At 41.5% G+C, this 144,179-nt stretch overlaps 1 protein-coding gene across 1 annotated transcript; it reads right to left on the minus strand.

Annotated features, from left to right (window-relative positions):
* Nucleotides 1-21,402: 21,402 nt before the first annotated feature.
* KIT (KIT proto-oncogene, receptor tyrosine kinase) lies at nucleotides 21,403-73,134 on the minus strand. The gene is made up of 21 exons (XM_042871996.1): nucleotides 73,060-73,134; nucleotides 55,558-55,797; nucleotides 51,747-52,025; nucleotides 48,299-48,435; nucleotides 46,008-46,167; nucleotides 42,968-43,157; nucleotides 42,458-42,573; nucleotides 37,920-38,034; nucleotides 36,668-36,861; nucleotides 35,524-35,630; nucleotides 35,305-35,431; nucleotides 34,942-35,046; nucleotides 34,746-34,856; nucleotides 32,937-33,087; nucleotides 31,105-31,193; nucleotides 30,635-30,762; nucleotides 27,725-27,847; nucleotides 25,534-25,645; nucleotides 25,348-25,447; nucleotides 24,630-24,735; nucleotides 21,403-23,594 (listed from the first exon to the last, which is right to left on the minus strand). The coding sequence occupies exons 1-21, from the start codon at nucleotides 73,124-73,126 to the stop codon at nucleotides 23,469-23,471; spliced, it is 2,883 nt and encodes a 960-aa protein (XP_042727930.1). The 5' UTR covers nucleotides 73,127-73,134; the 3' UTR covers nucleotides 21,403-23,468.
* Nucleotides 73,135-144,179: the final 71,045 nt, after the last annotated feature.

Genomic DNA, 144,179 nt, shown 5'->3' on the forward strand with positions numbered 1-144,179 from the left:
CAAATAAAGCAGAGCCTTCCTAACATCCTGTTAACGTGAGTATCTTCTGCTCTTTTAGTTAATAGCTTCAGCCCATCAAAAAAAATCTTTAAAAATACATACAGTTTGGGACTTAGCACTTCTGCATTGCTCTGTTTCAGATTTCTGATTCATGAGCAGCAAAAGGGTTGAAAGTTCCCCTAGCTGTATTTGCTGCTCTTCTGCTTACTTACAAAAGGGGTTTTGTGGTCTTTAGTGATTCTTCTGAGAAGGAGAACCAAATTTCTGTTCTGTGTCTGCCTCATGCTTCTATGTGCAGACATGCATCATGTCTTGTAGAACATATAAAACACTGATTTTTCATAGGGAAGGCTCCCCATTTTATTTGCTCTTTTCAAGAATTCAGAAAAACTCCAACAAGTTAACTTTCCTAACAAAATCCTAATACAGGCACCTGTATTCTGCAATGCATTTAACCCTTTTGAGTTTCAGACAACACTTCCTCTGGGGGGATCCTGCTGTGCAGCCCTCATAAGGATGGACTCACTGAGGTGCATGAGCAGGATCCTTGTCTGAGACTCAGGAAACCATGAAGCTCAGTTTCTGGAAAAGTCTCCATTTCTATGTTTAGGAATGTAAATATTGTGTTAAGATCTTGTATTTAGTATCTATGGTCTTAACAAAGGAGAGAAGAGGAGAGGCTGACATGAAGAAACAGCGGTGCTTACTACTCCAAGGTTTCTACTTCAAAGATATTCAAAAATATTTCATGTGCTATTTGCAAAGTTGTATACTAATTAAAGCATGCATTGAAATATTTATTAAGATAGAGCATTTCTCTCTTGGCTCCCTCTCTCAAACTGATGAGGAAGAATTGTATCAGCTACTTTGGGGGTTTGTGTACAACACATAGCCCAGAGGCTTAATTTTGTGCAGCGCTTTGGAAAAGCTATGACTGCATGCTGTTCTTCAGAAGAGTGTAAGGTCGAAATGTAACAGGATATTACTGTTTTAATGCTCCGACCACATAGATGTGTAAGGCATGGGAGGTAATCAGTAGCTAGTTATTAAAAATCAATCTACTCTGGTGTTCTACAGTACAGACATCCACCATCATAAGTATTATTAAAAAAATATATATAGTGAATCTCCCAGTATACAAATTACCTTATCAGTCCTGGGAGGGAAAAAAAAAAAAACAAAAAGAAGAGGTCTTTTTTTCCCTTTCATGTAGTATGTATAATTTAGTTCCAGTTCTCAAGCCTGTTAGGAAAAAAAAAAAGGATTTGGAAAGGTATCACACAGAAGCATCAGGAAATTTCTGGACTGATGAATAGGACACATAATGAAGACTTGATTTTATTCTCAGAAGATAGTTATAGCCATTACTTTTCATGGAGCCATTCAAGAATAGCATTTTTAATATATATCTCTTTTCAGTTGCTGAAAAACTATTAAATTTCAGTCAGCTTGAGAATGTTAATTTCCACGTCGGAGTCCAACTTCTTCAGATGAATTCTGAGAGAGGCTGGAAGAAGAAAGGAAATGTTTGCCCTTCTCAAAGAAAAGAACTGTCCCTCAAGAAAACTTATTGCCTTTGTGCTCTGAAACCACCCACCACTCCACACTTAGAAGTCATTATTCAGATTTCAATTTATACTTCCAAAAGACTAGAAATGCTGGAACTACCACAAAATATCTTGGCTGGAGTCCTCAGCATACTGTGATGTGACCATACAGACAGGTTTGTGTGCTCTGTCTCCGCAGGTGCCACGTCTTGCTTAGCAAGCTTTTTTCTCATGATTTAAATATTTTTTGATCCAGTAACAAATTGTGGAAAAGAGGAGGTGAGCCTTCTTCTTGTTCTGTAGTGTTCTGGATGTCGCTTTATGTTATCATTACAAATATAGTATTAGGCCTTTCTGTTCCTTGCACAAGCCCACGCAATGCCATGGAGGAACCATTTGTTTTGAAATTACAGGTATCTACATCAAGAAGGTCATTCACTATTTTAAGAGCTTGGTTTCTACCAAGGTCAGTGCAATTTCTTTCAAAGCTATTCTGGATTCACATTGGTGACAGCCTAGGGAGAGATGAGCCTCAGCTGCCAGATTCTTTGAGGCATTTCTGCATCCTCAAGGCTCCTTGTATTCAACTGCTATCAACTATCTTCTTTAGCAATCAGCAGGCACTGTAACCTCTGGCAAGACCTTCTTTCCCTTACCCTGCCATCCTGATACATCACCAATCTGGCAGCTGGCTGAAGATTACTGTACACATTGTCCTCTACTCATAAGTTATATTTTGGCTGACTGCTGCTTGCCTGAGTTGCTAATTTCCTTAAGAGAAGTTGTGTCAACTTAACTGCTATACAAAGAACATCACCAAAAAGGAAACAGAGAGAGCAACCTGTCAGGACCAGGATCCAAGGCAAGCACAATGCTCTTGTTTAGCATGGTTGAGTGGTTATGTGTTGTTTTGTTGATTTTGTGGGTTTTTTTTTTTTCCAAAGACTATTTCAGACCGATCACCAGTCTGAATAGCAAACTCAAACCCGACAAGTTAATGCAGGAACAGCAGGAAACTCATTTAGAGTCTTTCGCAACTGAAATGCAGCAAGCCCAGCTCCCCCAGATTGTGCTGGCAACATTATCATATGGGCACACTGGTTAGTGCTGCACTTCTTCAAGGAAGACTTCTTACTTAGTTTAGTTAAGTAGCAAACAAATGCCAAAAAGATAATTGGAAAATTTACCATAATAAAAGTACTCTCCAAATGCCTTATGATTAGGACAAGAAATGTCAGTGAAACAAACTGAAGTTAAACTTTATTCCATACTTTCTACCATACGGTGAAACACTGCAGCACAAATGTGTGAGGCTCTTGAAATTTCGGAACTAACTGTGCTAACAATTGGCACTATTGAAAATAAATAACTAAAATGCTGTTGGTTTTGTGGTTTTGTTTTGTTTTTGTTTTTTCACTTTTATAACATCTCATTTGAAGATTTCTGGTCTCAACATAAAAATCAGCATGAGCATGCCACCTTGATGGGATGAATGAGCTTAGACAATTCGACAGCAAACAAGCAGAAAACGGGGAGATACTGAGCAGACCAGCTCCATGCCAAGAGTGAACAGAGAGCTGCTGTGCCACCAGCTTCACTTGAATATTCAGGAAAGTTATTTAAATGATGACACCTTGTCCTGGCACATGTCCCCATCACTTCCCCTAGAACAAACCCTGGCACACAGCACATGTCGTGTCACTCGCCTTATTTTTTTCAACTGAAGAGCGAAAAGATTCTGCACATTGGTGAGACAGCTGCGTTTAAAGCCACAATGACAGGGAACGTAGAAGGCTGTGCACTTAAAAAATTAAAATTGAGGATGTATTTTTACTGAGTGTTTTGTGCCCTGCCCTTTCTAGACCAGAGATCAGAGCATGATGTCTAAAGAAATCCTTTGGCATGTCATGGCAGGAACTGTGTGCCACCTGACTGGTCACAGAATCACAGAATCACAGAATCACCCGGGTTGGAAGGGACCCCAAGGATCATGTAGTTCCAACCCCCCTGCCTAGCAGGGCCACCAAACATACACAAGCATGTATCAAGCAAATCAAGTGGAGAACCTCATGAGATTCAACAAAGCCAAGCACAAGATCTTGCATCTGGGTTGTGGCAACCCACACTACCAATACAAGCTGGGGCCTGCGAGGACAGAGCTTGGCCCTGCTGAAAAAGATCTTACTGGTGGATGGGAAGCTGGACATGAGCCAGCAACGTGCCCAGAAAGTGAACCATATCCTGGGCTGCATTCAGTGTGTGTGGCCAACACACTGAGGGAGGTGATCCTGTCTCTCTGCTCTGTGATGGTGAGATCTCACCTGGAATACTGCATCCAGATGTGGAGTCCTCTGTACAGGAGAGACATGGACCCGTTGGAGCATATTGAGAGCTGGGCCACCAAGAGATCCAAGAGACAGAATACCTCCCTATGAGGACAGGCTGGGGGAGCTGAAACTGTTCATCCTGGAGAAGAGAAGGCTCCGAGGTGACCGGATAGCGGCCCTTCAGTATCTAAAGGGAGTTTGTAAGAAAGAAGAGGATAGATGCATTATCAGGGTCTGTGGTGATATGACAAGGAGAAACAGTTTCAAACTAGAACAGGGGAGATTTAGATCGGCTGCAAGAAGAATATGTTTTATGATGAGGGAAGTGAGGCAGTGGAGAAGGATGCCTAGAGATGTAGTGGAAGTCCCTGTTTTGGGAGATGTTCAAGGTCAGGCTGGATGGGGCTCTGAGCATTCTGATTTAGTTGTAGATGTCCCTGTTCATTGCAGGGGAGCTGGACTAGATTACCTTTGAAGATCTCCTCCAACTCAAAAGATTCTGATTCTGACTCCAGAAACAAGGTTTGCTTTGCAAATCACAGGTGAAATCAGAAAAGGAGATAAAAAAAGACGACTTTTCCAAACTAAAAGTTTGTGTCCCTAGCTTGACTGAGAAGCAGAATTGTCCCTAGTAGATCATAGTTATTCTTCTAGAGAGTACAGATTTTGTGAAACATCAAAAAGCACAACCATATATCAGAGAAGACTGGCCCCTAAAACCTTGCATTGGAGACATGGACTCAGGCTTCTCCTGGAAGCTCACCCCTCTGGCTTTTTACCCAGGCTGAATCCAGACTGAGGAAGTGCCTACACTAATCCGTTTAGGAGGGAGGATCGCAGCAAACATCTCATGACAGCTGCTAACCTGACAAGAATGCCTTCCTGGGGATGACAGAAACTTGATGTAGGTGCCTGAACTTGCAAAGTATTTGTCATTTTGACCTGCCATGTAAGGACAAGAGTTCATAATAACCTTGGGAACCCTAAGCCCTGTTCTCCAATTGCGTTTCAACCTGAATACAATAATATTGTACCTCATATTTTATTGTGCCTAGTAGAGGCTTGCTAAATGTGAGAATTAGGCCCAGAAAGTTCACATTAATTCAGGAATTTGTTGTTTCTTCAAAGTGTAAAATGGCAGTTACGCAACTGAAAATCCCAATGGTAGCACTGTGGCTTCATAAGATGAGACAAAGAAAGCACCCACTGTTCAGAAAATACCCTACGGACCCATCTTGGTGGGTCTGCTGATCTCCCTAGCATCTGTCCAAAAAAGCCTTCTCAGAAAAAAAGGATTAGTGTCTGAGACCTTTCATGCATCTGGCGGCTGGGGAGTGACTCCCCCACGGGGGCACTGGTGTGGAGTCAAACTGGCACATTTTGACAAAACCAGTAGTGAGATGAGAGCCAAGACAGCTCCCTTGCTACAGCCCTGCCAAACGAGCCCCCTTCCAGGCTGGGGGCATTTCTGTGGGAGATGGTGGCTGTATTCCTTTGTCTCCTGCAAGAAAGTGTGAGCTTTCACGTGATTCGTTTTTCTCACTCAAGGAGCAGCTGGATGGATCCCCACCTGAGTGCCATGGGGCTGCACAAGCATCTCAGACTGCACAACCAACAGATAACAAGGGCATCATGGGCAAAGGTGGGCAGGGCCACCATGCCTGGCATCACCTCCTCAGAGTTAGTTAGGGTCCAGTGTGTGCTACCTGGAGCAAGGAGAAAGATGTACACAAGGAGCTACACAATGACCTAGCTATCAGCCATACCAGGGTGCATTCTGAGTTCTGATACTGCTTCCCTTGCAGCATCTATTTAACCCTGCTTAGTCCTCCACATCAATAATGTTGATTACAATTAATAGCATTTCTTCAAAGTGTGCAGGCAGACTGCGCTGTTTAACAATATATAGCAGTAAAGCAATATAACTAGTATTTATTTTCTTAATCTTACATTAATCCATGAATGCATGTTTACATTTAGGATTTCTAAGTATCATGCTTCTCATGTGTGCCTGATTTTTTTTGATCTCCTGAATAATTCATTTTAAAAGCCTCTTTATTTTCCTCTCCCTAGTTTAATTAACCTCTTGGTGCTGTTGGGATTTTGCCATAAAAACATAATGCACTTTGCATTAGTGGGTAGCTCATGTTAGAAAAATCTGTGTTCAGCCACTAAAGAGTTAATAACAGGCTCTGGCTTAATGCCATTTTATTACAGATGATGAATAACAGAGGTTTTCTTTATATACCTGAATGATACCTTAGTATAATCAGGATAGATTACTCATCCTGCCCATGGAAACTGACCACTTGCCCCTCATGCTGAGATTAGGGCAGTATCCTGAATCAGTTTTCTGTGGAATTCACTCCATTGTTCCCTGAAGACCGAAGAAGGGTCCCAAATGTCCCACCTGGTCCCATGCCAGGTGACAAACGCTGTGGGCTGACACTGGAAACCCCGTGGGAAGGAAAAGGGTAACTCTCCAAAGTGGTGAGCAGCTGAGGCTGGCTTTTCTCTCCTCACATGGGATGCAGTGCTTCATGCAAAACACAAACCCGGCAATGCAGTGTCAGAAGGCTCTTGACTGAAATCTGCTTTTGACTTCCCAGGTTGAACTTTTTTGGGTTCAGCATCACTCTGTCCTGGGGTTTGTAAGTGCCTGCAGACTCATCTGCCTAATTTCACACAGCTTGGGATGAGGAATGGGCATTAGACAAATGCCCATCACTGAAGACCAGAGAATGACTCCTGAAGCAGCCAAATGATTAGGTGCCAGCTGTTTTGGCTGCCCTAACACAGGTATGGACTTTGGCTGCGAGAAATGACACGGGACTTAAATCACCATCTCAGGAAATCAGGAAATCACCATCTCAGGAATCACCATCTCAGGAACCATCTCAGGAAACAGATCCTCCATGCTGTTTTCCCCTCGTAACTACTGTCCGGGCTCAGACTGTCAGAACACGCTGTGGCAGTTACTCACTTCTCTTCATCCCACCCTTTCTTAAGACCCTCTTATGTAACTGTGGGGTTGTGCAATGACACAGCAGCAGGTTGCCACATGCCAGGCAAGAGTGAGGAAGCTGGCCCTACCTTAGATAAGCAGTGGGGGTTAGCGTGGTGACACGAACTGGAGATGGGGACGTGGAGGACTAACAGGGCCCCACGGGAGGCAGCTGGCGGGCACCGCTTCCTATGCACAAGCTGCATGGGCGCTCAGCTTCCTGAGCATCTGTAGCTCACGGGATCGGTGGGCCCCACAGCCTGCTTGGCAAAGGCTTTCTGGCTTCCTTTCTGCAGAGCCAAAAATATAACCAACTACCTACATTTTGCAATGGACTGGGTTGGGGGGGGGCTAAACTGAAACTGCCCAGGTTGGGGAGTTTTCCTCCCTCTAATACATGTGCTTGTCGGAATACCAACGCACAGCAGTGCTTTGCTTTGCAGCAGTAACTAATCTTGAGAAAAAGTAGTCTTGTTCCTACAACACTGTTCACAAGATTCCTTGTTCGAAATCTAGTGCAATTTGGAATTTGTAGATGTTTACTCTTTCTTCAGTGCAAAACATTGCTCCAGCTTTGCTTAGAGGCCCTGAGGAAGGGGTAATGCCTGTTCAGTACTTTGCTTTCCCTAGATGCTGCAGTCATTCAGGTGGCTCACATCCCTGTTTGCTCTGAGTATGAATGAAACCTCATCATTTTCAGAGCCTTTGGTATTGAGGCTGCAAAGAGCCCTGCAGACAACTGAGACAAGATTGACAAGACGGTGCTATTGAACTGAAACAGTTAAAAGTTGAACCATGAGTAGGAAAAAAAAATTAAAAAGACTATTTTTTCCTCTGTAATTGAGAAAAGATTATGCAGCCATAATTCAGGCTCTTTGTGGTTGGTTTTTTTTTTCTTGTAATAACATCTATTTTTTCCACAACATATCCTAACATTGGAAACATGTACCAAAAGTACTGCTTACATTCCTGTCAAATTAGTGTTTGATCTTTTTGCTTCCAAGCTTCATTCTCAGTCAAGGAAGATTTGTATGTCCTAGAAGCCTATTATTATCATTTAGAATTATTTTCACTAGATGAAAACTTACAGAAAATGCAGACAAATAGCTTGGGGGCTCACTGCGTTGGAAATCCCTTCTCCATACAACCTGCCTTTCCAGCTGGAAGTTGTTGTATGTTGAAACTTTCATATGCTAAATATTCAGAGTACGGTTTAAGTCTCTTCATTCTATGGGCAATGCACCTTTGGAGCCATGGATTAAAAATGTTCCCTCCTTTGGGAGATCCACCAAGAGGTACGTGCCTAGCAGCCCTCTATTGGGAGCACTGTGAGCTGACAGTCACTGAGCTCCCAAAGAGCAAGTTTTCCTTACAGCAGCATTAGTGTCAGAACATACACAGCAGTGTTGTGTTTGTAAAGGTTTTTCAGATAACACCACATACATCATGAACGTGCTTTCTGAGTTTTCTTTCTGAGGACAAGCTTTCCAAAATCACTAACTACCTCACGCCATCTCTTTATGGGATAATGTGATGATGTTACCAGAAATCCCATCTGAACAGCATAGCATCATCCTTCACCATAAATTACATTTGTCAGTCTTCTATAAAGCTGAATTGCCTAGGGCAAAACATCACCTCTCTCCGCCTGTCAAAACAGAGTAATAATGCTTACCTATATCACAAGGGTACATTTAGACTTAATTACCCCTCTTCATGCCAAGGATGAATTTATCCCATGGCATTTGGTACTGTCACCCATTAGTGGCAATTTGTATAACTAAATCTTGTGATGCCTGCTTGCCAATGTTTCCAGACATGCACACACAACATTTACATTTTTCTAGTAGACTTCCTGGCACTGGTAGAAGTTTGGGTCAACTCTTTCACAGCTTGTTTTTGCTCATATTTTCTTTTTAAAAAGTTTATCTTTAAAACTATCTTGAGTAATGAGTCCCCAAGCAGTCTGGGCCATGTGTCCATAAGGCAGCAAGTATTTCCTGTTGGCATTTTAGGATATGTTTCCAAGCACCTTTTAAAAAAGGAAGTAGATTGGGACCCAGAAAGATCCTGCCCCTAACCTGGGCTGCAAATGGTTCTTCCCATTGTTGGCATTAGCTTATGCAGCTCAGTGAGCAGCTAGCATGCGGCTAGCTTGGCTAGCTCAGGTTAGGTTTGAGGTAACATCCACTTTCCCAAATTAATTGGAGAACAAGTTTCCATTTCCAGAAGTCATTTGTAAACTCGCTGAAACTGTTAATGACTAAAGAATCCCTGTCCTATAACTTTGGTGGCATAAATCCCAGATTTCTAGGCTTGAGTGATTCATCCAGTCACAGGGTGAGCATCCAAGACAGGTAAAGTAGCTTCTCCCTGTTAGCTGCAGAAATAATCTGGGGAGACTTGGATGGGATGCCTAACTTTCAGACAGCTGAAATGAACTGCAATTAATCCCACTTTAAGATGCTTTTGAAGATGGGAATTATTTTGTAAAGTCGCTGCAGCCCAGAACTTCAAAGGTCAACAAGCACCTAATTTAAGCTCTTTTCCCAGTTTTGAAAATATTCCTCCTATTCTGCTTGCATCACATGAAACTCTGGTGGTTGGTGAAAAATGCATGCCTGGTTCTATATCTGAACTTGTGAATACAATGGACTGTATATAGCACTGCATATAGCACAGCATACTATACTGTTTGCATTCATTAAATCCTCTTTCACTGGAAAATTGGCTCTTCAGCCTGGGATATGCATGACACATAGGAAGGATGTCTGTAATCATTTGCACAAATGCCCATATCCTTCTGCTCTTCCTGCTCCTTCTTTACTGTCATGCCTAACCAAATTGAATCTTAAACTGGGAAATGACAAGCTGTGAAGTCTTTTCAATCAGTTAGAATTACGTTTGGTCCTCAAGCATCATAAAAGCCAGAAAAACTGCATTTACTAAAACCTTTTTCTCTGAAAATGTATTAATAATGTATGATCATACTTTGTAGATAATGCAATAATTGCTTGCTTGATTATGTAGCCAAAATAATCATTTTCAGAGATGTTTGATTTTTGCATGGTGTCTACATTTTGTATAATTTTCAGGGCAGCAGATGCTCATCTGTTTGTTCTGGTTCAAAAGCCAGCTCTAAATTGAAAGTGAATTACTGTAAATCTTCCGCAGGTATCTAATTTTACTTTAGAAACTCACGCAGTCTAAATGGTCTTATACTCAGGAGGGGAAAATCCCCACACAAAGTCCACAATCAGAAAACTCAGCACACTGCAATTAGCATCACACCATGCCAAAAAGGACAAATCATGCTCCCAGAGAGCTCACATTTGTATGCATACATGAGCACACGTACTGCCTTTCAAATCTTTTCAAATGTTGATTCTGATTCTATGCTCCAGCATGATGGTGTTGTACACACATTTTTTAAGTGTGTGCCCATTTTGCTTAGGTAAATAAACACAAGTTTATTTACCTAATTACCTGATTTACCTATTTACCTAATTTACCTGATTTATATATCAGGGACATGATCCTGATTACACTAACATCTGAAAACATTTTTGGGCTATGATTTGAAAACTAATGGAGTACACAAAGGCTGGCCTCCAAAATGGAAACAATTTATATCTGTATCTGGGGATAAGCGAGTGTTTAATAAAGAAGAAAAAAAAGGAAATTTGTCTTCCTTGATTTTTGTCCTAAAGATCAGGGAAAAATTCAGCAGCAGGAAGCAGAACAAAGCTACTGCTGGTTAGCTTATCTGCTTCACTTTTGGGGCTCTTATAGGGATTCTCTGCCTGAGGTTTCCGAAGTCACCACCTTGCCATTTCCACGTGCTTTGGAATCAAAAAAACAACTCTCCGTAAAGACAGCCTTATCTAAACCAGCTTTCATTTTCAGTGCTCCCTTGTATTTTCACTGCCTGAATTCAAGAGTGAAGCTCTTCTCTCCTGACCTGGTGCCATGCAGCTCTCCAGTGCTGGGACATCACTCCTTCAAGAGGGCATTTAAGAAGGTAATTTAGAAACCAGACTACACCACAGTCCATTGATTTCTTTATTAAATTGTGACAATTCCTGTCCGATTTTGACTTTTTCACACAAGCAGTAAACTGCTTCATCTTTTGCATAGCTATGATTAAGCTATTTTTCCCTTGACTGCTTACCTATCCCAGTGTATCTTCACCATGGACAAATCTGAAGGTGGAGGCACTTCAGAAACTGTGTGGTGAGCAGATGCAGCAGGCAGCTTAAATGTGTTCCCTTCCCCTCCACTCCACTTGTGCTGAGGATTATGCCTAAATCTTCATTCAGGGCATTGCAATTAGATGAAGTAATGTCTGAGAGGGAGAATGATCTTGTTTTGGGATTATTTTTTTTTACTTTTTTTTTGTATATCTCACAGAAATGGAAAAAATGCAATGTTGTGTTGGAAGGGGGGGGGGGGACTGCAAGAAAGAAATGGTCGCAAGAAGATTAGCAAGAAGCTACTTAAGATCTCTTTCTAAACAGGAACTTGGGCTGGAAAAGGAGAAGCAAGTACCCCAAAAGGTGTGGTCAGTCAGGGCATGCAGAGTGAAGATAAGAGCATCAAAAAGAGAATTGGTTCATGGCTGGTGGAAAATGCTGGTGCTCAAAAATGACATTTTGGGTGGAGGAGAAGAGGTGTAGCTCCCAAGCCAGGCTGCTCCTACTTTTGGACATAACCTCCTGCCTCCTTCTCATCCTGCCTCTACACAGGGTGGGTGTTAGGCCGTATTGCATACAAGCACTGCCTCATAAACTGAAACCTTCTCTGAACAAAATGTAGTAGCAACTATCTGTTTCAGTAAGGTCTTTAATGGAATGACATAGGCATCAGAGTTAGACACGGCTTTATTTAATATATTTCATTATTCATGATCTAGAATTTTACAAAGGAGTCAATTAATTACAGTTGCAGGAAAAAAAAAAAAAGAAAAACTAAACTGGAAGGTACGTTAATATGCTGCTGCCAGTAGTTAAAGTAAGCCAACTACTTCTTTGCCAGGAAGACATTTTTCCTTCCAGCCAAAACTGCCACTGCAATTATCCAAAATTGCTCTGAGAATTGGAGCAGTCTCACTGCACACCTCCAAACGCCATCAGTCACACAGAGTCTTCCCTTGCAGCCCACCACTGTTTGCACCCTTTCCACCTGCCCACTGGTAAGCAGCAAGGCATAGGGAAGGGAGCAGATGTACAAGGATGGGAAGTGGGTGCTGGGAAGCCTGGTGAGGATGTAAAGAAGAGAATGTGTCAGCAGGAACTATTCTGGTACCTGAGAGCATCCTCGGAGGCAAATGGATTGTCTAGCAAGGCTCTCTGCCACATCTGTGGGCATTTGGGTACATGATTCTCTCAAAAGGCTGCTCAAAAATAATCACTGTTTTTTTTCATGACAAAAGCCTCTGGACACCACAGTGAAAAATGTTGCACAAACACTAAGTAGGAAAACAATGGGAATTCTGAAGCATTCCTTTTTTTGTAGTTTCCACAGTAAGGCTGCCATGCACAGTCATGTCATAATATGCATGATATGCGTAAGTTATAATTCGTAGTCTCATATTCGGCTGTCATAGCAGCCCTGTACAGCCCACTTTCTACACTCTGGGAAAAATGTTAAAATATATTGCAAAAGAATTATATTGAATGTGTCTGGGTGGAAGTGATAGACTTTCTGGAGCTGTACTGACGTTCAGGAATGGTCTTTTCAAGTTCAAATATACTTTGCCGTGAGAGAGGATTTTGACGTTATTAGGCAAAATGAACCATATCCGTATGGTGTTTATAAAATACATTTGGTTATTTCTCACTGCAGCAGATGGTACCCAAAATAAGAAATGACCTGGAACCTCATTACCAACTGCATACAATCTGCACAAAACTGCTCAGGGAAGTGGGAGAATATTGGACTAGTTTTGTTTTGAAAGAGGCCTTGCTTACTTTTGGTCTCTTCAAAGAGAAAATTCACAGAAGATATCCATCACAAAGAGCCACAGCACCACGGGGCAGGATGGAAAGCTCAAACGATCCAGCTTCATGCTGCAGGGTGCTAACAATAACTTGATGCCTGGATCAAGGAGCCCTCCATGAGGCAGCTCTTCCCAGGGTGCATGTGATGGGTGACTTGTTCCCAACCTCCCCTGGAGCAGCTGATGGGGCTGCTGCCCAGGTCTGCAGCACTGAAAGACATCATTCATTCTTGCAAGAGAACGTCTGGAGTTTCAGATGCTGCTGTATAAGTTTCATGGTGTTAAACGATACAACCATCCTGCCTTGCCAGCCAGGCGGGCTCTCAAGGGATGCCGACAGGAGTAATTATCTCAAGATCCAGCATTCAAGACAGTGCCCATCTCTTACACTTTGGCATTTTGCACTATAGAGTGCTGGAGTCAGCAGCCAAATGAGCAATCCCCACAAGTTTCTGTCACTGTCAAGAGTTACCAGGGACAAGGACAAGCAAAAATCACCAGATTGTGGTGCCAAGCCCATTGCTAGGAGCAGTAGGATGCAGCCTAGGAAGGAGCCCTTGCCCTCAGAGTGCCTTTGAGTCTTTAATTCCTAGTAACTTTCTGCAGCTGTGTCTGGCTGTATAAATGTCAAATTCAGCTCCGTGACCACCCTCGAGGACAGATACAGCAGAATCCAGAGCATAAGAGCCCTGATTTTCTTCTGGATGCTGAGAAAGACTTTTTGCTTCCATGTGAACTTGCTTTCTAGCCCCCTATGACTGAGGTAACCTGTCAACACAGATGCTAAATGTTGAGGCTCATTCTCCCCAGGTATTTGGCTTTTGTTGGCTGTTCAACTCAACAGACCCCACTCTCAGTACCACCCTCACAACTCTGTCATAATACAAAGACCTTCGTGTGGGGCTCCTTCCCTCCTGCAAGGTGCTGCTGTGTGGCTTCCCCTTCCACATATGTTCACAAGAAATTGCCCTGCTTTCCCCACAAGGGTGAAAATGACCTTCGCCAATGCTGGTTTTACAGGACACCCAACCGCACTGGCACTGGATGTTTATTTGGCCTGCCAGCTGCCAGTCCCCAAGAAAGAGCACCGCTGCTCACTCTTGGGTCAACCCAGACCACCGATTCATCCCACGCATTGAAAAACTTGGCTTTCCTCCTCTTCTTCCCCCTTCTTCACATCTTTTATGATTTCATATTTTCATATGAATTTCAGTCTGGACAAATGTGACAGTGTGTAATTCAAGCTTCATCTGCCACTAGAAAAAAAATTACTCTTTGTAATACAAAATAACCATTGATCTGATGGTTGAGCCATTTGGTAGTTGCAGCTGGAGAAGGGTCCATCCTAGAGTATAATAATGCTTCAGTACAGGAAAGCTGCTTTTAGACTGTTTTCAAAAACTTCCACTGAACCCCAGAGGCTATATTCTGTCACAGAGGGAGAAACAAAACAGTTTTTGTTCAAGTTCCTTGTGCAAAGGAGCAGAGACGTTTCCTTTTCCAGCTGATATGTTGTAGATCAGCTTGAACCATATTTGCAGGTATCACTGTGGTTAGGCTGTACATAACCACAGATCACAATTTGGGTGTCAAACAACCTAGAGAGCTTGTCATATGACTGTAATGATCACTCTGCACGGCACAAGTGGAGTCCACAGTTAACTGTGACACCTTTTTGGCTTTTGCACTGGTCAAGCACAAGTGTAAAGTTTGTGCAGCCTTTGTATGCATCCTGTGCACTGCAAGTAGAATTTAGTGCGCAATACTGGTGGTAGATGCAGAGTTGGACTAAATGATGTTAGAGTTCTTTTCCAACCTTAGTGATTCTATGATTCTATGTGTGCTGATCCCTGTCCACAACTCTAATTGTGCATATCCATGGACCTTATGAAAAGTGGACTCTTCTCTAAAGAGGCTATCTGTATCATAAAAGAAAATCTGGAAAAGACCCCATCTGTGTGCTGCTCTGCAGCAGGTCAGAAAATGGCCTCACCTATACTGCTGTGCTGTTTGTTAACGTGATTGTTACATAACATACGTGGCTCTGTTAGACCCTAAACAGTAAGGGTGGTTTATGAAATTCTTTCTTCTTAGCTGGTTAGCAGTTATTTCCCTCATTGTTTGTGATCTCAATGATAATGGCTCTGCACTGTGCAATGCAAAACACTTTGAACTTCTCTCAGGACCCCCAGTTTTCTCTCTGTCTCTGAACTAAGATCAGTGTGTGAGAAAACAGGTGAATTGTGTTTAGTTCTGAATTATTTTCTGCAGTGACAAATGGGACAAAACAGTGTTCTCCAGCTGCCTTCCGCCTCCCTTCTTTTCTTCAGGAACTGATGTTTTAAGCACTCTTTATTTTGTGTGAAAGATTAGAGCAGGTCCAAAGCACTGTCATATGGCCATCCACAAATGCCTTGCTCAGGGCAAAGCCGCTTTGATCCCAAGGGGTGAATCCATCTATCACTTGTGATTATGAAAGTGCCTGGGTGGCGAGCAGCAAACATGATGATCACACGGCCCAGGAACCCTACGCAATCACAACAGTTGAGAAAGACGATTAAAGGGGGATTTGTTCTAATTTGTTCCTTGAGCAGTTGCCTGTGGGATGGTGCTTTCTGCAGCTGTGGTACATTAAGAAGCAAAATAACATAGCACGAGGAGGGAGGTGGAGCCTTCTGGCCGCTAGAGAGGCACTGAAGAGTTTGCCTAAAAGCAGTATCTTCCCCAGGGTTGCATAGCTGGGCGTTAATAGAAAAATAAAAAACATTAAACACAGCAAGATCTGAGGCTTATGAGGTAACTTGATTAAACAGTAATTAAAAAAAAAAAAAAAAAGAAAAAGAAAGAGAAAGGAAAGGAAAGAAACATTACAGATAGTTACTTTTTCTTTTTCTTTTCCCAGTTATTTGGGACAGAACCTGTAAGGAAGCAAGTAATATGCTTCATGCTTCCTGTTGGGATTAACTAGCAGAGGAGCAGAGTAAATCCACTGGGTTAACTCCTACCAGTCCTGGAGAAACATATGTCTCCCATCATGTGCTGGTGGGGAGTGATAGTGGCTAGTGAAATGCCATGTGTGCACCTGGACCTTTGGGGCAGGCAACCCCAGAGGCAAACTGACAAGGAAGCTTGGGGTCAGTGCTCCACAGGTGACCTTCCCCATTCCAGGGCCCCAGCACTCCTGCTGTCCTGCAGAGCCCAGGCAGGGTGTAGCAAGACTACCAGTCACTAGAAGGACCTTGCAGAGATACTTTTATGACAACAAATACCAGGGGTTTGTTTTGTTTTGCTTTTGCTTATGCAGTCAAAATCAGCTTGGATCTTTCTGTTGCAGCTTTAGAAGTGAAGCCCAAACAGCGGCTGCTAATCAATCAAAGGAACCTGAGAAGCCTGAGGAGCCTCCAGAGAGCTGATGGTGAATGGCATGAGCTGCAGGAAGGCACTGCTCTGCAGCACTCAGCCATGTCCCCTGGCTGCCATGGGAGCTGCCTCCCTGCAACCCAGATGTGCTGCATGGCAGTTCAGCATCCCCAGGCAGTGCTCCTGGCCCTCTGATATCCCAAGGGGCTTCTGGAAAGCAATTATAACTCCAGGATCCTAGTAATTTTCTAAGGGGATTTGTATCAATACCGCTCATATTTGTATAAATCTCCATTCCCATAAAGGTTAGAAGCTCAAAAAGAAGAGAATGAAACTTCCAAAATGAGATAACTAATTGAGAGGAAGACATTTGATTTTACCCTACTTAGATTCATCAAGATAGTTCAAAGGATACTAACAAATACACAGTGTAAACACTTATTTTTTTTTCAATTAATTTGTGTTTTTTTAAACAGAAAGTATTTTAAAACATACTTACTTTCCTCCTTTACTATCTTATTTCTCTCAGCTTGAATATTTATTCACCAGTTTTGCTCTTGCAGTGATTTCAAAGCTTACAGGACAAATGGTGGGAGGGAAGCTGGCTATTATTTTTTATTGGATTTAAAAACTAATACGCTGAAACTTTTCTTTTCCTTCTGGGCATTATAAATGGTTAAAGAGTTATCTCCCAAGTCTGCTGCCCAAGACTTTTCTCACCACAGTGCGTGACCTAAAAATCTAAGGTCTGCAAACTTTATGCACTTGGTGGCTTTACACCAGCCAGTAGAGTTGCACACAAGAAAATAACTGGCTCAGTACAAGAAAAACTGTTCCTTGGCTAGGAAATAAAAACACAAATAAGCAAATTATTGATGAAACCTATCATCTCTGAAAGAAGGGGGGACAAGAGAGAGGAGAGGCAGGGTAGTCATGGGGAATGCATGACTAATCATCCTGTCCCTCAAACTGAAGCCACGTGCAAAGAAGGGATAAGCAAGGACACCTCTATGGGTGTGAGCAGGGAAGGGGTGAAAGAAATGGTTCCCAGCAGTAGAAGCGCAGGCTGTGTGCTTTCTTTCCTAAAGAAAGTCCACAGGCAAGCAGATTGCTCTATGACTTGTTACTGATTTTGGTGGCACAATTGCTGTCCTTCTATCTGTTGTTCCCCACCCAGGTTGGCATGCAATGCAGCGTTTTGCTTTGGTGAAGTTCTGTCTGCCAGAGTGAGCTGAAAACTAGAACAAGTTGGATATGAGCTCTGGACATGTCCAAGAAAAACCTAGCTCTAAAGAATGTGACAAGGCAATGTTTGGTTACTGCCTTCCTGAAGAAGAAGTGTATCGCAAACAGATTTTGAATGAAAAATGACTGAAGGTGGAAAATACGACAACATTTTCATCTCATAAATGAGTTTGAATTGTTTTGCTCTTCTAACTATGAAGAAATGAAAAACTCAGCATTCAAAGGATTATTATTGCCCCAGAGGCGTGAGGGAAGTTTTGCACTCCCTTCACCCCCATCCCACCAGTCAGGATGAGCATGTTGGCTACCCTGCTCAGCACTCTTTACCCTGAGTTCGCAAACTAGATGTCACATGTTTCCTCTGCCACCCAGACAGCCTAGCTGTCTCACCAAGCCAACTTCTTTTTTGACAACAACCCCAAAACAAACCACAGCCGCATCTACAGGAAGCCCCTCAGCATGGTAAGGACATTTAGACCAGCCCAGAGCAGCATAACAAACAAAGGTGCCTGTGTTTCTCAGAACATATATTTAGGAGAAGCCAAAGATTATTTTGCATTTTCAACAACTAAAGAAAATACTGAAATAACTTGCAGCTCACACAGATTTACACTGATCTATTGCAGAAGCCACTCCCTTGTGGTTAGGTAGCACTAAACCCACCATACATAGGACCTTTGGGTCAGCTGATTTCTGCTCCCCTTCACAAGTCTACTGAAATTATTTGCAGGACACAGATAGAAAAGTCATGGCACTGAAGAAATTGCTGCTAGTAAATAATCTCTGCTGCCTGGCTGGCAGCTGACAGATAATAGTTACCATCAGAAAGAGTGACTGATAATCAATTGAAGAAATACAGACAATATTTCAGAAAAAAATATCCTCACAGCAATTTTTAGACAAAAGCTTCTTAGTTATGGAGTAATCTCGTAAGAAATTAGTGCTCGGGTAGCATGGCAATTGAAGGTGGAAATCACAATAGAACTGCAGAGTAGTTTTCCATATTTCTATTATACTACATTCTCAGTCTTAAACCAGGGACTAAAAAATCTATGCAACTGATCCTCATCTTCTGCTGGGACACAGACCTCTCTACGGGACAAGTAGAAAGTTTCCTAATGCATGTGCAGGAAGAGGGAAACGTTCCACTTTCTCCATTTCAGCCTATGACACAGCAGAATTAAGGATTCTGCTGTCCAACCTTTCCAGTGATTGCTGTGAATGTTTCCAGGATGTGACAGGTCATTCTCCAGCGACTTCACTAGCAGCATCTTATCTTCATTTACAGACAATTCTCCCAAAGACCTATATGGGTTAACGATGTGAAGGAGAACCAGAAAAAAACATCTTGACTTTCACAATGATCATAGCTTGTGGCCTGACCCCTTCATTAAGCTAACCCTTAGCTATCATTCATCTATCTTGTTGCTCTTTTTCTCTTTTGGCATGGCTTTGCCAGTTTGTTCATAAATCCAGCACCACTTGTTGGCTTCCTTCCCTAGCATAACTTCTACGTTTTGCTGTCAGAGACCACAAGCAGACAGCCTTATATATTCAGTTATGGGCAAGAATAATTTGATAGTTATTTCTGACTTGTAGGCTCAGGATGCATAGATTAATTGATTATTTCATTTTCACAGCTCTGAAATGTAAAGGTTCCAACCATAACCGGTCGCGGATTCTTCATTATCAACTGCTTTTGCTAAACAAGGACTATATGCATTATATACAGTCAGCATTCAGTTACTATCACTCAGCTGCATCTGTGTTTTGTTTGGCAATTGCAGGACTGATAGTGGAGATGCATAAGACACTGGTGAGAACCTCCATATATATTGTAGTGTCTCATGATTCATGGATTTATTCATCTTTCTCATGAATCATCCTATAACAGTTTTCTTCTTGAGATAGTAATGTGAATGGAGGAGGAGTTGCTCTCCAGTGTTTAGCATGAGTGGGATTTTTTGACTGCTAGACACGCAGAATATTACAGCCAAGATTTCCCAGTGCCCTTGCTGATTGCAGAATCACAGAATAGCCGAGATTGACAGGGACATCCAGGCCCATCTAGTCCCATTCCTGTTCAAGCAAGGACACCCTGAGCAGGTGCCCAGGACCATGTCCAGGTGGCTTTGGAAGATCTCCAGGGAAGAGAATCCACAGCCTCTGGGCAGCCTGTGCCAGTGCACCTTCAAAATCAAAACCTGTTTCCTGATGTTCAGAGAGAACCTCCTGCATTTCACTTTGTGCCATTTGTCCTGACACCAGGCACTAGTGAGAAGAGCCTGGCTACATTCGCTTTACAGGTTCCCTTCCAGCATTTGATGATCCATGCTGGTAACATGGATCTTTCTATCTGGGTACAATAATGCTTTGAAGGACAAATATAACACCCACTAAATAACTTAATAATGTGCCTTTCTGTGTAAGCAATTGCTTAAAATTGGCACAGGAAAATAATATAGTAGAAAATAGTCTGTGTGACCATGAACAAGAACTGAGGCAGTAATCACTGCAAGCCTTGTAGTAAAAGAAAATATAACACTTTTTTTTTTTTTTTTTTTTTTTTTTTTTTTCAAAAAGCAGAGCTGCTGTATTCTAGGTTGAAAAACATTTCAGGAAAATGAAAGTGATAATGTGCTTACCAAATAACACACAAAATAGCTCCTTGGAAGATGCTGAAAGAGAATTCATGAATTCTTTCTACCAATTCAACAATGGGGATGCATTGGTATGAATTCTACTTTGCTTGAGCATGGGAGCAGGTAAGACAGGAAAGCAATGGTTCAAATTCAGTCATAATCTTGGTAGCTTCTGAAGCATTATTAAAACATTATGTCAAAGCTGGTAGCAGTGAAGCTGGCACTCCTGGCTCCTGAGAACATTATTCTTATTTCTGTACATTATAACTTATTTCTGTAATAAGTTTTAACAAACAGAGCTACAGCCTGGTTGGAAAAAATAAAAAGAAAATTTAAGAGGGAAATTCTCAAGAAATGGTGCTCTTCAAGGAGGTCTGCAGACAGAACAGGAATGTTCAGGGACCAAAATGGTTGAGGTCTGTTTCTCACAGGAGTTATCAGGGCTCTTGGTAGGATAGCTCTAAACACTACTTTGCAATTACATCATGTACAAACAATGCTGATGCAAAACATACACTAGCACAGGGTCAGGTCTGGACTCAAATATTTCAGTACTGCAGTAACTAAAGCAGAGGGTTTCCCCTTAGAAATGTGGTACTTGGCCCAGCAAGGGAAGGATTACATTCTCTTTCTATGGCTTCCAAATCCAGACAGTTCTAGGTATATAATGCAGTTGCCATTCATTTTTTCAGTTTAATGGACATTTGTCCAGTTCTGATTTCACTAAGATAGACATCACAAAATGCAGGTCATTAATTACATCCAGTACCACTGGGAAAACAACCAGTACAGTGGAACTGACTCATTAAAGAAGATGAATTAACCAAACGGCGTGTTCTCCCTGAGACATTGAGTACGGCCAGTCCAGCCCAAGTGTGTAGGAAGTGTGTACACAGGGGCTCCAACTTACAACCATACTTTGAATAAGGGAGACTTTTTGAGATGATTTTGTTCAATTTTAAATAATATTATTCATGACATATAGACTGTATCAACAGTCTATGGGATCAGTCTTCTAGATGCAGACTTTTCCAGCATAAAGCTGATTCCAAGTATCCATGCAATTGTCCCATATACCATATACCCATATCATACAAGTAAAGAAGTTTACTAATGAAAAAACATTAAGGTTTTCTGGCACACATCTGAAAAATATTTCAGAATACCCAACCTGACTTCTGTGTGGCCAGACATCAATGTTTTGCTTCAACCCAAGAATTTATTAAGACTTACATGAAAATATTCCATCTTAACATAGTACACATTGGTAGCATGTGAATACATATTTACAGATTTATTTGAAGTCTTCTGAACTGCAATTCTACAACCGAGCAACATATCCATAAGTGTTTCATAAACTTTTGAACACTTACATATTTATACATATAGTTTTTGCATATATATATATAAAAAAATACTTTTGAGACTCAAGGACTGAGAATAGTCAAAAGGACATTATTGCTACATTTCCATATTTACAAAAACAATGCATAAAACCATTCAAACACTAAGCCATTGCAAAATAAGTTTCAACCCCCCCCCAAAATTATAAAAATATAAATTTTAAGAAAGAAAAAACCCAAACTTTTTTTCAGCTAAATGTCCATAAAGTACCAAGACATCTATGATTATAAAACTAGTTTGTCTACAGTTGCTCTGAAAGCCAACACACTACGAAAGAGCTTTTATAGCATTAAACTGAAAATGCTCAACAACAAGTATGCATAAGAGTGCCTCCAAACAACTGGCTAACTTTGGAAAGGTGCAACAGCCTAAGTAAGATCAGTGCAAATGGCTACTTTTTGACTAACTCTGAAAGATGAATTCCTGTAACAATAAACCAAATGCACAGGCATATAAAGAGTGTGGTATTCAACACTACCTAAAATGTACTACCAGTGTGTGTATTTACAATTGTCTTGCATTTTGGGCAGTTAGTTACACATTTAAAATGCATGTAAACTCAACCAAAATCCTGGTAAAATATAAGTTACAGAGTGCTTAAGTGCAATGTAAATAAATAGGTACTTAACTAGTACTCTCTGTCTGAAAAATGCTTCTCTTGTCGCATTTACTAATTTAAAGGTGACAGAACAAAGGTTAAAAAAAAAAAAAACCAACAGTGTTTCCAACAGGAAGAAAAGGAGTTATAAGGTACTTAAGCACAATCCCAGGCCCAACAGAAACTGACCCCACAGCTTCATATGTGCCACCAAACAAGACCAAAGGTATACATTGTTCTATTCCATTTAAAAATTCAGTGCTTCCCAGTTAAGTTCTTTGAGATCTCAGCACCACCACAGAGATAGAAAGATGCAGTGACTTATGGGAGGAATAGCCCTTTCCTGAGAGCATTACCCAGGCCAGCCTGTGGGAAATATTCACCTGCATATCACAAGATAAGAAAAGGGCCCTCAGGACAGAACTTTTTGCTTCTGTTCCTGCCAAGATAAGATGTCTCATTAAACGGACGCTGCTCCTCTAACGTTCCATTTACTGTAAGCAGCCCTCCTCCCGTCATTTGACCAGCTCAGCAGAGCCCACCTATTTTTAGTGAATGCTTTTGGACATGGCTCTTAGCAAACCAAGCATCTCATCCCTGCGATTCTGACTGCAGGGGTGTTACGTGGTGAAATGTCAGCGAGATGTGGTACAAGTATCCACAGAAACTTACTGACTGCTCTGCACTGCTGACAGCCCAGGTAGGAAATAAAGACTGAGGTCTTTCCCTTCCAGATCTGCTTCATGCTCCAGAGCCTCTGGAAATTCTCTTCTTGTGCTGCCCATGTCCATCCCTTGGCTGCCCACTTCTTGCCCAGGGATGCGCTGTCCCTTCTGGCCTTCAACCTGCGGTTTCTGCTGGGGAAAGCCTCTCAGGTGTGGCTGGATATGGAAAGGGGTTTGCAAAGTACTTTGCTTTGTATCTGTTTATTTCTTAAATTCAACAAAACAAGATTAACTAGAAAATGACTACACGCTTTTTTCAGACAAGGACCGCTGCAGATTTGGTTTGATTTGTAGTCATCTCATTCAACACCCTGGCCCAGGGTTTCTTTTGTGTTTTCTGTTGTTTTTCTTCTTCAGATCTGGCTCTCTACTGCAAATACACACAATATAGCAAAATATATACAGCTTCAGTTAACACTGCAATGATGCCTGTAACCGTGCTCAGCACATTAAGTTTATGTCTAACAGTGTGTGGTAAAGGACAGTATTACAACAACATTTCAGCTACACAGTGGTAGTAGTGAGTAAAAGTAAAAGAAATAGTTCTCCCTCTCTCACCCCCTACACAATACAAACAAAAAGCAAGTGCAGCTGGGCTCCTCTTCTTCCAGATGCCACTCAAACATCTTCACGTACCAGGAGGGGCTGAGTAGATGAAGCACTGCTACCCACTGAGTTAATCCTCACAGAATGATCTGTAGCATTGCCTTGACTGGAAGGTGGAGTGGAAAAGTTTGCATACACCTGCAGAAGCCAAACAGTGCTGTCAATACCCTGCAGGCGCCCCATCCCTTCGCACCTCAGTGAGCCATCTCCCTCTCTGTGCTACCTGACATGAATGGCACCCAACTCAGGGAATTCTTGACAAACCTAAACATGTTGCTTCAACATGTTGTGGGCTCAACAGCTCTTTTAAGAGTCAAGAATCTCATTCTCACTTACTAAAAACACTTCATCTTACAATTGCATGCTAAATTTAAACCAAGCTTGAAAAATACTGCTCCGATTATTCCTAAAATGCCCCCAGAAACCTCTTTAATGTTTACTTCACAGTCTTTGTTTTTGTTTTAATGATGCCTGCACCTGCTAAAAATATGCTACAGGATGCAATCGAACACCAGCAGCTTTCAGTTTCCTCTTTCTCAAATTGTCAGGAAGCCTTACACTCTACTCAAACACAACATCTAGAAGGTGAAAGGAAGCCTTATTTTTAAACCAGTATTAAATTTGCTTTTATAAAACTCAGTTGCACACAGTGTTATTGTGAACAAAAATCCAAGTCTGATGGATCCACTTTCTCTTTGAACTCTTTTGTCCAGTTACCCTCTGGACAGGCTTTTAGTAGAGAATGGTGGAAAGAGCGTGAATATACACTTGATCACAATATACCTCCAAGGCTAAATACATACAGCTAGATAAAGTGGTAAGAGGAAGGAGAACATCAAAAACTCAACTTCTTCCTCCAGAAAGCTTTTCTAACTAAAGCTAAGTATACTTAATGTCTGAGATTCTTCTCAGACTAACAGATTTCTTTTTCATAGTTTAGATGAATCTAGATAGTGCCACTGTGTTCTGTAACATCAAAATTCTTGTCAAGTATATTTTAAGTGAGAAACACCAACCATGCAAAGAACCTTGTCTAGCTGGTCCCTCCTATCACCTAAATTTACCATCCAAAGATGCATAAATGATAATGGATATTGGAAAATCAATGGAAGATCTTTGCTTCTCCCAGCTCCAGTCCAAAAAACTGCTGACCCATATAGAGCCCAAACTTACCCGGGGGGCATTATCTGAAAGCTGCTGTTCTATCAGCTGCACGATTTGTTTGAATGTGGGTCTCTGCAAGGGATCGGCATCCCAGCAACTCTTCATTATGTCATACCTGCGAAGATACTGCAATTGGGTATTGCCCAGAAGGACAGCCTGAGAGCTTTTATCCCACCTGCATTATTATTTGACAGAAAAACGTGACCCACTTGCACAGTTTAGCTTCCTTAAATGAGTGTTAAGAAAAGAATAATGCTGCTAACAGCCGTGCTTGTGACAACAAAAGCCTCGGTGCTAATGAGAGTATCTGGACACAGTTTTCTTTGACAGCTTGCTAAGTGCCGAGCCATTTCCAGCATACAGAACTGGAGACAGATCATGACGAAGATAAGGAGCCAGTCCCCTTGCCGTCGGGATGCACAGCACAAAAGTACAGCCACTGACTGCTTTATCAGAATTAAATATGTGTAGTATGTGCTGCGATCTGTCAATAATTTACTTACATGGAGCATGTACCATGATAAAGTGATCAGATTCTACGAGGCACGAGTGTGTTACACTGCTTTTAATTACAACGGCATCTACTAAACTAGTTAGATTTGTTATTTAAGACTCAGAGAAATCTTAAAAGACAGTGGATGAATACAGAAAGTCTTCACGTGAATGTAGAAGCTTCCCTTTCTTTGCATCTTTGCTTATGTCTGGTGAGTAGAGGTTGCTCACTTACATTTCGGGGGGGGAGCACTCGGGGCTGAACATCCGATATCCCTCCTTAATCATTTTATAGAACTTAGAGTCCACAGGCATCCCTGGGTAAGGGCTGCTTCCTGTTGAGAGAGCAGGTGAGATGCAGATGGAGTAAAGCCAAGGTGAAACAAAAACCCCCCAAAGTACAGATTTTGATGGAGCTTACCTAAAGAGAAGAGTTCCCAAAGCAATATTCCATAAGACCAGACATCACTCTCAAAGGTGTAAACGCAGTTGAAAATGCTTTCAGGTGCCATCCACTTCACAGGGAGACGGGCCTGTCCAGGGAAAAGGGATTAAATTAAGACAATGGGCAACACAGAATCAACCTTTTAAACCTATTATGTACTTTTAATACATGCTAAATCAAAAGAAGGATCCAACTAAAGACGGAAATCCCTGCGTTTCAGAGTCTCCATGCAGTGCACTGTTACGGATTCACCTCTCTGCAGGTCTACCAAACTTGTGCAGTTCTTTTTATTTGGATTTTTTGTATACTGTGTGAATCCCTCTGGTTTACAGGGGATGGAAGGGAGAACAAAATAATCTACATGCACATGGTATAGTTCCTTAGGCAAACACACAAGTCTTCTGTGGACTGGCTACCATCCCCACGATGCTTCAAAGCTTTAGTCAAGTTAAGACATCTGCTTTAGCTTCTCAGCAAAAATTCGCGTGAAATATATACTGACATTTTTCACATGTTTGTGTGGGAACAGGCACAAACTGTCTTTCCACTCTCTGCTTTGCCTGTGGGAGCCAGCCAGGCTCCTGCCCTTAAGATTTGCCCTGCCCCAATTGCCTTCCTCTGTGTTAAGATCAAGCCAGCTGCACCCAGACGCCTCCCGCAGCCACTGCTTCCTCTGCCGGGCAGATGCAGCCTATCCTCCTCTGACCCTTTCAGGCTAAGTAAAATCCTGTTGTCAGATGACTCAGAAAACTTAAAATGTAGCCCAGACGCATAAAACTTAATTACTTACTGTTCACTTCCCTCCTAAGCTGTTGGTCTGTACCTCCCACTCTGAGCAGCCTTGGCTGATCAAGCAGCTCTTGGTCTGACCCTGAGCCCAAAAGCAGCTTTCTTTCACTAAATGCCACTCCATATTTTGCCAGGACAGCCACTCCTGAATTCTTTGCGCTCCTGTTGTTCCCTAACCTCAACCATCAGGCACCTAGCAGTATGAACATCGTTTTTGAATGCAACAAACACAGCTGTCTCTCCCTGCAGCTTACAACAGGGATGCTGTAGGTACCCAGGACTTCAGAGGACTGCAGGCTGAGAGCAGAACAGCAGAGATACTCAAGACATCTGAGGTGCCAGAAACTGAGAGGCTAACTGAGCAAAAAATACTGAGGAGTAGAACTTAATCTCTTCATCAGGGTGCTGAAAGCCTGGCTGGGCATGCGTCATGTCCCTAGCAGCTGATGGAGACAGCTGGGGCAGGGAGGACCTTTTTTTATTTGAAAAATGGTGTAAGTGAAAAGTGTGTGTACCTTGAGTAGATGGCTGCATGTATCTGACACAGATTTAAAACATTCATCCAGGCAGCAAAAATCAGTTTGAGATGCAAAAGGCCTGTACTTCATAGCATGTTTCTCCAATTCCAGTCTCAGGCAGACTAGGTTTTCTTTTGTAGCAAGGCTCATTTACTACTCTAGGACTTAAAAGGGGACTTCTGCCAATGCACTCTGCATCACTTCAGTGTTTCTTTGTACCTCTGCAGAGGGCTGGCAGGTACTAATGGAATGGGTATTTATCTGTACAGGTTTTAAGCATTTTTCATGCGTTGTCTTGTTAAAGGGCTTGACCTATAGCTGCAAATTAAAGCTGTATTTTTTATCTACATGAGGTTAAGATCTGTGTATAAAATTTTGCCACCCACTGTGCTCTAATCAGTAAATTCAGACTTCATAATCCAGTTTCTGAGTTATATTTTTTAGCAAAAATCAAGATGCAAACCCTGATTACTTAGATATTTCAGTAATGCAGAAATATAGCAAAAGTTGCAAAATAATTATTTTTAGGACTGGCCTAACAGAATATCACTACAGTAAGGCCTGCAGTTTCTTAGCTTACATGTTTGTGTCTAATAGGAAGATGGTGCATTTTTACTGATGCAGCAAAAATGTCTCCTCCCTTATGACATGTATTTGGTTGTTTTATCCACGATAACAGCATGTATGTATTAGTACACAAATCTCCATCAGCTATTTCCCCTTTTCACACTACTGACCAGAATAAATCTACAGCAGAACTGAGAAATCTAGGTCTTTGCATAGGAAGGAGACTCTTTGCAAGTCAAGTCAATAGGAACACTCCTAATGTAAACCCAGAGGATAAAGTACCACGTACTTACATTGCCTTTAACTACGTAATTTGAGTCATTCCTTATATCTCTTGCCAGGCCAAAGTCACAGATTTTTGTTATTCGACCATGAGTGAGAAGAATATTTCTTGCTGCCAGATCCCTATGAATGCACTAAATAACAAAATGACAAACAAAGTTATTTCTTAATATTCATGACAGCCTGTTGCTCAGTTATATGCTTTCTTAGCATAAACTTACTACATTATGCATTTTGTGGCAAGCTGAAAGTCATAATGAAGCCACGTACAATTCATGCAGCTAAATTTTAACACACTTGTACTATGCCAGGGACAGACTTTTTTTCTCCAGCTTTTTATGAGGAAGTTATTGGCCTGTTTCCTAACAGAAGAGGAGTAAGGAGAGAATGTGGTTTGTCTCTGAAATAATCTTTTATAAAGAAGCCATTGTGATGAAGGAGAAAGCGCTGAAAAGCTGAAAATTGAGAAAATTATGGTAACAATTTCAAGGTAGACAAGTTAGAAAACTGAATCCCACTTCAAACATACTCCTCTGGAAAGCATAAGGTATTAAGAGTACATAGGAGAATTTTATAAGCAGGCCTAAATATTTGAAAACAGTGGCAATCTTCATGTCAGAATCTTTCTAGAAACAGCAACACATTCAATGACCTTGCTAGGTTATGTTCCAGCACTCATTTGTGTGTGTGTGTTTGTAGCTGCAGCTCCAGAGGGGTGGCTGAGTTTTCAGCAATCATGTTTTCTTTTATGTAGCCAGAGCCCATCTGCATTTGCTAGAGAACTGAGGTGTTTCTCTAATGAAATAATCTCTTTTTCCATCTAGGAAGGACAGTGCTAAGCTCCTGCTGTGCTGACGGTATACAGTCTGCAAGCACAGCTGTCTAAAAAATAGCTGAATATGGTTCTATTTTTCTCTACCTTTTTTGTGGAATTCCCTACCAAATATATATATTATAAAAATATCTGGAGAGTTAAGAAAATCATACTCACAAAACAATAGCAGCATGTTACATAAGCATCTGAATCTCTGTCCCCCTGGTACGCTTACACAAGAAACTAATTTTAAGGACAATTACTCTCCTAAGGGATTCTCATCCACATTGCCCTCCAATATCTTCACTTTGCATATGTAAAGCAGAGAGAGCAACTGCACAAAAGCAGTGAAGTGCAGAAATGGCCAAATGTCCAGTTTCTCTGCCTGACTCCTCCCAAAGCAGTGCAACTGGCATTGAATAAAGGCTTTGTCCATTGGAGGAGGAACTGTCTTGTGATCAAGGCATCGTGTGCTCAATAAAAGACTTATAACCTCAGGACAGACTCCAATCCCCACTCCCTCACAGAGGCACTTTTATGCATCTGAGCTTGGATATACAATCGAGTTGCAGAAGAAAGCTGGGTACACTCCATGATGCTGGGCTTTGAGTACCACCATCCCTGTGGGCATGAGGCAATGTGAAGCATTTTATCCATCAGTCCAAGCCACTCTGTGCTCCCTAGCTGAAGCTAAGAGCCTGTATGCACACAATCACAGAATGGTTTGGGTTCGAAGGGGTCCAGTTCCAATCCCCTTCTGTGAGCAACACTGCCACGCACCAGATCAGGCTGCCCATGGCGCCAAACAGCCTAGCTAACAATGCCCAAAGAAGACCAAGCGCAGTAACCTGTTAGCACACTGTAGCTTAATGCTGTAACAAAGCCAGTAACTCTGCATTGCCAGACAAACACTGTGTGTTACTTCCCAAGGTCTTAGGGCTGTGGTGTTATATTCATTACTGCCTCTGCTACTCAGTACTACAGTGGCTATTTGTATCAGTGGCAAAAATATAACAAAAACCATCTCTGGGAATGAGGCATAGTGACTCCTGGGGCTATTCTGTTGGAAAATGAGAGAAAGAATATGTGCACTAAGCACTGGACGCCCTGAAAAGTGCAGGATGCAGCAATCTGGTGAAGACCATTAAAATCTGTCTACTGGGACTGTTCTGAAGTTGGCAATAGATTGGAAACAAAACAGCAACAACAACTGTAAAGGGTTTGAAGGAAAAAATAATGGGGGGGGGGGGGAGAGGGAAATGAAGTGCAGTTTTCAACGTAGACTTGCTGTGGATCAGAATTCCCAATATCAATGAAGGATCACAGGATTACCTTAAATTGCTCAAGCGTTGGGTTTTTTTGCACGTTATCAAAGGTGCACCTGTGCAATCCTGTCACAATGTTTACATGGTTAGTAATATTTTGAAAGTAAAACGTAGGAAATACTGTAGGAAGATCATATTCATTAATCATTTAAGACTTGTGTTCTTTATCAGACCCTTTCTGTTAGGCAGTACCTCTCCTAAGAACCCAGAAAGCATCTGTTATGCTCCCTGCAGCCAAAGAAGATCATCTGTGGGTCTGTAGGCTGATTCTCTTTTCAGAAAATTAAAAATAAGATGCACCATGTACGTTAAGCCATAACGCTAAAAACAACCAGCACATGGTGTGATAACTCCCCTGTTTAAGGCACTGTGAGAAGTAACAAGTGCAGCTTTGTTTAAAACTGTACAGATACTTGAGGCACTTTTAAGCAAACAGATAGCTTTTCAGCTGTCTTTTCACTGTTCTTTAGTTTGTAAACTCTCCAGCAGTACAGAGAAGAAATCTTAAAGTCTTAAGATTTAATTATTTTTGAAGATGTCCACATGTTAGGCTTTTTTGGTTCTGCCATGTGTTACATCCAATTGTCATACAGCAGAGAAGCCTGAAAAAAAATAGCTCCTTAAAGTTCCCATGGGCTTCAGTGTCTCCAAAGCCATCAGGAGTTCTTATGAAACTACCTGTGTGCTCCAGAAAGTGAAGGGCTGAAGATCGAGCCCTAGGAGGCACCACCCAGGATCAGAAGGGTCCGTATGCTACCTCGTAACATAAAAAATGAACTTACGTTTTTAGAGGCAAGGAAGCTCATGCCCTTTGCCACCTGGTAAGAGAAGCTTAATAGATCTTCAACATCTAGAGCAAGTTCGTCATCTTCCAACATGGAAAGGGTAACATCCTGATCGGTATAGGATCCTATGCAATATAAACACCAACAGCTCTTGAGTGGACCACGTATCATCTTTTAGAAACAGATTTATCTTACATTAAACACATCAGCCATTTGAGAAAGTACTAGACCAGAGCCACATAAATAGCCCGTTGCCAAAAAGCAAAATGTAATCCTTACACTCCAATTAAGTGTGGAAAAATAGATTACCCTGTAATTTACCATACTGTTATTTTTTAAGCCTTCTCATACCACTTCATGAGTTTTAATTGTCCCCATCCACCATAGGAAAGTTTCATGTGAAAATATCCATAAAGCCTTCCTCTCTACACTCCCAGAAGAAAACAATTTCTCATCATTGTACTCACCAGATTTCACTGGCCTTTTTTTATCAGCTTTTGGGGGAACTGCATATGACACTCCTGGTTTCATGTCCATGTACTCACTGACAGCATCCCTGCAGAGGCAGCAGATGAAATGAAACATGATTTAGGGGAAAAGGATCTCAAAAGCCATCTGAAGAAAAAGCTGATGTTGCACCAACCTTCTGAATATAATGCTTTATAAATGATTGGAGAATCATGGGCATGTAACAAAGATGAGGAAAGGCTTGTACAGAGAGAGAGGTTTATCAGTACAGTTAACACCTCAAAGTTAGGAGTTTGGCTCAGGAAAGCAAACAAAATCTTTTGTATCTATACTATTCATACAGCCTTCAGTCTATAAATGAATGACCAGATGTTTCACAGGACCTGCTAATGCTTCCTTCTTCTGCTTAGGCCGGATTCTATCAGCATGTTTCTGCAAATGAGGTGGTATTTGAAATGCAGAAGATGAATGGTAAAAAAAACTTAGTTTGGATCATCCTGAGTCCCAGAGGGGATTCATAAGTATTACAAAGAATCACATGAGGCCTGAGACACTTATCTGCTACATTTTTTAGGTCTTCTTCTTGTTATATAATATAATTCATGCTATACATTTTATATATACATAGGTATGCCCCTTTGGAAATGATGGATGCACGTCAGCATAGTTCACTTCATTGCCATTAGAACTCACACACATGGTCCTTGATCCTCAAGTTTATGAACAATAAATGCAGCCACATAGCTAACATGGAGAGTAGGGATGAGATCACTAACAGCTTTAGTCACCACTAAGCCACAAACAAATATGAAGCATTCAGCAGCTGCAATGTTGCAGTAAATACTAACAAAAGAATTTGGACAATACCTTCTAGTTAATACCTCAGTTTACAAAACACGCTCAAGCAGTGGGATTCTTGCACTGAGAAATGGACACACATCCGGTAGCAACTTAAATCTGTGTGTTCATGGTTACTTTGGTACCAATGCTCCTGACATCACCAGTTATCCACACATTGTCACAAACAGCTTCATCAGCATTAGACCTGGTTGTAAGAAAGGACTTTAACTCCTCCTTAGAGGCTTCTTTGCTCTCTTGTGCCTGCTAATTAAGAGTGATGGGCCCACTGGGACAGTGAACGGACTGAAAATGAAAATGGATAGGTATTGTCACAGCTCCCAGGTTGGTAAATTAAGTATCCTTCACTTTGCAAAAGGAAGGAGTTAGCAGGAACTGTGCTTGGAAAGCACAGAAAGAACTTAGGCTTGTATCTAAAACAGAAGAGCTAAACATATACAGATGAAGTAACTGAAAAATAAAAGCACAAGAGCAATCTCTGAATGGTGACACGGGTTAGGGCACCACACAATCTAATGGGCTACCAGTGGCAGCTCGTTTAAAACACTGGAGGACACTGTTTGGGTTGTAGAAAGTCATTTCTGAAGGCAGGAACTTGTGAGAACCCAGAATACTAACACCATAACACTGGGGGGATTGTTATTCAAGATTTTAAATGAGCACTGCCAATGTTTAACAGTAATGATAAACACAAACAGATATGAAGATCAGAGCCAAGGAGCTGCATGAAATAACTACAGGAAATTTGACAAAGAAGTAAAACACAGAGTGTATATAATGAATTGAGCTCTGTTAGAATAAGCCACCCACTGTACAAATCATCTCTTTAACTAAATTGTTTCCTTACGCAGCAAAGAACCTTCAAAGCCTGATGCATGAAAGGGTCCTCCCAATTCCTCATCCCTAATGAACCTCAGCATCCCCTCCTTCTCAGTCTCCTGAACACACACACACTTCAGCAGGTCACACTTACGCTGTGGGCTCTGCCTGGTGCAAAAGGTTCTCATAAACAGCTGTTTCTGTGTGCTCTTCATGCTTTGGACAAATGAATGAATCTCGCTTCCGCCTCAGAAAATTTAAGAGATCGCCATAGCAGCAATATTCTGTAATGACCAGTGTGGGCCCTGTAGAAGTACACGAGGTCGAGAAAGCAGGTGGGCATTATTTCCAAAGCAGAAAACCTTACATAAAGACACCATTCAGCAAAGCACACAGACTTGCCTATTAACAATCACACCGCCTTACACTGACTAAACATGAAAAGTTAAGACAAGCGACCCAGCTTCTTCTCTTTCACAGGCAAGTAGCTATTGTCCAGCGAAAGTTGTGTCACTCCCAATTAATTTCCACCCTCCCCAGTAGTACTGCATTGTACATAAAATTAAACAAATAAGTCTTTTTCTTCTTGTGATAATGTTTCTGGCCAGACACATCTGTTTGATTTTGCTCACTTCCTGAAGGAAGTTATTTGTTCCAAACGTTCGAGTAATTCAGGCTTCAAACATTAATCCTTTTGATTCACTTCTGTTTACAGTAGAGCTTCACACTCCTTCAGTAATGTTTTGGAAATGATGTAGAGTGTTATATTCCTTAGTATAATAAGAAAAATCATTCAAATAGAACAGCCTGCTGAGACAGAAAACTACACTGCACAAGGTCTTAGAATATTAAAACGAAATCGGAAAGGAGAATCAAGTCATCTCCAGCACGGATGTTTATAGATCAAATATACGTTTTCTGAGTGAATGACTGCAGCTATGGCCCTTGAATGTGTAATCATGCTGTGTGTTATTTCATCTGTACGTTTATTCTGCACCACCATTTCTTAACCTCAACAGTTTATTTCCATTTTTCTGCAGTTAATAATTACAGCTTTTATAACAGAGAATACAGCTTTTGTGGCGGGATTTGCTCCCAGACCACATTCCTTCAGCTGTCAGTGATGTGCACTCGAGCCAGCAGCTTTGCCTTGTCGACTACTTGAAACTGCTTTTTAACCTATTTTTAAATCATTGTAAGTGAAAGTAAGAAACATTTCACATCTACCTAAAACTACAAATTCTTACAAGCTCATTTTCTTTGAAAAATGAAAAAAAAAAAACGTAAAGAGCAAATATCTGTGCAAGAAACACCACCAACTTTCATGTTTGAAAGCACCTAAGTTAAAAATACAGGACAGCATCACTGTATCAGACACTGCAGCTGTTAGGTATCTTTTGTTATATATGAAAATAAACTTTTTAAAGTTTCTTATTTTTATATTTATTTTTGAAGCTAATATTAAATAAAAAACACTTGGGTTTATTTGGGAAATCCTTTTTCTCAGCTTTCTACCTTTCAGACATTGTGACTCTGGTGGTACCTTAACAGATATACTTGCAATCCACACAGACTGGAACGCTGCAAGCAGCCGGGCTGCTGACTGCATACCCTGGATACCAGCAAGTTCACATATCTCTTCTCATTCAAGAGAAATAGAGTGGTGGAGGAAGAATACCTTAAGTTTTGCAGTCTCTCCAAAAAAAACACACAATGGCTCACACGGAGAATAACAACAGCCTTCATTTTCAGCTGCACCTACAGCAGTCTCATCATTGTTTTTAGTATGAGCTTAAACCTAGGTTTAGTAATTCACAGATGACAGTTGTGATGATCTGCAACCTGCCTAGGCAATACATGTATTTAACAAGTTTATACTTAGCAGCAATGGTTCTCCTTTCAAGGTTATTCCTTCCAACGATAAAAAAAAGCAGAATTAATCAATAATCTGCTGATACTATACCTCCAATAGTGCAAGCTCCAAGTAGATTCACAATATTAATGTGGTTACCAAGGTAACTGAGAACTTTTAGCTCTGACATCAAGGCTTCTCTTTCAGTTAAATGGGCGCTTGCTGCAAGGCAAAATGCAATGCTCAGTAAATAGCACCTACCAGAAGGAAGATAGAAAAAATTGGGCAGCAGATGACAGCCACTTACGTTTCAACATTTTCACTGCTACTGTCATAGCGGCATCAGATTTAAATAGGCCATAAGCAGTGGCTTCAACAACCTTTCCAAAAGCTCCAGCACCAAGGGTTTTACCTAATAAAGTAAAACAATACACCGTGTAACAAATTGAAGCACTTTTTGGGAAGGGATTAGATTTCTGTTTCATGGTATTAGGGAAGCGAGTGTAGATACATCTGCTTGCTTTGTGTCCCAAGGTAAATACGAGCAATTATCACTATTTGCATTCCTGCACAACATCTTTTTGACAAAACCCTGCTATGTTTGACCAAGGTCTCATATGAGACCTGCAGGTTTCACTCCACAGATGAAATTAAATCAATATAAACTTACCAAAACTCAACCGGTTTCTAGGAAACTCCCATTTGTGATCATAAGGAAGTTGCGTTGGGTCTATGTAAACATAGTTGTTTCCATTTATTTCTTCAACAACTTTCCACTGGACTTCGTATTTGGGTTTCTGGGAAGGAAAGAGAACAGCTGTCAGTACTGACGCTCCCCCAGGCAGCTCCCACTCTTTCCTAACTCGATTTGAGGAGCTGTTGATTTTACCTGCAAATATATGTACACCAGGATCATGACTATGATGCACATCAGTCCAGCGGCGACCCCGAATGCAATTAGTAAAGGTGTGAAAAGGGTGTGGGTACGGATTTGCTCTAGAAAAAAAAAACAGAGAAAATCCTGCCTAAATACTAAAAAGGAAAAAATACCCTAAAAACAATCAAGTGAAAAAGCTTTCCTTGTGTAACATCATTTGAGGTTTCCACTTTCCCAGAAGTGCTCTGAGTCCATCAGAGTCCATCTTTAGGATATATTAGGAAGGCCTTGGCACAGAATCCACATCACTTGCTTCCCTAGACCCTTAGCTCTATGGCATGACACTGAGATCAGCTAGTATGTGCTTACAGTCAAAGAAGGAAGCTTAGTTAGGAGACTTTTCCTAAATCCTAATTTCTCTTTTCCTCCCCCGAGAACAATCTCTGCAACCCAGTGTTTGAAAGCAGAGGTTGTATAGGATTGAAAAGGAATATGGCTCTACCCTGAATGTAGCTTATTTGTATGTTCTATCTGAGTAGTAGAGAAAAAAAGCATCAGCAGAACATGCAATTTTTCCAAAGCAAGCGGAGATTTACAAACACATTTTGAGTCATCTGTGCTCTAGCGCTTTTTTTTTTCCCTACAAACCCACCAGTAGTGCTCACAAAACTCATAAGCACTTTTGCAGTATGTTACTTCTTTTACGAAAGCAGAGCCCTTACACTCCAGTCAATGCTGAGACCACATTTTCCTGAGACGTGATAAAAGCCAGACAAAAATGCAGTCTTATCTTGAAAGAGATCATGGCCTAGAGTTTAGGACCTAGACAGTCAAAACAAAGACAAGAGAAGAAAAAATGACAGAGAGAAGGCAGACTAGTGCCATGCTGCAGGTGATGTGTCCCTGGTCTAGATCACACTGCACAGGCAAAAGAAAACCAGCTAACTATTGCTCTGCAGTTCTGAAGATATTACCACAAATATTAACTGAAAGGAGAAGGTGATGCTTTTACAGGCAGAAATCATATCATAACATATTATCATACATTCAGCCACGCAAACATAAAATTTATTGTGGCAAAGGCAACACACTTAAAAGACGAATTCTTGCATGACAGCAAGAAGTGGACAGCACCAGTGTTCACTCCAGACATTACCTTTAATAGCAAAGTTGAAGAAAGCAGAGCTCTTGTCACCATTGCTGGATGCCTCACAGCAGATGGTACCAGTGCTCCTGAACATGCTGGCATTAACAGTGCTCTCGACCAGGATCCGCTCAAAGGATGGCACCGAAGAATTTGTGTAACTGACTTTCACATCCATGGGGGATATCGTTGGTGAGTCAAAACACCTGGGAAGAACGATGCTGTCAGTTACCTGCTGAAGACTGCCTTCTCAGGAATGCATGACAGGTGCTGCTAGGAAGGCAGGCAGTCAAAGGCAGACCACCAGCAACTCAAACAACACGGCTTCACAATAAGACTCAACTGAAGATCTTATCTTAAACGCTTATCCCACTCACAATGCTTTCTTATCTTCCATGTAGTGGGTGAAATTGTCAGAACAAGCTGTACGGACACCCTGAGGTCTGCACTTGCTGCTGGCTAGGGGTACATACTCTTAAGTTTTGCAACTATTAAACCTGCATGGAATCATGGAATCATAGAATGCTTTGGGTTGGAAGTGACTTCTAAGATCACCTCATTCCAAACCCCCTGCTGTAGGCAGGGACACCCCCCACTAGATCAGGTTGCTCAAAGCTGCGTGCAGCCTGGCCTTGAATGCTTTCAGCAAGGGGCTACTACAACTTCATTGGGCAACCTGTTCCAGTGAAATGATGCAGGTGGGAGATCCATGACTTGCTAGTGTAAGATTCGCAACCACAGTGCAAGCCAACAAAAAATCTGAAAATGTGCTTCACAGATGCTCACTTCACAGTGGAACTCTGCAGGCCTTTTGGAAATGTGGTAATTAGGCATCAGGTTTTACACATAACAACGTCAGACTTGTTTACTTGTCAGACGCTTCATGTGAATAGAAATCTAATTACTTTATGTCTTGAAAAATGATATCATTACACAATAAGACAAAAGATAACAGCTGTATTCACAAGTGATTCTGTGACTGTCATTCTGTGAAATTGGATAGAGAATGTGTGTCATCTGGGGCCAAACTGATATAAACATTAGCTAGCCTGCAGCAGGGAGAAAGTTTGGCTTTAACTTTTCCACAGCAGAAAATGCTGCTCCCTTCCCTTCAAACCACTGCAAATAATGCAATACCTAAACTGATGAAAACAGTGATGCAATGTAACTGCTACCAAGTCATTTTTCAGTCTTAATTTTTAATTGTTTATTAGTGTGTGTTGTATCTAGAATAGGTTTTGGAGACTCTGGTTACTTAACTCACCTCTGTTCAGTTCCTGGGCAAAAATACCAGTAAATGGTAGGGGCTGGGAACCCAGCTGCCACACACTGAAGAATGCCGTTGCTGAGTATATCCAAGGTAAGGATCTCTGGTTTTGCTGTAACACACACAAATGAGAGTCTCATGTTAAAGGAACACAGAATTTGCATTGCCACATGCTCATCACCCCAGTAACTTGTGTGTGCTTCTACCCATAGACTCAGGGGAACTGAACTGCCCACGGTCCTGCAGCATTGACCAGCTGTGAAAATCTCTGTTCTTACACTGAATGCTTCCATTGGATTTCTGAGCACTTTACCTCCTCCATGTTGATCAGATGAAAGACCCTACGCAAGCAAAGTCACAAGCTGTACAGAACAAAGTATGTGTTTTAAACAAGAAGGCAGTTCCAGTTCCTGCAGAGGAACTTTACCAGCTTTTAACAAGGACAGTTTATCCACAGCTGTATGTGTTACATCTGTCAAACTCCACCTCTCCTGCATCTGCCCTCCATTAAACATTACCACCACAGTCAGAAAAGAAACTGGAGCGCAATGCAACCAGTGCCTATCCCTATCCCACAGAGGGCATGCATCCCAGTAAAACACTGGGCTAACAGGCTCACCATCTGAAATGCTGCATGAAAAGGAAGCTAATATTTGGCTGGCTGTATTAGCTGCCCAAGCTGTAATTTCTGATTGCTCTGGTAGTTTACAGAGCAAGGCAGACAGCTGGTGCCCTATGCTATGACGCTGCAGTCCCTGTCTCTGCACTGGGGCTGGTGCTGCATGCAGCTCAGAGCTGCTGTGTTAAGTATGATGGGAAAACAAAGCAATTAGGTGGACTTTGCAGTCGTTAGCCCAATGTCACAGGCCTTCAGGCAAGGACAACGCCTACATGACTCTGGCAAATATTAGAAAGATTTATTTCTTGGAGAACTAGAATTAGAAGCCACAGCTATATTAGCTTCCTTGCAAATTAGAAAAAAAAAAAGAAAAGACAACAATGGCAAAGCCAGACTGCATGCCAAAGATGTTCACTTGGCACAAATTAAAAGTCTATTAACCGTTAATATAACTTTACAGAAACCTAAGATGATTTTCTAATACTGTAGGAACTTGTGAGACTGTACTGACAACTGTGGAAAAAAGCAATTTATTTCTGATAAAATCCATGTGACAAGACTGCACACCGTTTTTAATGAATATTCTACTTGCTGATTAAATTGGAGGCAATAAAGCACATATATTCTCAATAATGTAGCATCTCCTCATGAGTCATGTTACAAGAACCAAATGTTCTTTCATTTCTAAATCCTCATGCTGTGTCTTATGCAAACCACCCAGAACCAAACACTGTTGCAAAACGTTGAGACGGGTTTTCAACATTACTCATTTGGAGCAGAACTTTTTTGATAGCAGGCAGTATCTCACATAGTCTTAGCATTCATGGATTATATGAAATTCAGCTTTCCTATCTCCTATCAACAGAACTGAATTGTGAAATTCTAACTGTGTGCTTAGGTATATCACCTGTGTCAGGTAGCGTGTCACAACACCACAAAACTTTGTGCTATGTCCCAGCATCTGCAGTCCTCTCTTAAAAATGCCCCAAACTTCTCATTTCACTCTTCTGATTTTCAGCTCTTATCAGTGTTGATTCTGAACGCAGCAAAGATTTGAAATAAGTAAATTCCCTTTCAGCTCAGTGCTCTAAATAACAACATTATGGGTTCAGTTGCTTTTGATTCCCAATTTCTTCATAATTAGCACAGGAAAGCAGATGTTTAAAAACTAACATTTAATAGGTATTTTCTATCAGTACAGAGAGAGGTTTTCTTCCGCAGCCACATTTTCTGGACTGGACCAAATCTTTCCACAGCACCACAGTGACTCCTCATTTGTTCAGTGCATGTAGCAACAACAGGAAAAATGCCAAGCCTCATGTGCCCTCTAACACCGTGACCATTTTCTTCTCTGCAGCATGATCCCCAACTGCACAGACAGTATTTTGTTGACTATAATTATAGCCAGATATTATTTTGCATTAAGCGCAGATACCAGCTTGAAGATTCCTCCACTAATTGCTAGATGCATGGTAACTTGCCACTCTGGAGATTTGTACAATTTCTTAATTGTAGCTCAGTTCAGCATACTACTTGTCAAGTTGTAATTTTCCCTTTGGCTCCTAATTTCAGAGCTCCTTCCTTCCTTCCCTAGTTCGTGTAATACTCTCTATGACTGACTACATTTTATTTTAGCAATTTAGTATTGTTTCAAATTAGCATATGCAATTGCTAAATGTGTTTAAAGTCTTTCTGCACAGGGTTTTTCACATCCTTCAGCAAATGCTTCAGCATCGATTTGTGTTTACATGAAGATATCCCCCTGATTATGAATCCTGTTTTACCTGTTTGATTGCTTTCTGCTGATTACACGCCTGAGCCAGACTTGTAAACAGCAGAAGCTAGATCCCAGCTATTTATGCAAAGTTCCCAGTGACAAGGCCAAATCAGGACACATGATTAGATCAGCATCTGTCCCACCCACACTTGACTAACCTTTTGCAGTTACTCTGCTATTTGAAATAATGTTTTGTTGTTGTGCATTTTGTGTTTCATACCTAAATGATGAGCATCTTACATGCTACTGAAAAGAGGAGTTTATTTTTCCTAAAAACATACTCTTCAAGGGATCTATCTGCTTCAACTTCCCTTTTCAAAAGGAAAAAATATTTGCAGTACAAACTTGCAAAACACCAAAAGAAACTCCTTCTGAGCCAAGTGCATCAAATCCATCCATTTCAGCAACATTAGTAGCCCTCCCAGGGCTGCACTACATGGTAATCAAGGCTCTGCTGAGGTGGCTTCAATCTCTTCATTTTATCCTAAGACTGATCTTACTGTTTCCAAGACTTCCAAGTTGATAACTTCCATGTTGAAGCAAGAATGAATGATACTTGAATGCTGCTGGTTGCATAGGCTAGCCTTTCAAAACTAAGTCATGCATACTCTCTACTGCCACGGCCATAATGCTTCACCATGCCATTCCTAGTGTGGCTCCCTGACCACGACCTGCAGGGGTTTCAGCCTTTATCAACTACACTGAGAACTGATATCTGATGATGACAAAACTGCTGCCGTTTTTTAAAGTTATTTTGCCCAGATTGCTCCTGAGCAGCCAGAAGATCCCACAGTGCCCTGCTCCCAGCACATATATGATGCTGCAAGTTGGGAAATATTACCCAGCCTCACGGGAGCTGATTGCTCCACAACCTGTGATTTCTTCCATTTCTACCCAGAAAGTAAACGTCTAGCTCAGCACTTAGCTCCATTAATCTCTGCAACAGTCAAATTCCCCCTTCTGATTGTGATCCACACTTATTCAACATGGCAAAGGATAGTTGAGGTTGCCAGCGCCCTCAACTCAAAAATCATAGCTAGGGAAGTGAAATGCACAACACAGATGACTGCATTTATGGAGAACTGAAGAAATGCCATGTTCCAAATGGAGTACAAATTACATTTCTAGACCCAAACTACAGCACTGCAAATACATCACTGATGCTTCAGATGCTGACTTTCATTGTCAAATGGGAAGAATTCAGAAATTAATATATAGGATTTTGTGAATATGTGGAAGTCTCAATGGTCCTGCGCATGAGCCCACGCCCAGAGAAAGACCTATTACTGCTAAAGCATTGCAACAACATATTTGCAGCATATACTGCACTTCCTATACTTTTTGTTGTCCCAGGCTTGAAGGCATCACTATCTACCTTGCATTAGTTTCTCCAGTTTGCCTACTGTACTTAATCTTTGCCTTTAGCAGCTGCCAATATCTGAGAGTAAGAAATTCTCTAACAGGATGGCTCTGCCATAAAGGACAGTTTCCTGAAGGTTTCACTTAACTCAATTTCAAGTTCAGCCTTTGTCGTGAAGAATACTATTTGCAACTGAGGTTGATCCTTTTTTTTACAAGTACATAAAGACAACAGCATGTGCACTGTAAAGCTATGCAGATTTCTCTAAAACAATGCAGATATGTATTATAATGCAGAAGTATTTAGATGCCAAAAGGCACAAATGAATAGTTCTGCTTACAATTTTCAAATTGTACATCCAACTCAAACAATTTGAAGAAAATTAGTAGCTTAACTTGGCAGACAAAAATGCAAATTATATGTATGCAATCCTTCTACCTCCTGCTCCACCTTAAATTATCAAAGGTTTATGGTACATGGCTCATTTTTGAGACCACCTTTCCAGGTGCTACTTTTTCTTGTTCCTGTATAAATTATCTGTCTGCTCTCCAGTAACCTCTGGAGGATGTTTGCCAGAACGTAAGGTCACACTGGATAGTAGGTGGATTTCTGTAAGCACTCTGCACTTTTATATCTTGACATTTAAATAGTTTTGCAGCATGTGCTTCACTTCAGAAAGCCTCTCATATGCTGAACCACACTGTGACATCTTGTGCATACATTATGTTGTATAAAATACAATTACTGTGATAATGAAATATTTCAGACTGTTCACTTACTTTTCACATAGACATTAAATGTTACAGAGGAGCTGGCATCTGAGTTGGACACAAAAAATGTGTAAATGCCTCCCTCTGTTCCTTTTAATCGGGTAAGGTGAAGTTCGCTAGTATAACTGTAGAGAAAAAAAAAGCATTAGCGACGCTCAGAACTTGCCATCAACTGCTGCACAAAAAGCCAAGACAGAAATTAGTAGCGCACCATCTTCTGCATACACTGTGTGATGGTGCAGGGCCTCCACGTTCAAGCTGAATTCTTAGTTTAGCTTACAGGCAGCAGTGGCATCATGTAGGTGAGCTGGGAGGCACGCTGGTCCCTCAGTGCACTCAGCTCAGCACTACTCCACACCTCGGCTGGCAGACTTCACACCAGGTACTGCAGTAAGCCTCATTTTGGCAAGACCTTTCAGAAACAATTTTCTTGCCATCTCCACTTTCATCTTTTTTGGAGCAGACTCTAGTTTGCTGTTTCAAAATGAAATCAATAGCACTTAAAGCCGTTCTTATTACCTGTTATTGCCCACAGTCTTGAACTTGACATAATGGTCTGATGAATTCTGTAATGTTTCGTTCATGTACATCCAGACTTCTTCCTTCGGTTTTGGATACGCCTCATACTCAACTGTTAAATTTCCATTTTGTCCTGCATTTATGTCAATTGTGGTATTCATTGTTGCAAACAAACGGACAAATCCTTTAGCTGATAGCCATAATAGGAAAAGAAAAACAATTTCAGGGCCATTTAGGAGATTGCTGGCACTCTAACCACACTTCAAGATCAGTGATCACACATTCAACTGTGAAACAGGAAACCTGATCTACTAAGCAGAACTTGAGCCCTCACCTGCTGAAACCAAGACCACTAGCTATATATGTAACAATGAGGCACAGAAAAAAGCAACCTTACATGCTTTAACATAAAGGATTCCATCTCTTAGTGATAAATAGCCTTTAAATGCTTCTGCAAGAATGCAAACATGTGCTTGATCCTACTCCAGTGTTTACATTTTTCAAAAAATCAGTCACTAGCAGTATGGCACAAAAGAAACACTAAAAAAGAGCAAAATAAATTGATCACTTATGACAACATAGTAGAATACTCAGTGATTCTTTCTCAAGTGTAATTAAGAATGACATTACAAATGAAGCTATTAAAGACTGTAATTAGAGAAAAATGCACTAAGGCTAAAGGCCTGGATAGCAATTGTCTTAAGCTAAGGCACTTCTGTTCATCTACTGCTGGGTCTTAATCTTTTCTTTGGCGGATGCCATTTATCACTGTGTAGTTCCATTCCAAAATATCACATGGAGCAGCATCCTTACTGCAGTGGTTATAATTTCATTAACGAACTCATCAGCTTCAGGATTACTCACTTTGAAAGACAATTTTTTTCAGTGCTATTACACAAATTCATATGGGAATTATCAGTCTGACAGACAGACTGCAATAACAAGGAAAAAAGCTTGAAAAAGCTGGGAAAGCTTGAATTTAGCCTCAAGTCAATCTCAAATCTCTGCCTCTTCCCACTTTCTGGTGATCAAACTGCTGTGGCCAGCTGGGTACCTGAGCTCATGAAAACCGAAGGCAACAGGCCTTGGTGAAACCATATGGAGCTGACAGAGCACTTGACAGATGTTTCTAAGAAAGGAAGATGTATACTCACAGCAAGCAGGTGTGATATAAAAGTCTCTATTATTTAAAAAAAAAAAAAAAAAAAAAGGGAGAGAGAGAGGGGGAGAGAGAGGTGGTTTTAAATCTGGAAATTTAAGATTTTTATTCCCTTTGAGACCTTTTTTCTATTTTCTGTACAACCACATATTCAAAATTATATCCAAGAGCCTGCAAAAAAAATTTATCATTGTTCTGTCAATGTCCAAAACACTGTTTGAGAAACTGTTTATGGTTAGATGAACCAATCATTTAAAAAAGTAACCAGGAAATGTACCAACATAACTTTATTTATTTGAAACCTTTTGGCTAATACTAAAGCCACAGTGATTTAGATTCTGACACAGTCTCACAGTCCCTCCAGTTTCTTCTACAGATCACTTCTCATGATGCCGGGAGCTGGCATGGTTTAGAAAGATACAGCTAAATTGACAATGAATGGTGAAAGGAAACCAGGAGACGGAGTTTTTTTTATTTTAGGATAGATTTGAGAGGTTTTGGGGAGAAAAGTATCTCAAAAATGAAATATTCCAGCTTTTCTCAGTTATTTTTTACTAAGCACGAACTTTATATTTTACTAAATACAAACTTGTTGGTTTATTTTCAACTTTCTACAATGCTATGCTTTATTTTAGTCATCAGACTTCCTAAAGTCAATCCTTTTTAAAACCATATTTGCATGCATAGTAGTCCTAAGAATTCTAGGTAAGAACTTCCCTCCTCTTGTAACAAAAGCTTTCACATTATTCTCCTCAGGGAAAAGATTTTCTTTCATACTTAATACAGTTTCCCTCTTTTACATATGAATCTAGTCTCTTATATTTAAAAAAAAAAAAAGAGGAAAATGTGTCATGAGCCCTACCCCCTCAAATGGTATAACAAGGTTAACTGCAGTCAGACTTCTGCAGCTAGGCTGGAGATCTATCCACAGAAATCAAGTGCTTCTATTTTCTTTAGGCTACTTGGGAAAGCAAATCAAGCAATGTTATGGGGGTATTTGTCTCCAGAAAAATAGATTTACTAAGGAAGAGAATACAAGGCCTGGCACACAGCTACAGTCTCAGTTGCCCTTGGTTGTCTTGACCTTAAGGAACTGAAACTATTTTAACCCACTACACAGACTAGGTCAGAATTGTCAAGCATATATCCTTAACTAGTCGATCAAGTTAGTATTTTTTGGCAGCTTTAAAATTTGAATGGCACTGTATATCATATGAGTTAATACACAGCAGCAGAGGTCTAACTCACACTATTAAACAATGGGAGGAGTTTGCTCACTATTAAGGGATATGATCCCCAAACTGAGGGAAGTGATGGATGCTGGATTTACCATGGTGGTGAACTCCAGAGACATTTCATGCTGCCTATACACACTTAAATGTTCCCCACAGCATAATTTTAAATAAAATACGTATATAGCTCCTCCTGAATTAAAGAAACATTGACATGCCAGTGTCAGTGAAATTTCCCATGCTTGGAAGGCAGGTACTGAAGATATGCTTTGTATTTGTGCTGCCAAATTACTAAAGCGTAGGAAAAGTAGTAGGCAAAGGTAAATTACTTGCTTCATTAAGACTGGATTAAATTTTAAATTAAACCAGGAAAGAAAAAAACAGAGAGATGGGTACACTGTTGGGTGGTTGTTCTAAAATCACAATCCAATAACATGCACAGGGCTGCAGAAATTAAAGTAGCTGCACACTCCATAGCCCTTCCTGAACAACCCCCATATGGCACCAAGTCTGCATTAACCTTTTAATGAAGTAACTTAAACATTCAGGATTGGGGAAAAGAAGAGAAAAGGAAGGAAAAGATACTCAGCATCTTCATTTTCCACCTTCCACAGTTAGAAATGTTAAGATTTCTACAGGAACTATTTACCTAGTGCTTTCAAGGTTACCGTGGCATTGGTTTTTCCAAAAGGGTTCTCTGCTTGGCAAGTGAATTCTCCAGAATCATTAACTCCCACTGAACGGATGTTCAATGTTAATTTCCTTTCGTATCCGTAATCACCCACATTTCTGCTTTTGCTTGTAACAATCTGTTGGTAAAAAAACAATTAACATCTAAAACACTGTGTATGCAGCATCTTTCCTCAATAAATTAAAAATAGAACTAATTATGACTTCACTATATTAATATTCATAACTTTAAACCAGAATAATAAGCCATCACGACAAACCTGTCACTAGAACCTCTCCATGCAAAACAAGCGTGTGATCAGCTGTCTTTGAGAGACAATGTCCTTTTCCAAGTTCTACCCCTTCCCCTCGTTCTTCCCATCCACAAACCCCACTCTAGGGCACACTTATGTTGCACTTCACTGCTTTTCCATTTGATATTTCAAGACAGAGTGCTTCCAGTCCCACAAAGACCTGGAGAACCCACCTGAGAGAGGCCAGCCCAAAACACAGAGCTGAAAGCCTGATTTCTTTAAATATTTCAGTCCTGTGAAGAAAAGGGTGTCATGCCCAAGCCAAATCCAGCTTGCCCTAGCTGGACTTTTAATGACGATGAAGGTAAGGAACTGACAGAAGGTTTTATTTGTACAAACAAATCACACAATCGCATAGTATGGTTTGGGTTTTATTTTCTCTGTGCAGTTTTGATTCTTTCTGAGCTATACGAACCACCAATAGAAATCTGTTCTGTGTGGAAGTGTTCGCTTACAGCAAGTCCCCAGTTTTCAAAAGTGGTGATAACTCCTGTCAATTTCTTTCCTTTAACCTATTCAGGAAAGATTCTTCATACGTGAATTTTATGTATTCTGTTTCTGTACCAAATTTAATGTGATGAGTCAGTATTTAAACAATAAAAGAAAAACCTTGTTATTTACCAGAAGGAACAGAAAGGTCAAACTTTTTTTAGCCAAAAATATTTTCTTCATGGCTTTTACTCATAAAATGAAAAAGCATGAAAACTTAAGGTAAGACTCCAGTTTCAACACATTCTAACACAAAAAGGTGGAGGGAGGAGCAAGAAAAGAAGCGCAGTCCTCAAATGAAAGACTTGTGGTTGACCTTGGCACAGAACCAGAAGCCCCATCTGCAGGTCCCACGCTACCTTTGGTTCACTTAGTGCTCCCCTAGCCCTCGGAGCTGGGTGATGGGATTTCTAGAGCCACAAGCACTTAGTGAGAGAAGCTGTGCCAGATATGTGGCCCCAGGGAATGAGACTCATATTCTGCTATTTGCCTGAGATTGTGCTATTTATCCAAACACCACACAATCATAGAAGCCCCCTTTTTTTTTTTTCATGCACATGTAGAATGAAAATGATGTATTCTAGTCACTGGTATTAACAGTAAAGGTCCAGCCAATTAGCATGGGAACATATATGGCAGGAGTTACCAACAGGTCTTCACAAGGGCTTTTAATTCATTTAAATTTTGGGGTATAACCAGAAGAGTAGCAGGTGCCCTTAAGCACAAACCAGTGCCTGCGGATTCCTGGGCCCTCTCTTACAGATAGTTTTTTGAAACCCAGCCCTGTGTTTCAAGCATCAAGGTGACCAGAGTAGGGGACCTCACTGTTGACAGTCTTCCGTAGAGCTGTGCTGCCAGCAGCCAACTCTCTGGCATATTTAAGTTGTCAATAATTTAATTCCATCATGTCAGCAGCAACTTCAGTGATCACTACAGGCAGTTCACTAGTTCATTTTTCAGGACTTTCCTAATTAGTGAGGCACACCATATAATTTAAATGAATTAATCATTCCTGTGACTGCTTACTACTATTCCTGTCACATACAATCCCATACTAATTAGCAGGTATTTTACTGTTAATGATAACGACTAGAATATGTAATTTGCAGTCCATGTGTTAATATTTGCAGCTCCCATTGATTGCAATGTGATGTGTAGGCACTCCGTGCTTCCGTATTTAGGCAGCCCAACAGAGGTCACCTAAACTTCACATTGAAGAGCCAAACTTTAGCTTCTGTTTGTGAAGAGAAGCCAGTGCTGATGGTAGCCCTGTAACCATGCTCAGTGATCCTGAAGGCCCACATGGGCATGGAAGGGTCACTGAACACTCACCAGTCTGTAGAATGTGTCCCTTTGGGAAGGCAGCAAATCCAAATCCACCACACACCAGTGATGCAAGGCAAGCATGTGAACATTCACAGTTTGTGTACTGCACTGAAGCATACAAGATGTGGCTAAAGGCACTCACCCCACTTTTGTAAGAAATCCAACTAGCTTGTACACTGCTATCCACATCCATGATTATGCATGTAACTTCAAATTCTTCCCCTTCTTTGAGAAGCTCATAGCTTTTGGATAAGGTAATGACTGGAAGAGCTTTGTGAACTGGAAAACAATTTAGAAGTGCATTACTTTTCATTAGCTTCAGAGTTTCCAAGGGGGGATAAAAATCAACAGTCATTAACTTTCCAATAAAATTTCAGGCCTCCAAGAGACATTCAAATTTCTTTAACATATTACACACTTGTTTCTTCACAACAAGCACATTTCTGCTTCAATCTCCCTTCAAATTAAATTTAAAATTAGGTAATACTTGTTAGAGCTTAGTAGCTTGCATGATAAACTTGAAAATGTTGAACCATCAGTGAGACACTCATTCCTTGACAGCAATTAAAATGTTGTACTCTAAAAACGCAGTGAAGATCAGTCACTGAAAAAGCACAGCTTTATACTAACTGCAGCTTTGAAATATAAAATAGAGCAGCTGACACAAAGCACTGTCTGCCAGGTCCGTAGCAAGCACCTGGTAGACCTGCTTGGAAGCTTCCGTCCCCAGGCAGGGCACATGCAGCTCGAGGCTTTCAGCACACCTGCCTCTGACAGCACCATGACCTGTGCTCACAATGACCATTCACAGAAGCAGGGGCGTCTAGAGCCATGGTCACTGACACCTCAGTCACCTGAAAGGTAGGTGCTTACACAACCTGGGTCTTTTCAGGAAAATGTCCCAGATCTACAGCCCTGTGGGCTAGCTATACCCCAGTCATAACTCAAGTGCACTTGAGGACTACGTGTCTCTTACCCAGCAAAGCTCATTACCTCTTTGGATCTTACACAATTTACTTTTCTTAATACTTTAAGTTTTTCTCACTTGTGAGACTCCAGGCTTGTGCTGGTAGAAGTGAACTTCTCACTGTGGCTTTTATGCAGGAAGACTCACTCTTAAATTGTGACTGCAATGTATCAGATAAGGCATTCCAGACTCTCTTCCTGCCTCCGACACAGACTTTGTAGTTGTATTAAATAAATTATATAAAACTTAGAAAAATGTCATGTTTTGCATCTATTCATGTTTTAACAATAATGTTTTCCTCGTATTGCTGCAAGCAGTTATGGGAGGGAACAAAGAACCATGTTTGCTCTCTTGAGATATAAATGCCCAAATAAAAAATCACCCCCCAGCAGTATACAAGGGACATGAGGAAGCCAGTGCAGAATGCATGCTGTGTTCTCACCCGCCAGCAACATCTAAGGACCAAAAAAAAAAAAGCCATAAAGCCCCTCATTGTTTAGAAAAGGGCTAGACGTAAGCACTCCCTGTGTCGAGTAACAGGGCAGTGTATGTCTGAGTACGCAGCACAGTTCCCTGCTTCATGGGCCCCTCTCCTGTCATTCAGCACCAGAAGCTCAGGCTGGGGGATTTAAGTGTCATGGTTATGACTACAAAAGTACTGACTATTAAAAGTGAAAACTTTAGTTAAGAATAAAGTGGGACTTCTCACTGTTGTGGATTTGGCATTACAGCACAATAATGACAACAGTGAGGATGACAACACCATGGCACTGTTTTGCTGCTGGTGGCCTCCAGCAGATGCTTCCATTCACTACACACTTCTTCCCAGAAGGGGAACACAGTGCCTGGGTCCTGCAGGCCACCTACTGCTGTGCACCATCAGATGGCTGCCAGCAACAGATGCCAATCCAGCACACTGCTGTCTGAAGTCACCACTAGTTCCAGCAAGTACAGGCTTCTAGCCCGTAGAAGTGAAATATACCAATAGGACAACTTGCATTCTATCATGTCAGAGACATGTCAATTGTGTCAATCAACTGTTAAGCAGTTTCTTTCTTTGGCCATCCCTGAAAAAACAGAAAAAAAACTTGTTACAGAACAAACACCAGAGAGAGCAAGAACGGACCTGACTTTTTTAAGTCAAAGGAGAATGCCAGAGATGCCTGCACAGATTAAACTTTTGTTCTCTTTAATTAAAATATTTTATTAGTCATTAAAATCCATTAAAATTCTCAGTATTCATTTCCAAATAACCAGGAAAAAGGCTTCTTCAATTTGCCATATCAAAGTGCAGGCTTCAGACAGCCCCCACTGCTCACCCCACAGCTGAAGAACACAGGTCCAAGCAGGTCAAACCACCACAGCCATGAAGCAAACAACTCCATGTCCCCTCCTCTCACTGCTGGAAGGACAGCCCAAATTCACAAGCACCAGGGTTGATACTCATGGCAGCTGCCCATCACCCACTCCTAGCACCACTCATCAAATAAGCTGGGAGAAACCCACTGGAAGCCTCACAGAAAACACAGAGATGGCCACCGGCATCTCCACTCAACACTCCCCATTCAACAACTACCATCTCAATGTGACACCGTGGCCATGTGAACAGAGATGCACTCGTAGCAGTAGAAGCAGCGCAGAAAATGTCTGTGCACACAAGCGATGCTGCCTCACTAGACCTCACAGCAGTCTCTGCATCTCCCACACATGTCAACAAAGATGCATTCTCAGCTGAAGCAAGTGATAACTTTATTTAAGGAGCTCAAGAACTACATGGAGAGTAAACTCATGTAGTTGATCCAGCCTGGCTTACTGAACCACTCCCTCTGCTTCCCCTGGGAGTATTTACACAGTAGATCAAAAACACATAGAGTGATCGCAAGCTCCAAAACACAAAGCCTATCTGCAATACACCGTGCAGCAAAGCACAGGGATTCCTCCTTCCAAACCCCCTGTCCCAGGGTGTGCAAAGATGAAATGTAAGGCTTAATCTACAGGTTTGCAGAGGGGCAGTGGTACATCTAGCAGCAAACGTGATCCACCCATGATCTGGGAGCACAGTTGCTGTCATGACCATGAAGATGGAGATAAACAACGTCCCTCTGTTCCCTCAAGCTCTGCCTCTGCTGAATCTCCCTCTTCAATGTCATCAGGTTCTTCATGCTGTCACTTGTGGGCAACAGACATATGAGTCAGGCATACACAACTCCACTTTGTCTGCACAAGCCTGTTCAAACCTCAGGGCACTGGTTTGTCCTCCAAGTTAAACAGAACAACCCACATTTCTTAAATGGTGAAAAGAACATCTGGAAATCACTTTAAACATAAGATAGAAGTGACTGTAGCCAAACAAAATGCTCAGAACAGCTACAACCCAAGCCTCACAAGACAACACACAGCTCACACAGCTGCTGCCTGCAGCAGTCAGACATGCCACAAAGCCATCACTTGGTGCAGAAGCACATTAGGCCTTGGGTAGAAGACTCCATACGTCCCCAGAAGAATTGCCACCCATGGGAAAGTCAGTACACAAGGGGAAGTTTCTCATCAGAGCACCTCCCTTCAGGTCCTAAGGGGAAGTGAAAATCAGGCGCTCTACAAGAATTAAAAACTCCAGTGTTACCTGGTCTCACATTCAGGAAAATGTGCTCTGATATTTTCTCAACTCCATTGTGCTTTGCCAAGCACTGGTAGCAGCCCTTGAATGACCTCTGTACATTCTTTATAATGATACCCTTCTGTGGATTGGGAATGAATGTCATGTTTTTGGGGAGAGGTTTGCCATCACATTTTCTCAGGGTGAAATTTAAAACATCTGGATCTGTTAGTGGGCACACCAGCAGGATGTCACTGTCTTCTTTCCCATAGATCAGAGAATCAACAAGGAAGAGCACATTTGGATCTGTGAGGAAACACAAAGACCTGTTAGAAAAGCTGACACTGTAGAGGGTATTTCTGATCATGCTAACACTGCAACTGGGCACTTTCTTCAAAGAAAGTTTTACATTCAGCCAATAAAACTCAGTATTACCTAGTTCAAGTTTTTCAAGAGACATTAGCTTTTGTCTTAAAAGAGCAGCACAACAGGAGATGTGCAGTAGCATTCAGTACCAGACACACTAAAGAATAATGTGCACTAAAAATAATCCCACTGCTTCTTTGTTTGCAGATGGAAATTTTTTTTTTTTTTTGCCTTGTTTAGCTCCAAACCCCCACCATCCACCCTCACCAACAGTAAACAGATTTTCACAGACCATTAAAAGTAATTTGCTTTTAGCTTGTGGCAGAGCTGTAAAGTTTCATGCCCACAAGAGGATTCCAAAGAAATTTATGAGCAAATGGAAGTTGAAAAACACCAAAATTACGGTTTTCACTTCTGTAAAATACATAATCTAAATCAACACACATTGCTACCAGAGGAAGCACCAAACAATCTCTCTCTCCCTCCTCCCTAAACCAGGGGTATTTTTAGCCTCTGTAGAAGAACCTACAGAAGACATACAAACAACATATCTGACTGAAAAATCGTCAGGTAATTCTTCCCAAGATAACTTCTCTACAGCATTTTATCTTGGCCAACCACATAGCTGATGACCTTGAGATGCTAACAACCTGACCATTAATAGCAAACACAACAAAAAAGGATGATGAGACTACAAACACTCTGTAAAAGCATATTTCAGCTCTCATCTGCCCTCCCTACAAGGTAGCATGAATTAGAATTGTAGAAACAGAGGAAAAAGATTTTGTTTTTACACAACTGGGCTTGTACATCTTGAGTGGCTACAGATCAAACAGGCCGTGATTTAACTGAGAAGACTTAGAGAAGCGAGTTCAGATGACAAACAATATGAATCTGGTTTGAGACAAGAAGTATCAGGTTGAATACAAAGCACACTGTGTTTAGGTAAAGTTTGTTAACTACAAACGCTGTTTTCTAGGAAGATGAGGATATAGATTTAGCCTCTTTTGATATTGGAAGAATGCACAAACTACAATCTTTGAAGCATTAGTCTAGAGCTAGAGAACTGACACCACAAACAGAAATGGAAACATAAAGCCTGTCTGAGCAGATCTGAAGTGTCACGCTCTGCACTCCGGGTTACACAGCGACAAGCTGCGAATAGCTGTAACTCCTAAGCTTGTGGACTATGGACTAGAAGGTTCTTCTAGATGTCCCTCCTCACAGAGACATAACTGCTCCCTTTGGAGTCCACTTCCTTCCCAGTACAGAGCCAAGATATCTTCACTCTATGGAAAGCATGGCTCCCTAGGGAAAAAAAAACAGGTGTTCCTGAACACAGAACACTGCAACAAAGACAGCTGGAACTTCAGAAAAGGCTTTGTGAGGTTAAGCAGATTCATGGAGAAGTTCTCTTTCCATCTTCTATCTCCTCCCGGAAGGGAAATCTCACATTCAGCAGACATGAAAGGATTCTCCATAGGGAATCCTGGCATAAATAAGGCTGCTCGTATTCATGTTCTCTTCTTCACAGCTTACCACCCAAAGCATACTTTGGGATGTGTGTCCCTTCCTTGCTTACCTCAGATTTCCAGCACAAGATGTGGAAGTGCTTACACATTTCTCATGTAAGACATTGCCCATGTCTGAAAAGATTTGAAATCAAGAATAGATGACCTGATCTCTTATGAAAGTGTTTAACTAACTGGATCTTCACTGAACTTACTTGGACAGGGACACAAGCTGCTTCTGTAGATGCAATATAGCCACTTTCTGCCGAAGCAGAGAGGTGAAAGAGGTATGTGACTACAGTCTGTCAACACTGTATCATCCTTGTGATCAAGTAGATCTAGATCAGCATATGAGATAAAGACCTGCCACCATCTTCCATGTCACCTGGAGCTGTGCAGGACTGAGGCTCTCCTTCTAGAGCTTTAGAAGGAGATCTCCTTCTAGAGCTTTACTCTTGGTCCTGTTTTCTCTTCATTTTCAGCTTTACAAGAACAAAACATATGGGGTGCTTATAGAGCCTCACAAGTATCTGAGCTCATGGCACCACCTTCAAGGTGTCCTGAGATGTCACTGAACCACCACTACAATGGCCATCCTATTTACTGTCAAGAACCTGACAAAGTGAAGCTTGAACATTTTTCACACCATTAAGACAAAGAAGTTAACAACAAATTGCATGAGGACTACACAGCTTCTCTGATGCTTTGGTAATCATGCTCAGTGGGAGGGCTGCCTGCTATGCTAAGGTGAAGGAGTCACTGGCATAATGGAAGACACAAATGTATCTATGATCACAGCTGTCTGGTATAATTACCATGACCTTCATAAAGCAGTCATGGAAGATAAAGTCAACAACATATGTCATGTATGGGTAAAATATATGCCAGATTTCCTTTGGTCATAGTCTAAGAGAAACACAAAAGGTCAAGAAAAATCATCCATGGTAGCTGCATGGTTATTTGGACAACTCAGGGGCTATGCAGTTGTGTAAGTTGTATGCTCAGTATGTCAGATATCTCTCCTTGAGAAGACACTCTTCACCATGCTGTGCTTGTATCTCCCTGCCATGAAGAACAGCCTTGCAGGAATTCCTAAAGGACTGGCAGGTTTCAAGGGAAGCTCTCTGAGGTAAACACTGTTGGATGAGGAATGCTATCTCTGAGCAGGTGGAAGCTGTAGAACTTCTTTCCCTCAACATTTCCAGAGATAGGTCAAGCAGATACAAAACAACTGTCTTCCTTAGAAAGAAAAAGGAAAGCCATGAAAAGAGAATGCCAGGAATGCCGAGCTGTCAGTAAATTGGCAGCTTGAGGACAGCTCATGAAGTCACAGATCAAGAGCCAACAAAAGCGCAGAAGAAACCTGAATAAAATGCTGGACAAAAAGGAAGGGTAATAAAGGATGGGGAAAGCACATCAGAGCCGAGGCATTTTTCCCCAAGATGTTTCTGAGCAGACAGAAGGTAGATCAGGAGCTAGAGGCAGAGGTATTATTTGTTACCTGCTGGCTTAACCCTGAGAGTGCAGCCTCAAAAAGCCAAATCTCTTAGCTGCCTCAATAAATCAAAAGCCTGGGGCCAAACCTCACACGACTCTATATTGATGGATGGCATGGAATTAAAAAAGACATTTCCATACATACTGCTTGTTTCCTCACAGTACAACTGACACACACAACTGACTTAGGTCACTTGGCTGGCTTCTCGATCAAGAGCTCTGGTATTGTATCTCACCACAAAACAACAGTAATGTAAAACAAAACTCCTCCCGAACTTTGAACCAATGAAAAAGCCACTGCAAGCAATGACTTTGTTGTCTGCTGGACAGGGAAGAAGTTTTCTCGTATCAGACTGTGTTCTCTCCCTGTGCCTCAAATTCATTTCCTCTTCCAGCATTTATTGTCCTGTTACTTTGGAAATGAGAAAGGGTGGGAGAAGCAAAAACAATTCATTAATATTTACCTTTAACAAAAACATAAAAAGAGTTCACAATACTCCCTTTGCTTTTGCACTCATATCTGCCTATGTCTCTGATCGTAGCATTTTTGGTGTGCCACTCTTTCTCATTGGAAATCCTTGTTTTTGCCGATGGATCCGAGTTCTGGAAATTCCAAGTCACGGGTCCTTCCTCATTGCACTTCAGCCTTAATTCCTCCCCCTTATTCACAACCAGTGAGGATTCTTCATGAGGCACTGAACCACCTAAAAAAACAAAAGCAGAAAATGTCTGTCAACACAATGCTTTCTGGTTTTTTTTTTTCCTGCAATGAAATTGCTATTTATATACACACAGTTAATATTTGGAGTTGATTTTTAAAAATAATAAACTCCAAGGGTATTCCGTACAATTCTACAGACTCCTTTCGCATTGTATGACCTTCTGCACACACATTAAATAACCGCTGCAGATGGAAAGTGGTCTTTAAAAAACTATGTATCGGTTTCTGCAATGGTTTGGCTTCTGAATGGGAACAGACCCAAGCTATTTAAAAATTAAATTCAAGAACATATGAGCCTGATTCTACATGGCAGCACTTTTAATCATTCTTTGTCATTTACTCAGTATGTTGCCAAGAACTAAACTTTCCTTGCTCAACAGTTATCATTTCTAGCTGCTCCCTCATGCACTCAGAAGCTCCACTCAATTAGAAATGTCCACTTTAATGAAGGCACTGTCACATACTTTCCACACTTGCTTATTTCTTTTGTGGAGGTAGTGATTTGTCATTTATTAAACAGACAAACAAACAAACAAACAAACCATGCAAAATTTCCTTCATTAGTGTTCCATACCAACACTACTGAATTACTGTGACTGAGGCACCAAACTCCCAGCCATCACAGCTGTGAGCTCTTAGCATGTCTTTCTCTGAATATACAGTAACACAACTTTATAAAAGTTCTCCGGAAATAAATCTGTGTAAAACTAGCAGCCTCAACTCACAGCTCCCAATCACCTCCCAGATTACAACGTGTACCTGGAGAAAGAAGCACTTTCAGGCTTCTCTTGGCTCCATTATTTAGATCCATCAAAAAGGAGTTTGCTGTGTTAGCATACCCTGATAGGAAAGGGTCAGTGAACGTACAAAACAGAGTTTATAGCTGAAAAATCAGATAAATTCTTACTGGCATGGACCTGCCTAAAGGTCACAATGATGTAAACAAATACTGAGGTAGTGTTAATGAACAAGCCTTTCTCCTTCAAGAGCAGCTCTTTAGTCCTACAAATGACCCTTAGTTTACAATAAGTACAGCTAATGTCCCTCTCATGTGAAGCACAACTATGCAAAACTGTACAACCTCCCCATCTAGTAGCAGAGTTAAGTCACTGAAAATACTAGCTGAATTCAAAAGCATTATCTACAACTCATTTCAGAGGCCGAATTTTCCTACCTACACAGTTGACAACAGATATTCAAGCAAAACAATCAGATAATAAATTGGGATGAGATTATGCTGTCCAGACTTAATTCAATTATCTCACAGCTTTAGTTGCTCTTAAGAGTGCATACTGCATTGAGACCAGCTCAGGAATCGCCCCCGTCCTGGCAATCCCAGTAGCCAGAACAGAGTGGGAAGCAAAGTGTGATCAGACCAATACAATCTAATTCCTTCATGGTGTGGGTTTTGGAGGGTTCACATTCTCTCATTCTCTCTTCACCTTCTTCTGATTAAAATTTGTTTATTACTGCTCAACCCAACAGGCAGTTATTTTTCCAGCACCACCACAAATTTCCCACAAATCCTCCATATACGTTTCTGCAACTGAATGTATAAACAAGCATCTTAAAAATAATAATTGTCAGAAAGAAAGGTAAAAATAATCCACCACTTTTAATTTCAAATCTGCCACCTCAAAATACAGCTGTTTTGCAGCAGCTAGACCAAGGAGTGTGAAAGTCCAGTACCTCCAGAGCAACAGTCCTGAGCCAGCAGTGACTTTGCAGGCAGGAAAGCAGGAAGAACTCACTGCTCTGAGCAGAGCAGCTTGACGCAGACAGAGGCATGAAGACCTCTGGTTTGCAAACCCCTCAGATGAGAGTCAGCAACACGCAGCATCTGAAAAGGCAGAGGGCAACGACCTCTTAGAAGGTCTCAAGAAACACTGCTTATGTGCTTCATGGGGATCCCCTTCCCTGATGACTTCCCTGATGTATCCCACAGGGCGCTGGGTACTCCAGTGACAGATGACACAAGCTGTGCAAAGCAGCCAAAGTGCAGTGCTGTATGGCCTCTCTGGCACAACATCCTCATGCTGCAGCTGAGATGCAAACACCAATGCTTCACCCTCACAGCATGCAAAGGCAGCCGTCCTTCACAAGCACCAGGGTTGATACTCATGGCGTCTGCCCATCACCCACTCCTAGCACCACTCATTAAATAAGCTGGGAGAAACCCACTGGAAGCCTCTCAGAAAACACAGAGATGGCCACCGGGATCTCCACTCAACACTCCCCAGTCAACAACTACCATCTCAAAGTGACATCATGGCCATGTGAACAGAGATGCACTTGCAGCAGCAGAATCATTGCAGCCAAACGTCTGTGCACGCGAGTGATCCTCCCTCACTAGACCTCACTGCAGCCTCTGCATCTCCCACATGTGTCAGCGGAGAAGCACACTCGGTGGAGCAAGTGATAACTTTATTTAAGGAACCTGAGAACTATATGGAGAGTAAACTCATTTACTTGCCCCTGAGGAAACACTGAGCCAGCCTGGCTTGCTGAACTGCTCCCTCTGCTTCCACTTCTCCCAGGAGTATTTATACAGCAGATTAACGACATGCAGTGACTGCAGGCTCCAAACAGTCTGCACACAACCTGCCTGTAGTGCAATGTGCTGTGCAGCCAGATATGGGGCTTTCGTCCTTCCCAAACCCACTGCCTCTTAGAGCACAAGGGTGCATGGAGGTGAAATGTAAGACTTAGTCCACAGGTTCACAGAGGTAAGGGACAGACCACAGGCAGGTGCTGCACAGAACGAAGTCTTAACCAACCTATAAAAGCAGCGTGGATCTGCCTAAACTACATGCATCAGTGTGATGGACATAAATGCCGAAGTGTGCCACGGCAACAAATCTGTCCCTTCCAAAGACCAGCTTTTTAATCCTACCAGTAACCATGACATCAAGCCCTGCTAATGTGTAGCAAAATATTGCACAGTTGGACTTGATGCATGATATCCATGTCTGAAAGAAATATTTCTCAAAAAACATCACCATTTGACTCTTTAAACACTCTCTAGGGCTCATTTCAGAATTTCCCTGCCCACAACAGACTCTCAAGCAGAACAATCAGATAATTACTTGGGACAAGATTATGTAGTTCAGACTTAATTCACTTATCTCACAGCTTTAGTTGTTCTTAAGATGCATACTGGATGAGATCAGCTCAGGTAACTGCCCTTCTTCCTGACAAATCCGAGGAAACAAAGGAAGGTCAGACCACTACAGTCTAATTCCTTTGTGGTCTAAGCTTTGGGGGAAGTCCTTGTTTTCTCCCCATCTCCCCCTGATTTACCTATTTACTTACGACCCTACAGGCAGGCAGTCCATCAGTGCCTGTTTTTCCAGCATCACCAGAAATTTTCCACATGAGGTCCACTAATCCTCTACACAAACTCACAACTATATAAACAAGCATTCTAGAAATAATATTTGCCAGAAAGATTAAAAAAACCCCACACATTATTTCATACTTTCTGTAACATTTGTGACTTTTATCTACTCTTTTCCTCAGTATTGATCACCATTCAGGTTAAAAGTTCAAATTTTCCAACTTTCATTACCAGGACCATCTAAGCAAGTTGGTGGATAGTTTTTACACGTTGTAAACAACAAAGCAAAGCATAACTCAGTCTGGGGGCACAAGAAATAGACTACACACTGGAATTGGTGAAAGTCGAAGCCACCACACATATTTCAATAAAATATTTTATGGGCCTTTTTATGCAGCCTGCATTTTCTCTGCAAAACAATTTACAATTTTAACTAATGCTTTCTGCAAAAATATTTCCACAGTCCAAAGTCACCTTCCAAAAACAAGGTATCTTCAAAAAAAGCAAATACAGTGTTAAGAACAAAAGGTGGCAAAAGGAAGGACCATCAGATGCCTTTATTGCTGTGTTCCTAAATATTGACCATATTTAAAAGAGAATTAAAGAGGTGCTTGGAAAGATGGGAATGACTTTGTATCTTCCGTTTGGAGGAATAATTAAGTAGCAGAAATCTGTAGCAGTAGGGAGTTTAACCAACAACTTGTAATCCAACGTATTAATCCCCAGAACAGATGTCCATCTGCCATTTCTTGATCTTTCTCAGATTGCTAATGCTCAGTCTAAGATTGCTCCACTTGCACCACACCTGAAGCACGAGGGTGCTCTTCAGGCTCACTGTTGCTCTTCTGCATTCCAGTAACACCAATTTTAAACATATAACCATGATGGTAACACTAATAAATTGCACTACAGATCTCTCACAGGCTATATGCTGGGGATGAGACATGGAGTCTGCTGTCCTCCTGACGCTCCATGTTCACCCAAGGAAGAAATGACTTTGCCAGTCACCAGTGGGACTGCTGACAGAGAGTGGGAACTCTCTGAGCAAAAGGATGAAGGAACTCACAGCTATGTTTCAACTGAAGATTTCCAGGTGCGGGGCAGATACAGAGTGAGGATGTATACTGGCATGCCTCCACTCTCTCATTACCTTATATCTCGAAACAGTGCATAAACTACAATACCACTATTCAGCTGAGTGCCCCAGTCTCAGAGAAGCCCACCTTACCACAGGGACTGTGCAGGACAAGAAGAAGCTAGGCATTCTGTCCCCTACCCCCATGGCTCCTGTGGGCTAGGGGGAGCAAATGACTGTGCTGTTGGCCATGGTCCCACCATGAAACACACAACCCTCCCCATGTGCTGCATAGCCAGAACACAAGAGAGGGGTTCCAGACGGTCCTCTGGAGTTGTCCTTAGGAGCAACCAGCAGGTAATTATAATATGCTAGCAAACACTTAATAATTTTCAAAGTAAAAATAATTACCCATAAAATAAATCACAGAACTCAGAGTTGGACAGCCCTCATTTTGGAAGTTCTAAATCTGTGTCCTACAACTAGAAAAAGTCACTTCTTTTGATGGCCAGCTTTTCTTTATAAACTAACAAATTTGAGTTGAAAATTATAGTGCTGGGATCACTTGTGAACCAGGCTGTGTAACTGAAAAAAAGAAGTGGAATATATGAATATATTACAAGAAGCTTCCTAAGTCCTAAAAATGGATGGAGAATGAGGAATGAGAGGGAGTATAGCACTAGTGACTTTGGCATACAGAAAGAACATCTGGAAAACCAGGCTGTAGGAGGTAGAAATGAAACAGCTCTAGATAATACTGATAGGAAATTCAGGTCAAATTGCAGGGATATGATTAAGGACAGCAGAATGCTCCTGTAACAATTAAGGGATGTGCAAACAAAAAAGCTTTGGCTAAGGAGTGTACCATCCTGGAAAAAAGTGGCTTATTTGGGAGTTTTCTTGGCCTCAGCCACAAAACTGCTATAGCAGGGAAAGGCACATCAGGTGCACAACTCCATCATGCTCATAAGTGACTGCAGATTGTCTCCAGCTGCTCAACAAAGGACATCGGACTGCCATGGATTAAGATGAAAAGTCAGGTAGTATGGATTTTATTCCCAGTTCTACCATAACCTTAGGCCAGTAGCTTAGTCCTTGCTTCCTTTTTAACTCTTATCTAAACATTAAAAAGATCAAAAAAAAAAAAAAAAAAAAAAAAAAAAAACCAAAAACAAAAGAAACCCACCAAACATGCCTTGCCCCACTCCGTTCCACTTTAAATTTGTTTCCAACACCTTCCAGGACTTGGGCTTCACAGCCCAACAACACAGCTTCACAGTACAGCCACTATATATCTACGCCTAACTATAAGGATCTCTCTTTATGTTTCTACTGCCATATTGGTTGTTGGCTAAGGAGCCACCACATTGACCTGGGGACTCAGCCAGTCTCCCTGGGCTTGTGGTGGCCCTGCATGGACCAAGCTGTCCCAATCACCACCACAACGTGTGCCAAGGCATGGCCTAGCTTGGGGTCCTCTGCTCCCAATCCTCCATATCTACCCCTCAGATCTTCCTGGACACAAAGGAAATCAGAGATGGCAGGTCCCAACTGCCACCCATGTCCCATCTCATCCGATCTGCCAAGCCCAGAACACAGGCAGTGACCTGCCAGTGTGTTCACTGCTATCCTACACGAGCAGATTCCTCCTCCAAGCCTTTCCCACAGCTGGAGGCACTGCAAGGGCATAGGGGTGCTTAGCCTTCTGCCTCTTCCCCACATGGCCCTCCACAACCTCTACAGTCACTGGTTGTCCCCCATAAGTTGTGCAAATATCTCCCAGTGAACACAGTGCCCTCACTTCTGTGCCAGTTAACGTTTTTGCATGACAAACACACTGAGGATCTAAACTTCAAGGACAAAGTGACTTTTGTGTAAGATTGCAGAGCCTGGATGCAATTACAGTACTCTCTTCATGCCTGATCTTTCTGGGCACTGACTTTGTTTCAAGGGATATCACACAGACCTCACTCACCGCATTTTTCAGTTTCTCATCTGCAACAACACAAGAGAGCAGAAACAAGAGATAGGCTTTATCAGTTAAAGTAGTAGCACTGTCGAAGATGCAGTGGTCTAGGGATATCAGCAAGGCATGGCTTGCAGAGAGGTAATATCCTCTTTTAGCATGCCCAGTGCTGCTGCAACAGTGAGTATGTTTTCAGATACACAAGTCTCCTGCAGGTCTGAAAGACAAGCTGAAGCAAAAGCAATTCACACTCACATGCAGAAGTCACAGACAAGGCTGTCCATTTTTTTCTATGCAATACCAGTTGGCCTAACTGAAGAGTACTGCTGTCCAAACCAGCTTGTGAAAGCTGCTCCACTCTTGACACGTGCTATTCTGAAGCTGAATTCAAGACCTTTTCAATTAGATTTGTTTTGTCCTTTCATTTTATGCTCCAAAGAAACCAAAGTGTAAAACTTACATGTTAATCACACTGAAGCAAATTTAATTTACTCTGGTGTATATAAATCTCCCAGATTTTTTCAAAGGAGAGATGCTATCATATGCTTACTTGTTTTGTTCTGCTTCACTAAGCAGACAATCTCCCTTATGCTAGATGTAAAGTTTAGCAACGGCAAATGTCAATTTTCAGTGATTTGATCTGAAAGCTACACCACACACCACTGCAGCTATGCTGCGGGGAAAAACAAGGCCAGCAGTATGGCCTCTTTGCAGAAGAAACCATCCATGCCAACACCCAGGCTAGTGTCCTCAAAGACATAGATCAAAAAAGACCAAAGACACGACTGTTCCCTGCATGTATATATGAACCTCAGCATATGTGAACACAACTCCTAGCTGACAGAAATGCTGACCTGCCCCATCTTCATCTTGGAGACTGAAAGCTAACTTAACAGTCACCAAGCATGTATTTTAGGGTCTAGACTGATTAAACTGCCCTGCAGACCCAACTGTTTTGCTTATAATGCATCTGACAGAGTCAGTGCCATCTGCAGACCACCAAATTCTCTTGAATACTCCACATTTCCAGTGTGGAAATACTAACTGAAGCTTTGGATCATCTGAGGCTCCAAGTTAAGAAGCAGAAAAGCAGAGGAGAGTATGAGTGGGGACTTTGATGCTTACCCAGTTGCATGAGGGCAATCACTGCCTCCTCACACAGTGTTCCCACTGCCCCAAGCCCTTCATCCCAAGGGGAAGGGAGCAGCAGTGGAGAACTGGAGAGGGCAGGAGTTTGCAGCTCACCTCTCTAGTGCTCAAAGCAGCAGCCAAAAAAGACTTCTACAGGCAGCATGACAGAGAAATGGGTATCTCCCAACACAAAGAGCAAGTATGGAGCCAGCCAATTTCACCCAAGGCAAACTCCAGAGAGGAAATAGATGGAGCCTGGAACAAAGGTTGTCTTTATCATCCATGGAGGTTGGAGTGTGAGGAACCACAGGAACAGAGAGGTCTGGGCTGGGGAACACTCAGCCATGCCACCTCCCTTTGCAGTGACATTCCACAGGAAGGTGGCTCTGTGTCTTAGTATTGCTCTTACACAGATCTGCATCCCCAAATATCTGTGAAGGTGCTCCATAGGTCAAATAAAAGCGTTGAGAACAGCTCAGATAGCTACAGTCAAACAGAGGTCACCTGCCTTCTGAATTACACATGGTTAAGCAGAAACAGCAAGCATGGGGCAAGGTAGCAACATACGGCAGGGAAGAACACAAGGCCAGTTCACCTCCTAACCCCTGCAGATCCCAATCTCTGAGAGAAACATTCACTGGAGCTTCAGGCAGGATAAGTGCAAGTGGGTAGAAGCCAGCAGGTCCTGTTGTAGGATCAGCAGCAATTAGCAAATGCACCTAACTGCATTTGGCTTTCTCATTTCAGAAGCAGGCTGAGCAGACCAAGTGCTGCACATGACCCGCAACACAAATGTGCAAGAGTTGGTTTAGAAGCTAATGCATAGCTTGCTTGAGGCTGGAGGCTGGAGGAAGTACCTGCACCTTCCAGAGGCAGGATATGAACCTTCCTCTTCCCCAGCTTTTGTTTTTTCTTGCTGGAGCAAGGAAACTCAAGCCATGCAAAAAAGACACCAAACAGCATGCCCTTTCTGACTGACATGACTTACTCTGCTAATGCAGTCAAAAAAGGCATTTTGCAAAGGCAGACACGAAGCTAAACACAACTCTAGTTCAGCACACATACAGAAAAACCACAGCAGCACCAAACACCAAGCTCCTCCCATAGCTGCAAATGACAACACCTGAATAGTTTTTCTGAGAAGTCAGGGGTTTGGGCCTTTTTCTGTCTGTAAGAGCACCCTATGCACTACAGCACTCTGGCCACTCATCTTGCTGTGCTATGGCCAACGACCTATTCTGACACTCTGCAGTCTTCTGCAGCCAAACTTCCTACCATAGGAGGAAGCTACGATGTGCGCATGAACAAAACCAGAGTTCAGTTTTCTAAGCAAAAAGAATGGGCTGAGCTTAGAACAACTACCTGCTAATTTTCGTTCAAAGTAAAATTATAGAAGAAAGATAAATAAAAGTGTATATGCACACATTTAAGTATAATTTGCAGGGGGGAAAAAAAAAGAGTAATTGCTTGCCTCAACACTTGTCAGCTCACAGATTTAAACAACATTTAGACTGATTCTTACTTCTACAGAAGTATTTCCTTTTACACCTCTAATTTCCAGAATTACTTATTAAACAGCTGTTCCTACAGTTTTGCAGCTGTTAGATAAATAAATAAACAAATTATAAAGTACATATAGAGAACAATTAAAAGAAGTGCACTAATGCACAGGGTATACAAATGCAGCTGTCACTCATCCAGCCTATTTCTTTTATAGCTTCTCCTTCTCACTTCTTTTTGCTGACATTTACATTAAAAGGTGCAGTATCTTTCAACTTCCATTTTGAATGAATGTTCCTTGTAATGAACAACTTGGGTTTAAAAGATTGTTTTCTGAAATCCATCGAAAAGGTGGTTTTAATGGAGATAAATGAGAAACTGAAGAAAAACGAATCATTTTGCAATCTGAACTAATGCCTATTTGGAAAAGGCTCAATTGAGGAAGGAGATATAAGACTTCTGGCTATGAAATTATAATTATTTCAAATCTTGGCAGTAATTTTATCAAATAGTAGCAATTTCATTAAAAGGTGCACTGGTAATCATCTACATAAGGCCTCTAGGGAGGAAAACTTACCAATAATTGCATAATTCTGTTATCATTGTTCTTATGATGGACCACATTAAATACCACAAAGAGAAGCACTGCTTTTGACTTTCTCTAAATATTTAGTTCAGTACTTTTTCCTAGAAATTACAGCAATAAATAAGAATTTCAGAGTAATAAACATGTCCTCCAAATTTACAGAAGTGGCACAGATATTTTTCATGTACACATACTGCAGTTCAGAAGATTTCTGGAGGATCGGCGTTGGACTAGATGACCTTTAGGGGTCCCTTCCATCTCAAGTGATTCTATGATTCCTTGGCAGGTTCTTCAGAATCTCTGGGTGAACTAATCCAGCCCTGGGTAATCATGCTGACACGCAGTGAGATCTGTCAGTGACAATGTCTTGGAAGTGCCTTGAGTACAGAGATTAGGATACATTTCTGACAATCCAGTTTCATTTCTCAAGTCTTCTTCTGGCAAGGAGATACATAACTCAGCCTTTTAACTTTATCTCCAACATCAGCAGAAGTCTTACATATATCTTGACTGCGATTTATACTTTCTTTCCTAGTTGTTAACACAGCCCTACCACAGACTGCACACATGGCATACTCGAGAATAGGTACTTACTGAAGAAGTTGTCCTCCTTCATACTCTCGAAGAGATGGATGGACAAAATAGCACCCTGCTGTGAGCACAGTCTGAGCACATGCTTAAGCAGGAAATCCCATTTTGACATCTTTTTTGATGGTATTTAGTTTACGGGAGGAGAAGAGAAAAACAGAGTTTACTTCTGCTCCTTCAATCTGACCTCTTTTATTGTGCTGCATACCCCAACTCCTAGGTATGATGGCATTAGCATTACTGCTTAATCAGTAATTTTATATATAATACCTGGAAGTCAGACATGCTATGGAATAGGAAACTTCAACAGCTTGTGCTACTATGAACACTGCTGGAAGGAAGCTTTTATTTTGTTGAAGATAATGTGATTTCTTTTTGATGTTAAAAAGTTGTGCTCATCCAGGCCCAGAAAGCACTTCTGTGCTGTATAAAACAGCAAACAGAGAGTTGAGCAGCAAAAGTAATGGAAAGAACTGGGCAACCACCGAGAAGCAGAAACAGAAGGCATTAGCACCCGCTGCTAGTTCAGAGGAGCATCTACAGTTCTAAGGCAAACAGACTCATTTCCATCAGAATCAGCACATTACAATGCATATGTATTTTAATATTCCATTAAAAATGATAGTGCAGAATTTATAGTGCGTATTTTCCTTTTAAAATCAAAAATATTCTAAAATTTTGAATCTACAAACTTACACGTTCTATTACAAAAAAAAAAAAAAAAAAAGGCAAAATATTACTCAAGCTTTACATCTGCCACCAACATTTTAAAGATAATCAGATAACTGAACTGATGGGAGCCAGCAGCTGAGCACCTCCAGGCAGGTTGTGCTGCAGTGACAAACCAAGCAGCCTTTGGCATCCAGAGTTTCCTAGCAGGTGCAGATAAACTATTTTCCTTACTTCAGTTCATGCAGTACAACTCAATTAAGCAACTCGTCCATTCATGGATGAGCTGCTGAAAAACAAACATGAATGCTTCTTCCCATTTCCATTCTAAGTATAAAAAGGATGAGATCGGCTAGTTTTGAAATTTTTGCAGCGTAGTGATTAGGGACCGCTGGTTTTGACTACAGATAGGGCTTTCAGACATTAATTCTTTATTTCAAAACATTTGTCAATGAGTTTTTTCTTTGGAATTGGCTGGCTTCTAAGTGCTGTCATTTATCTCAACAGAAGAACATTTCAGAATTCTGTTTTCCTCCATTGTAATCAATGCAAATCGTAAGTAAAAAATCAATTATCTAACAAATGTCAACACTTTCTGTCTTCACACTAAAACATACACGTGAAGAATCAGAATACGTGTATATACAACAAGCTACATAATTGCTTAAATACACGCACAGTGATTAATCAAACTGAGTATAACATTAAGTGCAAAGGCAATATTTAATTAAAACTCTCTCAGTGGTAATAAAGGAGGTTAAACCTTTCTTTACAAAATGATTAAGTACAAATGCAAAACAGTTAAAACGAGGCTTACTGTTGGCTGATTTAAATCATGATTAAAATCTGCTTTGCAATGCCTTGAATCAAATGGCAGCATGCTACAGGGGAGGTAACCACCTCGTTAAACCTGGAAGCACTACATGGCTCATCTGGCATCAGACGTTGACTTTACACATCTTCTATGGGGGATGCAAGCAAGTTAATGAAGGCTGAAGACAACAGACTACAGAAGATGTACTAAAAGAAAAGAAGATTCAAAAAAAAAACAGGCTAAAGAAGCTGTACTTGATTTCTGTAAAAAAATCAAAGAAGTGATATCAGTTGTCAATATGTGAAATGCTGTTGTGTATCCAGAGGAAGGTGATGAGCAGTTCATTGTGTCTACCAGAACATGGGGAAAAAAAAAGAAAAAAAAAGGAATTAAGCAACATCAAGGAAGGAGAGGTTGGACAGCAGAAAAGCTAGCTCTGAACTGGAACAATTAGTTAAGCAGCAGCAAAAACAGGTGGGAAAATCTTTACCACAAGTTTCTCTTAGAGCAAGTGAGGCTGGAGCCTGCCTGGCAAGATGTACCATATCTGAGCCCAGCAAAGATCAGGGATTACCAGATGATCTCTGCAGCCCCTCCAGCCTCAGTCTTATAGCTCTGCAGGGATTTCTAGTACCTGCTCAGTTTCTTAGAAACCCAACTGCTGGAGTTAGGTTAATGTGATGTAATGCACAGTTTATCTAGCAAAGAATGAAGTTTGCAGTCCTGAGGGCTGAAGACAAAGGCTTCCATCCGTGAAATCGGTGCACCCATTAAATCCTGAACAAAGAAAGAGATTAAGAGAGCCAAGTGCTAGTTTTCAATCTCATGATCTGTTCAGCAGGAGCCTTGGTTCTGAATGGCCTAGGTATGTGAATGCTCGAAACAGTGCTGAGTTATCACACAACTGACCCAGATTGCTTCTCCCCCTCCCAAACATGCAGGCTTTGCATGACCGAGATACTTGCAAAGTGTCTTTCCTACTCACTAGTTTAATTTCTTCTTGCAGAGTGGCTTTGTACAAAGCTTTTCCTGCAAGTCCACTCCATGACATGAAGTGCAGTCACCCAGTGTGAGTGGAGGAGCACTCTTGGCGTAAGTTAATGACAGATGGAGAAAGAAAGGAAATATAGGACTAACCTGGCATTTGTCAGGGTTCCAAGGAACCTACAAGAGATGTGTTATGTCTGTCTATCTGATTTCCCTTGAGTTTTCACATCTTCTTACTTTAAATCAGCCCATGTGTCCTCTTTATCACTCAGATTTACAGCTGTCAGTGCCTAGCTGAATTACGAGTTCCTCTCCGATCAGATATTTAATGATTGTATTACATGATTAGGGACTCAGCTGTCAGATGACATATCAAATCATAGACTTTTAATGTTGTCATCCCCCCAATGACAAAACTCCCTGTCGCTGATAACACTACTAGATGATGCTTTATTTTAGTTACGGTCTCCAGGAAGGATCTGTACAGAGCAGCCTTGTAGTTGCATGGCATGTTAGCAATGTTAGAAACTCATCTATTTGTGTGCCTCTTTTCTGTAAAAGATAACATAACCAAGGGCCCTACGTGCTCTACAAAACAAATTATGTTGTGACATTAAAATGAACATTAAAAATCCATTTAAAGGTATATCTGAAAACCTATGTTTACAGAATAAATCAATGCAATCCTCATGAGTAAATCCAGTGAGAGATTAACAGTTACTGTGCTTTCTAATTGGAATAGCCTAGAAAACGGGAGTCGCTTTCTCCCTTCAAACACAGATGTCTGCACTCCTCTTGTGCCTTTATCACTAACTGCAGCAATCTTGGCCAGTGGACAAACAGCACACTTCAGCTGCCATTGTGCCTGGCAAGAAGCCATCAGGACTGATCACATGTCTAAAACTGGGCTCATTTGTGCCTGTTTGCAGGTTGCACTGTTATGGAGAGTCAGGCACCTTTTGGAGAACCTCTTCTTGTTTCCTAACATTCGTTGAAAAACAAAGCGTAACACTTCTGCAGTAAGGTAACATAGAAGAAGAAAATTTGGTGTTCAAGTTCTTCCTGTGCAAGTGTATTCTCTTCAGACTTGCTTTAATAAATGTCCCAAAGATGTAACACACTGAATATGGATCACCACTTTCTAATAAGCCTGGTCTTTAGCATCAGATCTCCTCTTTCACATAACACACAGCAAACACCTTAGGCTCTAAGGTCAGAGACTCAACAGCAGGCTCTGAGTTTCTGAAGGTCAGAAACGAGTACAGTTTTTTTTCTGTGCAGGGGAATATTCAGAAGGGCATTAAGAAATTACAAAAAGACAATGTTTTATACTTAAACTGAGAGGGTTCTTACAGTAAATGCAATGCATTAGGGCATTAGACCTCATTTCCTCCAGCCATTCTTTGAACAGCTGAAAGAGACTTAAGGAAATGAGTCAAAATCCTGGAAGATGTTTGTACTACACCAAAAAGAAAACAACATCTGTAAAGTAATGCGTGTCACATACGTGGAGCAAGACAATGTGCAGCGCCTGATCTCTGCTGAGGCATTCATCTTCATGAGCACAGAGAGAAAACAGCTGAAAAGTGCCTTAACCTTGAGTAATTACTGCCTCTCTTCTACAAGATTGCTATCAGATTAGATCAGTTGTCATGTGTTGTAGATAAACATATATGTTGTTGAAACAATTTGGTACTGTGAAGTACTTGTTTCATCCAGAATCTGTTATTCCTTGCCTTCAGATTACACCAGAGTGTTCACTGAAAGGCTGGAAAGAAGCTTTCCTTCAAACTACAAGCGCACAATATTTGGTATGTAGCTCAACAACCACAGCTATGCCTTAGAAATCTTTGTAATAGCTTGCACTAACAAAGCATTTAAGAACACAGCAGGCTCAAATGCAGAGAACACAGAGGTATCATCAGAGCCTCTCACAATACACAGAGAAAGGGCAAGTTGTAACTATGAGAAACTCCTGAGTGTGACTCAGAGATTCTTCTGAGATCTGCCCCATCCTCTGCCGCTGGCTGCTGTTTACATGTGCTTAAGACATATCCTTTATGATTCCACCTGTGTCCTGGTGCAGTATGTCCCTGCTGGAGGCGAGTAAGGATTCTTCATTTGATCCACACCTGCAGAGCAGCACTGTTGTTCCAGAAGGCAACAATCAATAAGTTTCTGGTGGAAAGCCCACGGTGAGCCAGCACTACCCAAGCATCGTGCAGCTGCGCACATCTGGCAGCAAGAGGCTCTACCTTTGAACAGAGCACAGGGAATTCCTTCAGTCCCTGCAAATGGTACTCTGACTGGATGCAAATGTGTGCCTCAATCCTTGCCAAATTTAACACACTCTTTGTTATGAAGCCTTAAGAGAAAATCGCTTAGGCACTTGCTAGGAGAAAATTCCTGGTTGTAACGGAAGGAAAAGAGTCAAGTATTGAGCAATCCTTGAAATTGCCATTCTACTCTTGGCAGTGGCCTTAGGCCGCATATATGTACAGGAGAGAGAGGAAGGTAGATAGAAATGAGAGAGCAGGGAAGGCAGGAGTTTTGGATAATCTGAGGGGGTCAGGTTAGTGACTGAGTGACAGCAATCAGAACCTGCACAATGTTCCATCTTCCTCCATCAGTCCTCCTCCCTCCCAGCTGCCAGGTGTGGGAAGCATTATGGACACAGACATTCTTCCCTCTGGGCACAGAGAGAGCCTTCTGCTACTCTGCAGCTGACTGCAAAAAGGGGAGATTGATGGATGCTGAAAGGAACCGTGCTCAGCCTTCCATGTCCATCGGGTGGAAACACCACACAGCCTCTGGTGGAGCACTGGGGACAGGGAGAGCCCTGAGGGGACAGGAGAGGAACGCAGAAGAGATCATTTCAGAAAACTGCATCCCTAAATGGAAGGAAAGATGGAAGCACATGCAAGGAAAACAAAAAATAGGAAGGAGCTGTGGACAGATGAGATGAATGGTTTACTATCTGAGAAGTTACTTAAAGCTTTGTTTTCTACATCCTCCTTTCCTATCTGCAGCCAAAGGAAGAAGCTCTTGACTAAAAGCCAAAAAAAGATACTTAATATAAGTTTGTATATGTGTAAACAAAAGGACAGAGAGAGCTCACCCAGTCCAAGTGTCTGCAAGGACACACAGGAGCAGTCCCACAGCTCTGCCCTGGCTGTCACTTCTGGTGTCCTCCAACAGGACACAAGCATCCGCTGTGATGCTTCCTGCAGCTCAAAGCTAGCCCTAGTATCCTACACCTGTGTGATAAACAGATGTTACATGCATCTACCCAGAGGCACTTGTCTTCTGCAAGTCCCTCCACATGCAGCACCATACATTTTTGTCTACACCACTTCGTCTGACGTGGCTGTGAGGTGATACATCTCCCACAGATACACATCTGACCCAGAACCAGAGGAAGCATGGAGAGGAAGGTCCCTCCTTGCCCCTACATACTCCCATGATTTCCAGGACACTGACAGTTACCTAAGCTTTCCTTCCAGCTGGCAACAGTGAGAGGAAGGGAAACCTTCATGCACAAGCTAGAAGTACTAGAAGTAAGGAAAGTTGGTGGGTATTAATGAGCGAAAGCAGTACATTCCAGAGAGAAATGTCAAGGAATAACCCACTGATGGGTATTTCCTTTGCCAAACAGCATGTTGCAGTTGCTTGTAGATACTCTGAACAGGAAAGCCCAAACCGTCAGCAATCACATTCTAGCTGCGAGCATCAACAAACAAAGGGAAGCAAAACAGAAACATTACCCAAACAAAATATTCACAGAAACGCTGATAGCTCCACGACTGCTTCACATCTCAGGCAAAGCGCTCACACCAAAGCCGGCCGCTGTCGGCTCCCTGCGCTGAGCTCTGCAACGTGGCCGCAGCGGTTCCGTCGCCCGGCATCCCTCCTCACCTCCTCAGCTCTCTCTGAGCTAAGAGCACAGAAATACACCTTGCGCGTCCTCTGCTCTGACGCGCTGCGTGCGCTCCTCGGGCGCCACTGTGCCACCGGCTGCTCCAAAAGCCATGTGCGAACCCGTCCAGCGCCGCAGCCCCGTGCTGCATTTAATGAACTCAGGAGCGGGAAACTCCGGCTGCAGGGAAGGGAACCCCCGGGTCCATCACCCGACATACCAAACTTTTTGCCCGCAGTGCCCCCGAAGAGACGGGGGGCCCTTCTCCCGGAGGCGGCGGTGCTGAAGCGACGCGGCTCCGCTCCGAGCCGGGCAGAGCCCGCGTCCCCCCGCGACGCCCCGGGCACGCTTCGGCCCCGCCGGGCAGCGCGGACACCTGACGGCGGCGGCCGCCCTTCGCCTATTGTTCCAGCAGCACTTCACCACGGGGACATTTTGTACCGATTAAGAGATAGTTTATTGTCAAAACAGCCCGGCTCGGAGAGCTGGGGGTGTGCACCTTCCTGACCCCTCTCCAGCCCCGCGCCATACAAACAAAGGACTTTCTTTTTTCTTTTCTTTTTTCCTTTTTTTTCTCCCGGGGCGTCCAGCGAAACCGGCTGCCGCCCCCCGGCCCGCCGCCGCTCCCTGCAGCCTCCCCCTGCCCCGCTGCCCCGCGCCCGGCCGCGGCTCCCACCTGCGGGGATGAGGCTCAGCAGCAGCACGGCGTGCGCCAGCTCCCAGGCGAGGTGCGCACCCTCCATGCCGCCCCCCCGAGCCCGCCGCGCCGCGGCTGCCGCTCGCACCACCCGGCGCGCAGAGATGCCCGAGCTCCGCGGGAGGCTGCGGAGTACTGCCGGCCCCGCCGCCACCAGCGGCCCCGCCTCCGCCGCCCGCCCCGCGCCGCGCCGCGCCGAGCGGCCCCCGCCCCGCCGCGCCGGGATGGGCGCAGGTGAGGAGCTGCCCCCCGAAGGGGCGGTGAGCGGGGAGGGGGGGCGGTGAAAAGAAAGAATCCTACCTCCCCCGCCCCCCCCCCCCCCAACCACCCGCGCACACACCCACGCACCCAAATAAAAAAATATTTAAAGAAGAGAGGAGGCTTCGTGGTACGTGGGGGTGGGCGCAGGGCTCGGGGAGAAGCAAGTATCCCCCAAAGGGTGGGTGCAGAGCGGTTTGTGTCGCACTCAGAGCCTGGGTGGACGTGTGAGCACCAAGCGGCGCTTCTGCCCGGCCGGGATCGCGAACTTGACCCGCCTGGGGCTAACCCGGCGCTATGGGTCGGGCAGAGTACAGAAGTGAGATGCACGGCATGTTCTGTGACACAAAAGGAAAGATGGAAAGAACTGGTATGGAAGAGAAAGCTGACAGGGAGCTTAAACGTGGAAAAGGTTCTTACAGAGAGGATTGCGAGCAATTGTTTTTCACGTCCCTCAAGGGCAAGATAAAAGTAATCCATTTAGTTACCAGCAAAAAGCAAAAGAAATAGCTTAAATGTTAGGAAAGCACTTGCAAAGAGTAAAGAGAATTTAGTCTGCAAATGCATTGAGCAGAGGAGGTGGTGGAATCCCGTAGAGGGAGTTTTTTTAAGTACGGGTGAGACAACTGTCAGGAAGGATCCAGGAGCACTTGCATGTGCAGCTGGAGAGGCAGATCTCTGCAGGCAAAAACCCTACAAATTGCAGCAACGTGTGCTTTGGCTCTGCTGTGCTGTCAGTGCCACACATGTGGTGTGTGCTGCCCAGGTGTTCACTGCTCAGATGTGCAAGGACAAGTGGGGATGGATCATGCAGGCTGTCACACCTCCAGCTTACAGGAGGATGGAGTGGACATATGACATAGCCTTTAACCATGGAAAAGCATAGATGTAGATGTTGTGAAATGTGGCAATACAGATCAGAAAAGTTACTGAAGGTAAATGACTCCTTTTTTGTGTTGTTTCTCTTCAACTTCTTTCCTTTTTCACTATTGTCAGATTTTTTTCAAGGTTAATAGCATAGTCCCATATGGTCCCCCATTAGATGAAAGTCTTGTCTTATATGTTTAAAATGGCTCTCTCCATTTCTTTGCTCTCTTTCATCTCTGACAGCAGTCTCTTTTGATGGGTGAATCCTTCCCTCACTGCAAAACGAAGTGCATTTTTGTTAACACTCTGACAGTTTCAAAATCAAACATCATTTTAAACTCATCTTTCTCACTAGGTACTTGCCTCATTAAATTAATAGTGAGCAGTGAAAACAGAATGGCCAAAATACTTAAAATCTTAGTGCTTTCTGGATTTTCCAGGTTTCTTTTTATAAGAGGGGGAAAAAATGGGATTTTTTTTTTTTTTAATAAATTCTCAGGGCATTTACAGTTTAATTTCTTGTTGGTGCCAAAGCAGAGCAGAATATGCTACAAGAGGTTTCCACTGAAGCATTATCAAGGAGCACGTGATGTTGTTTTCGTGACAGGTTTCTCCCTGCTCTGTTTGATTAGTGCTGTTTCAGTTAGTGGCCTGCCTTGCTGTCCTGCACATCGCCGATCACATGAAGCTTGCGTGGCCCTGCATCATGTGCCTCATTTTCACGAGCATCAGCTGAAAGTTAGATTTCTAAAGATCAGAATGGCAGCAGTATTCTCCACCTATTTTGCCTGGCTACAAATAGCTATAGTAAGAGGGAGACATAGGTGGATCGGCTTTAAACTTGCCACTTCATTTCTTTTTAATAATCACAATGATAATGTAGTCAACCTTTCCATCACCCCAGAGTATTGCACTGAAATATATAAGTTCTGTTGTCCATATTCTGCTTGCATCATAGAAGAAAAAGGAACAGTGGAGAGCTTTCTCATGTCTTTTTTCTACTCCTGTCCAGAGTATGCAGGTTGAAGGCAAAATGGGTCTCGTCTGCATTTGCAGCTGGCCTCACATCTTCCTCTCTTCAGTCATTCAGACACGGTGTGGCTGTGTGTCAGGAGAGGGAGCACCATCTCATCTCATTACCTGCTTGGAATCGGCTTGCAGTAAGTGGACATGCTAGAGAAAGAACAGAGATTTGCAAACTGTGCAGAGAATGGACACAGATGTGGATAAAAATTGTAAGCTTGGAGAAATATATGAAACCTTTTTTTGGAAAGCTCGCTTCAGTTTTAAATCCTTGAAGTAATAGAACGTTTGGGGACCAGATCCTCCAACTAGTCAATTCCCAAGATTGCTTTTACATATCCCTGTTGCTGCTCACTGAGATAAACATCACATCGATCGATTCTATCGGTGAGACTAAGCTAGTGTCATTGAACAACTGGTGACCTAATGAAGGACTTGCATTATCTTTGTATCTGAATGAAAATCCATTTGGAAATTAACTAGTGCAATGGCTTCGAGCAGTTTATTTGCAGGGCTATGAAAATCTTTTTATTCTAAACCCTTGTAGCATAAATAATCTGTGGGATTTATTTTATCTACAGCACGACATATCCAACAAGAAGAGAGGAAAAAGCCTTTCTGATACAGTCAATCGATGCCAGCTTGACTCCCACCTGATAAACTCAGTGATAATGAGTTATTCTATAAAGGCTATACTTTTCTGTCTCTAAATTGCAGATTAATAGATCTTAGTCTGGAGCTCTGCTATTCTGTATAAAGTGGAAGGTCCAGCAAAGCAGGCAGTTCCAGAATTAACTCATCTGTGATTCCTACAGGCTTTGAGAAATTATGAGAAATGTCTATCGATTTGCCAGTGCTGTTGTAAAAGCTGTCTAATCATTGGCATAAAAGTTTGTTAAACTTGTTTAAAGTGAAAAGCCATTCAATTTCTGCTTCTTGTGCTCATCTGGAACAGCAGTTCTGAAACCTGGCTGTCAGGGATGTCATATGACCATGGTGCAGCCATCTGCACTCATTACTCTGCTGTATCTTAATGTTAACCTACAAAAGTGTAACTGAATTTTCCAAGACTTTTTTTTTATTAATTAAAAATATAGCGTGAAGGCTACTGTCTATCTTGTTGGCACAGCAAGGTGTATTCCAGCTGGAATGATTTTCTAGAAGGCTGTAGGTTTCTGGATGTCCTACTGCCTTCAGTTTTATTAAACTCCAGCCTTCTGCATCTTCACACTGGAACACACAAGGTTGGGTGTGTGCAGAGAACTGGGGTGAGTTGACAGGCATATGTCTTTAGACTTAGACTATCTCTGTATAGTAGGATTTTAATGTCTTCCATGCAGTTTAACTGAATAAATATCTGTTATTTTTAGCAGGAATTACTCTAAAATTAATGCAGATGAAGAGGACACCTTATCTCATTCCCCTCAGGAATATGAGCCTTCAGACTGAATGCATTGGGTCTTACTTGAAGTGGGAAGTATCTCTTATTCCCTTTTAATCCAATTTTGTAAAATGCTCACTAAATCCCATTGTGCCCATGATCTTAAATCAGCACTGCTATCCCAATTAATTAAGGAGTTTTCCAGCATCAAATGTCAAGAGCCTAGATAGAATCATCATTGAAGCTTGAAATATATTCTGTTTTAAAAGACAACTTGTATTATCACATGCATAACACACTATTGTAAAAGCTGTCTTATCAGTATAAGCTTAAGTGGAAAATAAAAGCTCTAATCTTCTTGATAACATTTTTGTTACTTTATAGCCCACAGTCTTACTAAGAAAAGAGATTTGTCTTTATGAATTGCAAAGTGTGGTTATTGCCTTTATCACTTACTGCTTTACTTGCCTAGGCCACTGCTGAGAGCTACAACTACATCAATTTTTGTAAAAGTGCTGTTATTCCATGCAATAATTTAGTTTGAGAGGTCTGAGAGGGGATCCCACCAATGCTTATAAATATCTAAAATGGTGGGTGTGAAGTGGACCAGGCTCTTTATAGTGGTATCCAGCAATGGGACAAGAGCAATGGAAACAGAATGGAATGTAGCAAGTTCCATATGTACATGAGGAAAAAAGACTTTACTTTGAGAGTGACAGAGCACTGAAACAGACTGGTTATGGAGTCTCCCACTCTGAAGATACTCAAATGCTGCCTAGAAGCTTTCCTGTGCAACCTGCTATAGGGAACCTGCTTTAGCAGAGGGTTGAGCTGGATGATCTCCAGAGATCTCTTCCAATCTCTTTGATTCTGTGACTCTGTCTTCTCAAGTATTTTCTTGTCTTATTTCATTTTGTTTCTGGGATGGTTTTTTTGAGTGAGCTTAACATATCAAAACAATTGTAGAGAAATGTCTTATAGAAAACAGAAGGATGGTTTTAAATGAGAAGAGAGGAGATTTAGATTAGAACTTCAGTGAGAAGTTTTTACTCAGGGTGCAGTGAGGCACCAGCTGCCCAGAGAAGCTGTGATGCCCCATCCTGGGAGGCACCCAGGGTTGGGTTGGATGGGGCCCTGGGTAGCCTGAGCTGGTGGATGGCAACCCCACCTATGACAGGGGGTTGAAACTGGATGAACTTTAATATACCTCCAACTCAAGCCATTCTGTGATTCCAAGATTCCATGTTTCTGTTGTTTGTTTTCCCTGAAAGCCTTCTTCTTTCCCACCTAGCTGCTCTCTGTCCTTTATCCTCCCATTAGTGGCAGCAGGAACCGCAAAGCCAAGGAGCCTTTTCCTTGCCCCCTCTGCATGTTCCAAACAGGATATTAATTTCTCGGTTGCTGGAAATGTATCCAGGCTCTGTATCTTGTGACAAGAGCTAAGTTTGCTTTGCAGTTCATAAAGAATCCTTCTATGTTCTCTCAAAGTTCTCAGCTGTGTCTGAAATCTAAATAAATGGCTGTAGAGAAGCTCTGTCAGGCATTTCTGAGGTGATTAAAGCCACGTGAGATCCAGTTGACTCCCTTGACATTTTCACTAAACTGCAGTGTTTTGTATGAATTTGGGGATCGAGTAAGAAGCTGCATCCACCTGCATGCAGACCTAGAAAGAAGAATAAGACTCAGTTGGTTGCAATTACATGTGTCAAAACATGTGCTTTGGGGAACAGGGAGGGTGTCATTTCTGCATTCCCTGTGTAGATGGACTAAGAAGCTTGCTTGTTTTATCACTTGCTTGTTGCATCACTTCTCAAAGTATCTTTATTTGCCATATTTTAATTTATCACTATTGAGCTGTGTCAGACCTTGTTTGGATCCTTTTGAGCCTTGTCAGGCATCTTTGCAGTTCAAAAGGTCTCACTTCGTTTACATCTCAATGCAGTTTAGGGAAATATGTTGGCTGCCCTTTGCTCACCAAAACCTAGGGCTCAGTTCCCTCAGCCTGTGCTTCTCTCACATGCCTGGCATTCAGCCTCAAATCTAGCAAGGGGAGGCTCATGGGAGCATCCATCCTACCCCAGTGTTGGCCCTGCCAGGCACAACGGGCACACCAAGGCATATTTGTCACCATTCTACCACTTTGTCTCGAACAAGGATATCAGTGTCTGTCCCTAAAAACAATGGGTATTTATTAGCATCAAAGTCTTTTGGAGAAGGAAGATCTCAAAATAGTAGAGTGCTGGTTCATGTGACTGGCTCAGTATTTCTCTCAGACAAACCAAGAAGCCTTTTTCCTATCTGCTTTCTCTACAGAGCTGAACAATTTCTGCTGCTTTTTTTTTAGAAGTTCCCAAGACAGTCATGGACAACTGAGCTTATTAGAAACCACTGTACTTTTCAGTTACCATATTGGTCTTTGAGGTGGTGGCATGAAGGATCCGCAGAGCAAGCAGCTTCTCTATTACCTCTCTCTGTTCCACTTCCACAACTTTCTGAGTAACTCCTATGAAATTAAAATACTTTAGGGATATCCTATAGACACTTTCACTCTTCTGTGCTCAACCCATAGCAAGGCAGTGCCTCGGTGTCCTAGAGCACTATGCAACATGTTTCCACATATTTATGTTTTCGTTGCAATCTAGCTTCACAGTTCTTGGTAACCAAAAGTCTCTAAGAGATTATTTTCCTATCAGTCTTATTTCATTTTCATACAGCTATCTTGTACTGACAGAGACCTTTGGAGCTTTTTGTCAGCTATGTATTTTTGCTAATGCAGTGTATATATCCAAGCTCCAGTGCTGATAAATGTCAAGAAAAACATACATGTCACAAGTGGACTAAGGGGCAGCTGAGGGTACATCCCCATTTTGAAGGTCATGCCCTCCACATTTGTCATCCAATCCTCAATTGAAGTTTTTCCACCTGGAGAACTGGTATTCAGTCTTTTTGATATATATAAGAGTTTTCAAATTGAGATGATTCCATCATCTTCACAAATTTCCACGTGCAGCCTGTTATTCAATGCAAGTGAGTTTTTGCAGGAACTCTGACCACCTCCTCATTTGCTGTTGGCTATTCCAGTATCCTGGGAAGGATGCCTGGAATTGTCACTTGATGAATTTGCATTGTGACGGCTTAGTTTGTTCAGGCTGGATAGCCAGAAATAAAAACTGTTCATGAAGATGGCCAGAAATCGGAATGTTATTTGTCACTGTGAGACAGGTGTTGTGAAGCCTGCTGATATTAATGAAATCATCTAGATTTAGAAAGCTTGCGAATTTGGACCTTAGGAAGCAATATTCTGTCAAATGGGATAGCTGCTCCTCCATTTTTCTCCTCCTGTTCTGAATTTAAGAAGATTTAGTGGGGCCATAACAGTTTAGTATACTCAAATTCAGCCAAAAGAGTTTTAGGATACATCTCCTATTTTATCTCAGTTCTTTTTGGAATTTGATATTGAAGTGATGCATTACCCACGTGTGCAATGTTTATCCAGATGTTTCTGCACATTTTTTTCTGTACGTATCTGACATAAACAACCACATTAGTATAAAAGATATCTTCTAAAGACCACATCTATTTTTCCTGATATGTTCATCTTGTTCTCTCTTGCTGTTGTTTCTACTCCCAGATTCAAGAACACTCCTAGCAAACCCCTCATTCCGCTTGGTGGCTCTGTATGAGACCAGATCCCTGCCTGTGTGCAGTTTCACATGCTCAAAGGATACTGTACCAGGACATGATTCTCAGAGCTTGCAACAAGGTGCATACTCAGAGCTCACCAGGTCTTGCTTCTTGCAGCATAAAAGTTCTTCCTTCCCTTCTACCTCTCTTAAAACTTGCAGGAATTTTTACCAACTAGCCTCCCTCCCCTACCCTAGGTGTCAAAATTCCTTATGAAGTGGATGTAGAGTTTTCTGCCACTGGGAAGGAAGCACATGTCACCTGGTAGCACACAGGACTGGTATGAGACAGGAAAGTATCTTGGTAAAGCTGAGCTTTGGGATTTCTTGGGGTTCACACACAAATACACAGCATCCTTTGCCATCTGCTCCTGGTTGTAAATGACACAAATGTAAAAGTCAGGTTTTGTTTCACCTCAGGAGCCTTTTACTCTTTCTCGCTGAGGGGATGTGCCTCCCCTGGAAGCCAACATGCACAGTTCATAGCATGTATCTTCCTTTGCCTCCTTTCTGAACCACACCTGTGTTATTCAGGCCTGTGTTTGTCACACTGGTTTGTGAGACGCTGGCTGCAAAATAGGCTTAAGTAGGTTCTGACCTTCTGTATCTCTTTCTGTCCCTGCTATGGCACTTTTGTTTGTTCTTTGTTTTGCTGCTACAGCTATTCTGTGGAACCACAGAAAAGGTTACTTTTTGCCCTTAATCTAGCCAATGATCTGTTTTGCTATGTGGCTTTTGCAAACACTTCTGCTGCCACAGTGAGGGAGTACAAGTGATGAGAGCAAGCAGCGAGGAGTAACCTGGGCTGACTTGCTGCCAGATCTGGCCCCACACATGGGTAAATCCTTTTTATTCCACAGGACTGAGTCTGCTAATACCAAAGGAAATGCCACAATGTCCCTGTCTGAAGCCAGGCATGAAGGTATTTACAGAAGACTTCCCCATTTCAGGTGGACACCCGAATAGCCAGAGCACTTAGCAGAGGGAATCCGTCCTCCTCAGGCTGTACCTCCTGTTTTTCACAGAGCTGTCTCCCCTGCCACATATCAGTTGGTCAATTGCACCATGCCCAGTCCAGGTCTCTGCTGCCTGCATTTATCAATATATTCACTGTTACATGAGATGTAGGTACAATCTGTGAAATGTGTGGTCTCTGCTGTCATTGACCTCTCTGTGCAGGCCACATATGGTCCTTTGTTAACACAGATGTCAGCTCAGGAGCAGCCTGCATTTCCAGCTACACCTCAGAGAGCCAAGATCTTCCCCCAGCTTCTGCCTAAGTTCATGTGTCAGAAAGAGGATTATTTGTCTGGGGTCTCGGGGATGAAATTAGTATAGCAATTAGGATGTGGTGGAGGCAAATGTCCACTCATTAGTCTATGATGACGTGCACAGGATTTACGATGGTGATAAGAAGTCAAATAACATGGTAGGATAGCTCCTTTCAAAGACAAATTTAACAGGTGCTGTTTGCTAAATATGAGTCAGGGTATCAACCTGAGGTTAAATCTTGGGGCATTTCATATGTAGAACTTTGATGCTGTGTTAATAATTCTCACTGTGCAACCACTGTACAGCTGATAACCAGAAATGCACAGAAAATGTGGTGAACAATATTTAGAATTCCTCTTTCATCTTCTTTCACAGATGGTCTCTCAGTTTCTCTTACATGATCATATGATGAAGCATGTGCCATTTTGACCCCTGAAAGCCTGGAAGAACACTAGCATCTCAAGTTCCTTTTCAAACACTTCAGAAATCCTTCCACAAACAAATACTGGCGATATCCAGAGCTAGCAACACCCCTCAGCCCTTGCTTTAAGAGTTGGCTGATACTATCTGCCTTGGTAAAATACAAGCAGCCTATGTCCAGAGTGATAACAGGGACCTGGATTAGTGTGTCAAATGCCCATTTGTTTTGTATTCATGTCATACTGCTGTGTGGTCAGCTACATTGGATTCCCTTTGCAAAGAGCCAGCTGGGGCTGAGATTTGCTTGGGTGTCTGCTAGGGGCTCTCTGTATCCAATGCAGAAATGCAGGTACTTCTGGGGTGATAGTTACCCAACTTGCAGCAGGGAACAAACCATCCTCCAGAGATGTCTTTCTTCACAGAGGGAATTAAACAGCTGGTTTTGATAATACCTCACTAGTAGGGGACTGAAATGAGATGGAAGTTGCATGTGTTGTTTTGTCTCAAGAGTTAAGTCCTTTAAGTGGAACAGTAAGGTGGACAATGTTGATCAATGAGGAGCTTCCACTGTGTATAAATATGAATTGGTGCTAACAAAATATTTAGACATGGATTCATCACAAGCACAGATTTGTCCAAGTCTTGCACCAATACCAGCTGCATGGTCTCCATAACACTCCACAGCTTTCAGTTGTGGATGCACATCCTTATGCAGCTTTGTGGGTCCCCTTGCTCAGTGGGACATGGAAAGGGCCTTGCAGTTGCCATATGGCACTGGGATTTAGGAGCACCCAGTACTGCCCAACTGGAGAACATAGCATAAAGTCTGTGGGTAGCAGAGGTCCTCTCATGCCATTTCCACAAATGCCCTATATGACAGTATCTGGCCACTGCCTCTGATAAAGTCTTCAGTTCCTTCGGTAAGACTGTGGTCCCACACAGTCTTTTTAATTTCCTTCTACTGAAGATGTCTGAGATAAATATCAGCTACTCTTTCACAGGAATTCTACCAGAGAAAGCAGACACAGGGAATGTTCTCCCATCTCATCTGCACTGAATAACCTATGGCCAATGGTGCATAGAGTTCCCCAGCTGTTTGCCCTTTGGGGCAGGAGAACAGGAGGATATGGAGATGACTCCCCTAGCAGTTAGAAACACTACTGGATTACTTTTCCTACAGCTGCAGCTAGGGTCTGGCTTCAGAAAGCTCTGCACAACAGGCAGGCAGCATTAAATGTTTCAAAAACAATTTCTTCCTGGCGCTGGCTGTTGACTGTGCTCCAACATACACCAAAGAACCCGTAACAGCTGGCTTGATGCTGCTTGTCTGCGTAGCCACCCTTGTAGGGGATATTACCAGAAAGCTGTCCCCTCAGCTCTATGATCTGCTTATGTGGTGCTACATTAAGTAGTGTCATAAGTAAAACTGTCTTGGAAATGCATCATCTGAGCTGGTAGACATAAGTATATTCTCAGGTATAGTGCTTTTGAAAATCCTCAACCTATATATTACGTTTTCTCCAGATAACTTTAATTCATATTCACAGCGTATGTTTTCCACAGACAACTTTAATTTATATTCATTTATAGCCTTCTTGAACTATTTGATTGAATGCAGCTGGATAAAAAGGAAAATGTTTGCTAACTCCTTTTTAGACAAAAATGCAACAGATACAAGAGGTATTTCAATTTTAACAAGCAAGTGTATCTTTAGAGGGCATCTTTTTGTTAAGCAAATTATTATAGATTTCTCCCAATCTATAAAAGAGCAGTTTCACTGTTCTTCTGATTCTCTTTTACTTTTATGATAATCTAAACATTTATAAGAAAAGATACCGTTTAGATGTTCAAAATAGAATCATATTTTTGGACCATGACATCAGTTTTTATGCCATTTCACTCTATTTTGAGCTACAATTAAAAGCTCTTTTTTAAACAAACTGTATCTAATTTCTGTGCTAAATCAAACCAGGCGGCAGGGAATGTTTTTTTCTTTTAACTAGAATGTCATTAGAATCAAGACATGCAAGTACAATGCAGAATTGTAAGACATCTCTGCAAGAAATGAATTCACTGCAAAGTCTTCATCTACCCCAGAAGTGTCTTTTTTTTTTTGGCAGAGTTGTGCCAGAAAAAAACAACAACCCAACTCTTGCACCAAAATAAATGATTTCCCAATAGAGCTTATTCCACTTTGCTGAACAATGCTGCAATACCAAGAACAATTTTGCTAGCCAAGCAGCCTTTGCTAGCATGACTGTGCTGCTGAGAGCTGTGTGTTATTCACCTCTCCTTGACATTATTATTACCGTGAAAATTTTGGACCTAGATAAACAATGTGATTAGGAGCTTAAATCAACAGAATTATCGTATAAGTCACATTTCATTTTTACACATGGAAAAAGTATGCAGAAAATGAGCAACAATAATTTTTTTTCCTTTTAGGATACTAAGTTGGTAGACAGACTGATGTTCCAGTTGCTTTTGCAAAACTGTGTGCTGGGCCTAAACTCCTTTACAGTATGCCTTTACTGGTCTTACACATTGCATGTATATAACTTTCCTTCAAATACATCGTTGTTCTCTGAGAACACAGCCTGTGGCAAAATTGAAGTTTTGAAAAGCAACTTCTTGGCTTTCCTAGACAAAGAAACAACATATGACCAGTGTCTCTTGCTGTAAACAGCTCTACAGTTTTCCCACTCCACTAGCATAGAATGCTAAAAGCCATTTAGCTTTATAGCATTTAGCTAAAAACCCTCACAAAATTGTTTGTGAAAGATTCCTCAGCCATTGATGACCCAGGTCAAAAATTCATCTCCCGTGGAAGTACTGTATTCAAAATGATGCTAAGATATTAAGGTCCACATACCAAATTCAGTGTCGAATTCCTCCCCCACACAGTATTAAGGAACTGAAGCATTACCTATTACCCAGAGGAAGGCTACAGTATCTGGGACTTTGATGTCTCTGGCAGTAGTCAGCCTGATTAAAGTCTGCATGTGAGCTAAATGAGAGGCACACGGTTGTGCTTGGTTAGCTATAGGAGTTAGATATTTAGAGTCTAAAATTAAGCCTTAGATCTTTACCTTTAATATGAGCCGTGATTCATGGGAAGGCTCATAGGATCATTCAATTCCCTCTTACATTACTGCAGGTCTTGCAGAACTTCGGGTCTCTGCAGCTTCTACTGCCAAAATATATCTCTTCCCAGGTCTGTCTTGCAGTGCTGGGCACACTAAAGGCTGGCCCATGGCTGGCACCAATGCTTGATTTCAGCTAGACAAGTGTAGGTATGAGCAGACTGGTCACAAAGAGACCTCGTTTTTGCTCCTAAAAGTCATTGGGCTGTAGTCGTCAGCCACTGGCATCAAAATCAGTGTCTTCATTAGTAACTGTCAAAAGCTAAAAGCAATGATGGCTTTACCCAGGTTATTACATCTGCTGAGAAAAAAGAACAGGTCTGTGGGCATTCAGGATGGGATGTTCCTGAGAACTGAATGGGAGGAACTGCTCCCCAGAGTGACTTGTGATGTACATCCAACTTGGAGAAAGTAACTTCTGTTTGCAATATTCCTAGCAAATCTGCGTCTCTGCAAACCCTAGGAAAACTTTCCCAGGCACACATGAATTGCCCGCTTTGTTTGACCTGTTCCTTATCCTTTAAGCAGAGGAAACTTAACCCATTTGCTTTTGCTTTCTTTCATCTCTTGGTTATTAGGGTTTTTTCAGGATTTTTTTTTTTTTTAAATTTTTTTGCTTCTCTACTCCATTATAAACAAGATTTTCCTAATTATTTCTGATCTAACCCTTTAAAAGTTTCATGTGATGATGACACAGTAAGGAAATAAAAAAAAGGATGGCATATTTGTGAATTGATCTGGTCACCCCCAGGCTTTGAAGTGGGAAGAATTTAGGTTCAGGCAATCCATTTCTGAAGCAAATGTTTCAGCCATATATCTAGAGCCCCCATTAGCAAAGGGACAATCTGTCATAGACTCAGCCTAGATGAGATGCTTTGTTCTGTGAGGAAGGAGTTGTAAACACAGGAGGTGACTATTAAACTGAGGGACGGAAAACACCACTAAAAATGATCATTAGCAGAAAGAGGATTGCTTTTTTTTTAGTGTAAAAGGGAAACAGAGAGATATGGTTTTACTGATATCTGCAAGATAAAAATAAAAAGCAAAACCAAAAACCAAACCAAAACAGCTATTAAGTCTCCAGATAAATATATTTCCTTGTAACACGTGATGTGTAATTCCATGGAAACAAACACATAGACATAAACTGCAGAGTGCTTGGGGGCATTGTTAACTTATCAGCATAGGAAAAAGGGAAAGTAAGTATAAATGTCGCAGAAGCTATAACCGAAGTTAAAAGAGCATGCATGGTGTTTAAATCTCATGGATAATGTGCTAAAGATTAAGTTGCATGCTAATAACTCAGCACACATTTTAAAGTGATGACACACAAATCAGATGAAAAGAAGAAGGGATAATTTAGTAGTGTGATATACGTTACAATTACATCAATATAATATACATGTAAGTGGTGAAATTCCTGCTCACGTTTTTAGGAGATTGCTAAGTAAGAAGCTGCGGTATTAGTCACATTTTTGTAAATTGCAAACAAAAGCCAAGGCCGCAGTTGTATGTGAGAAGGATTTAACCTCTGCAAAATCCCGCTGGGCACATTAGACAGACAAAGTTTACTAAAACTGATGTCAGATTATAGAAATAATGATTCTAGCAGATCCTCTTCTGGCTGATGTACTTTGGCAGCATTGTTTCATTGTTAATATCATGGGATGGAGCAGCAGGAGCTCCCCCAAGAGAATCCCACTGCAACCTCAAATATTAGCAAAAACAGCTGAGTTTCTGCCAGGCATGGTGACCCTGCAAAGAGCTGCTACGAGCTCACTCCAGCCTGGAAAGCAGCACTGTGCTATAAATGAGCCACTGTTACCTGTCTTCACCTCTTGCACTGCTGCTTTAGGGCTGGAAGAAAGGAAGCAAGTAACTGCATGTATTCCTCCAGGTGAAATAGAGGAGCCTGTGGGCAGGTGTGTTGCTTGAATCCCATTTATTCAAGTGGATTGGAGTTTTATGGGGTCATTTTAAAGAACAGGACTGCGGGCAGTGACAGGAGCGTAGATCCATATGTGAAAGGGCAGCAGTAATGACCTCGTGCATGTAAACTGCACAGGCTCTTTCCTCACTTTTCTCTCAACTCCTGCACCACAAAGGCCACATTTTGAGAAAATTTCCATAATTCCCGCATAGAAACTAGAGAGGTGAGACCCTTTCCAGCAGCCCCTCTCAGAGCTCAGCGCAGGTCACTCTGTGTGGTGCTGCACAAGGCCCTCCAAGCTCTGAAAGAAAGGCAGTCAGCCCTCAGCCCAGCAATCATTCCAACAAAAATGAGGGCCTGAGGGGAGTCTGGTTAGCTTCCAAGTTCCTACATTTTCCTGCTTATTAAGCTGTCATACATCTGGGGCTGGTGGATTCTGCAGAGCGTATTTCCTGCAGAAAAAAAAAATATATATACATAAAGAAACGTGAACCTTTGGATTCAGATATGCAATATTTTATTAACTTTCCCTCTGCGTATGTTGTGTGTCTCTGGCAGACATAGTTTTGGAAGAAACGTTTCTAATGTGGTTTTGCAGAATGCTTTTTACAAGCAACTCTAAAATAATAAGATTTTCTATTAAAGGAAAGAGATTCTGAAGGAAAAGGTGAGAGAAGAGTGAAATTGCTGCAATGTTAAAAGTGTTTCCAACAGTTACCAGCAGTTTTCCAGTGCCTCTAAGTGTTGCAGTGTGAATTATGTCTTCAAGGAGTTCCTGAAGCCTTCTCTATACAGATTTTCAGATATATTTGTTTATGACTGTGGCTTACTGCATAATGCAAATAATATAGCAATATAGCAGGCATGAAGCATGACAGAAAAAAATACGATTAATGTCAAGCTCACAGCTCCAACGTCTGCATGATGTGTCCTCAAAGTGCCCTTCGTCACTGAGTTACACATTTGAAATCAGGAAGACGTCACCTAATTTTTCATTACCTTTTCGTGTTCAGCAGTGCTTAATAACAACACAGTTTTCAGGCATTTTCTCACACAAATCAAAACTCACTTGGGGAACTCAATAGCTTTTCTTTTGTGGTTCTTAATTCTTTTGATAAACATGCAGCTGAGGAAAACATGGTGGTTTGTGATTTGAATTAAAATAACAACAACATCTGATAGAACACCTTACAAAGTCTTGCTCTCAAAATGAATCCAAATTGACTTGGACATAAAAATTGCTATGCAAATTGAAAACTGAAAGCCTAAAGCATAACCAAACTGGACATTTTTAGCCTTTCCACAACCAAAAGACCTTTCCTCCTCCACGGGGAAAACTTCCGAAAATGATCATTCCTTGTTTGTAGAGCTGGAGTCCTGACACAAGAGCTCAAGGTTTTTTTAAAGCTTACAGAATCTCTAAGTGCTCAATACAAGCAATTGCAATATGGTTTGCTATTCAGCCACGTTGATACTGCCTGACCTTTTGAGAGATCTAGACTTACTGGGATTCTATTATTTGGAACATCTTCAGGTCTCTGATTGACACATGGCTTATTTTCATTTGTTTTTCTTGCCATCTCAAGATCCCCCACATCAGATTAGTCTATTTGGTTCTGTATGAACTCTTATTGATATCACTTATGGTGCAAGCAAATAAATAAATAATATGCACAAAGTGCCAAGTTTTTAGACATCACTTCTCTGCTTTTGTCTACGTGACTGAAAAGGAAATCTAATTTTTAAAGAAAGGACCTTTTTTGCTACCCCCTTTGAAGTGTGTTAAAGATACTTTAGAAATGCAGGTATTATTAATCAGTATTATGTCACTGTACAACTGATCATTTTCTAGATTTCCAGAACCTGTGGTGATAAGGCTTGGATATTCCTCCAGTAACAGCTATACCTTCAGACATAGATGGCTTTGTAGTTATGTACACTTCATTGTGAACATATATCAAATTAGATGCATATTTTCAGGTGTAGCTGTTTTGGACAGAAACCTATTGCAGTGTAGCAATCGTGGTTTAAGTGAATAAAAGAGAGATTCCTCACCATTTACATGTTTGAAGAATTAATTCATTCCTTCTGTAGTGTAAATAAACAAGGCAAGAGGTCATAAAAATGGTTGACAGTCTGGAATGATACTGTTGGGGTACAACAGTGCAAGTCTTCTCACTGCCAGGTAAAGGGCAAGTTGCTTCTAATAGAGGTGCAATGATTGATGCTAGCTACCTGCACAATTAAGGAGGCTTATCTAGAGGAAAAGGCTCATCACTTTGTCTGTAGAGATGAGAAAACAAACACTGTGCTTCTATACAAGTGTCCTCCCAGAAAAAAAGAGGAGAAAGAAAGCTAAGGGAACGATACCTTTGCCCTTGTATTGTAAAGCACAGAGGCCATAGGGGTCAACCATTTCTGAAACTTGGGACTAACCCTTTGACCTCCAGAAGCAGTTCAGAGTTTCTAGCACATCTGAGGGCTCATCATTCAGATACATGACAAGTTTGATGTAGAAGGACGTGGAGCATCATGTGCCCCTCAGCCTACCTGGTGACTTCACTGCAAGCCAACATGCATTGCTCCAATTAGGGATAATGCTCAAGAATCTAATCTCAGGGATTAGAGAGTTTTCTGTGACTGGATGATTTTTGAATGTAGATAAACATTTACCAGTACCTCTGTCTGAAATTTGTTAAGTGATGAAATTAGAACCGTCTATGAGAGAAGTTACCAATGTTTTATCTCTGATTTTGTCACGAATGAGAGTTGTCAGGATCAAGATTCAGTAAAGTTGCAAATTTATGTTCTTTTTCCAAATATCTTTGATTGAAAAAAGGCAAATCTGTCTGCAGACAGATTTTTCCATGGATCTAGCATTTATCAGGAGGGACTTATTACACAGGTGCCATTTAATGATCATCTGTGGGCTTGCCAGCTTGGTGAGGGCGCTGTCACTTTAGCTGTGCCAGCACCCGGAGCTGGCAGGACATAACCCCCATCTCTCAGAGATCATTCAGCATGTCTGCTAGGCTGTTCATGGTCTCATTCACTCAGATGCAGCCCAGGCTATGCTGCCAGGGCTCAGCCACCTCCATGGCTGAACCAGTGTACGTGAGGGCAGCTTGGCTGGAGGAGAAACTATCTCTCATGAGGTGTGGCAATATCATAGCATATTTGCTCTTGCCCCTTTCCCACAGCCCCTATGATGATGTTAAATTTTAGGTCTCTCCACAAACACCTTCAGTCACAACTCCCATGCTTTTGGTCTAAGATTCTCAAGCTCTGTAATGAACAGCTTCTTTCTGCTGCAGTGGCATGTGGTTGAGTAACTTGCAAATAAGGACAAGAAAAACATTACTCCTTTATTACAGGTGACAAACCTAATTCAGCATGGTAAATTTTCTTAACCAGGAAAAGACCAACAGCTTATCCACTGCGGAAGCTTGATAATACTCAGTCATCAGAATTCATTTGTCAGACCCAGAAATTTACCCACTCCTGATCAGTAATGCCAACAGCCAGTTCTGTACTGAAAAACTTTACCTGTGTCTAACAGTGTAACTGTCATTTTCAATCACCAAATGAGCACTTGACTTTGCTTCGTTGCCCGAGATGTATCACCGATACCTCCAGAGAGACACTCACCCCTCCCACCCCAGCCAGCCCTTCACCCACATTTGAGGGTCTGCCTCTGTCCCAGAATTTCTCTCCCGGTCAGAAACTATTTTTTTACCCTATACATTCCCATGAAAAATTTTCATGCTTATGAGTCTGCATTTTCTCATGAGAAACTGCTCCACCAAAGGATTCCCTATCAGCTATAGTTATGTTCCACTTCAAAGGCAAATACTATGGCATGACCTATATGTTGGGAAATTTTTAAGTCAGATGTCTTGTCTTGAATATTAAAAGGAGTTATTTTTTGGTTTTGTATGCAACACATAGTGCTCAGCACTAAGTATTTGAAGTAAACCACATTAAACTAAAATACCACTGACAGTATGTAACTTTCATCATTACCTGAACTGTGACCCAGAGTGGTCTTACTTTTTTTTCTCATCGTAAACTGTGGTATCAACAAAGTATTAGCTGTCTATAATAAGGCTTATACCCAAATACATAATGAACTCTTCTTGCTTGCTTGCAGATAAAGCAGTGCTTGGGGGGGTGTTAGCTGTTGAAATGCCAGCTTGCAGGTATATCTGAGCAGTGCCAGGGCAGAAGCTATTTGGCTCTGTCTAGAAATCTGAATACATCCCTTGCTCTGGATATTTTCTGGCTCCTAATTGGTATTGCAAATAGCGACGTGGCCAGTGTGACTGGAGAGGCAAAGACAACATTGTGCAAGGTTACTCATGTCCTCACTAAGGAGTAAAACATACTTATAAAGGCAAATGGAAAGAGGGGGTGGAAACACCATTATTTAGGTTAGAGGATAGTGAGGTGGCCCCTCCAGATCAAATCAGTCTTTTTTCCATTTTAATTTGCATTTAAGTGACATTTGAAATTGTTCAGCTCTGTCTGCTCAGAGTCACACTGTCAGTGATTGGTGTGGAGGCATCACAGAGGGATCAGTCTTTGGGCCACAGGGCTTGGGGTCAGGGTATGGTAGGGCCATGACTCTCCTATGGCTTATTTTCATGGAATACATCAGAGGGATAGTTGTTGTAACACCATGACAAAAGTAAAGTGGTCTCCTCTTCCAGGGCAAGGTCATTACCCATTGTGAGATAAGGATTAGCGTCCCTCACCATCAGAGCTCATATCTGACTGTGATGGACTGAAGCACCCCCAGCTTCTCCAAGCAGCTGTCCATGGCTCCCTTCAGCTTCAAGCACGCATCCATTTCACATTCATAGGATTTGCTTTCAGCTTTCACAGCAAAAAGCTTATTTTTCATAAAAATGAAAGACAAGCTCACTTTTAAGATGTATGTATATGCTGTAGATCAGTGTATTAGCCCAGTCTAAGCTCTCAGATATAGTGCTAATCCTTCTACTGGGCTACAACTGATAAAGCTTTGGTCCAGTATGTGTACAAACTTGTACTATTTTAAATGTAGTGATACTGCAGCTCTGTGTGTGTACTGTCATTCCAAGCATGGAGCCAGAAGAAATTAAACAGCAGCTACAAAGATTAAACATCTAAAATCAGCAGGTCTGGGTAACTGCACCTGTGATTTTTAAGACAGCTGACTGAAGAGAAATGGGGAGCAGAAATAGTGATTTTAAGTGCTGGAAAACTTCCAGCCATTTCCAGAAGACTGGAAGAAAGTGAATGGTGTGTCAGTATTTTAAAAACTTGTAGCAGGAAGCTTAGATATTACAAATGTGTCAGCACTATATAGAAGCAATACAAATTGTTGGATCAGGAGCATAGGACTTGATTTTTAAGGATAGAAATAAAACTGATTTCAATCCAAATAAGTTTATGGAAAACAAATATGTCAAATTTAAATAATGACTTTGTGAAATGAGACTACTGAGCATTGTTGCATGCTCAAACTATATGGCTATTCTTATGATCTGATACCGCACAAGCAGTTTTTTATCTTTTATTGAAGTTGCTTCCGTTTTTTTCCTTTTTGAGATTCTTCTAGTAGTGAAGGTTTGAATTATGACTTATAGACTATTATTGTTTTCAAGGCTCTATGTGTTCACCGTTCTGTATGGCATGAATGCTGGGTTGCTGATACAAGCAAACTCTTTCATCTCAACCCCCAAATGCAGACATCCATAGACCTAGTACCTGCTCACTGAAATGCCCATTAAGATTAAAATATGTCTTTAAAACACACACAAATTCAAATAATCAATTACAAAATCAATTAAAATAAAGGGAGAAGACATGGTGCCATTATTTTTTCCACAAACTGTTAAGCATTAAATATTTTGTGTTCAGACTGAAACTGAAAAAAGTAAGTATTTAAATTGCTTAGCCAAAATATATGTAAATAGTTATTAGGTTCAAAAATGACTAAATGCTTCTGACAAAACCTCTCCTTTGCCAGCAGTTTTGAAACACAAGAAAGTCCTATATTGCATACCCATGTAATTATTTTTTTTTAATAAATGAGGCAAAAAACAGTGATAGCAGGATGCTGATGGCTTTGATTGCTGCTGAGTAGCTCAAGTAATGCAAACGTACACATACTGTTTCAACAGATGAATAAAGGGCAGTAGCAGGTAAGTTCACCAATAAGCCTTTGTTTGGGATGTTCTTTGTGATATATTCTCTCTTAAATAGCCAGGCTGTGGCATTATGCTCCAAAATAAATAGAACTTAGTCGTCTACTGCACATCAGTAATGTGCACCAGATGTTTGAAAGCTGTGAATACATACAAAATGCCATTTTACAGTATCTGATTATTAAATAGGATGAAAATTTTGGGCTCCATGCAGGAAGCTACAGTGGCTGCTTTGTCTATGAAGGATGCATTTAATTTGAGGCAGAAGGGCTGCATTTCCCCACTGTCCGAGAAAGAATAGGAGATTAGTGCAGTCACACTGGTATTGAAGGGGATGGGAATAAGTCTGCATGAGCATTCATGGAGATGTAGGGTCATCAGACCTGCAAATTAAGAAAAGGTGAAGGAATCCCTGTTAGAATCCTGTACAGACATTTCCATGTGAAAAAAATTGGTCTTACTGCTTGCTAATTTAATTCACTGGCAGACGGAGCAGCCATCTCTCCACCTCAGCTGAATGCCTATTTTTACTAGTGTGGGAGAAATAACCACAGTTCAAAGAACAGGAATAATCAGATAATCACACTGTAAAAAGTTGTTGCTCCTTGGCTGAGAATTGCCACAATGAATGTTGGAAATGTGAAGTTGATTCCACTTTCCACAGGCCTGAAAAGCCCAGGTTTAGGGCAGTCATGTCTTCAGTACTCTAACCACTGCCTGCTGCCACCTATCCCACTGAGGAGGTCCACATCTGAGGTCTGTGAAGATACTTTAACACTTGCTTCATATTGACTTGCATGAATGTCACTGGAGGCTGGAGATGAAGCCAAACCGCTGTAGCGCTGTAGATAACCCCTTAATTATGCCAGGGAGAGATCACTTAGTGTACCTGTACTGTAACAGCCAGGATAAATGCACTAGTTAACTCCAGCAACACTCAGCTTAGATTGGAAGAAGGAGGACTTTAGCCAGGATGGCATATATTGCCACAGGACTCTTTGGAAGTGGTGGAATCCCCAGAGCTGGAGGCTTTCAAGAAAAAGCTAGATGTGGCACTGAGTGACATGATTGAGCAGTATGGCAGTGATGGGTTGATGGATGATCTTAATGGTCTTTCAAACCTGAATGATTTTATGATTCTGTTATGGTGTAATGACTTCTTCATTGAGGTTACCAAGTCCAGTTCAGGCTGCTGTCAAGCGTTTCCATTCATATCAGGAGTGCCCTTTAGAGCTGAACTTCTCAGGTTAGCATGCTTTCTGTAGCAGTGTTGGAGAGTACAGACTTAGAATCATAGAATCATAGAATCATAGAATCACCAAGATTGGAAAAGACCTAAAAGATCATCCAGTCCAACCGTTCACCTATTCCCAGTAGCTCCCACTAAACCATGTCCCTCAACACAACATCCAGCCTTTCCTTGAACACCCCCAGGCTCGGTGACTCCACCACCTCCCTGGGCAGTCCATTCCAGTGCCTGACCACCCTTTCTGAAAAGTAATACTTCCTCATGTCCAGCCTGAATCTCCCCTGCCGTAGCTTGAAACCATTCCCTCTGGTCCTATCACTGATGACACGAGAGAAGAGGCCGACCCCCAGCTCACTACAACCTCCCTTCAGGAAGTTATAGAGAGCAATGAGGTCTCCCCTGAGCCTCCTCTTCTCCAGGCTGAACATTCCCAGCTCCTTCAGCCTCTCCTCATATGGCCTGTGTTCCAGACCCCTCACCAGCTTTGTTGCCCTCCTTTGAACAAGTTCCAGGGCCCTTGTTTCCTCTGAGACAGAAACACACCCCTTAGAACCCAGTTATAGAAGAGGGAATGGGCCAGATCAGAACTAGTCTGAAGTAAAACCTCTGTAACTGTTTGTATGATGAATGTCAGCTCCTCTGCACCAAAACTGGTTTGCATTGCCCTTCACCTATAGCGCACTACATTGTTGCTGCTGTAGGCGTTGCCCATGGTCCCACACTAGTTTGATGTGCTCATCTTCTCTAAAGAGTTTCTGTCTTCCAGCTGTTACTGAAGGACCTGCATATTCACACAGATTAGTTATTGTGGATGAAAAGCATCCTGAAGTAAAATAAGAGATACAGGAGAAAGCAATGAAACACCACAAAGCATTCCTCAGAGAGAAGTCTTGAGTCACAGTGCATAGGGTGCTTTCTGTGGGATGGCTTATTCCTGCCCAAACTTCCCAGCATCTATGACTAAAAGCAGTTATTTCCTAATGTGCCTAAGGAACCGGTTAGGCAGGTGACAAATGTAAAATTCCAAATCGTTCTCATCAGGAAAATGGAATTTTACACTGAATATTTTTTTTCAATGATTGGCTGCTTCAAAAGAAAGCAACATTTTTTGGAAAGCTGTCAGTTTGATAACACTCATGAGATTTTCGTTTTTGTAGTTTTCAGCCTATGATCAACTTAGTGATTAAAATCTGGAGGAATTTTTAACCACAAAACCTATCATGACTTCCATTTTGCTTATGCATAACTCTTACTGGGAACAGGATCTATGTTAAAAGAGAACACAGAAGGTCTTCTCTAAGTGCGACAATTTACTACAACTGTCACAAAATATATGTATGGAATTTTTCTTTTAAGAGCAAAAGAGTGTGAATTTAGATCCAGAGGTGAAACGAATGGAGAACAATGTTGATAATTTTTATTCCACTTGTAAGCTAAAAAAGGAGTTAATTTTAATTTGCACATTTTAACTTTCTTGTTAAAAAAAAAAAATCCATTGAAAAACAGAGAGAAAACGTGATGTGCTTGCAGTGTGATAGAGCTTGCTAAAATCTAGATGCATGAATGCCGAAGTAGATGTACAAATTGCCAGATAGAAAAAGATAATTGGTGGAAACCTGTAAGGATATTCATGTGACGTCTGCATTCACCTACATTTTATTAGTTAATAGATACACCATGAAAATTTAGATTAAAAGAGAGTACTGAAAATCTCAAGCTGTCATTTCTGATTCTGCTGCCTACCTTTTCAGCAGCCAGGATTTTGCACATGGACTGTTCCCTTGGCAGGCACAGAAATCCTTTTTGTTATATTTTCTCTTTCGCCTGCTTGCTGCTTCCTGTCTGCATGTGATGACGAGATGTCATTTCAGCACGCAGTGCTGAGACGTCTGACAACAGCCACCAAACTGCCTGGGTCTCAGCTGCTTTTACTGCCAGCACTGGGACACCTTGAATATGAAGACGTTCAACCTGTGGTGTAACACAGAAAAATATCAGTCTGGATGCTGGAGGTGTGGGAAAGCTCTGTGCTTGGCTTGGAGAAGGAGCAGGCAAAGGCTGCCCATGAAGATGCGTGGATGCCACAAAACATGTAGGTACAAGGTCTTCCCACTGCAATGTGAAGAAGACAGAAAGAGCTCTGGGGTCATGCAGGATTGGGATGGACATGGGAAGTGGCATTGCTCTTATGTGGCAGACCATGAAAGGAGACTTCCACTAGATTCCTTGTCCTGTACCCATGCGACTTGATAGGAAGATGCTACATTTGAAAATGCTATGTTTCGTGCTGTGGGCAAAAGTCTCCTTTGGGAAAAGTTGCACTGACTGATACTGCAAAATTCACATTATTATTTTTATCATTTCATTAACTCATGATATTTATTTGCAGTACACTGAATTATCTAAAAGTGTTGTTTTTTTCACTTATAGCACTGACCAGTACAGGAAGGTAACTTAATCACCCCGTCTGCCCAGCAGCCTCTAAGCTGCCAGAGACATTTGTGCAGATGCATTTTGAAGACCACCAGACCTAAGGAACCTTTATTTCCATTAGCAATGTCTTCAAGCTTTTCATCACCGAGAACAGTTTTCCTGTTGCCCAACATTAGGAGGAAGTTTTATTAGGACAAGTATTATTAGAAGGACGTTTTTCACACAGAGGGTGGTTACACACAGGAACAGGTTGCCCAAGGAGGTTGTGGATGCCCCATCCCCAAAGGCATTTAAGGCCAGACTGGATGTGGCTCTGAGCAGCCTGGTCTGGTGGTTGGTGACCCTGCACATAGCAGAGGGGTTGAAACTAGATGATCAGTGTGATCCTTTTCAACCCAGGCCATTCTATGATTCTGTGTGCATAAATTGCTATTGTTGCAGCTTAGCCTCTTAAACCTTTTTGCCTCATCCACCAGGGATGAGACAAAAACTTTGTTGTCGTCCTTCTTACATACCTGAAGACAGTTATTATATCTCCCTTCTGTTTTCTCTTATTGAGGTAACTATGACAATAGCAATGTTCTTTGAAGTTTGTAATCAATGAACACAGAAAGAAAAATCAATCAGATTGACTTCTTGAGGGAAGTGAATTCTTTGGCCTTCTTTGTAACAATGAGATTTCCTGACTGACCGGAGTGTTGCTTGGGGGACAGAGAGATAAAAATAGTTCTGAACTGAGAAAATTAGGAGGGAAGTGAAAACTGATGTGAAACATCCATATACCTGTGAACATTTTTATGTTTTATCTATGGCACCTGAACAAGTGATTTGTGAAGGCATTTAGCCATTAACTTTGGAGAAAAAAAAAAAAGACAAATCCAACCTCAAAAAGAACTTAAAAATGCTCTATTATTTTTTAGTCTTTCTGCATGTGATTTTATCAGGGAATCTAGTGCGGAGTCATGAGTCTTGCTCATGGTAAGTCTTTTCCAACTTTGGTGTTTCTGTGATTCTGTGATTCATGAGTAAGGTACGGATATGGCAATGGCATGTTTCAAAAGATCTGCTTCCCTTGAATAAAGCCAGCAAAGCAAACTAAGTGTCACCAAGATCAAGTATTTGGTGGACTCCAGGCCCTCTACATCTCATGCTGTGTCCTACCAGCACTGGCTATTCCATGGTCACCCTGAGATTTTGGAGAGAATTTTACAGATGGAACAAAGAAAAAGCATAATAATGAAATTATCAAGTAGTTTTATCAACTAGTTCACACACTCATCATTTCGTACTTAAAATAAAAACTTAAATGGAATAGGGTCAGAGAATGACAAAAGCCAAAGCAACAAGTGCCAGGAGGTGCTACAGTATAATTCAAGTTGTGTTTAATTCAGTAGCTTTATTTTAATACCATTAATCAATAAAATGTTGTGAGATTTTTTAAGAATTGAAGCTTAAAGTCTCACTTCAGTATTGGTTTTATTTTTCAAGTCAGTCATTGACAAAAGTGTCGTACGCTGCCATGCTAATCAATTATTATTCCATGCAACTACCACCAAATAAATTAAAATATGATTAATTGAATTATGTTAATGCTAACACAGAAATATTCACTTCTATTAGCTTGAAGTAATCAAGTAATTAAAAAATAGCCTCTGGATATTACAAGATTGTATAAGAATACAAAGACAGTAAAATTCCAGGGACTGAGTGATGACTGTACAGCTCACAAGTGCAACAGATCTATTAACAAAACAACCAGCTTTTCAACTTACTGTTGCTGTAACCAATGTGCTTCTCAACTGCAATACAAGATAAGAACACGACAGTTATTAATTTCAATGACTCATTAAATAATACAGTATTATATGTACGGAACAAGTACATATAGCTTTATCTCATCTCTATAGCCACCATAATCAATGTTTCCACAACTTGAAGGAACACTGTGTTGTCACTGACTGTCAAAATAAGCTACAGCTGAGAACTGGCTAAGTTTCTGATTAAAATAATCCGGCAAACTGAAAGGAATTAACCCCTCAGGGAAAATGATGCTGTCACTTCAGTGGGTAAAAATGGCTTATTACGTGCATTGCTCTGGTCAGTGTTTAGACCATATTCTGCAGAGCAGTACAAGAAGAAGGTTAACAGCTTGTTACTTTCCTGATGCTTTGAGGCATTGCAGGGCATATGATTTTGTTTGCTTTTTCATACACCCACACAAATAATCTGATAAATACGCACTGGATCTATTTCAAAATTACTTTCACTGGGTGCTATAACGTTGCTTTCATTGGTTTCACTGAAAAATATGAATACCCCATACTGCAAGAACTTCTATTTATGAAACTTATGGCCCACTGAAGCAATATGTTAGTATGATTTGTCACAACAATAACATAATTTGCCTGCTTTAGCAAGGAAAACAGTCCTCTGGCAGCATTCAAAATATTTTATTTTCTTCATGACAACTAAAACTATAATGAAAAAGAAGTGTATTCCTATAGCAAAGGCTCTAGCCCTTAGACAGACAGATTTTTACTCAGTTTCACCTTTGACAAGTTCTTCTTTAATCTTGCTGTGTCTGTAAAATTGTGGTAATGCTACTTTCTACCACTCTGTTTCATGTGTTTGGACTGTAGCTCTTCAAGGCAAGAGCACTCTCTTTTTATGTGCAGTGCTGCCAACTTAAGATGTTTTTCATATGTCTCATGATATTTGATGTTTTCCCCAGCTCTTGTCATTATGTGAGAATCTCAGCATTCATTTTAAAAAGTTCCAGTCCTAATGGCTGTAGATAAAAGCTTAAATATGTGCCACGCATATACTACAAGCCTCAAAGAGCAGAAAAAAGAGGATAGTAAATAACAGGAGCCCTATGTTTTCATAGCTGCTAGTAGATCAGTGTTGGTTTGTCTGTTTTTAGCAGATTATTTGTGAGCCCCCAGTTTTGGAGTTCCCTCCTCAATAGGTAGCGCATGGAAACCAAGGGTGGTCACACATTCAGGGTCCAATGCATCTATAAAAGAAAGAGCCCATACTGAAAATACAATAAATAACAATCCTAGAAACAGTGCTGGACATCTCTCAAAGTGTGATAATTGTCTCTTTTGTTTTTAAGAATCTTCACCTCTTAAGTTAAATGAACATGGTAGCAGAACAGCTGGAGAAAGGAATCATAGAATCACAGAATCATAGAATGGCCTGGGTTGAAAAGGACTACAATGATAATCTAGTTTTAATCCCCCTGCTATGTGCAGGGTCGCCAAACACTAGACCAGGCCGCCCAGAGCCACATCCAGCCTGGCCTTGAATGCCTTTGGGGATGAGGCATCCACAGCCTCCTTGGGCAACCTGTTCTAAAGCATCACCACCTTCTGCATGAAGAATGATAACAGAAAATATTCTCAAAAGTATTTCAACAACCAAATGTCTATCACTTGCAGATTCAGGAGCACATCCTTGGAATTCTTAACAAGGATAGCATGCAGCTCCTACATGCCTTTGTTTTTTAAACAATGTGAATGAGGCACTTTCGTGAAAATTTTATCAGGTAGCATGATTCAGGTAGTTAGTAGAAGGCTCTACTGGCAGGTAACTCCTTGTTAGCATCTTACAGTCAAGAACTTCTTCATCTTTCTTAGTCTAGTGACAGTTCTCATTCCCAAACTCCCAGACTTCCCTAGCAGCATCTTGAATGGCAGCACAACTTCTAAAAAGACTGGTAGAGCCCAACACTGCAATGTATTGGGTTCTTCGTGATCCTATATCAGATCTTCTGTAAGTACATAAGGCTCAGTATAGTATTTTGAGTAAAGGGATTGCACTTTTTCCCAAATTTGCAGTTCTGCCGTTCTGAGAGTTAAATGAAGCCTCTTTGACTTCCATGGTTTCCCATAATAGACATTTTACACTTGAATAACAGAACTCCTCTTTGAGTTGCATTAAGATCCAAAGCCACAAAGACAGGCCAGGAACAAGACTACTCAGATGGACAGAAAGTTCTGACTGGAGGACAATGCATGCAAGTGCAGGATGTGGAGATCACTGTGGTAGCTCCATGTCAAGCACCAAAATAATCTAGTAGCAAAAGAAAAAAAAAAAAAATCAAGTAAGTTTAAAATAACTCCACAGACAGAACTTGCTGTGCAACCCCTGGAAAAGCACTGGGAGAAAACTCAGTAAAATAGGACTGGAACAAATAGCAGAAATTGCCTTCTCATGTGTGATCCCTCTGTTTATGGCTCTGGGAAATGGGAAGTGTCTGTGACATTTGTGAGAGAACAGCCACAACAAGGAAATGCCTCATTCCATGGTCAACTTCTCCTCAGGCTGGACTGAACTTTCTAGAGCCTGGCAGATGACTGGGATGAAAGGACATAACTCAATGACTGCGCACAGTATGCTTACGCCTCATGTCATCCTTGATGAAATGACTGGACACACAAAAGCAAAACCGCCAGGCTAAAGAGAAGAGCAAAAGGACATTCTGGGTAGTTCGGCAGTCATGGGATCAATGGGATCAATCAGATATAGCCAGAAAATACAGAAGCAACTGTGGGGTGCATCATCTCACTGTTTATAGGAGGTGGAGACTTGCTTACACTGTTGTACAGCTGACTGTAACAATCTGATCTGCACTTCTCCATTCTAAAAAAATGTGAATTCTAAGAGGGAGAAGTACAAAGAATGGTTATTTAAAAAAAAAAAAAAAAAAAAAAAAAAAAAAAGGTAAATGGAGTACTCATTCCACAAGAACAGAATAAAAGGGTATGGGTGACTTAGGCTAGAAAATGGGGTATGATTGCCCTGTACAAAATCTGTTAAATGGCTAATCACCAGGTATTGATTAAAAAAATAAAGAAACAATTAAGAAGATGGAAACACTGTCACAAAGGCAAATGGAAGTATAGTGAGAATGAATAATTTTGAGTGAGAATTAGAATTAGTGAGTTCTTATTCTCAGATGCTGTAGAACACATTGGAATAAGGAAGCAAGATCTCTAGGTTTTTTAAAGATGGGCTTGTTATGACTAAATGAGAGTACAACTTCCTAATAAACCCTGCGTTTACCTTTTAAAAGAATGCAGGCAAAAGAGAAATAGCAACATTTTGTTAACAAAAAATTGTTTGCCAGTGATGGTGAAAATCACATTCTGCTAAAGGAACAGCTGCTCTTATTTGCAGCCTTGAGATAGGGGCACTCCTTTTCACCTCAACCTCAAACACTTTGAAACTAGCTAATTTCCTTCTCCCTGCTTCTTGTAGATATTCTGCCATATGGAAATTCTAGAGAAAACAACCTTGTTGACGTATAAGCACCAAAGATATGTGAAGGGTTGTGCTCTGTTCAGTAGTTTTATTTCCTGGATGATTCTGACTTCAGTGAAGTCAAGGCAGGATGAGTACAGTCCTTGATTTCAAGTTTCTTTTTTTCTGATAGTTTCTAGTACCTGTAGTTTTGCTTGCTGCTAGTGACCACATCTTAGGGAAGGAGACAGAGCATAGTAGGATGATAGAAGGGCATTAACGATCTGCAAACTAGGAAACATATCAAAACAAAAATATGGCTTTATAGTGGGGCTTAAATAATATCGTTTTTCCTAGAAAAAAAACCCTCTCTATCCAATTATGATGCCATAAAAGTCACTTTTCTGTAAGCAATGCTTGTTCTTAAGGATATTTCTTTTTTTTTTTTTTTTTCCTTGGAGTTCTTCAGTCTTCATGCTATTTCTCCTTCAAACATACTGCTTGCTTCTTGTTTCTTTATCTTCCCCTCCTTCCTCTATTTCTTTCACCAAGCTGTAGTGAGATGTCCCTAGAAAGGAGAAATATAAACAAAAGCACCTGGCATTCAGAATAATTTAATGCCCTTTCCTGTTCTCAGTTCTTTATGGTATAGTTTTTTTTAAAGACACTTGTTATTCACTTAGCTGAGATTATGCAAAGAACAGTTGAACTAAGAGCAGCAAGGGTCATTTTCCTGAATAAAATTAGCAGGTACTTAATACTAAGACACATCTATATCCATGCTGCTCATTTCATCTCACTAGATCTGAAGCACTACTGAAGTGTAGTAGGACTTGGAAACAGAGAATCATTCTCGAAGCACTAATTCTTACATTCTTGCTAATTTAGCAAGAGAAGTTATTTGCATTTCATACCATTGGAGATCAGAGCAGAGTAGCCCATAACTCCTACCAGTTGTTTATCAAAGAAAGCTCGTTCATCCTGGACCTTTTATTAACTGATCATGAAAGACGTCTTTCTGTCTTCTGCAATTGACGTCCTCCATACATTCACAAAAATATATCATGAAAATGTATCCAAAAAGAGGCTTTTGACACACCAGTCATTGTTTTCTTAGATGACAGAATGTAGCTGTATATTCCTGGAGTTGTTTACAGTCTTCCTAAAGCATGTCCTTCATAAATCCATAGTTCCTATTGTCTCAAGATTCTGATTGTGTTCAGCCTGCTTTGACCCTTTCCATTTGTTTATTGCTTCCATGAAGCTCATCTGAACCTGTCTTTATCTATTCTGCTAGTTAATATCCCTGCGGTCTTTTTTAACTTTATGCTTCAAATAATTCTATAGAGAGGTTTCTGACACACACATGCCCATTTGTATGGGAACTGCTGAGTCACGGCCTGAACTTCTGATTGATCACCTGAGGCGAGCAATGAGTCAGCTAGAGGAGCACAGGTGAAGGCAATTTAGACCTATTTAAGAGCTGACTACTAGTAGGGAAGATTCTCTTCTGGAGATCTGCTCTGCTGGAGTTATGTAAGTGAGCCCAATATAGGGGTAAGCTTTCTATCTATTTTCTTTGTTATCATAATCTACTTTGCCAAACCCTCTTGTTTATTTCCTAATTATAGCATCTTAATATTCATTGATTATACAACATTGCATCTACTACTTATATATCTTACCATACATAGTGACTTTTGCTAACACAATAAATTTATATCTAATTCAAATCTACACTTAAAAGCAAGACAGGAGAAACAGTGGAAGATCTTGTGACCTCCTAGCAAAGGTAAAATACTTCTAGCAAACTCTGAGAAGAAAATACTGTGCCATGAGTAACAGTCAGCATTTCTTGGTGAGACCTTGCTTTTGTTTACTGACGTCTCATTGTACTACCAGATCAGCCTGGAGACCAAACTATCCTGGAAAGCCTAGAAATAAACACTAATGCTGTTATAATGTCTACAAAATAAGCCATAATTTAAGCCTGTTTTCTAGAGCATTCAGAGAAAAGGAAAGAATCTATTGTGGTACAGCCCACTGTGCCAAACATTTGTCTAAAAAGACCTAATCTGGATTATTGATATACCTGTCTGATTTCATTAGTGTCTTGTAGCTGTCCTTGTGTTTTCCTGAGTATGTGAATTAGACTCCAAAACTGGGCAGACAGCAGGGCTTTCTGATAAAGCTGTAGGCCTTGAGTCAGAGCCAAATGTCAGCAGGGGCCTTTTTATGGACTGTAGTAGGAATTGGACCATGCTTCGCTGGCGTGAAAATGTCATGTATCACCCAGCAAATCTGGAGCTCTGAAATTAGAAACCCTGAACAGGAAAACAACCAAATGGTCTTCGTTTTGTGCAAGTCCATGTGTTGTTGGTAGGTTCATGAGAGACAACTAATTAGATTAGGAGGCCTTTCAAGAAGACACCGCTAATTGGCTTGGGGAGCCCTGTGTGGACTTGGTAGTGAGGAAGAGCAACTTCCTCTCCGTTTACCAAGACCACAGAGGATCTTTTGGGATGGAACAGAAACAGTAAAATCAAAGCATAGAGTTTAGTGCTGAGATGGGAATTAGTGCCTCACAGGTTGTTGTGCTGAGGGAAAAAAGTAACAACTCTTTATGGTGGCAAATGTTCTCTGCTGTATAATCACAGGCAACTACTCCATGCCTCAGTTTATCCACCTGTAAAAAGAAGGCTGGTCCCTCTGCTTTGCAGTATTCACTGCATAGTGACCAATATGAGAGCACTTTGCAAACAATCCCATGTAAAGGAGAATGTTTACAAGATGTGGGGAAGGGCTGTTTGGTCGTATATGTGAGGCTGTCTCACTGGCCTTGGGGTTGTGTGGATGGAGGTCATGGAGGAGAAGCTTACAAGCCAGTGGATGGGGCAGGAGCAGAAAGGAATGTGTGAAAGAATGGTTTAGACTGCTATTTATCACAAACTCCCTTCATGCTCAGTCATAGCTGATATGAGACAAGGAACTAGAAATGCTAATGCTGTTTGTAAAGCATGAGAAAAATAAATACTCTGCAGCCAAACACGTCTAATTAATTAACATGGCAGTTAATTAACAGGACAGTTTTGATCTTCTGTAGCAAAGCTTTGAAATGCAATGGCTCACTAAGTCATTTATTTCAGTCAAAATGAAAAGCAAATAATAATTTACTGGCCCATTTATAGTGTTCCATCTTAACCTAACAGCATCAGCATGGCATCCCAGTCATTGCATCCAGACAGAGTTAATCCAAGATTATAAAAGATAAACAGAGGTTGATCAGGGTCAAAAACCACATAAGTGGTCATGTGATGCCCCTGGATAAGAGACTGGGTCTCTGGTGAGGTTCAACTAACCCCTGGAAGATTCTTTGATGTAACTTGGCTTGTTTCCCTCTCAGAAGCCAGGTCAAGACTCAACAAATAGACTAATAAGATGTGTCATCTAATTTGGGATGTTGTATTTTAAAAGAAACACCACCAATATATAGCCAAATACAGCCAAAACTTTTGGCTAGCCCAGCTTCCCATAACACTGCATGATAGTGGTAGTGTGGCTGGAAGAGCATAAGAAGGGCTCATTATGTTTATTGTAGCCCCAGGACAAGTACTTGCAACAGCCATCAACCCTCCTGCAGTTATTAAGATCTTTTTCTGCTCTAGGCACATTCTCAAACAGCAGAAGAAATCGCTTGTCTCCCACAGGCCCAAGAGTTGGGGCCCAGAGGAGAGAAGGAGATGCACCTCACCGTAGGATCTGTAAGGCATTATAATTCAGAGGCAGTTGCAGAGCAAACCAAACTGCCACATTTAAAAATAAAGTAGATTGAAATTGCCTTTACCCTTTCGAGGGTTTTGTGTTGCACCCACCAAAGGCACGTAACGGAAGCTCACCTTACATTTTAATCAGTCTTTCCCTCACTTAATTTTAATCTGACCCTGAGTAATGCCCTCCTAAGAAGATTCATTTAGAAGCAGATTATAGCATCTAATTTGCTAATGATGAGACATCATCTTTGGAATCACAATCTTCCATAGAGACTTACTAGATGCATCAGGAAATAAGATAAAAACACTGTGCCCTTCTGCATTGTCTAGCAGCTATAGCACTCATTCCCAGCCTGGGCTTCAACCATGCTTAGATGGGAAAGGCTGTGCCTGAGTGTATGTACAACCAAGTGACTGGACTGTGGGAAATAAGCAGGAAAAGCCTGGATAAGGGGATGTTTATTGGGAGAAAAAGGTTGTTCCAGTAGCTTCACATTACAAGCCTAGCACACTCAGGTCAGTATGTGAATATTGGTCACAGAAGCAGGTATGGCTGGCTTGTGCATCTGGGAAATGTACTACCTAGTTTCCTACATGTAGATTAGAAACTAAATGCTACCATTTTATGGCTAGAGAGAGGTACAGCAGATTCTTCACCAGGTTTTGTGGTCAGGCATGTGGGCAGGGTTTTCTGGGAAAAGCAGAGAGGAATCTCAGGACGCCTTTGAGGAGTACAGGGAGCCTTGGCCTCTGATAATGGGGCAAGGAAGGGAGAAATGGGGCTCTAGGGATATCATAGAGTTCTGCTCAGTAATGGTGCTTAGATAATAGAGAAGTTATCAAAAAATGTAGTGTATGCTCTATATTTTCTAGTTACAAAATGGTTCACGATTGCAACCTGACTTAGCTTAAATTCAGTGAAAGACTCAAAAGTTTTTCAATTATGAAAGGGCACTCGTGTAATGAAACAAATTCAACCATGTAAAGAAGTAAATGACATGAATGGAAAGAAATGTATTTTAGCCAAAGTTGCTGTACTATCTGGAACTTTTATCCTAAGTAAAAGAAAATCTTTTAGGAAGGACTCCAGACTAAGCAAACTGAGTCAGCATCTCGGAAGTCATATTAAGACCAGCAGAGAGGTCAGAAGTATTGCAAAAAGATTTGATCAGCTATGAAATCTGTGTTCAATAAAAGGAGTATTGCCAAAAGTCAAGCTGAGTCAGAACTGCAGAGGATATTAAAAGAAACAGGAAAATATTTTCTAGCTGCCTGGAAGAAAGTCAAACAGGTAAGAAAGTTGTGACAGTAAAGCAAAGATCAAGATTGGGTCCTCAACATTTCCTGGACCAAACCCTGTGCATTCATCCACTATGCAGATAGAAGACACTTGAAGAAGACACTAAAATAGGTGAAGAAGCAGTTGAGCTGCTGAGAAAGAGAAAAATTATTTCAAGATGGAACTCTGTTCTTTTCTGAATGTGATTGTGTGATTGTCAGAAAGTTAATTAAATGGTTCAGGCATCCCTTTCTCCTCTGTGTCCTGCACTGCAATTTATACCAACACCAAGTAGTGAGAACTAATAAGATGAGTTGGTTACCTCATTATTATCTGCTGGAGATATTCATTGTTTTTCTCTACACCATTTACAAAACCAGGGTTTTGGACTAAATGAACTGTGGATTTGATCTAATTCCTAAACTCTGCTTTAAAACTTTGTAATTAACAATTTGGATCAAGCAAATAGCGTTCCAATTGGAGATACGGCTTTGAGTATGTGTCTGCAGAAACTGTCACATCACCTGGAACCATACCACAGCATGTAGAGGAAAAAAAAAAAAAAAAAAAAAAAACTCGAATAACTAATGTGGAAATGGGCAGGATGGTTTATAATGAGGGGAAATGTGTCATTTGGGGAATTGAAGAGGAAAAAAATAATGTTTCATGCAACAAACTTCAGGATTATATGACAAAAAAAAAAGCATCTAAAAATATCAGTCAGATTTCAGTAAAATGATAAATGTGGGCTGATATGATATCTTTCATATTCAGGAAATTCCTTGCAGACTCCTATGATGAGGCATGGACTCCTGATCAGTTAGTTTGTAGCAAATTCAGCTACAGCACAGTTACCTGTACTCACATAGACATTTCAGTATACAGCTGAGGGAAGAGATACAGAAGTGGGCAGCATATTGCATTTAAAAATCTGCCTGCAGTTTTTCTTCAATTAAAGACTGCCATGAGCTTTTCGATAATGCATTTTGTGACTTCATATTGAAGGAAGAAATATGTTATGTAACAGGATTTGAGTAAACTGGAATTGAATTTGAGGAAACGGAGTAAGCTAGACGTGTTGAGGCAAGAGAGAAAATCTTCCTCTGTTGTAATTAAATGCGAACAACTTCGACCAGTATGAACTGAATCAAACGTGTATGTTATAATTGGTGGCAGGTGAAAGACATCTACCTGCAGGGGAGGACGTTCAAAAGGAAATGCTGAAGGATTTTCAGGAAAATAAAAGCATGACATCGCATATTTACATGCCTCAGATTCATATAACAGCATGCAGAGTGCAAAGGAGAACTTGTCTAACGCATGGTAAATATAAGTATCCAGGTAATAGGTATTCTCTCCATTAATAGTAGAGTAGCAAAGGTCAGTTGTGATCAACTTGCCTGGTGCCTTGTATAACCTACCAGACCAACTGCCAAATCTTTTCAAGTCAGTTCTTGCTTGAACTAGAGCAACAGTTTCAGGGAAGTGGTACTTTTGGTCAAAAATAATAATAATTCTTAAGATTGGATCCACCAGATCTGACAGGGCTTTCTGGTAGTTAACCACTTTCACCTTTAAAAGTCTGCATATTTCAAAGCTCACCAAGCTGATCATAGATTTACTGCATCTGGATCTTACTACACATGTATCTATTAGTTTAAAGCCTGCTGAAAGCCACAGTGAGCTTTTGCAAGAGCCCTGTTTCCCAGTGACTATGTACAGTTTTCCATAAGATGCTCAGAATCAGCCCTAGTTCAAGGCAAAGTCCCAACAGGAGTTCCTGCACAGTCTCTCCTACCTTGCCTTTAAAGTGAGGGCATGAGTAACCCTTAAATAGAAGATAGCAAGGAACGTAACTTCACTTGTATAGTACTAGTTGACAAACCACTGTGGCAATGAGGCAATAGCTTCAAATCCCCACCTTACCTGGGATGAGAAAGAGACATGAACTCTCCTCTCCCACACAAGCCAGAAGTAATGGGTTGCTGAAGCAGGCTTGGCTTATCCAGCAAAACAACTATAATTTTGACGCAAGCATGTGTAGCCTGTGATAAAGGTGCAACCCACATCAAGGAAGCTGGCTCAGGTCCTAGACTTAAGGATGCAATAAAGTGTGTTTCCTGCAACTGCTCAGGGCTGTGCATGCCAAGATTTGCAGCTGCAACTCACTTTGTGCGTACTGCAGCACTGAGATGAATTCTGGGAGGAGGTTTAGCAGCTCCTGGCCCTCTTGGCTGTAGCACCCACTGAAACACATTACCAAATTGCTTGGTCCAAGAGGCTGCAATAACAGTTCTGAGACTCTTGTTCTGGGCCTAGTATTTGACTAGTCATTGAAAATTGTGGAGATTTGTTCTCTGTGGATTTAGCTCCCAGTTCATTCAATATTAAATTTGCCACAGGAAATGTGCTTCTGGAGCAAACACACTGCTCCTCTTGCCAAGCCAGCAGCACAACACTGTAAAGAAAACAGAAATCTAACAGTCTTTTCTCAACACGTGGCATAAAATCTTACCTCACGCATGCAACAAAATTTATTATAGCAATTTAAGCAGGAAAGACATTAAACCAAACACTTTCCATCCTATCTCTTATTTATCTGCTTCCATTACATTACCCACACGTGCTTCCACAGTGCTCATTGCTTCATCTTTGCAAAGTGAGGATTTCCTTTTTATACAGAAATTTTTGCATTTATGGAGACTAAACTCCACCTGCATATTCAATGGGAAGCTGCTCTTGCATCAGCTGGGACCTTGCATCTTTGTGGAATGGAAGGCAAAAAGAAAGTGATGTGAATGGGATAGGAATAAAAACAGAACCAGAAAGTCATTGGAAAGGGCTATAGAATAAGCTAACAAGGAATGGGGGAAAGCAGAATGCAGGAATGGTAGAGGAGATTAAGAGGGTGATGAGATACAGAGATCCTATGTCCATTAGACCACATGGCCTTCCTGGCTTAGAGGTGTACAGAAGGCAGGAGCAGAATGACTTTCTTCACCTTAACATAAAAACAAAAATGCAGATGGTAGACAGAAAGTCCCAATCCTACTACTATGAGTCAAGACAGAGTCACATCACAGAATTAATTTTTTCTGTGGTTTGTCTGGATATTTTTTTGTTTTACCTTTTTTTGAAGGAAAATAGGAAATTGATTTTTTTTCTAAATACCACTTTATAAGAAAGCTAAATGAAGAAATTAGGAAATGGCAAAATTTAGAGATCCTGGACAGTCTTCATTTGACTCCCTTTATACATGTACTTCATATCTTGGTCTCTACAGCACTTTCTTTTTACCTCATGAGATCCATTTCATTATTGGAGATCCTGGAAGGAGGTACTGTGGAGGAGACAGCGGTTTGCAGGAAAAAGGGTCAGACACATATCAGTAGAATGTTGCCCTAGGCGACTGGGACTTGTACTACAAAGGATGTGAGCCTGTTCTGTGCAGCACTGTGATGTCTGGTTGAGCTGTAGCCTCCTGCCAGGCTCTCAGCTCAGGTGCTGAAGGTGGCAGGATCTGTACTGTGGCCACTGCAAATTTTAGCAAAAGAGTAAAGGCTTAGAAAAACTGTGGAGGATATGTCTTAGAGTGGACATCTCTAATGACTAACATCACCCATTCACTCCAGACCTGATGTTTGTAACAACTCGAGTTTATTCAGGGCCTTGCAGAATATCTCCATGGCCTTGGAGGCAGTGTGGGAACATCCTTCCCAGGCAGAATCTCCTGTTCTGCCAGCACAGGTCTCAACCAGCTTTGCTGCATGTCATCACCACTCAGACCTCTCTCCCAGTCCCTTCTGCTGGGCTGCAGAGTGGGCACTTCAGCTCCCTCCTTCCTGCTGATTCACTGCTGATGAGACACTGCACCCCATCATCTCCAGCTTCCCAGAGCTCACCTGGCCTTTTAAGTGCAAGGCACACTTTGGACTTGGCTTTTAGGACTAATCACATTAATATCAAAACCAGAGATTCCAGGATCAAATAAAATGTTAAACACAGTGTGTTCTGCACTTCAGAAGGCTCTGTGACATTTCAGCGTGTCTCACTGACACTGTTCACTGTCCTGCCTGTGAGCAGTGACTGTTCCCACAGCCATCCATCTCCTGTTTTCCCCTCTTCTTGCCCACCTCCTCTCAGCTGAATCATTTATTTACATCCTAGCTCCTATATCGCATTATTTCGTCTTCCTGCTCCTAATTTGCTTACAGTGCAAATGTAAATGTAACGTCTTGAACTTCACAATCCCTTGTATTAGTATTCCTTTCTAGGATAAGGTGACATAACACACCCTTTGATACCTTCATTAATTTACCATAGCATACAGCATGTGGCTATGAAGAAAATTAATAGGTCAAACTTGTTAATCAGTGTTGATCTTGAAGGTCTTTTTGCAGCCTTGGTGACTCTGTGAACTTCTCAGCATGTTAGAGGTCCTGTGCAGCACATCCACATGTGTTCTGCTCATGCTACCTGGTTCCTGTTTTCAGTTCAAGGATTTTGATATCACAGCTACAACAGTAATTGGGAACCGAGATCTTTTTTTGTATGGAGAGATGCTGTAAGGTTGTATTCATTAATATTCACTAATAATTTTCTGTGAGGAAATTAATAATTTTATATTCACTGCAAAGGCTGAAAGGTACACAGTAATTAAAAGAGGGAAAAGTTTGTGTAAGTTTCCAGCTTCTGAAGACCGAAAGAGAGATGGGTTTTGCAGAAAAAATTATATGCTTTCATAAGGACTGTGTCCCAATCCGTGCTGCAAGAAGCTGTGTCAGACTGCCTGAGGTGACTCTTCTCAGTCATTTTCCGATCTATATTTGATTATATAGTTTAACCATTCCTGTAACTTAGAAGCAGAGCTGAATGGATTCTAAAACATTTATTTCCAAGAAAGGAACATTTAGAGAGATTCAGGTGCCTAAGTGTAAGAGCTGTCTAATGTCATTGGAGCTGCGCTGAGCAGCCCATCTGGCTTGCAGCTGCTGCTCCAGCAGGGCATAGATCCTCCCATAAATCCTGTGTCAGAGCTGCCAACACGGTTAGATGGCTCCAGCAACTGCAGTCATCTACAGAGGCATTATGTTTAGGTACCCGTATTTCCCCGTTCAAATTATATTTGAGCACTGAAAACAGAGTCATCCAATAAACCGCTGTGTAACTACAGCCAGGGATCCCTAGCCACAGTGATGCCACTCTCATTTCTCTGTTTCAGTTATTCCTGCTTAGTTTCAAGTTTATTGCCTCTTGGGGTCTCGGTCCAATTTTGGGGAAATGGCTGACAAATCAGAAGTGTGTGATCTGAGGAAATGCTTGCCTGCATGCAGAAAGCAGCAGACGTAGCATTTCCAGGCAGCCCAGTCATCTTCATATAGCAGGACTTTGAAATCATAAATAGGCAATTTCTGCCTCCCACTCTGTGCTGGATTGGGGATTTTTTGTTTATTTGGGGTACAAATTCACCTCTGAATAGGCGCTTTTGCAGTGATGGAAAAGAGGAAATATTTCTAGAAGCTTAGAGCAGGAGTGGAAACACATGAAAGAGACAAAATGATGATGCCAAAGTTGCACAGATACCTGCAATTCCATTCCCATCTGGTGAATATGCTCTGTGATGTAATCTCTGAGGGATGAGATTTACTGTCCAAAGAAGACTAGGCAGATACTGCAAGAATACTGAAAGCTCAAAAACTCACAGCAGTATGTGCACAGTCAGAAGATTTAAGGACTCTCAATGAAATTCCTTAGTATTCTGCAATCTTGATTTTAATATTATTTTGAAGTTTTTCAGAGGTATGCTTTGGCATGCCTTCCTTAGCTAACACATGAGAATGTGCAGATAGAAACAATGCTAAGGCCTTATCTGGGAAACAATGACGTTCTCATCTAATTTCAATGGACTTAGCTGGACAGCTTTGTGCATTTGGTCTCCAAATCCTGTTACAATCTGATTATTTCTTTCACATTACTATCTGATGGCATGCTGGCAACACCTTGTAAGCATAGTATAGGCCAAAGTGAGAGGTAAATCTTGCTCAGCTTAGTGAAGTGTTAATATCATCAGTAGCAACTGGTATGAGAGAAGTATATCCAGTGCTGGAGGTATCAGAAAAGCTGGTGAGACAGGCCAGGCAATTCCAGATGCTTACCTGGAGGAATATTCACACATCTCTAACCACAGCTACCAGGTTTTCTTAAGATATCTCTATGTGAGTACTCCAGTGGAGAGACGCCCTACATTTCTAGTCACTTTGGAAAAAAAAAAAAGGGTCAAATAAATCCATATATGAGGAAAATAATCATATTTTACAATAAAGATGATTACTCAGTGGAACTCTCTGCCCAAAGAGATAGCAGAGATTGTCCTTGTAGACATTCAAGGTCAAATTGGATGGGGTTCTGAGAAACTTGGTCTAGCTGTAGGTGTCCCTGCACATTACAGGAGAGTTTGTCTAGATGGCTGTTAAGGGTCTCTCCCAGCTCAAACAATTTGCTGATTCTATGATTCTGTGAAATTCTGAAGCAAGAAATACCACGTTCTGAAATTCAGTGATTTGGAAATGTATTCTCCGGAAGCATGCTTATGCGATTTGAGTAATGACAGCACATTCATCCTCCCATGCTGTGGTTGTCTTGTGTGTTTAAACTGTGTGATCCTCAGAGTTGGGCTGGTCTTTTGTTTTATTTTTTCGTGCAGTGACCTTTAACTTCAGCTGTAAATATTGCAGCTCATCATAAAGTAAATTGTGGGCAAGAATATCAGTGTAAACAAGAAAGGCAATCTCTTGCATGTAGGTGCTGTGATCTCCTCCTCTCTATCAAAAAAGTATAGCACATACCCCAGCACATACACACAATAAGGCTGAAAAGGAAAAAATGTTCAGTTCCTAACCAGTTCTGTTAAAAATCCCTACTTGTGGTTGCCATGGTATTTACAAACTGAACAAGGCAAGGTGTAACATTGAAAACTTTGCTGCATATGAAAAAGGCGGCAGCCCAAAGTCACAGAACATGGAGTCTGAGGAGTCATTGTAAAGATTTAATTCTTTTTAATTTCTCTATTCTGTGGTATGTTTTTGAACTATCTTTATAAACTCTCCATTGGTAGTATCATATTGTATTCACTCTCTTTCCTTCATCTGTCTTTGCAGGGCTGCTGCAGAAGCTCAGAAACCAGGGCAATGCCTTGGGAATCTGCATTAGCCTCATTCCTGGTGAGAGGACAGCAGGATAGCTCTGCTTTGGCTGCCCTCACAGGGCTCCTGTGACTTCTCAGAAGCCCCACTCGGCTGCATGGAGCTTAGGTTGTTCTGAGAAATGGTATAAAAATATTATTTTTCAGATCTGTGCATCAGATAGTGTCATTTGTATATCTGCTATCTGGCATGTTTTCCCCTGTTGCTCTGTGTGGGTCATCCACACAACAAAGAGGGGAACTGAAAAGATACCGTAAAGAACTGAAAACATAAAGCCTTGTAATTTAACAGAGGTGAGAAGACAACACGCTTGAATATTTTACTGTAATATTTCTAGCCTTCTTGACATATGTCTTTAATTAGCTTTGAGTTCAGTTCTGTTCCAAATAAGGGCCCAGGTTTGGTGATTCTGCAGACGCTGCAGAAACCCATGTGCCTAGTGTAAGGGGAGCAATCTTTCGCTTTGTGTGATCGTGAACTTTAGGTGTCCTGACCTCAGTTTTTACACAATTTTACCACATTTTCTTATCATATCAATATAGTCTTTCTTTCACATCCCAAATTTCAAAGATCACGGCTATATTTTCAAAAAACCCTCAAAGTCAGTACCCTTCTGGACATGTCTGAAAGCATGGCAAAATAAAACCATTTCAACAGTAAGTGACCTCTCCTGAATCTTCAGAAGAGAAGCAGCAAGAAGAGAGGTTTGTGGCAGGGCCCACATATATCCACATAAGGTATTTTTTGCTTCAGTCACCCCTCAATGAAGAAGAACTTGGATTTTGCTTTCTTGTAAGTGCTTGCCAACTGCGTTTCTTGTATCATAATCCTGCTTTACGAACACTGCAAGCTCTTGGGATCACGTTATATCAAATGCTTGCACAGCATCCAGCTTGAGGGCTAGCACACTGCTATTGCTATAGAAAAAAATGTCAGAAAGTTAGAGGAGAAGCTTGCTGAAATAGATATGAAAGGGGAGGGAGTAGAATAGCCTCATTTTATACTGAGAACATGGGGAAGAAAGCATACCATATCTACATCTGACCTTTAAGAATAGAAGAAAAGAAAATCTGAGCTTGTTTGCATGATGAATCAACAGCGACCTAAAGAAAAACAACAGTGAGAAACCAAGGACTGACCTCAGCCTGACATGCAGTGGAGATATTTGCAACCCTAACAGTCATTTGACTTAAAACACAGCACACAGACAGCCCAGATAAAAGAACATTCTAACCCTTCTTCTTTCTTCCCTTTAATTCTTTCCTTTCATCTTACTTTTTGCAGATGTCTCCTTTGCCATGCTTATGTGATGCACTCTAAATGCACTTTCACCTTTAATGAAATGGGAAAAGGAACTGCAAGAAATAGGGAATGACTTGAAAATGCTTTTTCTATTACATTAATTTAGCCTTTGCAGAACTGAATGGAATATTTCTGCATCAATAAACTTCTTAATCTGCATTATTTTTTTCTGTTTCACTGTAGTGGCTGATACAATATAGTAATCACTGGCCAAGAAACTTGGTTGGCATAGGCAAACTGAAGCTGTTGCAGAAGAAGAAAAGAAATCTCAAATTCAAGTAAAACAAAACCATAATTCTTGTCTACGCATCAACTGGATGAGCTTGGAACAGGACACATTTGTAAGAATGCAGAACTTGAGGAAGACAATGGGGAACTGGCTGAGTAATGCTGACAGAATGAAAACTGCCAGAATTCCAAAAGTTTCTTAATAATTTGTCTGCAACATTTATCTGTCCAAAATCACCTGTCCACAGACAGAGCAAAGAGCCATATTTGTTGAACTGCAGTTCTCTCACCATCCCAGGTCCCCTCCTTCATACAGCTTATCATACTGAAGAGGAGGAAAATTGAGAGCTAACTGAAACGGGCTGTATGAAAATGAAAAATAAACAACAGCTCTGTTGTACCCGTCATTGCAAATGTTTCTCTTTGGTTAGCTATTGCAGCTGCCTTTGAAAAAGTACCTGTATAAGTGACATACCATTTTTCACATGAATAAAGCACAGAATTTCCTTAAAACCTCAGGAATCACGCCTTCCAGGTCACATCAGACTGTCCTAAAATCATGAAGTATGCTTCAAGTAACACATTTTGGAATTTTTTTATTTGCCTTTTAGAACTTCTAGGTGAAATTGCTTCATGTTTTACATTTTAAAAAAGCTGGAAGTGTTACAGAGTCTTTATTCCAAGAGTGTAAGTTCTAAGGAATGCATCAAAAATCATGAAACTTGAAATTAAAACATGAAACTTGGCAGCAGTGGTGAACAGTAACTCACTCTTCCAAGAACTTCCTCACCCTTTCAAATAGAAATTGCTAATCGTGAGAAAAAAATTCATAAACGCAAATTTGTAAAGCACAGATCCAGCCAGCAACATATAATTAGTTCCTCACTTTTTTTCTTTTTTTTTCTTCTTCCATATTTAAAACCAAATGTAACATTAATTTCACTCGTCTAGCTCCAGTTCCTCAGTACTGGTCTGAAAATATATGTAGAAGAACAAGCCCAGTTTTGCACCACGATTCCCTTGTCTTGTACAAATCTTTGTAAGTGCAGTAGCCATGCATCACCTGGCTTTTTGCATACAAATTGATCCAAATCTATTGACTTCCTCTTCTGTAGTTCTCTCACACGTTTTATGCAAAATTCTGAAGGCAGATATTATAATCAACACATTAGTCACTGAGGAGGCACCTCCAATTTCCTTGTAGCGTCCCAAAGTCACATCCTGAACCTTGAGCATTTAGCGGGGTCAGCATTTCATTGCAGGAATAATGAGGACAAAATGAATGTGCTACAATACTGCAATGTGCAAAACCTGCTGATCCTCAGGTACACAAACATATGCCAGAGTGCTTGTTTTCACCTTTCACCCTTCACCTTTGCCACTTGCAGCAAGGCTGAAGGACTGAAATTCTGGTGAAGTTCTGAAACATCCCAATGGAGAAAGTGGGAGACTAAGGGAAAGGGAACTCTGTTGTGAGCAGTTGACCAAATATTTTTTTTAACAGACAGACCTCCTGTCAAGGCCTGTGCAGTTTAGCCTTTCAAATTGTATTCACCCTTTTGTTAGAAAGTCTGTACTCTACTGAGTAATACTGAATAATTTTTCTTACCCATGGACTCCCAGACTTACTGGCAATGTGGAAGGTCAGACTCTACCAACAGTTTTCACTGAAGTGCTTCATTCCAACACAGCTTAGGAGCAGCAGTACCCAATGCTCCATCCATTTGCTGCTGCATGATGAGAGCACAGCACTCTCTCATGGCTTCTCAACCACATTCTGCTTCAGTAATTTCCTAGACTAGCCAGGAGAACTGCATCTGGGGAAAAGAGATGCAGTGCTACAGAGTCAGAGGTTGAGCCCTCAGAAATTTGGTGAGGTCTCTTCCTGTCTTCTGGCATTGGATGTGAATCCTTCTCCCAGACACAGCAGAAATCTTCCCATCATCTGTTTTTGTTACTCACCCAGGGAACGTCAGGCATCAGACCTACAGCTCAAGCTTTTGGCTGTCAGAAGTAAAACATCATCCAATGTTTGCCACTACTTCTCTCATTCATTCAACTGCTCCTCTCTTTAACCTCCAGATGTTATTGGAATGCTATTTCCCATCCTTGGAGATGCACTTTCTGATCTCCAGATGTGAGTTTTCTTGACAAGAAGAGAATAAGAGCTGAGGATTCTCCTCCTGTCTGCTTTAAGATGCTACCCAGGAAATGGTGCCATATTCCTGATATTGATGGATTTACATGAAGGATACTAGTAATATGACTGAGACCCTAGGGATTTCTAGAAGCACCTAGATTGCTAGCACATGCACAGCCACAGCAATATTTCACTTTTCTCATTAGCACTGTGTTCTGTTTAATCATTTAGAATAATGCATTATCTCAACATTCTTTTATGCAATAGCAGGGAAATGCTATTAAAATAGCAATAAATGTGCCCTTCATGGTGATTAGAATAGATAAGTTGTTTTTCCAACAGCTATTCTCTGATCTAGAGCCCAATCCAAACCATGTCCAAAAGCTCCATTCAATTTTAATGGCACAGGTTAGAGAATTTAAACAAACTGAAATATTCATCTTAAGGGTAGCCACACTGATCTGAAAATTCATACTTGAGAAATCTGACTGGAAATCTCCTACATTCTGACTTTAATTTTATCTAGATTTCTGACACTTCCTCATTTGTTCTGAATAGAAGACCATAAAAGCCACTTCTGTTCCCTTTCAGAATGCCCCTTTCATAGCTACTCGAAACCAGGAAGGTTAGAAATGAAAAAATTGTAGTATCGGACCAGTAAAGACAAAATTGTTCTGAGTGTGCTTTGGTCAAAGGCTCCAACCAATTCCCTCATTACTCCAACCAATAGTTTTGTTTTTCATAATCATTTTCAAATTTGAAGAACCTTATCCTCAAGAAAACTCAGAATAAAAAAAATGATAATACCCTTTGTTAAAGCAATCCTGTGTCATCTTTGCTGTAAGCAAGTTGACTTCAAGCATCTTAAGAACTGTGTGCCTTTTTCCAATCTGGTTTTCACATAGCTGTAATTACTACTAAGCATTTTAGATTCTGATAAAAATGTGCATATTTCTTTTGACTTCTGCAATATTTTGATAGCATAGATGGCAAAATGTTTTACTAGAGATAAACGTGACTGTGGGTTTGTGACTTTACTAATGATCATGAGTCAATAAGTCTCATGATACCTACAGTAGCTTTCTAGATAAAGGAATAGACTGATGTTCATCTCTCCAGAGACAGTAGTTAGAAAAGCTTAGCAATGCTGACTGCCCCTCAACTGTGCATTGATAAGTTTATGGTAAGTTGGCCCATAGCTAAATGCAATAGCTGCCAAAATCTGCAAATTCCTTCCATATTCTCTGGCAAAAAATTCCTTGTTGAAATGTCCCATGCTACTGTCTCAGCAGACTAAATATTGTCTGCTAGCTTAATCCCAGAGAGGATAAGAAAAGGAGCACAAAATTATGGTTTTAAAGAATGTTTCCTTTCGATTTTCACATTTAAGAGGCACACTGTAGCTCTGGAAATGTGCGAAGATGAACTACATAAGAACTTTGTTTTATGGATCATCTTCAGGGGAATTAGCTTTCAGCTGAGATAGTTTTGGAGGAAACTGTGAGGACATGGTATGGGACATTAAGTGAATCTAAGTAGCTTATCCCACCTTAGTTTTGTGTAGACATAGGCAGGATTAGTTGTGAGCTAATTAAAGGAGACTTTTAGAGAGGGAGGCAATGGGAGAATACGTGGGCTGAAGTAGAAGGTGCTGCATATCATTGCTCTGACAGAAAGACTGCATGTGAAGGCCTGCATTATGGCATGGAGTTGAGGATGGGGCATTTGGGACCTTTCAGTCACTGGGAATTGGAGTGGAGAGGTTCCTTCATGTGGGCTTCTTTGGGTGTCCCCAGTGTGAGGGGTGAGACCCTTGAAGGTGGATGGAGACTTGGTGACCTGGAGTGGTATCACCCTAAAATAGTTCGCTGGCAACGTATCCCTAAAATATTACATTTGGGAGTTGCTCAACTCCCTTGTCTGTAATTGGTTCTCAGGGCCGTTTTGGCTTCTTGCATTTCAGGGATTTGCATGTTTTTCCCACAATAACTATCTCTCCAGCTATGATGCAAATTGAATACCCTGAAGCAAAGGTCTCCTCCACAACTGCTGCTTTGGGGTTACAACTGCTCTTAGGAGTCAAGGAAAGAGCTGTCAGAAGGCAAGGTTAGCTGATGGCAGCTGAAGATGCAGAAGAAAATCAGCTCAATGTGGAGATATCAATGCCCATCTGCAGAGTTAGAGCAGGGACAGCAATGCTGCTGAACCAGGTCCCCAGTCTCCCAGGAAATTTGGCAGGAGTGCATTGAGAATCAAGACATTTAGAGATATTAAAAGGAGAAAGATAGGATGAAAATTCTTAGCTGGACAGAAAGAAAACTGGCTGGCTCCAAGCAGAAATTTTTAATGAAATTTTAGAAGTATTTCTTGGAATCTTCTTATTGTTGGTTCACTCTTGAAAAATGCTGTGTTGTTTATTTAAGCAGCTCTATTTCAACTCTATTCAAAATGCTCAGACAGGGTTGTGGCATGGATTTCTTTTTCCTAAATTGTTTCTACGTGAAGATACACAGTTGAAAAATGTCAAACTGCAAAAATGTGACTGGCAGCCGAGCTCTTGCATATTTTTCAGGAATTCTGTTACTGGCTGTCACAGAGACATCACCTGTAAGCCAAGGAAACTGCAGAGGGGAACTACCTGCATTTCAGAAAGGATACCTTGAGGCCTGGAGAATAATTTTCTCTTGCATTTTCTCTGGGTTCTTCTATCTATAGGTCAGCCTCGCTTTGGGAAAATAGAGAAAACGGCCTTGGACATTTTTTTCTAGAAGCCCAACAGGAACTTTCCTCTTAGAGATCATACCTTGGTGCATTTCTGAGGAGTTCCCAAACCATCTCCTGCTTACAACACCTTTGGACGTGGCACAGTGCCTTTCTGTTAGTGATATTTTCCATTGGAGGCACAGATGTCTCAACAAGCAGACCATGCCCAGGTCCATAACCACCTCATATGAGCGACCTGGTCAACTTGGAAATACTGGTCCACAAACCAGAACACCACTGCCCAAGGTGAGCTTCTCCAAAAGAGAAATGATGCAAGGATGGGTTTTCCCATAGCTGCCAGGCAGAACAGGACAGAAAACCAGTGGCATCTCGTCTCAAGGTTGAGGGCAGGTTGCGAGGAGTGATTTCCTTCCCAGACACTAGATGGAGCTGGGTAACTGAGGTTCCTTTCCAGACTTTTTCAGGCTGAGGGTGGGTGGGTGAGCATACATCCCCATCTTGGGAGATGCAAGCGGCTGCCCAAACAGGGCTTGCTTTTTTTGTCGGCAACAATAGCCTCATACAGCAAGGCCAACCTCATCCCGACATTGCATGAAATAGGTCAGTATTTGGATAGACAGATTTATTGTGCAGTTTGCATTTAGACTCAACGGTTAAAATAAATAGTCCTTTTCTTCCCTTGGGAGCTGATGAGCCAGTCTCACTTTCAAACCACTGAAGACTTCTGTACTTTTTGACAAACACAGTTCTCCAATTAAGAACAGTAAATAGGATTATACAGTCTGAAAAGACTCTTTATCACTAGAAAGTTTGTATGTGGGAAGTGGGGGGGTCTCTCTTTAGTGTTCATTGTAATTCTTTTAAAATACTAACTAATGATTTTGTCACATCCAGAGTTAGAAGCTTTCAAAGGCACAAGCTGCTTAAAGACGGGCAGCCTTCCGCAGGAAGAGATGTGCATCCATATGATTAGATCTGCATAATATATGCAGAATTAACGTATATTTTTAATCAAAGCATTTTAAATCTTTGCATTGAACCACATGAAGAAGTAAGTTATATTTACTTTTCTTTCAGGAAAACACTTTATTATGTGAAGTTGATGTATATATACGTTTCTCTTTAAATCAGAGTGTAATAAGCAGTGTAAGTCAGCAAAGGCCAAATAGTTTAGCACTTCAGGAACTCGGTGTAGTGGCTGTCTGCCATCTATTTAGAAGATACTGCAGGCTCATTGCAGAGGAGATATAAAATAACCTGTTAATAACAGAAGTTTGATCCAAACTCCAGTAAGTACCTGGTTGGTGCCATATGGTGTGAGGTCTTCCATCCTATATCGCATAGCTGCAGATGTTCATGTTACGTATATAATCATCTAATCTCTCTTGACTCTAGAACATCTGTGACATAGATTAATTATGCATTGTGTAAAGACAAAGCGTGGTGATTTAATTAGGTTTGTGATTACTGATTTTCAGTTCCATTGGCTCCCTCTCTTTTCCTTGTAATACAAAACAGGATTTACCAGTTTATTTTCCTTATTTTTTTCTTCCCCTTGCCAAGCTTTCTTATCAGGGCACTTTTCCCTGTTCTCCTCTCATTTTGTCAGTTCCCTATACCCCTTCTATTTCTCCTGTATTTCTTCAAGATAAACTTGCTAGAAATGTAAATATTCGTCTAGGTGGAGGAAATACCATCTGTTTCCATATTATTATCCTTGGCTTTTTTCATTCCAGATACAGAATGGTGACATGAATTGTAATATGTGGAGAATACAGTGATGATGATATTGTAAAACAGACAAATGATGTCCTGAACTTGTTATGGTATGATTTACACTGCAGTATATTGCGTTTATGTAATTATCTTGGCATTGGATAGTAGATACTTCTTATTTTTTCTTTTTCTTTTTCTTTTTCTTTTTCTTTTTCTTTTTCTTTTTTTTTTTTTTTTTTTTAAGAATTCCTTAAAAACCTTAAGAGTGTTTGTAATTTTGTCAGTTAGCTCCAGTTTTGTGAGATTTCTTTTATTCCCCAGACAGCTCTGTTTCCTCCAGGGACAGGTACAACTCTAAGAGCCTGCTATTAGTAGGGATTGCAGCCTCCCACACCTCTAATTTAGAGCCAAATTTGGATGGTTTCTTCTGTTTGCAAGGTGCCTCAGGTCTGCTGAGCACTGAGATTGCATGGGTAATTCCTTTCTGTTCCTTGCAGCATGATGCTACACTGGCTCGTCCGTTCTGTTCTCAATTTCTCCTCTCAGAGTGTATCAACAAGCATCACTCTAGTCAGATGATGAGAAATAAAAAGTGAAAAATAGAAAGAGATAATGTGGATTTTAAAAAATCCATTTCCAGTCTCTGTTTGATTTTGATATTTGTACTTCTCTTGGCCTTCTCGCCACTTCTGCATTAACTTGGAAAGATCTGATGGAACTGCTCGTCTCAAAAGTGGGAAAACACAGGTCCTCAACACCGAGCAAAGAATCTGAATATGCTTTAAAGGAGATTACATTTTGCATTTTTACTGTTATTTCCAATTTGTTCATACTTGAAATGCATCCTGTTTCTTTGATGAAGGAGAGCTGAGCTGGTCAAGGCAGGAGAATCAGTGTGGAGCAAAGCATGTTGCAGCTGCATCTGTTGGAAATACTCTTGTAATGTCCTGGCTTGATGCCCCTGTTTTCTTGGTGCCCAAGGCAGTTTCACACATTTCCTAGCAATCCATCTGTGGAAGATGGAAATGAAGCAACAATGCTCCATGCACAAGCATCGGTAAAGGCAGAGGAAGAGCCTTCATTCTCAATGGCTGAGCCCAGTACAACAATGAGAGATTCATTCATTTCGGCTGAAGCAAGCTGCAGAGCAAAGGGCCTTCAGGAAAAAAAATCTTTACAACTCTCTATAAAGCACACAGCTGCTAGTGACTGTAATTGCTAATGTACATCCACACCAATACAGATGTGTACAAAATTAAGATTTTGAAGGAAGAAAAAGTGGTGATTGACTGCAGGACAGGTTTTTCTTTATAAGGATCTTTTGGGAATAGAAAATTTCAAAATTGAGTTCCCACACTACAGAAACCCATTGCTACTCTCTAGGAAGGTGAATTTTCAATAGATATGTCCTCAGTGACTTTCAATTAGAGCATTTCAATTTCACCCAAAGTCTGTGTGGTGAAATATTTATTATCACCCTCAGGGACATGGGATCTTGCTATTTTAAATAAATAAAATATGTGGCATGTTTGCTCAGCATCCAATACTGTCATAGATATATCTTTTTCATCTATAATTAATTCTTCCAGTGCCTTTCAGTTTTTAGTAGAATCATGTGGAGAAGGATGGGATGCTTAGTTTTGCTGGAGTTTTCATGGAAGCAGGAGTTAAACTAACCACTACAGGAATTATTCAAAGCTATATGTATTGCCTACCTATATTTAGAGGACAGCCTTTTGCTTTTTTTTTTTTCCCCCCAATAAATCTTTTGAAACTATCTCAAAACACTCAAAGTACATCGGTCTTTTCAACACTAATAGTTATTCATCAAGCATTTGGTGCATTCTAGTAAATGCATACCAAGGCTAAGAACCTGTGTAAGCTTCAGTGATTTACATCAGGCCTTTATGCCACACGAAACATGACACAACAATTGAAACCCCTTGTCTTCTCTTCACTGGAAGGGGATTTCCTTGTAACACACCATTATTGTAAGCATCTTGATGGTAAAGCATGCCCTATGAAGTAAGCCACGAAAAAGGGATCTTCTGGTGAAGCTCAGAAGGGAGACAAAAATGAGCTGCTGAAGCAACTCTTGCAGTGATTTTCCCTCCCTGGGAATGCTGAGGCTCTAAGCAGATAAAGCTGATGCAACTGGATGAAAAATGGAGAAACTGTCCCGACATGGGAGCAGGAGCATTTGACTTAAATCACGTGTCACGTTTCTGAAACTGAAAAAAGCCCAAACTCTTTGGCTGAAATAAGTGTGTTTCGATGCACTTTTAACTTTTGAAATGAGTGTAAGTGAACTAACTCACAGTGCCTGTCTCTGACTGGACCTACCTCAAACTCAGAGTCAAGCTGGTATCTGAGGGATGCTGTTTGTGATGAGCTAGATATATATCCAAGTAGGACTCAAAATACCACTGAGTTTTATACAGCAAACGCAGAGTTGCACAAACTAAGCAAGTTTTAGAATGGCTTCTCAAGACTTTCACACTTCCACAGGCTCAAGGAAATTCATTTTGCACACAGAGAGCCAGATATGCATTTGGGCCATACCTAGATGAAGTGGGCTTCGCTTACTTTGGTGATCTTTGGCAGAGTTTTACTGGGCAGGGAACAGAGTTGTACAACTCACCTATATCATCTGCAAAGTTCTGCCTTTGTTGATATAAGCATCATGCTACATAAAAACTATGTTTCCATAAACATGCAAAGTTTTAGCTTGGAAGTACACATAGTCAGAGCTATGGTCTACCTCTCACCCTAGCCACTTTCTCAAATCTGAGCAATGCAAATGCAGAAGATTGATATTGTCAAGATAAATTCTCAAAATTCATGAAGATCTCATCCACCTGTTTTAATTAAAATAAAAGTTCATCCGTAAGAGGCATTTTCTGATACAGATAGGAGCTTTGTGCCTAAAAAGCATGGCAAATCAGCCAGGACACTGTAGACACATGCACAAAAATGTGACTGAGACTTTGGAGCCATAGATGAGATGTAGTATTAATACTGGTGCATAGAATGCATTTTAATGTTGTTTCACATCAAAGAGCCTTGTTTAGATATTTGCTACTTGACCATGAAGATCCAGAAATGAGCAGAACGTATGAGATTATTAACTCCACTGAACCCTGAAATGAGAAGGTATTACCTGGTTTACAATCACTTTCTGAAACTGCTGCCCTTCTTTCCGTTATAAATCTTTCCTTCTCTTTTTGAACTTGCTTTTTTCTCTTTCTCAACCTTGGTGATTCTATGGTTCTATGATTCTATGATTCATCACTTCAGATTTTCTTCATTTAAGCAATTCCAGTGTACCTGTAATTAAAACTGTTCTTGGCAAATGTATTTACTTACCGCTGTGGTGTTGCTGATTGTAGATCAGTCCGTTTTCACTTTTTTTACATTTGCGATGACAGGACTTTTGAGCAGAAGCAGTAAAGTCATTAACATTACCACTTGAAGCTCCTGCAATGTAGATTTGTCCCCCAGTTCAAAAACCCTTCACCCTCTGGGGAGGGGGGAGAAGGGAGAAACTTCTTTTTTCTCATTTTTATTTTTAATGGGCTAGAAAAACTCAATGGATTTATTATAAATGCAGTGCACTTAGGTTTCACAGAATAATGGCTAATGCTACAAGTTGATTTAAATAAGAGCTATATGACTGGGTTTTGTATGCATTTCTGACCAGCAGTACAAGCAGGTACAGACCACACATCAGAACTACTAATATTAAATTTCTTCAAATTCAGAATTTATTTGGCAGTGAGTAGGAATATCGAACTTTGCAGTGTTCTATGCATCCTGTGAGCCTGCTTGTTATGTCCCTCTGTTAAGCATTCTCTTTAGTTTGCCTGTTCCTGGCTATCATTATAGACAAATCTGCCAATGGAGTCAGAGAAGAGTACCAAACTAACAGCTAACACTGTCATTAACTCGAGCATTTGCTGTGATTTCTTCATTGACAAACATGTTTGTTAGAACACATACCCGCCAGAGACATCTTAGAAGTGAAGCAAGAATGAGGAAATTAAGACAGTTTGCTTGACATGCAAATTATCATTTCAGCTCTAACTGGCTTCTGAAAAAGATACACTCTATAAGAACGACACACAGAAGAGAATACGCAGTGACTTCATTCTCAGTCAACTGCTATTCCATTTCATTTTTTTTATTTTCATTTATTTATTTTGTATTTATGGTAAAAATCCTCCTTTGCTAAGTATATTATTCTGGATTCTCTTTAAACACGGAAGCTTTTCTCTCGGCGGCTGCAAGTTCCCATCTTATTCACCTTTCTTCCCTCACGCTTTAATTGAATCTGCAAGGCATTCTTCTTCAGGTACTGTAATCGGGTGTCATGGAAACTTTGGAGCCAGCCTAAAGAAGAGGGATTCAGGGGCTGGCAGTCATTAAACAGCGAGAAGGAGGTTTTTTGAAAGCAAAGCTTTATACATTTGGAATTTATACCAAACTATAGGAACAAGTTTATTTTAATTAATTCGCTAGTACATCTGTGCACATATTGAATTCACCAACAGCTTCCCTCCAAGTTTCCCAATGACCTGTACCAAATGTCACCAGCACTGGCAGAAGCACTCCTGTGAACAAAAATTTCTCATTATCTAACACTTAAGCAATCAGGACTATTCAGGGCTAACAAAAATTAGTTTGAAAAAATATTTGTTTGGGGTTAAACTCTTCATTACTCAAGAAAAAAAAGCGTGGAAGATGAATTTCTAAAGTAAATCCATACTTTCTGTGAAATGCAGCCATAATAACAATGCCATACACGTGTGCAAAAGCTATTGTTTCACTAAGAAAGTGATTTGATTTGCATTAATACAATGGATGAGACTACAGCAGAAGAAAAGAGTCACAAATCAATGGCTATGCTTTTCAACAAATTGAATGTTCCATAGCGGCACTTTTCATACATACATATTGGGTACAGAGACTTCCATACCAGGAAGCAGAACTGAACACAGGCAAGGAAAAACCCTGCATCCTTGCACCATAAGCTTAGTTTTACACTGTTGCGACTGAATTGCACAAACAAATCAACAAATAGGTCCCTTGAATAGTAAGAATAAGAAATACCAATTACAGGTATGAAAATTGGTGTTCATATCAAAATAATACATTTTGTGATGGAAAAAAGACACAGGTTAGTGTGTCAAAGCTGTTTTTCTTCTGGGAGATTGCTTTACACTGAATAAAATTTCCATTAAAACCTTTTCTAGCTAAAAATAAGCATTCCCAATTCTCTATTCCAGAGACCCAAACTCGGACATACCTCCTGTTCCAGTTTTCTGCTGCTGAACCCAAGGCAAGAAGCCTATTATCATGTTTCATGGTGGTAACAGAGGATCTGGGGGCAACAAGTCTTATTCTAGAAAGAGCCCATTTTCACCTATGTGGTACCTGAGCCTGATAGCTCAGAACCAACAGGTTGAAGTGGGAGAAGAGGTCCTGGGAAGGGGAGGAGAGAAAGGAGGGAAAGGACCAATCTGGTCCAACCCTCCCGTATCTTCCAGGTTCTCTGCACATATCTCTCAGCCGAAGCAGAGAAGCCAAGATAAAAGGCTATTGACATTTCTGTACTCATATTTTTGACGAAAATTTAAAAAGCATGTGGGATTCTCTATCACTTCCATTCAGAAGGATTAGTAAAGGGTAAATCTAATTATTTTGTTTTCTCACTTTGCTTTTAACAAAGACCTGGTATTGAATAACTAAAGAGACATTGCAAATAGATGAAAAGTGAATCTGAACAGCTTGGTAATGCTAAATAAATGCTAAATAAAGGCAACTGGAAAGCTGACATCTACCCTTGTGGATTCTGTTTAAAAAAAAAATTTATTTCGCTCATGAGTAGAATGAAAAGTTTAGTTATTCAAACTGATACCCCACTAGCACCCTCATGAAAATACAGGCTGCTCAGCAGGTGAGTAGAAGTTTACATGGCACTCATTTAACAAGAGTAGAGCTAGCCCGGTCCAGAGCAGGGCTGCATGCCCACTGGCACCAAGCAGCATGCTCTGCACGTACAGCGCAGGACTCCAGAGATCGCTCCTACGACATTCACATGGCTTTTAGTAGTCTTGACTACAGGTTTTGGATCCTGTCCTTCCATTAGTGATCTTGGTGTGAGATTTTACTGTATCTCATTGGAAGCAGCAGGTTTTATGTGAAGCTTCTGACAGTAGGTAGAGTAGAATCATAGAATGGCTTGGGTTGGAAAGGATCTTAAAGATCACCTAGTTCCAACAACCTGATGAGTCACTTTGAAGCTTCGGTCAATGTTTGGGTACTTCTCTTTATAGTGTCCTCCTCTCAGTGATGATGGTAATGATCCATGTCTGCTGCAAGCAGCAAACTGGCACTGATGCGGCATTTTTCACTTGTAACTCTGAAATAACCATGGCATGGCTACACACCATCCTTATCTCTACATATCCTTTGCTTTCAGCATTTTAATCACCAAATATAATTTTCACAGACATATTGCACAGATGTAACCATCAATCACCTGGTGATACACACGAAACAAACACTGAAGTGGCTAAATGGAATTAACTCTTCAGCATTTGATTGCAGGCATAACATTTATGCCTGCAATCCATTTACCTTCAAATTTTATGCAGTAGGTATACTTTCAGACTTGAAGGTCTGGCATGCAGGTTTCTCTTTCTTAGTGTTTTCTTCTTTCAACTTTCATTTTTGCCATTTCCTGCTCAGATCCTGGACTGTTCTCATAAGGGCACAATGACTTCGCAGTCATTACTCAAGCCATAATTCCTGTGCTTGTCAAATTTGTTTTTGGGTATTACTCACAGGCATAAAGCTTTGCACATTTGGGCTCCTTTTCAAGGAAAGAGAAGGCACCAGCCATCAGTCATCTTTTTTTTCAGTGCGTGAAAAAAAATCAAGTGCTGTCAGGAAGAACGCATTTACTTTGGAATACGACAAACAACAAAATGAAATGAATAGGCATGAGGCATCCATGAGACAACAGCAGGCAAATGTTTTTTTTCCTCTTTCAAAACATTAAGTTGATGTCCAGGAGAAACAAAATCGTAAGCCAAGTGCTCTCTTAGGCAGCTGTATTTGTCTGAGGCTTTGGCCAGAATGAGGGACAACCTGCAGTAGGAATGCTCTGTTTTTCCACCAGTGTATTATTATAAGATTTTGTGTAGAAAAATTGTTAATAAAAAAAGAACTTATCTCTCACACCTACACTATTAAAATTATCATCCTCTTTCTACTAAAGAAACAACAGTGTGCTTTATATATTTCATGTAGATTGAATGTAAATATTTTCCCCAAATTAGGACAGCTGCATCGCAGAGATATGCTCAGTGTAGTTACCTGGCTTGTCAGTGGATTCACAGCTTCTTTATTATTCCTTTTCTGCCTTGGCATCATGCTATTCAGTGCTTCCCCTCTCATTTCCCTGGCAAGCAAGGCAGAGCCTCGGGGCTCCCAGGGATAGTCACAGCCCTGCACAGCGCCGGCTGCTCGCCTGTCCCTGTCTGTGCCTTAAAGTCACTCTGACAGTGCTACAGTGCACAGTGTGCACCAGAGCAATGTCATCCTACTACAGCACATGAAAGTAATCCCATCTGTCAAGGGAAGGTTCTGCAACACACAAACTAAAGCGTACTTCACTTAATGCACTTTTTTCTAATCGCTCTGTGTGTCCAAAATTCAGTCACAGGTGCTGTGAACTCTGGGTGCATTCCTGCAGTCTGAATGCAAATTCACTGCTCAGGTGGAAATTAACCATACAAGAGAGTTTGCTGTATTAATTCCAGCACAAATGAATGATCAGCTTGCAGACTACTTTCCTGCTTTTGCTGGGCTCTGCGCAGGTGTGGGGAAACAACAGAACAGGACAACAGAAGCAAGCTGATGGGACACCTACACACGGCCAACCACCCTCACTGAAGCAGACAGCCTGCTTGCTGGGTAATTAGAAAATCTACAGATTGCCTTCTCTACCGTCTGCCTGAATACACTGCTGAAAGAAATATTTTCCTATCATATGAAAAGAAAAAAATTCTCAGCAGTGAATAAGGAATACCTAATACATTCAGATTTGCTTTTTGGCCACCTGTGACTTGTCCCTGAGGATAAGGAGCCGCCTGCTTTCCTTAGGCTTCATGCTGCCCACGCCAATTCAATATATAGAGTAAAACCCTGCAGAGATAGCTCACAGTTGGCTCAGCTGGATGTGGAAGGGATGCTGGGGACATCGGTGCAGGATTTGTTTGTGTTTTGTGTATGCTTGGAGCAACGGCTGAGAAATAAGTGATGAGCAACAAACCGCCTACTCTGGATGTCAGCCTCTCTGGATGGATCCACCTAACTTTAAATAATGCAGTGTGGAAAAAAAGTTTATTCACCAAATACCATTTCCAAGAGAGTCTCTCTGGTATATCTGCTATTTTACACACACGCTAAATCATTCGAGTTTTGTTAGGCAGTATTATTTTTACTAAAATTATATTTTACTTTCCACAGCTTCCCATTTCCTGTAAAGGAAAACGATCTTAAAATATATGTGTCAACTACCTAAACCACTAAGCCACAGGCAGAAAGGAATAAGTCAATTCATGGACTGTCTCCACCTATATAAATGAGATTTAAACCAAAACAAAACAACAAACAAACAAACAAACAAAAAAAAAATCACAAAGCAGGAGCACACAGCCTCCCTTCACAGACTTTGCATTTATTTTCAGTTCCAAACATCAGGAGGCACACAACCTCTGCACAAGCTGTAGAGCTCAATTCTTCTAACCCTCTTACTCCTTCCTGAGATTTTCTGTTCCCAAAGTAAATTCTCCTGGAAAAAGTGGTGGCTGGCATGAGGGTACAGGGCTAAGGAGACCTGCAAATCACTCTGGCAGGGTGACTGCACAGAAGTAGAAGACATGCAACAGGTGGTGGTGCTGTTCCTGAGCATCTCCTTGCTATGTTGAAAGCAGCATCACTACACCAGTGTCACACTGTTCTGAGTCTGAAAAACCACCTCTCACTTCTGCTATTGCTTGGATTTCTTCATGAGGTCCTTAGAAAAGTGGGTTTGGAGCACCTTTGCAACAAGAATCACAAGAATCACAAGGTTGGAAACGACCTATAAGATCATCCAGTCCAACCATCTCAGACAGCTGAGTACTGCGGTAGGATCTGCGGGTGGCCAAAAGGCATTCTCACTTCTAAGGGGTGGCCATAGGAGTATCCTAATGCAGAACCTATTAAGCTGCAAGAAAAAGTACAAACCTAAGAACAAGAGCAGTTGTGCTCAATTTTGTCTCGTGCCTTCTACTCTGCTGTGTCTTTTACCTTCAGTGATTACAGATCTGCCTCTTGATTTCTGTGACATTTAGACAATCTTTTCTTTGTTTGCAGCTCCTTATACACGGTTCTCAGTTCTGAATTTGTCGAACCAGGCATCTCAGAAATCCTTTGTTAACATTAGCTGCAATTCTTATTTTGCTGGCAATTCTCTTCTGGATTTTCTTACCTGAAGCTTCTGCCCATGCCCCAGGATGACAAGAATCTGAGCAGTGCCCTCATTTCCTACCTTTCAGACGTTCATTTATGAAGGCCATCTCTAGTCAGAAACAGCATTGTCCCTGCTTTATAAAAAAGAGATAAAAACATGGCCCTATGTTTTTAGAAAGTAGTGAGAGTAACAAGAATGCTGCCACGTGAGTTGAACATGCAAGCGTGCAGTCCCAGTGAGGTCTTCGGTGGAATGGCAGTCACCTTACAATGGCTGAGTTGCCTGGAAATGATTACACAAAACTCATCAAGCTATGGGTCCCTTGTGAGCACTGCAGCTACATCTATCCAGTGATCCTCTAAGTCAGTCGGAGCTCCTCAGCATCCTGGAGATCAGACCCTGCTGCCTTCCTGACAGCAAAGGGTGGTTAGAAGCAAAATCCGTGTTCACAGATGGATTTGCGTATGAGAAACAGAGCAGCACACGTATCTGTGTGTGTGTAAGAACTGCTCTGCTGTGGGAAGTTAGCTTAAACTGGCTTTTTTTAACAGAATTTAAAACAGAAGGTTTCTCCAACTTCAAATATTTACATGAACAGGAGTACTGTACTATATCAATCAAACACTCGTGGACTTGAAGATGTGTTGAAATCTATGTACCTGATCTCTCAAAGAGCCTTGTGAGCTGCTTGGAGCTAGTTTATATTTAAAAGCTGTAACCCAAATGACAATACCAGAGCTTGTTAGTTCTGTGTTTATACTGTGTGAACTTAAGTTACCAGCACGACAGGAGAGGATGTATATTTTAGATAACAAAATCTGGTTTCTATCTTTTGTATTTTTAGATTTCACTCCTACGAATCTCTTAACCAAGCAAATGAGTATTGAGTTTAACAATTGTTTTAAAGAGGGAAAAACTTCAGCTTATCCTAAAAAAAAAAAAAAAAAAAAAAAAAAAAAAAAAAAAAAAAACCTATTTTTTTGAGTAAAAAAAAAAAAAAAAATAGTTAAACCTAATAATTGCACTTAGAAACTGAGTTGCATTTCTCAAACTCCTTTTTTCAGTTCATGAACCACGCAACGATATAGTAAAAGGAAATGGATTTGCAGAATTTCTGATTCTGTTGCCTGCCTTCTCATCACAGATGAACAGAAATAGACTCTGAGAACTGACTTCTGCAGGCATTATTTCTCAACCTTTTTCATAACATTTCAAATGAAACATCCACTTTTCCTCTGCCTGCCCTGTAAACACCAACTTGAGAGTCAAGCCAGACCCTTTCCTCCTCCAGTGAGCTCTCCAGCTCAGGGGGCTGTGGGTCTTTCTGGGAGAACCTGTGCTACACCTGCACACCTCTGTCATTTGCCACCTCACCTGCTTGCCCTCAACCTTCTACTCTCCAAAATGACATTTTGAACTAAGATGTTGCAAGATCCAAGGTGGGGGTTCTGCAAAGAGCAGCTTGCAAGAGACACACGTTATGGTGGTAATTACTTGTGGAAAACCATTTGCACCACATGACAGTAATTAAACCCTGAAACACCTTGATACCAAGAATGTGGATAATAAGGTATCAATGAAGTACACTCAGATTGTGACAAAATGTTTTCCTTGGAAAAGACATATGGCTACATGGTACTATGGTCACTTGAAAGTCACCCTGCTGTCCCAGGAGAAGAGGAAGTCCCTCAGATGTCTTTACCTGATTGCACCTGAGCTTGTCAGAGTCCTCCTTTCCTGTTTCTACATCTGCTGTAATATCTGCTGCCTGCAATGGGTGAGTAAGGATTACTTGTTTAAGGAAGATTAGTGTTGTACTATAGGTGCACCTTAGGACATTGTGCAAGTTGATTTCCACCAAAGCAAGTAAACCAGGAAGTGATGGGAGCCAAACTGAAGGAGTGCCTGATTAAAATAAATAGGAATAAGTCTTGTAGCTCAAGTCTTTCATGCAACCCAAGACTAGAAAATACTTTTGATTTAGCACTAAGCAAGCTATTTTAAAAGTGATGAATCTGACCTTGAAGAAATTTGTTATTTATGGTACCAACAGCCAAAAAGGTCTGAATTCCTATGAAGGCTTTGCAGGGTGGTTTCCTGGGAAATATATAGCAATGGAAGCAAAAAAAAAAAAAAAAAAAAAAAAAAAAAAAAAAAAAAAAAAAGCTATTCAGATAAGGAAATAAGTAGATCCAGACCTGCATTCTTTTTTAAATGTGTGTCTTTCCCCTCTTCTTCTTCTGTGACTCCACTGCTGCCTGTTAGGGCTGACAAGACAGGCACCCTGGTGGGCGTCTGTTATAGACCCCCAAATCAAGATGAAGAAACAGACGAGGTATTCTATAAGCAGCTGGCACAAGCTGCACAGTTGCCTGCCCTTGTCCTCATGGGGGACTTTAACTTCCCTGACATATGCTGGGAGTACAGCACAGCACAGAGGAAGCAGTCTAGGAGGTTTCTGGAATGCGTAGAGGACAACTTCCTGATACAGCTGGTCAGAGAGCCCACGAGAGGAACTGCCCCACTAGACCTGCTGTTCACAAACAGGGAAGGTTTGGTGGGAGATGTGGAGGTTGGAGGCTGTCTTGGACAGAGTGATCATGAAATGATAGACTTCGTGATTCACAGTGGAGCCTGGAGGGGGAATAGTAATACTGCTACCTTGGACTTCAGGAGGGCAGACTTTGAATTGTTCAGGGGACTAATAGGGGGAGTCCCCTGGCATTCAGTCTTAGCAAGCAAAGGGGTCCAAGAGAGCTGGTTGCTCTTCAAGAAGGAAGTCTTAAGGGCGCAGGAGCAGGCAGTCCCCCTGAGCTGCAAAATGAGCCGGCGGGGAAGAAGACCGGCGTGGATGAATAGGGAGCTATTCCTGAGGCTCCGGGAGAAAAAGAGAATCTACCGCCTGTGGAAAGAGGGACAGGCCACTCAAAATGAATACAGGAAAGTTGTTAGGATGTGTAGAGGTGAAATCAGAAAGGCAAAAGCCCAGCTTGAATTTAACCTAGCTGCTGGTGTGAAAAGGAATAAGAAACTCTTTTATAAATACATTAACAGTAAGAGGAGGACAAAGGAGAATATCCACTCTTTGCTGGATGAGGCTGGGAATGTGACCACTGAGGATAAGGAAAAGGCGGAGGTTCTGAATGCCTTCTTTACGTCTGTCTTTAAAAGTCAGACCAGTTATCCTCAGGATACCCCTCTCTCTGACCTGGTAATCTCGGCCGGGGAGCACACTAACCCCCCTGTGATTCTGAAAGAAACAGTCAGAGACCTACTGCTCCAGCTGGACTGTCACAAGTCGATGGGGCCAGATGAGATCCACCCGAGAGTGCTGAGGGAACTGGCGGAGGTGATAGCCGAGCCGCTTTCCATCATCTGTCAGCGCTCCTTGTTGACTGGTGAGGTCCCAGAAGACTGGAGGCTTGCCAATGTGACTCCCATTTATAAGAAAGGTCGTAAGGAGGATCCGGGGAACTACAGGCCTGTCAGCCTGACCTCGGTGCCAGGGAAGGTTATGGAGCAGATCGTCTTGAGGGAGATCATGCGGCATGTGCAGGGTGACCGGGGGATCAGGCCTAGCCAGCATGGGTTCATGAAGGGCAGGTCCTGTTTGACCAACCTGATCTCCTTCTATGATCTAGTGACCCATCTGGTGGATGAAGGAAAGGCTGTTGATGTGGTCTACCTAGACTTCAGCAAAGCCTTTGACACTGTCTCCCACAGCATTCTCCTGCAGAAGCTGGCAGCCAGAGGCTTGGATGGGTACACTCTTGGCTGGGTAAGGAGCTGGCTGGAGGGCCGGGCACAGAGAGTGGTGGTGAATGGAGTTAAATCCAGCTGGCGACCGGTCGTGAGTGGTGTTCCGCAGGGGTCGGTGCTGGGGCCTGTCCTCTTCAATATCTTTATTGATGACCTCGATGAGGGCATCGAGTGCACCCTCAGTAAATTCGCAGATGACACCAAATTGGCTGGAAGTGTGGATCTGCCTGGGGGTAGCGAGGCCCTACAGAGGGATCTGGACAGGCTGGAGAGCTGGGCTGGAGCCAATGGGATGAGTTTCAACAAGGCCAAATGCCGGGTCCTACACTTCGGCCACAACAACCCCAGGCGACGCTACAGGCTTGGGGCGGTGTGGCTGGAGGACTGCGTAGAGGAAATGGACCTGGGGGTATTGATTGATGCTCGGCTGAACATGAGCCGACAGTGTGCCCAGGTGGCCAAGAAGGCCAATGGCATCCTGGCTTGCATCAGAAACAGTGTTGCAAGCAGGAGCAGAGAGGTGATTGTTCCCCTATATTCAGCACTCGTGAGGCCGCACCTCGAGTACTGTGTCCAGTTTTGGGCCCCTCACTGCAAGAAAGATATTGAGGCCCTGGAACGTGTTCAAAGAAGGGCAACAAAGCTGGTGAGGGGTCTGGAACACAGGCCATATGAGGAGAGGCTGAAGGAGCTGGGAATGTTCAGCCTGGAGAAGAGGAGGCTCAGGGGAGACCTTATTGCTCTCTATAACTTCCTGAAGGGAGGTTGTAGTGAGCTGGGGGTCGGCCTCTTCTCTCGTGTCATCAGTGATAGGACCAGGGGGAATGGTTTCAAGCTACGGCAGAGGAGATTCAGGCTGGACATGAGGAAGTATTACTTTTCAGAAAGGGTGGTCAGGCACTGGAATGGACTGCCCAGGGAGGTGGTGGAATCACCGACCCTGGGGGTGTTCAAGGAAAGGCTGGATGTTGTGTTGAGGGACATGGTTTAGTAGGAGCTATTGGGAATAGGTGAACGGTTGGACTGGGTGATCTTTTAGGTCTTTTCCAACCTTAGTGATTCTATGATTCTATGATTCATATAGTGTCACCGGATGCCTGAGCCAAATTTAGTTGTGATGCTGGCAATGCTCTTCTGCGCATGGTCTAGCTGCATTCATCCCTGTTACAGTATCTGTGGGGTGATTCATGACCTTTGCTCTGTTCAACCTGATGAGCATGTCTGATAAAAGGGCAAGGGGAAGGGGTTTTTAAAGAAATGGGTGACTACATTCAGAGCCCTATGACAAAAGCCTAAAGAATTTGAAGACCACCCTGAGGGCAGTAGTGGGACAGATGTCATACTAGGAACATATTGACCTAGTCAGTTAAAGTTTTGCTGTGAGAGAAAATAAGTACCTGACGCTTTTCCTCATATAACGCTATGAATGTTCATATTCATGTTTCCATAGTTTCATGTGCTCCTGTAACTGCATATACTTATACCTGCTTGGCAATAATAAATACTGTTCTTGTTACATCCACAGCTATGACGCCTAGGACTAGTTTCCAAGACTGATGTCTTGGTTGACCTTCAAACTCCTCCAGGCACTGGGCTGCCTGTGGTTCGCTTCATTTTAGCGTGTCAAATGTAAAGTAAGAGAAATCAAGTAGTAGAAGCTAGAAATAACCGAGTGCCTAATTTTCCCCCTTTTGGCACTTAACCACTTCCTAGTTTCTTTAGGACTTTAGTCCTCTCTTTTTGAGACATGAAGATGGACACCCACAGGGCTGGGAGAGGGCCATGTCCTCAGGAACTGCAGCTCCCTTTTAATGGGGAGCTGAGGAGCTCCTCTTTCATACTGTTGTGATAAGCTTTTTTTCAGAAAGTGTTATGAGGCCTTGGAACAGGCTGCTGTGGGAGATGGTGGAGTCGCTGTCCCTGGAGATGTTCAAAACTGTGTGGATGTGGCACTGAGGGACATCATTATTGGGCATGGTGAGAATACATCAGTGATGATCATAGTTGTCTTTTCCAAACTTAATGATAGAGTACCTGTATTTCTCTGCCAGTTTATGTGCTCATCTCGTGCATACACACACACACACACACACACACCTGCAATGGGTGCCTCAGCCTTCCCATTAAAAACAACGTGGCCCAAACACCAGCACAGTCGTGACGTGATGCTCAGGGAAGTGCCCAAAGCCTGCCTGGATGAATTTGGGTGCAGGTGTACCAAGGCACAGCAGATTGAAATAGGGAAAAAGGAGAGGTTTAGAATAAGAGGAAAGCAAGAGGGATGAATCTTTAGATGAACAGCAATGCACACTCTCTCTTTTCATACCCTGCTTATAAAAGTAGTGATCTTCTGGTGGGAAGTAGTGATCATGGGATCAGAGGCTAGCCAATGAGTGAATTTCATAATAAGCCTGTGCAAGTCTGCAGAGCCAAAACTCCCTGCAACTAGGACGTTGCAGAACAGTTTTAACAACGTATCCCAAACTTCCTGAGGTTGTTTATACCATACCTCAAACTGACGAAAAGCTTTTTCTTACTTGTAGACTAGTGCAAAATACCTTGTAGCTAGAGCTAAAAAGATCTGGGGGTAGCACATAGCACATGGTTTCTAAGCTAAGAACAGAAGAATTGGTTATATATCTCAAGAAAAAAAAAAAACACATAATTACAAGATTTGGGGCTTTTTCCAAAGCCTTTCCTTCTATAAATTAACATCTCAAACAGGAGATTAACTGTTATTTTTAGATCAGTGTTATGGTGTAGATGTGTTTCTGCAGCTTTTTCTGACACTGGAATGGCTCAGAGGATTGACGAAGAGATGCGAAACATCACGTGAGAATCATTAGTCTGACCAGAAACAGGGCCACATTCACTTCTGCAGCTCAGATGTATGCTCACGCAATCCCCACTGACAGTACAGCACTCCAGAGTTACAAGGATGAATCACACCCAAAGTCATTACAGATTGAAACTAGTTACTAATGAATGGCTTGTTTGGTGAGCCATATGAAAAAATATGGTGTTTTCAGTACAAATCCCAGAAGACAGATGTCCACATTTCAGAAATTACTTCCAAACTGGCACTACTTGGCACTCTTATAAGAGAGGGTGGGGGAAAGGATTTAAAAGAAAACTCTTAATCTAAAAACATATTTGTGTCTGAACTATATTTACCACTGTGGCCTGTGAACTTTTCAAGGAAGGACCTGATTCTGCAGTTGTTTTGTTGATTGTGGCTATCTCTAGACTTCAGAATTCCTTAGCACTTCTCACCTGAGCAGATAAAAGCCACAAAGCCATCTATTCCTAGATCATCCCTTTCTATTGGGTGTTGCACCCTCTCTATAAAATAATTTCCTTTATTTGTTTCCAGCTTTTTTGATCTACTGAAATCCCCCAAATTTGACATGTTAGAAACTTGCTACAGAGGTCTTAAGATCTCCACTGCAGGTGTAGTCTTCTTTTCACCACCCTTTACATAGCTCAGGGATGGAAAAATCTCTATGCCCAAAGGAGAACCTCATAGTGCTGTGGGCTTGGCATGTCTTAAGGCCAAACAAAATGCCAGTTCTGGCCTGCTTTACCTGTACAAATACAAATGCCTGCATCCCTTCTCCAGAAGGTTGGCCATAGCCTTGTAAAATATGTGGTACAGGAAGGCTTCTGCAGGCTTTCCTCTTGATTCAGCTTCACTCTGTGTTGCTTTCAAACACAGATTGCTCTAGGGAGAGCATTGCAGCAATCAGGGCTCCCGGGTGGGAGTTGGGACACAGGGGACCATCAGCTGTCATAAATATTTAATATTTGCATGCAGATTGTAGCAGCTTCAGCACGGGAGGCTCTGCACCTGCTGGAAAATATGGATTCAAGCAGGCAGTGATATTCAACATGCCTCTCCCAAACCTTCAGCACATGCTTTAGTCAGTCTGCACATTCAGCCCAATTAGTGAGCAGGGCCAAACCAGCCACCACCACTGTGTTCTCACACTGCACAACTGACTGAAGCAAAGGCAGCAGTCTCACTAGGGATCACCAGTCTGTCCCGCTGCTCACAGCCCCACAAGCAGCTCCCATGTTTCACAACAGCTGCTGTCTTCTGCTGTCAGCATGCATCCTTTAGACACCAGCAGGAAATAAAGCACAAAGCTGGAGACAGGAAATTGTCTAATGATAGATATTGGCAAAGACAGGTGTAATCCTCAAGCTACTTTTAACTCGTTTCAGGAAATAAGCAGGTATCATTTTGACAGCATCCCTCTAGCATGCAAAGCTGCAGAGCCTCATGGCAAGGGGTGGTCTTCCTGGAGGGAGCAAGGAGACCCAATCCCATGCTGTTGCAAAATGGAGATTTCTAGCTTTCTCACAGCTCAGGTGGCCAGTTTTTTTCTAAAATCAGCCTAGAAAAGTATGTTTTGAATTCTGTTTTCAGTGTCATTTAACATTATTGTTAAATGGCAGTTATGGTGTGATACAAACTGAAGCAAGTCTATTAGTATCTGCTCTTGGTTTGGGAGCTGCTGTTTGGCACCAACTTGCCATTTCCTTACCTTCAGCTGCTACTTTACTGCAGACTTTGTGTCAGGCTTGACTTTAATTCATCTCCAGCATCTTCTCCACCTAGAGATTCATCCCACTCTTTTCCTACCTCTTTTAATTAGCCTGAGACAGTTCTCTATTTCTTTATTTTTATATTTTTTTTTTCTTCCAAGAGACAAATACTGAAAGCAATCAGAAAACTGTTGTTCCTGGAAGCACCAAATCTAAACCAGGGAGGATCTGTGTCCTGGAAAGAACTTGAGGTCCCACTCAAATGCTGCTCCTCATCCTCTCCCTAGATGCTCACATACACAGGCATATCCCACTGGGAAATGACAAGGAGCAGCCAGAGGAAATTGACTTCAGACATACAAAACGCTCCATTCTGCCTCCCAAGGAATGGATAAGGTGGAAGAGGAAGTGCCAAATCCCAAACAAACCCTGCATGTACACCTGTGATTTTGTACACACAGCCCTTTGAACCCACAGGAGACAAAAAGCAGATGAGAAACTCAACTCGATAAGGAAGCCTGGATATTTACATTATTGCATGCTAATGATGGCACATGAGCCAGAGTATAAACCTGGCCTCTGTGAAAATAGGGAAGACCAGTAGGAGTTGTTTCCCTGTGTTATGGACATGAATGCTTGAGTCTGAAGGCAGTGCCTGGATCTCTTTTGCATATAACCCTTGGACTTTCCTTCGGTTTTAGTCTAATCATTGATAATTATTGAAGATGATTATCCAGGAATCATAAGATATATGATTGTTTAGCACATATCTTAAAGAGTTACTACCAGACTGAAAAAGATGAGAGGAAGGAAATTCTATTCCTGCCAAAGCACATAGCTGCGCACACAATGATACTAAATCATCTGGTTGCTGGTATTTTTCTCAGAGAATGAAGTCTTAGAGAAGGAGTCCCTAATCTTCTATGAACTCCTGTGGAACTGCTGTGCTGGCAGAAGAATTGGACTGCCAGGGCAGTATGCTGCACCACTCTGCTCTGCCATGGCAGTATGCTGCACCACTCTGCTCTGCCATGGCTTTGTGGTGGATGATAGAGCCGCTGCTGCTGGAATCACAGGACTTTCTCTTCCATTTAGAGTGTTTCTCACTTTCTTGATTGCAAATGAATATCATAACATGAAGCGAACACAACACAAAAATTGACCATGCGGAACTGAAAGAATCCAGCACGTTCTGTGTTGTTGTTAGATCATGCCTTGGAGGATCAGTTATACTGGAAGCTAAGAAGGAAATGGACCCTCGTTTACAAAGAACTGCAGAGTGATGGATTCGGAATCTGGAGATGGTATCAGGGTGCAGGTACATATTGTTTTTATTACACTATTTTTTCTATTTTTTTATTTCTCTTCTCCAGTGGATAGCCTTTATATCAAACACTTCTATTTCAAAGATCTACCCATGTTTCTGTACACTCACTCACTTCGTGTCACTTCAGAATCTGTAGGTTCCAAACCCAAGACCAAGCTGTGATTCAAAACATTGTGGTGAGCACAGAGCAAAGCCTCGGTGTCTTTCAGAGCAATGTGATGAGTTACAGCACCTGCAGGGGCGGAAGAGGAGTCAGACTGATTTTCCAAAGTACTGACCACTGACATACCATAGGGGTGATTCAGCCTTCAGTGAGGGGAAGGACAAGAGAGGAGAAAGGCACAGCTTTTTATGCCTTCCCTAATTATATGTTTGCAGAGTTAAAAGGGAAGGAAGCAGGGAACGTAATTATTTATCAGCTGCCACTTTCAGTTTGTTGCACGCTAGAGGACATTTCTGCCACTCTCTTTATAAAAAAAAAAAAGTGAGCTTGTTGAATTCTAACCTGGAGCGTTATCCTGGGACAGGACACACTGATGGGAGAACAGAGACATCACAACCACTGCACAGACAGATCCTGCTCCTCTTGCTCCCCTAGGGCCCTTGTATTACCTGACCTCCTTCGCTTCTACTGCTCCACCCAATGCAATAGCTTCAAATTCCACAAAAATAGAATCGTTTCTCAAGTGAGAAACTGCCACTTTTGAAAAGACACGAGTGGATGTATAGTTATACGTATATGTATTTATCAGAATCTGTCCTACAGAGTGACTTACAAAGAAACCGTATGCAAAGGTTGTTATGCTGACACCACATCTCTAGATTTTAGACAAAATTTCAGCAAATCCTTTTGACATAGTCATATTGATATATTGAAAAGTTTGGCAGATGCATAAATTCTGCAATAAACTAATATTTTCTTATGCTTTTAGTTCATCCTCTGAGCACTTTCAATCACAGAAATGCTAAAGCTGGAAAAAATCAGAAGGCTATTGAAAAAGGCATGTCTTCAAGTCTCTATGAAAATGATTTGATCTAGGCCCAGGCTCTGGGTCACACAAGACTTTCTGATGGACATTTTAAGGAAATAGAAAATAATCAAAAGGATGCAGAGTATATATTTCAGTGCAGAAGATAACCAATATCTGGAGTGCTTGACTATGCAAAGAGAGAAAAAGACACTGCTATATACATGCTTTCAGAAATATAAACAATCAAATCTCAGGGCATTGTCTCCACTTTAGTTGCGACAACATAAGAATGAAATAAAATCATAATTTGTTGATATTTTAGCTACTGCATGTCTATTTGACATAAAATTTGCCAAATGGGAGAAGTGTTTTTTTGGGTGTTGATAGGAGGATAAGTTATCAGCTACTCAAATCCAGCCCAGGTTGCCAACAGAAATAATGATAGTAATGGAGTCTCCATTGCCATTGCCACCTGACAGCTGTTTGGCTTATGTGTAATGGGACAGTGGGCTAATCTGATATTTCTAGACTATTCATCACTCTTATTTTCAGACAGGACCATAAAATCCTTCAGACTGCTTCCTAGAAGAGAGATATCAATGCACAAATCCCAAGAGTGTCTTTAGACACATCTAGAACTGAGCAACATCAAGACAGAACAAAAAACCTTCTGAGTCCTGTAAGAGCCCCCCTAAGAGCAAGGCTGGGACAAAGTGGATGCTTTTACAGTTCTCTGAAGTTCTGGTGGTTTCCTCAAGACAAAATGCTCAGTTGTCCCTTAGTCCCTCTATGTGCTCCAGGAGTGTCCCTGTTTTGGCAGCCTCTGGCAGCTGTTCCTACCACCAGTCCCTGCAGTGGTGTGGGCTCGGTCCTGGCACAAGGTGTCAAAGCAGGCGAGCAGCTCCCAGCAGGAGAAGGGAAAGAGAGATCTTTTTTGGAAAGAGGGGCGAAGAGTGGATTTCATTGGGAAAAAAAAAATAATCTTTCTGCTTACGTTTTCCATAGCGAGCATGGCATTTTCAGGAGAAAATTTGAATACCACAATATTCAAGCCAAAATATGAAGTTTTTAATTTTGGCAGCTTAGGACAGGTTTGGGCTGCTCAGTTTTTGACAGTAAAGCAACATATATTCGCACTATTTTTTTTTCTTCTTCTTTTACAGAATGCTGACATTTTCAGACTCATTTTCTTTCAAATGCTGTTTCACTGAACATTTTCAATAACACTTTTCATGGTATTTAATTCTGAGGGCTTCTCACTGTGAGAGGAATAGCCAAGGAGCCAGGAAAGGGCTGTGGGAATGCATTAGCTCTGCTGATTCTTGGGAGTGCGCCCTGCCTTTGCAAGACAGCAGAACAAGTGGAATAAGCCATAACACAGCATCTCCTCAGACACCTTGCAGCCAGAGAGAGCTTCTTCCAGCCAGTCCAGGGGATGAGAATAGGGGATTGGTGTAATGAACGTCCTCCATCCATTACTCATGCTGGCACAAGCTGCCCGGAGAGGTTGTGG

Source organism: Lagopus leucura, unplaced genomic scaffold (genome assembly GCF_019238085.1).
Source record: "Lagopus leucura isolate 7727_CA_CO unplaced genomic scaffold, USGS_WTPT01 Super-Scaffold_100004, whole genome shotgun sequence".
Taxonomy (NCBI): Eukaryota; Metazoa; Chordata; class Aves; order Galliformes; family Phasianidae; genus Lagopus; species Lagopus leucura.

Coding starts and splice junctions, on each gene's coding strand:
- KIT (XM_042871996.1), bottom strand. CDS start 73,126: ATGGAGGGTGCGCACCTCGCCTGGGAGCTGGCGCACGCCGTGCTGCTG. Junction 43,158..46,007: donor GGTAACCTTGAAAGCACTAG/GTAAATAGTTCC, acceptor TATGGCTATCAG/CTAAAGGATTTGTCCGTTTG. Junction 27,848..30,634: donor GCTTCCTTGCCTCTAAAAAC/GTAAGTTCATTT, acceptor TTTGTTATTTAG/TGCATTCATAGGGATCTGGC.